Raw genomic sequence first — 144,179 nt, 5'->3', positions numbered from 1 at the left:
TTCAGTTCACTATTTCATGTTCGGCTCTATCACTTTTGGCTCCCCTTTCAACTCTCTCCCTCCATGGGACTAACAGGTCTACGAAGGTGTGTGCTAAAGAACCCTGCCACACTGCAACTATGAGATCTTTCATGGTTTCTAGGAAAGCGACTGTTCTCATTCATCAATCTTTAAAATGATTGTTTTGCTGCTATCAACAAACTTTACTTCAGAGTAGCATCTCTGACTGATGACTGATTACCATTGCTTTCTAGGGGACGAGCAAGAAATCTGTTAGAAAGACCATTTAAAATTAAGTCTAACCTCCCCAGAGTTCATTAGACCACTTTAATTTGTGGAAACAAGAAAATTGTGTTTTATTTTGGCACAGATTTAAGGGCCATAAAGTCTTCATGAAAATAAGAATAAGAAGCTTTAATTATGATTGATTGTTTACATTTCTGTAAACAAAACTGCCTTTTTTTTCCCACAGTGGGTGAAAGTGACAATAAAAAGGACTTTCTATAATGAGGAAAAGTAATATCTAATATGATATGTGTAATGAAGTTGGCTAATATTTGGTATTTGTTAAATTGCTACTATCATACTAGAATAAAAGATCAGAGGTAAATTATATGACTATCAGTTCTTTCCTTCTCCTATTCAGCTTCAGGAGGAGCTTTAGAGTGAACTCCATTTACAGTTATTTGATATTTGGCTGAGTACTAAATATTAGACATTCAGTATATTCCTACAATACAATCATGGACTTATTCCTTTTAATAACTCTAAAACTACATTACAATCCATCTCTTTTTACTTGTTGATACAGTAATAGCAAAACCTGCCTTGTATTAGAAACCTTGTGTGATGTTTTAAGAATTCTGATTATTGTAAAGCAGTCAGCACTGCACATAGAAGTAGTACTGTTGTGTTGATGAAGAAGTCAGTTACATATCCTCTCCGAAATCTACGTCTTTCCTTTCCCCAAACTGTGCACACACAAGGAGGAAAAGTCAGAACAGAGACTGAAGTACAACAAATGTTAGAAGGTGGACACAAAACCCTGTAAATCATTTGATAAAATAATATCCCTAATCCTGCAAAAAATATGTATGTCTTAAACTTTACTCACATGACTCATGTGAGTATGATATCAGTACAATAAAGTAAGTAGAGACTAGGCCTATGCGTTGCTTCTGGGTGAGAGTTTCCTAGGAGAACACTTTTTTTTAATTCAAATACATGTTATTCAAAATTATTTGCTAGATTTCTGTAAATCTTTCTTTATCTGTATTACATTAATAATTCATTGTACTCACTGACTGTCAAAAATTCCAGCTGTTATAATTAGATACCCAGGTCATATGATGCATCTGTGTTCCCTGAGTGGATGACAAACTCTTAGAATCAGGTTTGTGCTTAAGTGCTTGGAGCTCTGCAAACATGACAAATAGAGTCTCTTTTGGGTGTAAATAAACACAGTCATGAATTTAATGTTTATTTTCTGCCATATTTCCTTAAAATTCACTCTTTCTGCTTACACTTCTGCCAGTAAACTCATTTACTAGAATATTCGGAGGTTGCAGGGGGAGGGAACAAAAAGGACACACAGAGACTAAGCAAAGCCATTTTGAAATTAAAATGAATATTTGAAAGAAAAAATAATGTATTTCACTGAGACCACTAGTTTACCAGAGACCTTGTACATTATATGTTCTAGTTAGTCTTGGAGTTAGAAACATTAAGACATAGAGACTATAATACGGTTAAACCTGGAGGCCACGACTTCATTACCAGCTAATACCAAACTAGAGTAAAGCATCTCAAACTATCCAGCAGGACTGTTCCAGGTAGATATCGATTGGCACAAGTAACCTTCAGGTTGATAGTCCACGCAGGCAAACATAAAGGCCTACCCCTTGTTCCCCCTCAGGCCTACCAAAGGACATTAAGCTTAGAACAAAGAGGCATACCTCTTCACAGTGTGGTGTGAATGCCAAGAACTGGAACTGGTCAGGGAGTTATTCTGAACTTTTTTAGTAGGAAAATACCATTTTGTTGAAATGAAAAGCTTTTGCATGAATATACTGGGTTCGAGAAAACTTTTGTCAGCCTTTCAATCTGAAAGATTTCTCAGGTCAGAGCATGGACATAGACAGAGCATAGGACCTCTTTCACCTTTCAGAATGCAGGGGATGGGGGGGAAGAAGTGAGAACAGAAGTTGTAGCTCTCATCTTCACCACAGCTGAATGGGTGTGAACAGAGGATGTATGTGGAACACTCATACTCAGCTTCTTCCAGCTGACATTATCACTTCCCCAGGGTGCGATTGCACTGCTTCCAGCCCCCAACCCTTGCTAGCAAGGTGTGTGTTTGCTGCTGTTCTTTCCTGCTGTTCTGAAAGGTAGACGGGTCTAAATCTTCTTTGTTCTCTACCTAGAGTAATACTTTATACCAGTGCAAAGTCTAGATCATTTTAATTTGATAGAATTTTACATCCACTTTGCACTAGTGTAAATGACTATACAAGGTGCAGGGCAAATGAAAAAATCAGGACCAAGTGTCTGTCTATTTTTAAAGGAGTATATGGAAAATGAATAAAACAAGAATGTAGTTATGTTGTGTTATTGCTAGTAGTGTCAATAGAATTCCTTTAGTTCCACTCAAGACACAGTGGAAATTCTATGACTCGTCTACCTATATTTTGTTATGAACACAAGATCTATTATGTACTGATATGTAACAAGCCATTATCCAGTACAGAATACTCGTGGTCATTTATGAGAAGGAAGCACAACTTTTCACAATGGTTCATCAAAATCTGAGGTCTGCTAAGCTATTTGTTGAAATCTGTACTCTATCCCAGTGCTATAGCGTAATGAATAACAAATTTGGATGCATAAGCAGGGGATATCAAGGAGGAGGAGTGAAGGAGTATTACCTTTGTATCTGGAATCAATGAGCCCATAACTGGAATACTGTATCCAGTTCTGGTGTGCAAAGTTTAAACATAACGTTGAAGAATTGGAAAGGGTCCAAAAAAAAGTTACAAGACTAATCTGAGATCAGGAAAACATGTCTTCTGATGAGAGACTCAAGAAGCTCAATTTCTTTCCTTCATCTAACAGAAGGTTCAGAGGTGACTTGATCATAGTCTATAAATACCTCCATGGGGAAAATATTTCTGATAGTAGATAGCTCTTCAATCTAGTAGAAAGAGGAATGACAAGAACCAGTGGTTGGAAGCTGAAGCTAAACAAATTCAGACTGGAAATAGGAAGCAAATATTTAACAGTGAGCATAATTAAATACTGGAATAATTTACCTAGGGATGTAGAGGATTCTCCATCACTTGAAGTCCATAAATCAACAGATATCTTAGATATCTTCCGATAAGATATGCTACAGCTCAAAGAAAAGTTATAGTTTGATGCAGCAGTTACTGAGTCAGGTTGATTGGTCTGTGCTATGCTGCAGGTCAGACTATTATCTGTATAAGCATAGTGCCTATGAAACATAATCACTAGAAGCTTATTGTGCTAGATGCTTTACACACAGAGAACAAAAAGATGGTTCCTGCACCAAAGAGCCTACAATGTAATTATATAACAAGAAACTACAGATGGATACAGACAGATGAAGGAGTCCAAGGAAACAATTTCGGTCAACGTCATTGGCAGTGGTCTTAGCACACCAGCAGCCTAATCATTGTCCATTTTTTGTAGATTTACTTAGACTTAGAAACCCCTGTTCTCATAGACTCATAGACTCTAGGACTGGAAGGGACCTCGAGAGGTCATCGAGTCCAGTCCCCTGCCCTCATGGCAGGACCAAATACTTTCTAGACCATCCCTAATAGACATTTATCTAACCTACTCTTAAATATCTCCATAGATGGAGATTCCACAACTTCCCTAGGCAATCTATTCCAGTGTTTAACTACCCTGACAGTTAGGAACTTTTTCCTAATGTCCAACCTAAATCTCCCTTGCTGCAGTTTAAGCCCATTGCTTCTTGTTCTATCATTGGAGGCTAAAGTGAACAAGTTTTCTCCCTCCTCCTGATGACACCCTTTTAGATACCTGAAAACTGCTATCATGTCCCCTCTTAGTCTTCTCTTTTCCAAACTAAACAAACCCAATTCCTTCAGCCTTCCTTCATAGGTCATGTTCTCAAGACCTTTAATCATTCTTGTTCCTCTTCTCGGGACCCTCTCCAATTTCTCCACATCTTTCTTGAAATGCGGTGCCCAGAACTGGACACAATACTCCAGTTGAGGCCTAACCAGCGCAGAGTAAAGCGGAAGAATGACTTCTCGTGTCTTGTTTACAACACACCTGTTAATGCATCCCAGAATCACGTTTGCTTTTTTTGCAACAGTATCACACTGTTGACTCATATTAAGCTTGTGGTCCACTATGACCCCCAGATCTCTTTCTGCCATACTCCTTCCTAGACAATCTCTTCCCATTCTGTATGTGTGAAACTGATTGTTCCTTCCTAAGTGGAGCACTTTGCATTTATCTTTATTGAACTTCATCCTGTTTACCTCAGACCATTTCTCCAACTTGTCCAGATCATTTTGAATTTTGACCCTGTCCTCCAAAGCAGTTGCAATCCCTCCCAGTTTGGTATCGTCCGCAAACTTAATAAGCGTACTTTCTATGCCAACATCTAAATCGTTGATGAAGATATTGAACAGAACCGGCCCCAAAACAGAACCCTGCGGAACCCCACTTGTTATACCTTTCCAGCAGGATTGGGAGCCATTAACAACTACTCTCTGAGTACGGTTATCCAGCCAGTTATGCACCCACCTTATAGTAGCCCCATCTAAATTGTACTTTCCTACCTTATCTATAAGAATATCATGCGAGACTGTATCAAATGCCTTACTAAAGTCTAGGTATATCACATCCACCGCTTCTCCCTTATCCACAAGGCTCGTTATCCTATCAAAGAACGATATCAGATTGGTTTGACACGATTTGTTCTTTACAAATCCGTGCTGGCTATTCCCTATCACCTTACCACCTTCCAAGTGTTTGCAGATGATTTCTTTGATTACCTGCTCCATTATCTTCCCTGGCACAGAAGTTAAACTAACTGGTCTGTAGTTTCCTGGGTTGTTTTTATTTCCCTTTTTATAGATGGGCACTGTATTTGCCCCCTTCCAGTCTTCTGGAATCTCCCCCATCTCCCATGATTTCCCAAAGATAATAGCTAGAGGCTCAGATACCTCTTCTATTAACTCCTTAAGTATTCTAGGATGCATTTCATCAGGCCCTGGTGACTTGCAGGCATCTAACTTTTCTAAGTGATTTTTTACTTGCTCTTTCCTTATTTTCTCTTCTAAACCTACCCTCTTCCCATAAGCATTCACTATACTAAACATTCCTTCAGACTTCTCAGTGAAGACCGAAACAAAGAAGTCATTAAGCATCTCTGCCATTTCCAAGTCTCCCGTTACTGTTTCCCCCTTCTCACTGAGCAGTGGGCCTACCCTGTCCTTAGTCTTTCTCTTGCTTCTAATGTATTGATAAAAAGTCTTCTTGTTTCCCTTTATTCCCATAGCTAGTTTGAGTTCATTTTGTGCCTTTGCTTTTCTAATCTTGCCTCTGAATTCCTGTGTTATTTGCCTATATTCATCCTTCGTGATCTGACCTAGTTTCCATTTTTTATATGACGCCTTTTTATTTTGTAGGTCACGCAAGATCTCAAAGGTAAGCCAACGTGGTCTTTTGCCACATTTTCTATCTTTCCTAACCATCGGAATAACTTGCTTTTGGGCCCTTAATAGCGTCCCTTTGAAAAACTGCCAACTTTCCTCAGTTGTTTTTCCCCTCAGTCTTAATTCCCATGGGACCTTGCCTATCAGCTCTCTGAGCTTACCAAAATCCACCTTCCTGAAATCCATTGTCTCTATTCTGCTGTACTCCCTTCTACCCTTCCTTAGAATTGCAAATTCTATGATTTCATGATCACTTTCACCCAAGCTTCCTTCTACTTTCAAATTCTCAACAAGTTCCTCCCTATTTGTTAAAATCAAGTCTAGAACAGCTTCCCCCCTAGTAGCTTTTTCAACTTTCTGAAATAGAAAGTTGTCTGCAATGCAGTCCAGGAACTTATCGGATAGTCTGTGCCCCGCGGTGTTATTTTCCCAACATATATCTGGATAGTTGAAGTCCCCCATCACCACCAAATCTTGGGCTTTGGATGATTTTGTTAGTTGTTTGAAAAAAGCCTCATCCACCTCTTCCGCCTGATTAGGTGGCCTGTAGTAGACTCCCAGCACGACATCACCTGTGTTTTTTACCCCTTTTAGCCTAACCCAGAGACTCTCCACCCTTCCGTCTCCTATGTCCATCTCCACCTCAGTCCAAGTGTGTATATTTTTAATATATAAGGCAACACCTCCTCCCTTTTTCCCCTGTCTATCCTTCCTGAGCAAACTATACCCATCCACACCAACATTCCAGTCGTGTGTATTATCCCACCAAGTTTCAGTAATGCCAATAATGTCATAGTTGTATTTATTTATTAGCACTTCCAGTTCTTCCTGCTTATTACCTAAGTGGCACATGGGGCAACCCACTTTTCCTACGGTCGAGAAGATGTTTGACTCCAACATAAGTTGTCTCATTGATGGCAACATCCTTTTTTCTTGTCCTGTCATTCTTTAACCTCCATGACTTCTCTTCCTTCCAGATGGAATCCAATCTAAGATGGACCCTGTGCTTCTGACACAGGGTTTTCTGATGATATGGCCAAAGGCCAAACTACTAGAACCATCTCTTTAAATGTATAAATCTAGGGGAAAAAAGAATGTAGGCCATACTTACAGGATGGGGACTCTATTCTGAGAAGCAGTGAGTTTGAAAAAGATTTGGTGGTCATATGAGATAATCAGTTGAACACGAACTTCCAGTGCAATGCTGTGGCCAAAAGAATTCTTGGATGCATAAACAGGGGAATCTTGAGTGGAACTAGAGATGTTATTTCACCTCTGCATTTGGCACTGGTGTGACACTGTTACTGGGACAGTGTGTCCAGTTCTGGTGTCCACAATTCAAGAAGGACGTTGAAAAATTGGAGAGGTTTCAGAAAAGAGTCACAAGAATGATAAAAGGACTTAGAGAATGAGGTCCTTGAGTTTATCTATCTAGCTTAACAAAGAGAAGATTAAGAGGTAACTTGATTACAGTCTATAAGTACCTACATGGGGAACAAATATTTGATAATGGGTTCTTCAGTCTATCAGAGAAACGTATAACATGATCCAATGGATGGAAGCTGAAACTAGACAAATTCAGACTGGAAATAAGGCATAATTTTTTAACAGTTAAAGTAATAGCCACTGGAATAATTTACCAAGTATCATGGTGTATTCTCCATCAGTGGCAATTTTAAAATCACCATTGGACGATTTTCTAAAATACATACTCTAGGAATTATTGTGGGAAAGGTCTATGGCCTGTGTTATACTGACTACTTTATAAACTGCAGTTTTCATCCTATTCATCCTGTGCAGAAAAACTGTTTACGGGTACATATAGAAGTGTCACCAATCTCTAGTTATCACAGATAATCTGGTCTCCTTTTTAAGAATTGTGCAGGTAATTGCTCTTCTCCAATCTTTAGGACATATCTCAGTTTCCCAGACCATTCCATTCAATCTGCACTTGTAATTCACTATCAGTTCCTCTCCTGCCTTTAACATTTCAGCAACTATCTTATCATAGCCTGGTGCTTTACCACTCTTCAGTCAGTTTATGACCTTAGTTACTTCTTCAGAGGTGATTACTTGTAGTTATATAAGTAAGTCCACTATTTCTTCAAATCTCTCAATGTGTTAGTGTTTCTGACTGATTGAGTACAGACTATACATTCCCATATCTTTGCTGGGTGATCTTTTAACTTCCTTTTCTTTGTCCGCATATTCTTCTTGCAGAATAGTTCTTTTACGGTTGTATCATTCTTGTTGAATTCTCTTCTTTAATTGTTTCCTCTTTTCAGCTCCATATATTTGGTTGGAACCATCAAAATAAAACTGCCATTGTCAGTCTACCCTAGGATGCCATGTCTGCCAATAATGTGTTCCCATACACTATTGTGCATATATACAACTTGAGCATTTAGATCTCTCATGAGGATAATGTCATATTTATGGATCTTGCCAAGGATGCTTTGTAATCTTTCATAGAAAATCTTTGACCCATTTGTTGATATTGTTGGTTCATCGGAGTGAGCAGGTTCCAATCCCATCAGTGTTTTAGTATCTTCCTAGCTCAATAATAAGCCAACACTTTCCTGCTGTTTGTCATCATCTCTTCCAGAGTATAAAATAATCATGCCTTCCAATGACAATTTTCCTTGTCCAGCCCACTCATCTCACTCTATGCAAGTTTACTTACACCCAAGATTTCCATTTCTCTGATAACTTGTGTTAGTCTACCTGTGTTCTAAAGTAATTAAAATTACAACACCCAATTCTTGTCTTAACCTTATCTGTGAAAATACCCCATTTCATTCTCCATCATCATAGCATCATGTGGATTTGCTGGTTGGCCAATACTTCCTTGTCTTAGGCCCTGCTGATCAAAGTTCACCATAGTTTATGACTGTATTTGAAAATCTGTGACAGATTTGTGTCATTTCTGGGTTGTTTCCATAACAAATATTATTGCATGACCTTCCGGTTAGTCTGACTCACAACTTTGTACCAGGAGGCTTGGTGGACTACCCTTAGTCCAACGCCTACCCTTCAACCTGTCTGGCTTGGGTGGCCCTAGCAGGCATTCTACTCCTGCTAGCATAGCTCTCAGGCCAATAGAACATGCAAATATTCCCACTAGGGTACAGTCCCTGAAGAAATAATTTTTTTTGTAGGCTTCATGGCAAAGGAGAATTTTGATGAGGGATTTGAAGGATAAGAAAGTATAGCTGCACATGTTCCTCCCAGGTGTGAGGGGATCCAAGAGATAAAGTACAAATGTGCTTGTTTGAAAATGTAACAAGTGGACAATGAAGGCTGGCATCATGACCAGTAATGTCAGAGGCATCTGACAGATCAAGGAGGATAGGGATGGAGGAGATTTTGAGTTTTGGCTAGAAAGACATCATTAGAGACTTCGGTGAGAGTGGGTTCAGAAGAGAGCAAAGGACAGAGACCAGATTAGAGAGAGAGAGTATAGGATGGAATTGGAGGAGAGGAATTCCAGTCAGCAATTGTGAACAGTATGTTCAATGAGCTTAGAGATGAAAAGGAGAAAGATCAATAGCGGCATCAAAGGTTCGTTATTTTTCAGGTGGGAGAGATAAATGCATGCTAGTATTGTGATAGCAAAAATCTAGAGTGAGAGGTTAAGTAGAATAAGGGACAGAAGGAGATGGTTGTGGTGAGGTCTCTGAAGCAAGCAGAGGGACTATAGGAGGAGACCAGGCAAGAAAATTCTCTGTTGGTGGCAGCAATGGAGGAGGAGGAGGATAGAATTGTAAGAGGGGAAACATCACTTCATATTTTGACAATTTTTTCTTGGTGAGATTTGGTAAGATCCTTTGGAGAGACAGAAATGCATGCTGCAGGAAGGTAGAGTTTGAGGAGCAAATCAGAGACAGCAAAAAAGTATTAAGGAGATGGAATTAAATTTATTTGGAGAAGTAGAGCTGTTTAGCTAGGAAGAGGGCAGGACTGAAAGTGGAGAAAATAAATGCATAGTGGAGGAAGTCAGCCACTAATGAGATTTCTGCCAAACACACACCACAGAAGGAAAGCAGCAGAGGAAGCAGATGTTAGAAATGAGCCAGGGTGTTGGCAGGTCAGACCTTGTGATGATAGTTGAAAATCACATGATTATGATCCTAGGTGACCATAAAGATCCATTCTGACCTTAAAATCTATGAAGATATTAGACCAGGGGTAGGCACGAGAGCTGATTAGACCAGGCAGCACGCGAGCTGATTTTCAGTGGCACTCACACTGCCCAAGTCCTGGCCACCAGTGCGAGGGGCTCTGCATTTTAGTTTAATTTTAAATGAAGCTTCTTAAACATTTTAAAACCCTTATTTACTTTACATACAATAGTCTAGTTATATATTATAGACTTATAGAAAGAGACCTTCTAAAAATGTTAAAATGTATCACTGCACACGAAACCTTAAATCAGAGTGAATAAATGAAAATTCGGCACACCACTTCTGAAAGGTTGACCACTCCTATATTAGACTATAGCCTGAAGGAAGAGTAAGTTTGTTTATTTGAATATACAGTTCTCAGTTAGGGAGAGAAATAGTGAATATATTTGGTTGCTATTGAAGTCAGCGTTGAAGATTATGTCTAACATTTTTAAGCCCCAGTTCTGCAATTGGATCTTTGTAGGTAGCCCATTGGGCCTACACAAAGCCTGATTGAAGTCAAGGAGATCTATTTGCATAGTCAGGTTTACCCTGTTTTGATTTTCTACATGTTCCTTATCTTCTAGTTCTAGACTCTAAAAACAGAGGCAATATTTTGCATTTACTTGCTTGGTCAAGTTTTTCTGTTATGTTTTGGGGATTGATACTACTAGGGAATCCCTTGTATTTTTCACTTATGATTATCTCTTTATGATCCTCTCAGATTTGTTCTGGAAGATGTGAGTAGAACTAAGAATTACATAGTTTTTGTTTTTTCAAAAAGGTAGCACACTCAAAGCTTATCTTGCAAATGCATTTTCTTATTATCAAGCCTGTTTGCTTGAATTCATGTTTAAATTTTGTTGCATCTGTGAAACAATATCTAGGCATGAAAATTTAACAAACATCATGGGACAAAGTTTGGAATACCTAGCTCATTTAAAGCTATAGGATTGTTGGAGATTCTTACAAAGGTGAAATTATAATAGGAAGAGACTGCATGAGACATCACAAACAAACAAAAATGTTTGGCTATATTGCTATGGAGAATTTGAGAGGTGCTTAAATATTTTAGCAGCTTGGAAACACTTTAAAGTCTTTTGCTTCTATTCTTTGATGAAATTGAGCCCTTATTTTTGCTTTGCCATTATTATTCTGTTAAAAGAAAAAATATATAAAAAAAATTCAAGTATACTAGCGAAGACATTGGCTTAATTTTTTTCCCTGTTTTGTGGCCCTAAAAAGCATGCAGATAATATATAATTTTTCACTAACATATTTATCCTCTGATCTTGCCAATGCATGAATATATAGAGTCATGACTGTCCCATTTGATTCATGGCTGTCCATGTGATCTAGAGAGTGTTCTCACTGAAATGCCATTGCAAGATTTCTTACCTATGATTTGAGAAGTAGGCTGTATTGTTTCTTTCCAGCAAACGGCAAACGTGTTACTGTTATATACTGTGATGAGAACAGCACTAAGTAGCTAAGCCTTGTATATCTAAGATATATAGTTAATAAATATGTTTGGAGAACTGGGCAGAAAATGTTTTTCCATGCTGCAAACCTTTTAGACATTCAAAAGTGTAACCTTTCTGCATCAGGGTTAAACCCAGACCTTGCAAAGTATTTCACAAAAGATAACTACCACAGAATAGACAATGGTCTGGTAGTTAGTGCATTCACCTGGCATGTGGGAGACCCACCTCTGAGGCTCTGCTCTGTCATTTTGCCCCCTCCCAAGTGAATGTCCTAGCTATCAGACTATTAGGTATTTAGGTGTGCAGTTCCCTCAAGTTCTCCTCGTGGAGCTATTCCACTTATATAAACAAATATTCATTGGAGGAGGGACTTCCTTTCTCAGAGGAGATCCTAGGTGAGTTCCTTAAACATCAGGCTATAGAGTCAGTCTCTCTCTCTCCGGTCCAGTAAAAAATTATACAAAGTAGAACAGCTCCAACAGAAAAGATCTGGGGAGATCCACCCCATGACAGCCAACAGTCTGGAGGTTGGGGCACACTCACCTGGGCTATAGGAGACCAAGGTTCAAGTCTGTGCTCTAAATAAAGCAGAATAGAGTGACTTGAACCTGTGTCTCCCACATCCTAGAGAAGTGCTCTGACTACCAGTGTATTGACCATAGTACAGGAAGGGGGGCTGTCTGACCAGAAATTCCATCCTGAACTGAAGAAAATATTCCCAAGGAAAGTTATCAGGACTGGTACATTTCTGTTAAAAGTTCCAGTTCTGAGGAATCAGCATTTTCCAACAAAACATTTAATCCAGAAATTCTGACCCAGCTCTATGGTAATTTGAAACCCAGTTATGTCACTGTAGTTCTCTCTTACTTTTCATGCTATGTGGAGAACAAAGATATCAACACCAGACATAGGATTTAAGTGCTATATATGCCCCTGCACAGGAGTGAATTTCACCCTATGTGCCTCATTCGTGTATAGCTCCACTTGCACAAGCTGCAGCCTTTAAATAACTAGGAATCACAAATACTTTGCTGACAGAGTAGCTTTGTTATCACTGAGAGCACAACTGCAACCTCTATATGTTGCAGGAACACTACACCAGGACTATTGTGTTCATTTTTAGGCACATGGTTGGCTACCAGAAAGTTATTCCACATGAAGGGAATTCAAGAAGAAAAACATTAAGCAGTACCTACATATGTATATGTAACTGGGCTCATAAATGACTAAATAGAAGAGGTTCAGAGTCTAAAAATATTTAAAAGTTATAGTTTGAAGAGAATTGTTGTGGGTTTATCAAAAAAGCTGCACATAGAAGCAATGGGGTGGCATTCTGAAGAGGAATATGAAAGTGAATACAGGAAATATTTCCTCAGCATGACTCTGTAAGATGCACTCTATTCATCAGTTTATGAAGAAGTTGGGGAATATTTCCTAAAACTAGACTTTTTTTTTTTAATAAAGATAAACTGTCTTGTTTTCTGTATCTGGAACTGATTCCCGATGGAACAAAGAGGGCTATTTGCTGCCTCTTTTAGAAATAACATCTGGCAAGGGTGGGACTGTAAATAGAGTCATGGGAGCTGGCTAAAGAATACTCTCTCAGAGGAAATGTTCTACCTGAAAGCTTTTAATAGGAGTCTACAGTTATGCTGAGTCTACAGTTTAATTCTTTGTGTTATATGTGAGCCATTAGATGGTGGTTAATATTTCTGAGCATGGGAAAATGTCAGTCAATCCTTTAAAATTTCTGTACCTTGAAATGTTGGCAATTAAAGCACTTTGTAGCTTATAAAATATTGAGAACAGAATGCTTCCCGTCACCACCACCTTCCTTGCCTTCCCAAGAACTGCCAGGGTAGTCTGTTAGTCTGTGGATAATCCCCTAAGGGAACTAATGGAAGACCTATCATTTGGTACCTTTAAAACTGAAATGGAAGACAATAAATAGGGAATGACCTTGTAATAGCAGAGAGATGGAAAGATCTACTATGATCTCTCTTGATTCTAGAAAGCAGAAGGAAGACAAATCTTCAAACTAATCATCCTCTCTCTAGGAGGTCAGAGAGAAAATCACCCAAGAACCTTCTCCTACCAGACTTCATAGTATAACTTTTGTTACTCCCTGCTCCTCAGTAGTGGATTCAGCATTAGAACCTGTGTTTAAAAATGAAGACTCTAATGGAAATGCTTAACTTTTGATTTCAGTTGGACTTAAATGTGTGTTTCCCTGAATAAGGATTATATCCTGAGTTGGAGTGTTAGCCCTATAATTCAACGAAAAATACTAGAGGAATGCATTCTTAGCATTATTTTAATTCCCCTATGCTATTAGAGCTATTGTATTACTACTGATTTACAGTACTGGATTTACCATGGCACCAGGCCCACAATCCAAAGGGGCCCCAGCCCAGCCCAGCCCACTCTTCTCTGCTCCCTGCTTTCTCCTGTGGGGTAGAAGCTTGATGCTGCCGGCTCCTGGCACTCCTGGCTGCCAACAGAGCCTGTCCTGCAGCAATCTCCTCCCCTGCCTCTTCCCACAGCATGCTGTGTTCCCACCCCTCCCCATCTCCCTGCCACCAATCAGCTGTTTGCCAGCAGGAGGAAGGGGGAAGAGTGGAGCTGCAGTGCACTTACCACTCTGAGGAGGAAGAGGAGGAGAAGGGGAAGAAGTGGGGGTGGGGCCTTGGGGGCAGGGCATATCCCCTCCAGCCACCTGCTGTGAGCACCTCCACAACCCCAGCCCACACCCCTAGCCTTCTGCCCTGACCCTTGCACGCCCCTGAACCCTCTCACAAACCCCCAGCCCCCTGTCCTGACTACTGCAACCCCACACATATCCAGGCCCCCACATCCCATGCCCTGACTCCTGCACCCCCTACATCCCCACCCTGAGCACCAAACAGGAGCTCATGCGCGTGCGCACACACACACACACACATCCCTAGGTAGAGCGCTCCACATCCCAACCTCCTGCCCCAACACTGATCCCACGCCCTCACTCTGGCTCGTGGCCAGAACCTGCACCCCAATGTTTTTTTTACAAAATGCTCTTATCCAAAGTACTTTACAATAGTTAGCAAACGGTACAAACAATATTTGGAAAGATCATTAAGTGGTCTGTCGAGATCCTTCATGATTTTCAAGTGGTCTGAGAAAAAATAAGTTATACTATAAGAACAATCAAGGCACCTCACTTTATTTTCATTTACTTCCTATTACTTAAGAAAAAAAGAATGAAAAACTGGAGTGGGGGAAGATAAGAGAGAATGTTCTTTTTCTTGGCTGGGTCCCAAGGAGAGGCCCCCAAAATGAAGCTGAGCACAGGGCCAGAGCTGCCCCTGCGCTGGGGATACTGTGTCAGCTGATCCCCAGAGTCTCCAACCTACCTGGGCAGTGCAACAGACATGGCCCTGCCCACTAGCTCCCCTTCACTCCTTAGCCCACCCACCACCTGCTTCTCCCCACTCCCCAGGCTTAAGGCTTAGCCCTCCTCACTTTTAAAAATGATTGCTTGCCCCTCCAGCCCCTAGGCTTTTCTGGCAGCCCTGTTGCCAGGTATCCAGTTTTAGACTGGAAACTCCAGTGAAAAAACAGGACCCGAGTGTACGGTTAGCAGTGCTGACTGGAAACTAAAAGTCTGGTTATAAGAGTAACAACATTAGCCTCAGCTCCTCTCACTCCCAACACCCACCCAGAGGGCTGGAAGAGAACCTGTCCTGCTGCTGCAGCAGGAGGGACAGCTCAGTGCAGAAAGACAAAGAGAATGGGCTAGAAATAGCTAGGTACCCACTCTTTGTGAGCAAGTACGGGGGGGATCCTGTTTACTGCACCTGCAGTTTACCCCTGGTCTTTCCCTTGCTCCAGCGACCAACCCTAGCTCCTGCTCCACTGTGCTTTTGCCCCCAGCCCCTTTTACAATCATTCCCGGGAGGCCCACAGAAAGTTAATCCGGCCCTGCTGGTTTAATTGTGATTATAAGATCATCAGGGAATTGTTAGCTTTAACTTTATTCAGATATATCTTACATGCATTAACATGTCCCAGTACTGAATTTTATGCACCCTAGTAACCTCATATGAACATTGCTAGCACAATAGGAGAGCTGAATCTTATTAACATCTCTCTGTATCTTATTAGAGTCTAAACAAAATCCATTAATACAATATGAAAACAACCAATGAAGAGAAATTGGCCATGATAAGAATTTTTGCTGTATTGACAAAAACACTACACGTTCATACAAATCCTACCAGCTATGTTACAATGTTGATTCTTATCATATTACTGAGAACACAGAACAAATCTCATATTTCTTTCTGGAACAGTCACACACTGCGAATTGCTTCCACTGATTTTGTTTCTTAATAATATTTCAAGTAACATTCACTAGCTACTTGCAAATATTTTCTTCCATGTATTAGGCACAAATGGTCTTTCATTTTTCTCAGAGATACAGATTTTCTTCTCTCTTTTTACAGAAGTATTTACTGTGTTCGATGCAAGGAAAATCCCACTCTCAACATATTTGCTGAAGTTCCTGTATCTCTTTTATACATATGTAAATCCGGAGCATATCCAACCATGTTTCATTATTCAAGGATGTGGCCAGCAGAGGACAGGGAAGTAGCACATGTTCAGGCATCATTTAAGCGTCAGCATCAAGATGATCAGCCAGCCTGAGTAAACTGGATTGCACCAATGGGATTTTGTTTGTTTGTTTTTAAACTCTGAATAAAATATACCCCTATACAGAATACAACCTCAAGACCTATGCACAACTTAAGTTCCACCCACGCCCTCAACTCAGGTATAAAGGGCCATATCCTCATCTAGGGTAAACTGTCATAGCTTCATTGAAGTCAAGCTGACATACCCAACAATTAGCTGTTTTCTGAATGCTGTGTCTATTGCAGACCCATAAGCAATGTTTGGGATAGATGCTTCAAAATTTGACCATGGGAGACTAGGTTCAATTGCATACAAGTGTTTTCAAGCTTTATAGCTTGGAGACCCTTGGGAACTGGTTCTCCTGAAAAGTGTTTCCAAGTTCTATTTGAAAGGACTTTGCAAATTCTACAGAGCTCTAGACATTAGAGATGACAACTAGTATTGTAATGCAAAATTGCCAAGTCTATTTTTCCTTTCAGTCTGAGATTCACTTTCTATAGAAAGAAAAAAGAAAGCTATTAGGAGCAAGGTATTTGAATCTGACATTTTCTTCCTTAATAGTTACTATATTTCAGCAATGGCTGTGTCATAACCTTTAGCTAATGTGCAGTAATTACTGAGGTTGCTGAGGCTGGACTACAATTTAAGAACTGCACCTAGTTCGTTCATGACATAATTCATTGTTGTTTTTCATTAAATGGAAGAAAACCTGTGCATTAAAGTAGCATGAAGGGTCGCTCGATGGTGTGCTAGATGGAACAGCACTCTCAGCTAAAGATGACAAAGCCATAACTAACTATTGCAAGAGAAGAAAGATTAAATTATTTGTCAGTAACAGATGGGTGTTATGGACTTACTATTGCTACCTTAAAAGTTTTACATTTTGTTCATCTTTCCTGGAATCCTGTGGCACCTTATAGACTAACAGACGTTTTGGAGCATGAGCTTTCGTGGGTGAATACCCACTTCGTCAAACATGCATCTGACGAAGTGGGTATTCACCCATGAAAGCTCATGCTCCAAAACGTCTGTTAGTCTATAAGGTGCCACAGGATTCTTTGCTGCTTTTACAGATCCAGACTAATACGGCTACCCCTCTGATATCTTTCCTGGAGTTCTTTAAACATGCCAATAATGTAAGAGTACAGTTGTGAGAGCCAGAACCTGGTCCACATTTCAATCCCTTTGTTATTCTCCAGAAGTATCATTGTACATGCAAAAAACTTCAGCAGCCCACTGGGGATTCCCACAGAACATGTGAATCCCCAGAAAAATATAGATCCAGCTCTGTACCATCATCTCTTAGGTGACATCTTGAGGCTTGTAGGTTGGGCAGAACCATTGCTGAAATGTCTTATGCTCCAAAAATCCTCAGGTCTTATAACAGCCCTAAAAGGAGGATTAACAGTGTAAATTAGAGCAAAACCTGAGCCAGTTCCATCTGCCCCACACCCCATCTTGGCGGTTCTGCCAAATGTGTCCTGGCTAGAACAGAGGAATGGGCCGAACATAATTTCAGAGCCTCAGTTTGGTGTTGTTTTCAGGTAGATTATTGTAAATATGTCCAAAAAAGAGTGCAATAGTTGGTCCTGGAAAAGTTATGAACTAGTTGTAGTTATAAAACTAGTATTTTCATGTGAGATTACCACAGTCTGATGTGAAAAAAATAGTGTTTAGTGGGTGCTGCAATCAAACCCTCAGGAACTTTGAATCATTTAGACCATTCCTTTAGTGTTGTTAGGACTCAGTTGTATAGGTCAATGTATAGATACAGCTTCAGGCAAGAGTTGGTGGAATTTTTTATACATTATATTAGAAGTGTTTTATTGGAAAGGCTTTGGATTGTTTTGAAGAACTTCAGATTGTTGTCCGACACTGAGGGAAAACTAAGTGGTGAAAAATAGGCCAGATATTGCAAACATAAGTAGACAGGCCACTCAGTGGGGGATCAGTTCTTTCCAATTTTGAAGAGATTATGCTGAAGGGCACTATTAAGGCTACAGTAAAATAATTCTTGTTTATCTGTATAGCTGGTTGAGCTTAACGTTATTTTTCTGCAGACATTACAGTATATTCAGAGGTGCTGGAATTCTGCAGAACGGTCATGCCAATTTACTGTTACCAGGCTAGTATAGGGTGCTCATCACAATCCACCACAGCTAACTAAAGAATTCCAGGGAAACTTGGAACATTTATTATAGGTTATACCAAATCGCCGTGCTTGCAAACAATTATGTAATTAAATATGAGAATATTTCCATTATAAAGGCTTATAACTCTGGCTGAAAAAATCCACGCTGACTGGAATTTGAGGTACCCTTTTCATGTCTGTGCAATCCACAGGCAAACTCTGTATGGTGAAATTAGGCTTTGTAGGTTCTGCTTGGAGTCAATCTGTGTGTTAAAGAGCCAGTGAAAAATCACTGGATCTTGTCCAAGTTCAGTGGCCTTAGTAAAGAATGTTCTTTATATTTATTATAGCCAAGTTCCATCTCTTCTCTACCACCAAGGATGCTACAGACAGAATTCTTAGGCTGAGGCTTCTTTTTTCAAAATTAGTTGGGGCAAAAAATCAGTTCAGATTTGTTTAAACATAAATAAATATACTATAAAAGATTCATTTTTCTTATACCTCAAAAGAAAAAAGTTCTATAAAAACAAACGAACACAGAATCCTTAATGCAGTTTAATTTCTATGTCATTTAAGAATGTACCTTTTCAAATAAAAAAGATCTTAAAGTGTCAGATTGAACAGTTTAACAATTCAGAAAGGGCCTGCACAAAGCCAGGGCAGCACCAAGATCACACTTACATGAAGCCATCAAAATATTGTATGAGTGGGAGTTTAGTGGTGAACAGGCCTCGTGCAGGAATACTGCACAGGAGGGAATTGTAAACAGTTGATAAACGAAGTTTAATTGTAATCCATTATAAAGTTCTCTAAAAGCACATTATCACCGCTTGCCCAAGTCTGAGCCCCTATAAGCAATGGTACATGAAAACTGGTCAAAGGGATCATACTGCACACTGAGATCACAATAAGAAATACTGGGTCTTGCTTAATCTGTCTGAGATAGCACAACTTCAATAAAGTTACATTAAAACAGACTTAAACAGACCTAAAGACAGTTAACAGATCCAGTAATAATCAATTGCTAACAATCAGATCCCGTTGTTCTGGGATGGCACAAATTCCTGTGGGACAGTCGCACAAATACACTCCCACTATGCCAACCTTGAAGTCATGAGTCAGATCCTCCCAAAATCATGAGATTGGCCCCAAAACTATGTTGTTGTTTTTAAAGAAAAGATAAACACACTCAGTTTGCCAAAACTGTCTTTGGTTACAGTTGAAGGCTAAAGTGTTTTTATTACATTTTCTTTAGGGATTGATCTTTTCATTTGTGTATTTTAATAGATCTTCTAGTAAACTATGAAAACCTCAGTATGTTCTGATTTAGTGGAAGTATAAGGAAAATCTTAGTGTTGTACATGTATTCCAAACTGACTAAAAGTTTCCAAGATGCTTTCAGTGGAACAGAAGCCTTTAGATCTCTCTTTCTGTTCTTTACATGCTTTACTTGACTTGCTTTGAATTGCAGTAACAGGCTGGATTGCTCTTTTATTTTTAATATAAATGTAAACTTTGTCACTTAAATCTCTTAAGAGTTTATAAAAACAAGTATTCAAAACCTGTTTGCAGCGCTGTAGCCGAGACCTGAAGAAGAGCTCCGTGTATTAGATATTTATAAATAGCCGGAATTCTTCAAGGTACTCCTCTACTGTACAGTCTCTAACCACAACAGAATGTGTGTTTAAACTCCTTTAGTCATACTTGAAAATTCCATTTTACACAGAGTCTCTCTCATAATACGTATCTTGAAACTGAGATAATCTCTCCTTCCTCCCTTTAAATAAATATATAAAATGAGAGTTCATTTCCCATTCCAAAATCAGTCACTGCTGGAATTACTCTTAAAATGTCTTTATTATTCTCTTCCTAAGCCATCTGTTTACAACTGAAAATTGTATTCTCCCCCAGACAACATTAGAAGATTTCAGGGGTGATCCAGTTTCAAAGGACAGACTTGGTCCTTTAAAATAAAAGACAGTGATACACCTGAACTCCTAAGACTTCCCATATTATCAATAGCAATATTCACCAACTTGATTACATTGTAATGTTGCTGCAGGCAGGCAATCAACCATGTGATTTCTTGAGCAACTCATGAGGTCTACATAGGTCTATGTCTCTTTGTCAAAAAATTATATAAATGATACTCATTTGCAAATCCTGACAGCTGGCAGGTCTTGACTCTTTCAGAGTTTTTCAGGCTCTTTAAATACCAATGAATAACTACCATAGTTTTTGAGACTTGGAAAAAAGAATCTTTAAATGAACTCTTAGATTTGCTTCAGAAATTTCATAAAGTGTTCTCTTAATGCAGAGGTAGGCAAACGTTTTGGCCTGACGGCCGCATCTGGAAATTGTATGACGGGCCATGAATGCCTGGTGGGGGAGGGAGACTCTATGGAGTGTAGCACAGGGTGGAGGGGAGGGCTCTATAAGAGATGTTACTCAGGTGGGCGGAGGGGGGACTCATGGGGTATGGCATGGTGAGGCTGCTCTACAGAGGTGGTACCAGGGACTCCTAGAAGCCTTTTTGGCAGTGACACCAAGGCGGCCATACCAGGAACTGCAACAGGCAGAGTTGCCCTTGCTGAGATGGGTGCAGCCCCTAGGTAGTTTCGAGGCTCTTGAGGGTGGGGCCATAGGAGACCGGGAGGGGATTGGGCATTTTGTCATGTAGGGGGAGGGCTCCCATGTAGGGACAGGGTTCCAATCCCGTAAACAGCAGTGAAGGTGCACTTGTGCAGTGTGGCTCTGCGTGCTGGAAGATGGTGCTCATCAAGGAAATTTTGAGTTGGGGGCTGGGGAGCGCCACACAGGTGGAGCGAGCAAGCAAGCCCCTGACCCTGCTCCCCGGCTGGAGCTCAAGGGCCATATAAAAACATCTGACAGGCTGGAAGCAGCTTGCAGGCTTTAGTTTGCCCACCCCTGTCTTAATGGAATCTTAATCAGACAGACTGTAACAAACTATTACTCAGAATTATTATATACTTTGAGTATTGTATATGGGGTACCCCCCCCACCGCCGGAGTATTGTATATGGAGTTCCCCTTTCCCATTTCAATGACTCGTGAATGTATGTTATACTATCATTGTGATCAGTTTGATATTTAGTATAGGACTGTTGTCCTGAAGCAGACAGCTCATTTGAATAGGACTAGGGGTATTTTGGACTCATTTGTTAAGTAAATAAAAATGCAGATCATCCTCTTCTCTTGCAATCTGATAAAAAGGGTCTCTATAATATTATAAATTAAACAGCTGAAATCCATCTCTAATGTAGGGGAAAGCAGTAAACTGTGTATTGATTTTCTGTTTATCGGACCCAGTAGACTTTTAAAATGTCAAAGGTTAGATTACAAGAACAAACCATGAATGGAAAAAAAAAATCAAAAAAGTTAGTTTAATTGAAACACACTCAATATTTTAAATGAATCACACACTATTTATTTCATCTTTTCAGCTGCAACCTTGGCAAAATTACATATTTGGTCAGCCTGAAAAGTTCATTTTCCATCTTATTGGTATAAAATTATTCCTGTGACTGAAAAATTAAGGGAGCGGGCAAGACTTCATGGAGTTGGTTATGGATCGAGGGTTCATTCTTGCAAACATAGGCAGACCCTTTGATTTCAAAAGTGACTACTTGCAATAACCACTTCAGATGCTAGTACAAGTAGGTTTTTGCAGGATTAGGTCTTATGTGAATAACTGTAACTATATTAAATTATTCAAAATTAGTAACTTCTTCATTTGTTACCTGACAGCAAAATGAAGCAGCATTTTAAGTAAGGCAGTAGGGGCCGGCACCAGAGGCCACTTTTTGTCTTTGAGTAGTGTCCACTGGATTCTTTATTCAGGGGGAGAGGTAAAATAAGGATTCGCTGCTGCCATCATGCAATGAACTGAAGAGGTGGCAGCCCTAAAGAACACTGGTTTCCTTAATATAAGTGTGTATCTTTCTGTGCTCTGTGGCATCATAACTCCATTTCTTCTGAAAGCAGTAGAATTTTTTCTAACCAAGAGTTCAATGAGAATTTCAAAATATGGCCCAAACAGAATAGAATCTACATTGTATCTGTTCTTTAGAGGGAAAAAAATATTTAAATAAGGCCAAGAATGAACAAATAATGCACAGGGAATTTGCAAATCTATTATCTCTTGTTGAACATCTGTAACTCTTGCTAATGAGAGTTATGTGTATACCAAAAAATTCTTTACATATCTTAGCCTACCCTTTGAAAATCTTATGCCTAATCAACCAAGAAACTACTAATTTATAATCTCAGAGAAATAAAATCAGCATAAGATCCCCTGAAATTGGATCCACAGTTCAAAAAGTTATTGAGCATAGCAATAAAGTCGCCACTTCCTTTCTTTACTTCACTTTGAAAATCTACACTTATCTCCTAAATGATAATGAACATTTTAAAAGAATTAAACACTTAATCTAAAATGGATAAAAGGTGAACAACATATTTACAAATAATAAGCAATTCCAAACATTGAGTTGATCTTAAATGGATCAAAAAATTTCCATACTTTTATAAACTGGAGGTGCTGGTAATATTAAGTCCGAAATATGACATTCCTTGACATTGTACTGCATAAAGAAATTTACTGTCGATATCATTTCTCTTTTCTGACTCCACTGTACCTTCTCTGAAATTTACATCTATATCTTCTTCTTTCATGGAAATAATATATCTTGCCTGCTGGACTACCCTGAAAAGGTGGTATTTATCATATGGCAGAGTTTCTCTATTTTTTTTCCATTCTGCAGACTTGTTCTTAAGAGATGGCTAGAGGGGGATAGAGGTTGATGAAATCATGAAAGGTGTCGAGAAAGTAAGTGTTATTTACCCCTTCACACAACACAAGAAACAGGGGTCACCCAATGAAATTAACGGGCAACATATTTAAAATAAAATAATAGGACATACTACTTCACACAACTCACTACTTCACACAACTCACAGTCAACTAAACTTTGACCAACTCAAATGTTCAGTAAGTATAGCACCCTTTTGCTTAAAAATGTGTACACATACTAGGGCCAGCTCCAGCACCAGTGGAGGAAGCACATGCTAAAGGGCAGCATTCCGTCCATTCTTGGGGTGGCACAGTCTGAACTGCCTATTTTTTTTTTTTTTTGGTGGCACTTTGACAGTTCGAGCAGCAGTTTGAAAAGCTTTCCCCTGCCCCTGCTTGGGGCAGCAAAAATGGTAGAGCCGGCCCTGCACATACACACATCTGCATGTGGATATTCGTATCAGATACCCCTTTTATCTAGCTTTGTTTGCCTGAACCTCTGTGGGCAAAGCTGTAAAAGGCAACATAACTGAAACACAAAGCCTGAATGTTGAAACAACTGAAAATCCCAAGTTCAATTCCATACAGATCCCAACTGGTGGCCCAGGTGTCATAGTATAATTCCCAACTCTGGACCTTAGCGTCCAGGATATGGGTACTAGCCTAAAGTCCTCTAAGCTTAATTATCAGCTTAGATTTTGTAGCACTGCCACCAATCAGGAATTCCAGGGTCTGATACCCTCTGGTCCCCCCAAACCCTTCCCTGGGGACCCCCAAGACCCAGATTCCTTGAGTCTCACAACAAAGGGGAATAAACCATTTCCCTTCCCCCTCCTTTCTTCCTCCCAGCTCTTTCCCGCCCTGAGTACACTAGGAGACCACCGTGATTCAACTCCTTGAATCACCACCCCGAAAGGAATGTTACCTTCCCCCTCCCTTCTTCCCCGGAGAGAGATACAGAGATAAACCCAGAGAGCAGGTTTTTCTTCTCTCCTCCCTTTCCTTTCTCCCACCAATTCCCTGGTGCATGCAGACTCCCTTCCCTGGAGTCTTACAGAAGATAACCAAAAAAAAAATCAATTAGATTTAAAAAAAAAAAAAAAAAAAAAAAAGAGGAAAACTTTAATAAAGAAGGAAAAACATAAAAATGGTCTCTGTAATCAAGATGGTAAATATACAGGTTTTTTATAGCTTATAGACAATAGAAAGAAGCTTTCTCCAGCAGAAACATAATTTAAGCTACTTCCACCAAGTACACATCTGCAAATAAATAAAAACAAGTTAAAAGACTTTTTACTTACTCACTATTCTGAATAGATAAGAGACTGTAGCAAGGAGATTGGCAGAAACCTGGTTGCACCTCTAGTCCTGTCCAGGACCCAGAGGGAACAACACACAAACCCAAAACCCACAAACAAAGGCTTCCCTCCACCTAGATTTGAAAGTATCTTGTTTCCTGATTGGTCCTCTGGTCAGATGTTTGGGTCCCTGTTTGTTAACCCTTTACAGGTAAGAGAGACATTAACCCTTAACTATCTGTTTATGATACCAGGTGAATTGGTGGGAAAATACAAGACTTCAAGCATCCCCACCCCCATCATAATATTTATTTATGAATTCAGAATTCCCTGAAGTATTTAGTTCCCACATAGCCAGCTTTTCTCCCCTATTTCCTTGTTCCTCTGAACGTCTCAGAAAGAGTTGGAAGTGCTTGAAGCACCATGATAAAAATTTTCCTTGAAGTGTTTTCTGCCTGGAACAAAAGCAGAATTGTCAGAAATCTTGTGAGAAGCCCTCTGTTAGATTTCTCACAAAACATTTTTTGATAATTCAGAAAATCTTTGAGAAACATCTGAAACATGGATACCTATTTCAACGAGTTCCAAACACTGGAACTCTTGAGGATTTTCCTTCTCTAGAGAAAACTCATAGAAGCAGTAAGTTTACATTTGAACATCCTGTGGTCTTTTATATCTAGTTCCATGCTGGAAAAAGATACCTAACCTGTACATTACTGAGTTAGCCTAGAAGATGATATAGTAGTAGTATCGCTTCAAGCTTCATTTTCATGGCTTTCTCCTCAACCCATCATCACTTATTATGAGTTAATATTCTGCTACAGTAATGGCGTATTATCAAGTATAGCGATACAGCAGAGCTAGACATACGAAAAGGCAGCAGGAAATTGCTATGTCAAGCTGTAACATCTTTTAAAGTTGAACTTAACTGGGAATCTTACTGTGCATCAAAACTATTTATGCAGAGATGGGCTTGAATTTTAGATATTTGTATCTAGTCTTGAACTGCTGATCCTAAATAGCTGGTTATGGATGTAATATATTGTATGCATTTACTATGTTATATCTACTCATATACACATGCCCACACATATGTGGAAGTTATATCCATGTGATAAGAGTTAAAACTGTGATAAATTGTATTTATCATGCATATTTGACCTGCCTGACGTTCATTAATCCATCTATGTTTGGACTATGATGATATTCCAAATGTCAAAACAGCTTCAAAACACCTGCCATGTTTTAAAATCTACCAGTCATATTTGCTTTGCCTTATTTCCTCACCAGAGGCAAAATTCCATTTTCTCTTCCAGGAAAAATTAAATTACACTAAAGCACAGAACAGATATCAATTTTGGACTAGTGACATCTATAAGGTCCAATACCTTGTGAAACTACAAGGCCAGAAATGGGAGCTTTGTACTATTGGAAGAGAGAGATTCCATGATGTATTTGAGTACTCTAACCAGAAGGTTGCAGAGCATTGTTGTGTCTCTCAACCTCTCTTGTCATAGTTCAACTTTGTATGAAATACTAAATATACACCAGCGAGAGAGAGAATGACTCTATAGCCTAGTGGTTTGTACACTCATGTGGAAGACCTGGGTTCAAATCCAGAAGAACAGTGATTCAAACATAGATCTTCCCCATCCCAATGGAGTACTCTAACCACTGGGTTATTGTGCAAGTGAGTGTGCTCTGAGAGAGCCTACCAGATCAGGACATGCCAGCAAGATAAGCTTGGGAACACCTAGTTTGTTAACCCTGCTGGGGCTTAGGTGACAAGCAGCTTGACGGTCTCAAGATTTAGGTGGCTTTATGTGTGCCCACCAGCAGAAGCATAAATAGGTAGAGGACTTTACCAGTGAAAACAGAGGTGCCACAAGGTCAAATGGCAGCTGAGCAAAGGTTTTGAAGATCTCATTGGCACCTAAATGTTAGTCTTAGATGCCTACTTCTCTTTGTGGATCTAACTCTTAAAAGTTTAGGTAACTTTTGAAAATGAGACAGGGTCCTAAATCACTTAGGTGCTTTTACAATTTTTTACCCATGATAACTAAGGCATTGGACTCTACAGGCAGAAGGATATGAAAGCACAATACCATCAGCTTTTCAAAATTATCTAATATTTCTACAATAGCTTTTCTGTAACATATGTCGCATATACAAAGTACATAAGTCAATATCTAATGAGGTTAGAAGAAACTTTCACTTATAGGCAGGTTATAGTACCCTTCTGCAGGGTTTCTTGCACAGTCCTTTAAAATGGATGGATCACCAGTCTGATTTTGTATATCGATTAGTTCCTTTGTGTAACACAGTACTTGATACCTTTGGGATGAAAAACAGATGGAAGTATGGCTGACCAAATTTTGCCTGAATTCAGTGACAAAACATGCACACATACTGCAACATAAGAGTATTTGCATGAGCAAATCCAGAGTGCATGCACTCAACAGGTAGCTGCTGATTTACTATGGACACGAGGTAGGTTCCTCATCTGAACGTTATGATGATGATGCCACTTCAGGGATCCACATTTGAATTACAGCCACACTGTCTAAGCACTGTGCAAAACAGAAGTTATAGTAAGATAGTCACTGTATTAGAGCAGTCATAATCTAGGGTTTAGACAATACAGCACAGGTGAATTAACCGGAAAACTATGAGAGCACGAGCGTACAAGGTAACAGTTACAGTGTTCTCAGTCACAGGAGGTCAAAAGACTAAGCAATGCCAGACAACAGTGTCCATGTATATGCTAGGTACAAGAGTCTGTGACTGTGACATAACTGACTGCCAAACACCTTTCTATGTCATCATAAAGACTAATAGGATAATAGAAACTGGCCATGAAGGAGGAATAACATCTGCCTCTGTAGACTATATAGGAATTAGTATTGAGTAGATACTAAAAAAGAATAATAGAAAAATGAATGGATTTCTGTTTCTGTGCTGTTTTTCATTACCTTTCAGCTGAATGGGAAAAGCATCTTTAAATCCCCATAAATATTGATGGTCCATATGACCCTTTGATTAAGAATTTTGGTTCATGCAATAAACCTCATTTTTAATTAGAGATTCTTTTGCAATGCTTCTTCACTGCCTGCAGCTAGGTCCAAGTTTACTAAGTACAATTTTGTTCTGCTTTGACAGCTCTGTACTAGAATTATAGAAGTCTCACACTAAAATACTAGCTAATAGAAAAGTCCTATTTCTGAACTGTAAGCTTGGACAAAAAGACTTAAGATAAACAGATGCTTATAAAAACATATTGCAGTATTAGGCTTCTATACAGTTTCTTAGTCTCTAGAGCTGAGATTTCTCACATTTTCTGCTTTAATAAATAGAAAATGTGTGGCTAAATCCCATGCAGTACTTCCAAAATCTCAACCTTTAAATCTATAAAATCTAGAAGTCCATCTCCAAATGTGAGTTTACACTGAAAATAGTAGTATCCCCATTATTAACTATTCTAGGTATAAAAATATGATTCCTCTGAAAGCCCAAAATTCCCATTACCAATTTTGCAATTTTCCTTTTCAGACTAATTGCTATATTGAACCAATGTTGACTATAACACAAAAGCATGAAAAGTGAATTGGGCAAGCAACATTGCTGATATAACTCAACAGATTTCCGATCATTCCATTTTAGAATAGTCCTGAGAAGAACCAAGTGACATTGACCTAAATTCTGGTTACTGCTTTTAGAAGCATCTCACTGCATAAATAGTTCCTTTGAAATAAAATATAGTTTTATTCTGTGTAAACAGAAGTATCCGAATCTGCTCCCTTGTGATTCCATCCTATTATCTACAGTAGTCAAAGCAGAAAGCATGGTAGCACTTATTTGGTAGTTGCATGTATCACTATGTAATATATATTATCAGCTGAATAAATATTGAGGATAAAAGCAGAAGGAAAAAGCTGATAATTATATAAAGCTAGCTTTGAGACTGATATAGTTATAGCAGCTTACATTTTACATACATATTTGAATCAATGCAGTACAGCATAGTGAGTTTCAGTGGCAGATTTCCTTTGTACATTCTCAATTTATTTAGAGACAGACAAATGGTACAAATAAAATAAAATTGCACAACCTTTTTCACAGGTGACAGTATCACATGTGATTCTGCTTTCTATATTTATGACATGCTTGTAACACTATATGGAAAGTTTCTCATTACAGCCTAAGCTGAAAATGTAACCTTGCAGGAACATTTTATACTATACTGCAGTTCTTTGTCTAGACAATGTTTTCTTTAAAGCCTTTGAAATAGAGCCCATAGTTAAATCATTTTTATAGGACATGCATGCTGTATATATATTACAACTTTCTGGCAGACCAATAAAAAATTAAAGTCAATTAGTAACCCTAATAACTGTGTATTGACCTTTAGATGCCACAAATCTGGATTCTACTTGCCATAAAGATTTAAATGTCCTCCTCCTAGGGACAATACCCTAGATCAGTAATGATGTAATCACTAACATGCTTACCCAGCAAATCAAAATTCACTAAATGACTGATTTTTGTTATTTAAATTGTGATATGCCATATCTACTTAAGCACCCTAATTCAGACGCCATAAAATAATTATTTTGCTATGCTGGCTAACGGGGTGAATTAGGGGACACAAACAAGATCTGTGTGTAGATAGTTGATTTTTTTCCACTGTCATCTTTAAGGATCAATAGAGCAAAACATACAGAATATTCTTAACACCTATTGAGCAGTAGAAACAGAATAAAAATACCCAATTTTTCTTTTTTCAGGTCTACATTTTCCCATTATTTACTGTGCCTCCTGCAACCATGTGATTTTAAAAAAATGTTGCACATCATGGGGGCGGGGAGGAGGGAAGAGGAGAAATAGCACTATTTGTTCTATGGTAAGGAAAATCTCTGGAATGGGAGCTCTCTGTTGTATTTAGCAATGGACTGAATGGCCCTCCAAGTCACAGATTTGCACTCTTCCCCCTTTTAACCAGGGGAAAACTACAATAGCATGGTGGCATTTAGGAAATTCATAACATTTTCTGGATATATCTATTCTTTATTCACAGCCTAAAAGGGTGATTTCTTCAAACTTCACATTTTATAGGATTTACTTTACTTTATTTTTAAATATCAAACATTGTGTGTCATCTTTCTTTCAGTGCTAAGCAGGGGCAGAAAGTTATATTGGCCCATCATGCCCAGGCTCCAGTAATATTCAGGGCCTGGGGGCTTGGCTCCACCAATGTTTGGGTCTGTCTCTCTCCTCTGGCCCCACCTGCTGCCCCTGCGTGCCTCCCCTGAGTGTTCCCCCGCCCCCACTTGCTGCCCCTGTACACCTTCCCCGGGCCCCGGAGTGTCCCTGCTTCAAGCCAGTGGCTGCCCCCTACAGCTCCATGCTGTGCTCCACTCTGCTGTCTCCCAGCATCAACTGCCACTGCAGAGTCCTAGTGCCCCCATTCACTAGTGCCAGAGCAGGCAGACCCTGACCTTCCACCTCAGAGCCTTCCCTTTTCTGGTGGGACCCTCCATCAGCACAGGGGGCCCCTCCACCTGCAGTCACAGCTCCTGCCTCATGCTGGACAAGGGGCAACCCCACCTCCAGTTAGGCTACAATGAGGGGCAGCAGCATGGGAGGAGGTGCACACGTGACAGCAGCCCACCCCAGCACCCACCACAGGGGAGGTGAGGGGGCTTCCTGGACCTGAGAGGGGCCCTAAGAGCACGTGCAGTGACAGTGGTATGAGGCGAGTTGTCATAAATGGATAGTTAAGAGTTAATGGAACAGAAGTACTTCATATCTCTTTTACCTGTAAAGGGTTAACAAACAGGGAACCAAACACCTGACCAGGGGACCAATCAGGAGACAAAATACTTTCAAATCTCTGTGGAGGGAAGCCTTTGTTTGTGTTTTTTGGGTTTGGCTTTGTTCTCCCTGGGTCCTGGAAGGGACTAGACGTGCAACCAGGTTTCTTGTCAATCTCTGTGCTACAGTCTCCTATATATTCAGGATAGTGAGTATTAAGGAACAGGCAGTTATAGTCTTTTTAACTGGTTTTCTTTATTTACAAATGTGTATCTGGCTGGTAGAGTTTTAATGTGTATTTGGCTGGAAGTATTTTAAATTGTATTTCTGCAGGAGGTGGCTTTTTCTCCAGTTTCTGTAAGCTGACAGACCCTGTAACTTTTACCATCTAAATTGCAGAGATAACTTTTACTCTTTTTCTTTCTTTTTATTAAAAGTTGTGTGTTTAAGACCTGCTTTATTTTTTCCCCTTGTTGAGGCTCAAGGGAATTGAGTCTGTACTTAACAGGGAAGGGGAAGGGCGAATCCCTTTGTTTTAGATTCACGGAGCTTGAATCTGTATTGCCTCTGGGTGAGGGAGAAAGGGGAGGGAGGGGGAAGGGACATTCCTCCCTGTTTTAAGATTCAAGGAGTTTGAATCACGGTAATCCCTCCCTGGGTTACCTGGAAGGGAAATCGTAGGAGAGGCAACAGTGAGGAAAGGGGTTTACTTTCCTTGTGTTAAGATCCAGGGGGTCTGGGTCTTGGGGGTCCCCAGGGAAGGTTTTGGGGGGACCAGAGTGTATCAGGCACTGAAATTCCTGATTAGTGGCAGCTTATCAGATCTAAGCAGGTAATTAAGCTTAGAGGAATTCATGCTGGTACCCCAACTTTTGGACTCTAAGGTTCAGATTGGGAAAAGATACTATGACACGAGTGTGCTGCTGGGGGGGGGGAGGAAGGGAAGAGGGCTGAGGGGAGTCCTCCTCTCTAACCCCAGCCCTGGGGCAGCCTGCCTGCACTCCAAACTCCTTAACCCCAGCCCTGCCTTATCCCAGAGCCCACACACCCCAACTCTCTGCCCTAGCTCTGACCCCCTCCCACACCCCACTTCCCCAGCTCTGCCCTATCCCAGATCCTGCAGTCCCAGCCAGAGCCCACACTCCCCACACCTCAACCCTCTGCCCTAGCCCTGAGCCCCTCCCACACCCCAAACCCCTCATCCCCAGACCTCACCCCTGCAACCCAACCCTCTGCCCTATCCCTGAGCACCTCCCACACCACTAGCCCACACCTCAACCCTCTGCCCTAGCCCTGAGCCCCTCCCACACCCCAAACCTCTCATCCCCAGCCCGAGCCCTCATCCCCCCACACCTTAACCCTCTACCCCAGCCCTGAGCCCCCTCCTGCAGCATCCCCAGCCCCACCCCACAGCCCTCACCCCTGCACCCCAACCCTCTGACTGAGCCCCTCCCATACCCCTCATCACCAGCCAGGAAAGAGGGGAACTCCAACCATGCTGCAATTCATGGCAACAATATTACTCTCCAAACTCACCTGCCTTCCCAAGCCTACTTCCTCTCCTTCTACTTCTCTCTTTGTGACAGGGTTGTAATAAAACCTTAAAAAAGGGCACAAACAGACACAGTCTTTAAACCCCTTTTGTATTCACAGCCAAGAAAAAACAAAAACATTTAAAAGGCAGCAAAAAAGTCAGTCTCAAAACACCTAGGGTCAAAAGTTTCAAACATAATTAGCGACACTGGGAGTTTTCATTTGTGGGTACTCACTTAACGTACCTTAATAGAGCCTGATTTTTTCAGAAAGAGGTGAGGATGGGTGTGTGTCTTAGCTGAAGACTCAGAATCACTAGGCATTGTTGAAAATCTCTAGTCTTTAAATAACAAAGCCTTATACTGACTTTAATAGAGTTACCTTTGTGTAAAGCACAGCTTTTCTTATTCAGTTCTCCCAGACACTCCCAACTCCTCGCTCTTAGCTTATATTTACTCCACTGTGCTCAAAGCTGCCTTTTCAAGGAGGCTAATGATCTTCAGCTGTTTTGTAGTCTTGCTGGTTAACCCTTATCTCCCCACACAGAACTGCGTCAGAAGCCTCAGGAAAGAAATCCTAACTGGCCCCTGTGGAAGTCAATGGGAGTTTTGTCATTGGCTGAAATGCAGACACAATTTCACCCCTAGCTCTTTCAAGCCTAGTACTTGTTCTGTCCCTCCTAGGACCAGATGACTAATATACTTCATAACACATATTGGCAGATAATAAAACGTACACTCTTCTAATCTCTTTATTTAAAGATCTCTAAATAAAACTGACACTTTACATATTAAAGGTAATATATGTCTATGGTCCATGTTTCAGCTAGATCTGTAAAGTGAATGAACTGTGGTCTGTTTCCTAAACCCTGCATCATGAGTATGAAATGATATTAAAAAGAAAAGTGTGAGAATTTTAATACAATATTTTATAGACATATTTTTTGTAGATGGCTGTCTAAAGCAAATACAGTAACTCCTCACTTAATGTTCTCCCGCTTAACGTTGTTTCAAAGTTGCATCGCTGCTCAGTTAGGGAACATGCAATGTTTAAAATTGTGCAATGCTCCCTTATAACGTTGTTTGGCTGCCTGCTCTGTCCACTGCTTGTAAGATTCTGTGGAAGAGCAGCAACTTTACAGGGAGCATTGCACAAGTTCCTCCTCTCCGCTTCCTTCCCCTCTCTCCCAGCGCTTCCCCGCTCCTCCCTCTCCCTCCCAGAAAGTCCTAAGCACCACCAAACAGCTGCGTGGTGTCAGGGAAGCACTGGAAGGGAGGGGGAAGAGCGGGGAAGTACTGTGTCTCCGCTTCTCCCTCTCTCTCCCAGAAAGTCCTAAGCGCGAAGCACTGGGAGGGAGGGGGAAGGAGCGGGGATTCTGTGTGCTCCAGAGAGGAGGTGAAGTGGGGGTGGGAAGAGGTGGGCCTGTAGTGGAGTGGGAACAGGAAGAGGTGGGCCTGGAGCATCCCCCGACAAAGTCAGCGCCATTTCTTCTCCAGGGAAGCTGCTGCTGCTGCTACTACAAAAGTGCTTCCTAGTGTCCTTCCCTGCAGTGTGCTGTGCCTGTGTGAGGTAAGCCAGGGGCACTTCCCAGCCCCAGTACAGTACAGTACTCTATGGTATATAATGCCTTTTGTCTGCCCCCCCCCCAAAATTTCCTTGGAACCTAACCCCCCACATTTACATTAAATATTATGGGAAAATTGGATTCATTAAACATGCTTTCACTTAAAGTTGCATTTTTCAGGAATATAACTACAGCATTAAGTGAGGAGTTACTATATCAGGACTAAGTAGACTGAAGCTTTTTACTATCCCATATTTTTTAGTCATAAAAATGGAAATAAGATAAGATGAGCTGTACTTTTGTTTCAGGTTGTAACCAAATAATTGCCTTGTAATGGCAATATTATTTCTTGTTTGGAAGAGATAAGATGGGTGATCACTGGATCACTGGGGACCAAGAAAGACCAGGTAAGATCCTTTGACCAGTACCGTCTATTCCTTTAATTTTCCTTTTCTTGTCATCCGGTTTTCATTTTGTCTCCTCTTCAAGTAGATAACTGTAAAGACTTCTGGTATACAGTGATATCATTAAAGCATGGTCCACGTAGTTCATTTGTGTTCCAGGAAGACCCTTATAATCATGGTGGACAGTTCAAAAATAGTACAGCTAGCAGTGGAGATGAATGAAAAGTAGAACTGAATTTCATCTGTGTACTGCTGGCATTTGAAAACCTCGAAGAGGAATAGTAGTATACCATAGTGAATTGTATCAAATATCATTGAGACAGGACTGGATTTAGGGGAATACAATCTAGCCTGAAATGCCAGAGTTGTGGGGGGAGGAGCCAAAAGGGAAAATAGAATGCTTGAAATAAAATGTTTCAGGTATTCCATATGTGGATTAATTTTTCACTAACCTAGAATGCTCTGGACTGTTTTAGAATCTCATGAAACCTTCAGATTTCCTGAGAACCACATTTTCCTTGAACCTCATATGCCCTCATAGGTATATAAGGGGCAGAGTGTTGCCAGTCAATGAAATATAACAATTACGTGAAGTGAAGTGAGAACCCAGTTGCAAAATTGTGAACCTGGTTTTATAGTGTAATTGTGAAAGTGTACTTGTGTTTTAAGACTTGAAAAGTGTAAGTAGCTACTAATAAAAGACACATTTAATGAGACATCAGGGATATCTGTCGAACCACTGTCTATGCAACAATATAAAAGAAATACTGTTACCTCTTTTGCCATGCTTGACATGTAGTGTTTGATGACTTTCTAAGACTGCAGAATATAGACTTCTGCTCTCTCTGTTACTGTTTGTTTTCCCCCATAGAAAATAAAAGATGCCCCTGAAGAAGCCTTCAGGAGCTCAGTAGAGGAAGCAAAAAGCTCAATTGCAATCTAGTTTGCAGCAAGGGGAAAAATTGATAGGAAAATATCTGAAACAGAAAAATATAGACCGGACTTTATGCAGCATCAATTGTCCCAGTGCAGAAGAGATTGAGGAACGAAGCATAAATGATTGAAGTCCTACTACTAAGGAATTAGCAGATTTACCTGAAGATAAGAAATGTAAATAGGAGGAAAGTGTTGTAGAATAGTCCAGTTTTCCTGGTGGCATAAAGGAGAGTGATGATAAAGAAGAATCAGCCTCATATGATGACAGAAACAGCAATGAGAAAAATTGCACACCACATATCGATACATCAGCTCCTGCTTTATGGCTATAGTTCCTAAACCTTGCTATATTGATCATACAATTTTGAATGGACTAGGTAAAATTGAGGATATAAGAGAGGGTTTTTTGCCTGCTTGTTGTCACTGCTCGAGAGTCCATTTAAGAAAGGTTTGGACAAATGAAGCACCACAAAAAGACCTTGGAGTTTTTGTATGACCTTAGTAAGCTGCCGGCAGACAGGGAAACATTCTTGAACAATTGTATGGACCTTCACTGGACACTGACGCATGGGGAATGTTCGAACATCAATGATAAAGACATCTATGTTGAATTTAAAAATATCTGTCAAATTTTACAACACTGGAACCACTCTTCACTTCAAGTTCTCTGATTAATTTGTGATGTAGTGCTGAAGGACCCTTTTCCTAATGTATGGATAGCTTTGAGGATTTTGCTCATGCTGCTGGTCAAAGTTGTGAGTGGTGAGAACAGCTTTTCAAAGCTCAGGAGCTTTAAAAATTATCTTGGATCAATGATGGCTGATGCAAGGCTGACATTGCTTGCTATTTTTTTAATTGAAAATGCCATTGGCCAGTCTTTGGATCTCTCTGATGCTGTGCTTCAGTGCACAAGGGCAAAGGTGAGAAAAGCGACCTTTTGAACTAAAGGACTAGGGTTAACATTCTAAAGCTGTCGCCTACTGTAACACTATTTAATACTGGTCCATCCAATGTTGGTTCACAGTTCAATTTCTTGATATTATTACATTTCAGTTATTCTTAAAATTAAGAGTTTCTATAAGCTTTGAAGAAATGATTGTTTTTTAATTGCTTATCTATGGCATGAATAAATACAGATTTATAGATCCTAGCTTGCAAATTTATCATCTTATATGACAGTGATGAATCATGAATGCAAATTGTGCATCAAATTTGTGAAATGGGCTACAAATGCAATAAAAAATAAGGTATTACGAAGTTTAACAAATCACCTGGAATGTCATTTGGTTTAGGGCCAGCCCTGTTGATGGGAAAAGGTATGAAAGGGAGACAGACAGAATAAGTCTAAGCAAAAAGGCCTACTGATACAACTCAAGGAGTATGTTAGGACCATGCTTCGTAAACAAGAAAAGTGTGGAACCAGAAATCAGTGAACCAAAATTGGTGTGTCAATTGGTGGACAAAATAATGAGGAGATAGGCTATTCCATCCCCCAGTCCCTTTTGGGGTCCTTAGAGAAAGACTTTTGGGAGGAAAAACTGGCTACTGGAGCAATCTGCACCACGAGGGATGTCGATGCCACCCTCTCCTGGGATCCTGAATCTTCTTCATCCTAATCCTGAGACATGTCCTGACTGGACCGGGCCAGAGAAAGGAAGCCAGATGATACCTGATACCTCCTCCTTCACCAGCTGAATCCTATATACAACCAAGAATGTGAAACTCACTCTCTCATTCTCTCTCTCACCTTCTCTCCTCTGCCTCATGTGTCTTCTCTTTCCCTGCTTTATTTCACCTCTTTCCTATCTCTCTCCTTCTTCCTTCTGTTCAATAAGTCTGTTTTAGCTGGCAACACTGCTCTAAGCCTTTGACCAGAAAAAGGCAACTAAAAGCAATGCACTAAACAGACCAATGCTGGTACAAATATGCCAGGTTTCAGAGTGGCTGATCACACGGGGTGCTGTGCATGCATTTTTCCAGCAGTGCGATGCAATTAAGACTCGACACTAGAGACAGAAGCTCCAGATTCTGTCTTTGCTGTTCTTTTCTTTCCACTTTTGTGTGTGTTTGTCTTGTTTTGTCTCTTATGAAACACAATTGGACGTTTACAACAACAGTTCCAGACCATCTTAACTAACATCTATTTTCCTCAGAGTCAGTTATTACCATCATTAATACCATCTAAAAGATTGCCAGACAAAGGGTTTTTTCCTTCAAAAAACTCTGTTCAACTAAATGGAAAAGGAACAAGGGATGTTGTTAGAATGAAAGTTTTTACTTAATACCTTACATTACAAATGCTTTAATGGTTTTTCTTTCTTTTCTATATCTTTAATAAAGGGTTTAAAGGTTTTTAATGGTGTGTTTGCCATGGTATTAAGAACACTGAGGTCTCTGTATATCAAACCCTGAATCTTGTATGAAACTGTTTAATGTTAGACAATGATTGGCTTATGTTAACACATTTGGCCCACTTTTCCAGCTAAATGCAACAGTCTGGCTGATCCTACAAGAGGGGTGAGGGGTAGATCCCAGCTTGTAATCTCAGGAAAATCCAACTGGGAAATCCAAAACAAAGAGCTTGAAAGCAGTAAAAAGATAAGCCTCTGATGAGATGGAGGGAGAGACAGAGTCTGCCGAGTAGCAAACTGAACTTATTTTTTGCTTAGGCAATAAATCTCCGCTATCTTCTGAAAAGACATGTGAGCCAACTTTCTATAGACTGGGAGAGTAGGCAAGTTAAAGAAAGGGGACACTTGGGGGAATAAAGAACTTGAGTAAATTAACCTTTTGTGGGATTAAATAATCTTTCCAAATTTTACCCAACTCCAAGAACAAAGGCCAAAGTATGATATAGTCTTGGTTTCATTTTTAGAATAAATTTGTTCCTAATTCTAAATAGGAATTTGGTTCAAATAAAACAATTACAGAAATATTACAAAGGCAGATTTCTACCTAGAGAAATGTGTGATAACAAACAGCAGAACCTCAAAAAAACAAACTTGCATTTGCAGACTTTTGTGGACAAGAGAGAAAGGGAAAGATGGAAGGAAGACAAAAAGCATTTGGAAAGTTTGAGCTGTACACTGACCATATTTAATACTGCATACCTTAGATTGGATTGTACATGTGCCCAAGAGCATTTGGGTGCATGTTAATAAGTCAGAATAAATAAATCATAGCAGCATATTATTTAAGCAGGAACTGCTTAAAGTTATAAAAACTTAAAATCTAGTTTATCTCTGCAATTGTCTTCATAGGTAGGTATACGGGAGGATAATATTAAAGCAGAAACTAAAACAGAAATATAAGCCATTAACTATCTCTAAAGAGATGTATTTTTTAAAAAATAAATACATTAAATATAACTCAACTATCTAAAAAATACAATGAATTAAGATTCAAGGGGAAAATATGTGCAGATAAAGATCAGCTAACAGTGTAAAAATCAAAAGAAAATATTAAACAATGGCAAATATAAAGAAGCCATCCTTTAATATATACATATATTTAAATACCATTGTATTAAAATATTAGCTCTTAAAACTCAGATGTTAATTTCAAGGCTTCCAGTTTATATCTGTATTGTATATCATATATATCTACATATTTTAGAGCACATGTACCTATACACAATCACACAGAAACATACATATGCCATTTCATATTTATTTTCCACATGTGCCTATTTCTACTTAAATAGATATGCCTATATTACTCCTGGGGGGATTCTGCGGGACTGCATGCCGGCAGAAAACAGCACCACCTCTGCGCAGAATTCCTGTGCTTCCATGCAGAAAATGGCAGGGAAACAAAAGGAAGTCGCATGGGAGTGGGAGGGGGACAACTATGGGCACAATTCCTATGAGTGGGATTGCTCCCCCCCAAGCAGAGGCAAGGTATGAGGGGGACACATGAGGCTACTTGCCACTGTGGACCCCCCACCTCATTTCTGCAAGTGCAGAGCTACCCAGCTGAAGAAGTCTGCAGCTGGGCTCTCCTGACTCTGCACCTGAATGTCGCCTCCTAGTGCCAGTCATGATCCTGTTCTGTATGATGGAAGTCTTCCTGTTTTCTGTGCAACAGTGTGTGCCCATGGTGGGGCTAGGTAAGGAGGGTATGGGGGAAATGAGGGGGGGGTGAGGGTTGGGGGGAAGAGGCAGTGGGGAAGAAAGAGTGTGGAATAGGGCGGTGGAGGGGAATGTGGGAGTGAAGGCAGGGGGATGGAGAAGAAAAGGGGATAGGGGAATTGTGTGGGAAAGCGGGAGCCTAGCATGCAGCATTCCTTCAGCAGCACCTGGGGCTCCCTCGTTAAGCAGGCCCATTGAACCCTGCCCCCATAAACCTGGACCCCTCTGATGAGCCCCCCACACCCAGACCCCCATCCCACTGATCCCCAACCAGCTGCACCTGGACCCCCACCTCATCAAGCCCCATTCCCCCAGCACCCGGACCCCCCGCACTGAGCCCCACACCCAGATCCCACTGCTGAGCCCCATCTCCCCACACCACCACACCACCCTGCTGAGTCAACCACCTTCACCTGGATCCCCTGCAGAGTTCCATTGCACCTGCACCAAGAACCCCCAATGAGCCCATGTGCATCCAGATCTCCCACTGAGCTGCCTCACACAGAAACCTCCCAGATTGCCCCACACAGAAACCTCTCACCCCACACCTGGATCCCCCCACACTAAGCCCCTCCACACTTGGATCCTGCTGGGCTGAGCATGCTCACCTACACCTGGTGCACTGGCACAGAGGGGTGTTTCTGGGACAGGCCCAATCCTTGCACTGTGGCAAGGTCAGGTGCAGTCTCACTGCTGAGTCCCCATACTGAGAGAGATGGAGGCTTCAGGGTGATCTCCCACCTCAATGCAGCCAGGGGCCTGTGCTCCCCACTGCCATGTTGGAGCCACATTTATTTATTGACAAATAAAATATGCAGAATTTTAAAATATTGTGCACATAATTTTTATTTTTTTTGTGTGCAGAATTCCCTCAGGAGTAATAATATATATATGAATACTTATATGGAGGTAGATATCAAATATATATATATATATACACACACACACACACACAATGTGATTGTGTAGAAACATGTGCTACCATTAAGTCCATAGGCACATGTAGCATGTATATATAAAAAGCCATATCTATTATGCATGTTTCTGTGTGAGGATGTATAAACACATTCACACAGACATATAAGACAAACATTCACACCTTCTAAATGTAAATTTAGCTGGTAGTCTCAAAATGACAGAAAATATAGGCAGAAGAATTTATAAAAGTATATAAATTCACAGTTTCAAAATACCAAAACATACGTGAAAAAAATACTACAAAAGTTAACTTCACCTATAATGCATGTTCATAAAATATGCCTGTATGAGGCCACCTCAGATTTAAGACACCTTTCACAGCTAGGGATCTATTGAATGAAATTCCTTTTCTCTTGTAGAATAGCCTTTGTAAATTCAGCAGAGACCAGAGCAAGCTAATCTCCACTGCAGCTATTCTGTGGCAAGGCTTTCAAGTACTAGATAGGTAATCTAGTATGATTCATGCCCCAGTGCTTCTGAACATTCCTTTTGTGATAAATGTGCAGGGAAGAGGTTGATGCTCTGTTGTGATAATAAAGTTTCTAGACTGGTTTTACAAATCTGTTACTTTAACCAAGGAAATGTTGTAATGCTGAATTGCCAGGTAACATTGCAATCAAATTAGACTTCCTGGCACTGAAATTCAGTGTTTTCCAGTAAGATGTGCAGTGATGTAAGGAAAGTGAAAGACAAATAAAGATATTTATATTTTTTGCTTGATATTAACTATTGTGATATGGTGCTTTCTCTATAAATCTTTTTAAATGAATTTCTTTGAATGGTTTTAACAGAAAGCAGTGTTGCAGAGCTGATGAAAGCAAAGTATTTCAGGAATAGCTGACACTCGCTGAAAGTAACATGCTGACTGCTGACCCAGTAGAACCACGAATGAAATCTAAGAAACACAGAGCTATAAATATGACCAGTAGACGGTGATACATAAATATTTAAATATCTTCCAATCCTCTGAAAACATTGATAGGCAAAGGTGCATATACCAACATACACTGTATTAAATCTTTTAATATGTCCCTTGTCTCCCCGGGATAAATTAGATAACTTTCTACTCCTGTGGGCAACAGGATCTTGTAGGAAAGAGTTTCCATTCATGGAATATGAATACAAAGAGGGTTGGATGGCAGAAGACAGGGCATGAAGGAGGATTCCCCCTACATTGATGTTCCTGGTATGAGTTCAAGAGAAGGAGGTACTGGGGCTTGTAGATTCAAGGCAATGCAAGTCGCCCTACCGGGTGAGATGATCAACCCAGAAAAGATAATGTGCTTGCAGTGTATACATGGAGACTTAAAATCTTGCTCCAGTATACAACTGGAACTGACAGTAGGCACTGACACTGATTCAATTACAGTATTGCTAGCAGATAAATTAGTGCACCCAGTGATAATAGGCCAAGACTGGCCCTCCTTTCAGCAACTCATTAACAAACTGACCACCACCACAGTCAAACCCCATGACAAGCCATGCCTTTTGGATACCATGGACCTAGAGCAGACTCCCACCACTACATCACCCTTGTTGCTCACACTTCTAAACTTAATCCAGTTACTCTCAGGTTTTTCTGCAGTTTCATACCAGAGCTCTGAGCAGTCATATTACTGTCTTACATACAATGCTTTTTTACATACAATACAATCTTTTCTGCCCTGCCTGTCCTTCCTGAACAGTTTATACCCATCCACAACAGTACTCCAATCATGTGAGTTATCCCACCAAGTCTCTGTTATTCCAATCACATCATATTTCCTTGACTGTGCCAGGACTTTCAGTTCTTCCTGCTGGTTTCCCAGGCTTCTTGAATTTGTGTAAAGGCACTTAAGATAACTTGCTGATCATCCCACTTTCACAGTATGAGACAGGAGTCCTCCCCTCTTGCACTCGCCTGCTCGTGCTTCCTCATGATATCCCATTTCCCCACTTACCTCAGGGCTTTGGTCTCCTTCCCCCGGTGAACCTAGTTTAAAGCCCTCCTCACTAGGTTAGCCAGCCTGCTTGCGAAGATGCTCCTCCCTCTCTTGGTTAGGTGGAGCCCATCTCTCCCTAGCACTCCTTCTTGGAACACCATTCCATGGTCAAAGAATCCAAAGCCTTCTCTCTGACCTCACCTGCATAGCCATTTGTTGACTTCCACGATTTGACAGTCTCTTCCCGGGCCTTTTCCTTCCACAAGGAGCATGGATGAAAACACCACTTGCTCCTCAATCTCCTTTATCCTTCTTCCCAGAGCCACATAATCTGCAGCGATCCACTCAAAGTCATTCTTGGCAGTATCATTGGTGCCCATGTGGAGAAGCAGGAAGCGGTAGCAATCCGAGGGCTTGATGAGTCTTGGAAGTCTCTCCATCACATCATGAATCCTAGCTCCTGGCAAGCAGCAGACCTCTCAGTTTTCCCAGTTGGGGCAGCAGATACATAACTCAGTCCCCCCGAGGAGGGAATCCCTGACCACCACCACCACCCACCTCCTTCTCTTAGGGCAGTGGTCATGGAACCCCCATCCCTAGGACAGTGCATCTCATGCCTTCCAATTGGTGGAGTCTCCTTCTGCTCCTTTCCCTCAGATGTATCATCTAGTCCACTCTCCTCATTAGTACCTGTGGAGAGAACATGAAAATGTTTGCTCACCTGTATCTGCATTGTTGGTACATGGATGCTCCTCTTTCTTCTTCTGGAGGTCACATGCTGCCAAATTTCTTCACAGTCCTTCTGTCCTCTCTGCACAGCCTGCTCTGATTCCTGAGGAAAGAGCTGAGGGAAGGAAGGATCTTTCCCAATAACACTATCTGAAGGTCCTTCCCTCTCTCACAGAGCCAGTTTGTTTGTATTAATACCCTTTATTTTTGTTTATGAACTACCCTAGCAGGAGAGAGGCTTGGAAGTGAGTTGACTGAAGGGACAAGTCACAGGAGGAGGTGACATGCCACTACAGAAGCAGAGCAGCTGGTGGCTGTTACAAGAAAACTGGACTTTACACAACCACGGCCATTTTGTGTACTTGGCCACCATCAGTTGGAAGCAAAAACACCACATAGAAATCAGCCTTGCTTAGGCAGACAGAACAGCTGCACTGTTACTAACAAGGACAAATTTATAAAAGTGGGGGAGGAATGTAAATAGCTGACCTTCGTCTAAGTGCCTGTGCTTATAAGTTTCTTTCTAGAAGTTGCTGTGCTAATAAGTAAAAATTATCAATTCTTTGCAGTTGCTAAAAAAAAATACTAAAACCCTCAGCCTATTAAAAATTACTTTGTTATGCTCTGATTTAAGTTACCTAAAAAAAATTTAAAATATACTTTAAAAACCTTTAAATTTTCTATAAGCAAAAAAACCCCAGCAGCTAGAAGAAAGGCTAGACAGCAAAAACCTGCTGCTGCCGCCATTTGACACCACCTCATACTTCAAGTAATTATATTTTGAGGTGCTCTAGACAATTGCTAATTTAAATGCATGTTTTGCACTCAATAAAAACAAGGCTTTTTGAGTGAAAGCACTCTTGTGTGTACCAATCATTTATCAAATGGAGATAGTGTGTGCTCCACTAATTTATTTCCTGACACTGTCTAAAAAACAAAAACAAAATAGTTACCATAGCTTTGGGTTCAAATAACCGTGAGTAACAGCTGCAGCCCCCGAGAGACAGCTGCCATACTATGCTCGACAACAAGGAGTCGCCAAGCAGTGAGCAGGGAGATAATTTGCACCAGGGTATATGGCTGGCAGAGGATACATTTCTTCTCCCATTAAGCTGATATTGGGAGGCTGATGTGACTCTGATTCACAATTTGTTTCCCAGGTTGCTCATGGGGTGGTGCACCACATGCCGCCTCATATACAGGGACAGAACAGAAGCAATTCATCCCTTTGCATTTAGACTTTAATAAAATAATAGAGGGGGGGGGGAATTGATGACTTTTTGCAAAATATTTTTAACTTTTTTCCAACCAGCTTATTTAGATAGTCATATATTGTCATTTGAAATGTATTGTTTGCTTACATTTTTAAAAATACAATGCCACCCATTTACAGAGATCCAATATTTTAAATGGATATTATTTCAGAATTAATACTTACTGTACTGTTAGTCAGAGGGTATTGAAAGAAACATTTTTTTTGTCACAATGGTGGAACAATTACTACCATATGAGATGTAAAACTGTATAATGTATAACAGTCAGCAAAAATTATGGGCCAGATTTTTAAACTTATCCAATTTCATATCTGAGACTGGCATCAACTGCAGATACAAAATTCTCGTCACAATACATATCTTACATGTTATTATTTGTAGCTACAATTCATTGATTTCACTTTTTGTACCTGCATATATTTAGGTGCCAGAATCAGCCCCTTTACATACTTAGCTATAAAAGTCTGCTTTTTCCCACGGTGGGAGTTGTGGCTGTGATTTCTTTAATTTTTTTTTTTTTAAGAGAAACCCAAACATTCATGGTGCTGGGTTATTATTCAGTTGCACTTCCATTTCATTGAGATGTTAAGTGATCATCCTAAACTAGGGTGACCAGATTTCCCGATTTTATAGGGATAGTCCCAATATTTGGGGCTTTTTTATATGGGCTCCTATTACCCCTCACCTCCTGTCCCGATTTTTCACACTTGCTATCTGGTCACCCTATCCTAACACTGGACTAAGAAATCAACTAAGCAACAATAGAATTTTATTCTAAGAGGAAAAAGACCCATAAAATGACACTGACTTTATTGAAGAAATAAATGAAATTGACAGAGAAATCTCCTTCAAGGAATTGTCCTTTATGATATAAGTTTTGGTACAGTATATCTAGCTGTACTGAAAAGAGTTTTCAAAAATAATTATCCCAGGTGCAAATAGCAAGAGTTGACTACAATTGTGTATTCCTTAACTAACAATTTCCATTCAGATTAAATCTTTTTTTTTAGGTATAGTATCTACCCTCCTCTGACCCAAACCTGTAAAGAGATTAAGCCATGAAAAAGGGAAAATGTACAATAATACACCTGTATGACTCTTTATTGTACCTCAGAAAGTAATTACACTTCAATGTAATGTTCATTTGATTTAAAAGTTCCAAGTAACATATTTCAAATGCATTAAGAATATATACTTAACAAATTTAATTACAGTGGATCCCTGTTACAGTAAAATCATTTATTTCATGAAAGACTCTCACTCTAAGCAGAGGCTTGTTATATGCAGAATTCAAATTTCCTCACTGCAGTACTGAGACAATTTGGGGCTTCTATTCTGAATCATTATAGCTGAGTTTCCACGATGAGAATGTTCCACGGGATTTGAACACTAATTTATTTTTTTCTTTGCAATATGTGGATGCAAGTCAAGTTGTAAAATTATTTTAAGATTTCTTCATGAAGCCAGTGGTAGAAATTATCTGATATTTTTTATGATTGACCTATATTACCAGAAAATCCTAGAAAGGAAAAACAACCCCCCCTTCCAGTTTTGTGTATCTAACCAGAAAGTGGTGTATGTAGGAACAACTGTGTTAATATTGAATAAAACAAGGCTAACATTGGCACAGAGTATCTCCACATGTAGAAACATCTGTAGAAAGGGACTTGAGTGTGGTGAGTTCCGGTTGAAAACTCTCAGGATCTCCTCACAAAAGCTTTCTCTAATCATTCTATCAAGGCAAAACGGATATAGAGGTGCAAGACTTGTACCTCTCTCTAGAATGAACAGGAGGAGGAGGACCTATCTCCAAAACCACAGGTCCCTAAGATCTTAAATATGGGGTCATCACCATGGAAGACTGCATTAACTTTGAGATCTTGATCACTCTGGTTTCCATGGACACTGCTGGCCCCAGAATTCACCTTAAAAGGGGAGTTGGGGGTCACAGATAAGGTAATGTAACTTGCACCCACATTACCATTTCTAAATAATCACCACAATTTGTATAATCACTTGCATCTCCCAGTCCTGCTGTCAACTCACCTCCTCCCTCCTGGCCCATCCATTTGCCACCACCTCCTCTTATTTGACTCACAGATCCACAAGGAGACAGCCATGCATCTGAGAAAGAAATTAGGAGAAAGATGCCCTGGAGGTGACTGACATCACCCCCTCTCCCAGAGCTTTACAGAAAAGGGGAGGTCTCCATGCATTATCTAGGTTATATTTTTATTTGGATATTTAGTTAAGCTAAAAGGAGGGGGGGTACCTACCCATGTGGTCTAGGCAACTTAAATACATATACAAATAACTCCAGTACTTATGTATCTTACAAAAGATTTTCAGAGATGAGTGTTTCAAGGCTGAGAGCGAGATGGAAAACAGCATCTATGTTTTAGTAATAATTTTCCATGTATTGTCCTTTCAGAAACCTGTTTGACGCCTGTGAGCAAACTCCTGTTTCTTTCCTTTCAGCTATCTTGACCCAGACAGTTTTTCAAAAGTCTGTTATGAAAATGCTTTTCTTTATGTTTAACTTTGACTAGGATTCATTCCTCTTGATTATGTTTACTTGGTTTAAATATACTGGACACAGAGTCCAGAGATCTTGTATGCATTCTTCGGTAACCCAAACACCACCCCACCTTCTTAGGGTCTGGTGTAGTAAAACAATATCATAAATCTTCCCCCAAATATCATAAATATCATAAATCTTCCCCCAAATCTACAGGTTGTTCAGCCCCTTGCTAGGCTCAACAGTATTTTCAAAACCCAGATGTTCTCAAACCTCTTTAGGCTTCTGCTCTATCCCAGCATTACCAGGCCCCTTCCCCTGACTCAGGGTCATCTGCAGGATCCTATCTTTTCCCTGCAGGACTGTCTGTCCCTAACTGAGTGCCATATTAACCTTTTATCCAAGGACCAGGTGATATCACCTGATCCCTGGACTTGATCGACTCACCTGGGAGGCACTAATTAGTCACCGGTGGGGCTAAGCCAACTCACTTAAAGGGGAATCCCACACTCCAATGAATCCTGGTCTAACTTGTGTTAAGTAAAGCTATTGCTTTATGGATTTTTTTTGCACAGCAGTCACATTAATATAGGCATATTTAACATAGCAGTTTGTATCTATTTGATCAACCATCCCCATTCTGAACTACACTGGAAGCTTACCTTCTGGGACAAAGCATTCTTCATTTTATGGGTCTGACTTCTTTGCCTTTGTAAGGGAACCAGGGTCCACAATAAGACACTAGAAGGAAAAGAGACCTACTTATACCAAGGTTATGACTTTAATGTTACTGGGGAAGGGAGGGCTGGGGGTGAGATTTTGCCAGGTAAAGAATGGAAAATAAATGCCAAGAGAGAGCTTTACACACCCAATGGCCTTCTGTTGTCCATGGAGGCTCTAACTTTGCATTTTAAATCTGAATTGATAATTTTATGGTGTTACTTTTTATTTAATTTTGTAATAAAATCACAACTACTGCATTACATAAGGCATCTTATTCATGGGTTAGAAAGTCCTTAGTGTTTACCATTAGATGCCATTGATTCATTCCTTTCCTCTCATTTTCATTATTCTGCTTTCTGTAGACTGTTCAAAGTTCTTTCCTCTTTCTCAGAGGCCAAATTTCCATCTGTCTCCAAATTACCCTCTGTGCAAACATCCAGTCAGAAGCACAAACCCCATACGTGCACGTGAGCAGATCTGGAAGTTAGGAGTGAAAATGCCCAGGGCAAGCAAATCAGTGACCACAGAATTAACAGCCATTTCTGAAAATTTGACCCTTATTGTCTTTTATTTTCAAGAAAAAAGCCCTTCTGGTGGTCTAACTGCACATAACTCCCTTTTCTCATCTCTTTCATGCTGTGGCATTCAGCTGATGCAGGGACCCATACTGAAAAATAAAACAAAAATATCCTATTCCAAATGAGGCCAAGTCCCATATTCCCATGTTAGTTTTTACAGTAGTCTCAGCTGTTCTGTTTGCTCCCACCTTGGCAGGAGTATAAATTTCCCCAAAGGCTTGAAGGCACACATTTTTATACTTTTCAAGAGTAAAGTCTGAATGACTTATTTTTCTAGCTTTCAATGAACGGTGAGCATAATGGGTAGAAGAGAGCAAGCTCAAGTGCTAAAGCTAATAAGCATTGTAAGGCTCATTTGTAGAGTCTGAATCTCAAGTGAACAGCTGGCTGCATCTCTGGAGAATGTTCCAATCTCCTGTTCTCATCAGTAATAAGCTGCTTATCAGCTTCAACTTTAGTTGCTCCTCTAAAACTTGGAACTCATTGTTTTGAACAATCTCAGTCTTTGCCTCAGGTTAAAGTTATGAATCTTGTTTAATCAATAGCTTACAGTTCTCCCAGGGGGTGTCTCTGTTTTAGCTGCAGTGCCTACAATATTTGAAGCCCTAGTTTGAAGAGATTAAAATTTTCTACAAAAATATAACTGAAAAAATGAACACATAGGGAAACACGTTGGTAGTGATCATTTTAGAGACAGCTTAAAGTTATCAAGCATACCAAATTAATTAGTAAATTAGTACAAATCTCATAAACCGGGTTCATGGGAATGTTTACATACCAGTTCCATGCACTGAATATCATAATTTGTCTCTACCATCCACTGACAGGTATTGATCTGCTGTGTTCAAATTTGCCTGACCGTAATGTTTCTCAGATTGTTTACATAGTTTTCTTGTTTTTTGGCATTATTGCTGTTTCAGTGTGAGTTTAAGTTAGTTACCATAAAGAAGTCTGATAATAGATAGAAACACTTGTAAAGTTTTTACCAAGGCTGGGTATAGTACAAATGCTGAAGCACAGTATCTGAAAATCAGCAATGCTGAACACAAATTGGTTGGAAGAAAATAAAATTAGGAGCCATATGGTCTTAAAAACAAAAGCATTGATGATGGGGGCTATGTCTCTTGTCACCTATTACTTATGATTTACTGTAAATGTTAACCTCCCCCACCCCTTTTTAATGCTCCTGTCTTAGATATATTCTGACAAAAGTGAACCTCCTTAATTTGCTACTGTAAATAAGTGCTTCTTTTCTAACCATTATCTACTTGCTTAAAAAACTAAGAACTTCACCTCAACAGAAATTCCCTTTAATTATTTCTTTGCTGCTTCTGGGAAGAAGGGGCTAATGTTTGTGATTATTTTCAGATATGAAGGAAACACAAATAGGTATGCAGGTTGTCTATAGTCTGACTGGCAACAGTTGGAAATAAAAGCAGGTTTACTTCCCTCTCCTGCTTCCTCCACCACATGGGCACATAAGGAGCTATTGTGCTAGCATGTTACTGCAGTGCCTCTGTTACAACATCAGCATTTCTTCTGGTTTAAACTACACTATTGGTGTTAATAATTAGATGTCTCCCCTCCACCCCCACACACACACTAAATCATTCCACATCAGGGAAGCAATGATTCCCATGATAATTTTTAAGAGGCTAGTGGTATAAGGAAAGCATTCCCCGTTCTCCCACACAAAAAAGTTAAAGAATAAAGGCATTACTAAATTTTAAAATTACTTTTTTGACAAAAAAAGAGATACATTTAGTATTCTGGTTCAATTACATTGATTTTGAAGTTTAGTTTTCAGAAATGATGAAAACTGTGAACCTCAGACACTTACAACAGTTTCTTTGTTAATAAGGCAATCAATGTTTGCCTTTATGTAAGTAGTTCTGATGTCAAAAAGTCATCATAAAATGAATATTCAATATTATATTGATGTTTCTTTCAGAATAAAAGGCATGGTTATTACAAGTGGTCATTTCAAGCTGGAGAACCAAGAAGGACCTGATGAAAGCTATCTATATTATTAATGATAAGTTTTGTATCCACATTATCACTTTGGATGAAGCTCCAGGTGAACTACAATTATTCCAGGTATGCTTGATCTATAAATCTGTTGATCTGTTTAGGACTGGTGCCTTGCAAACATTCACATAAGTTAAACACTAGCCCAAACTTTCCTCCATTATTATCTGTTCTAATCTTTTTTTAAAATGTGGAAAGGTTAAAATCAGTTTCTATATTTACTAATTTAATCTGAGATTGAAAGTGAACATACTGAAGGGAGCTATTTTTACTTAAGTTGCTTTACGGTATGGCCAACTTGCTACTTTTTTGCGACTGGCAGGATTTTTAAGGGGCTGGAGCAAGTCTCACTATGATGTGAGAACACTTCAGATCTCTAGTGAGGCAAAATCCCTCTTATTGGCTGCCTAACCTGCTTGACTTCTCCTGTGACTGAAAAACTAATCCAACTGATACACGAAGAGCTCTGTCCCCACCCCTTCACCCTCAGCAACCCAAACTAATTCTCACAAGGGAGGAGATGGTAGCTATAGAGACTAGAAGTTCAGAGTAGCTTTGCCTTATTCCCCCCTTACCCTCCTGTGAGCAACTGGGTTAGGATTGCGCCTCTTCTCTTCCCCCATTTTCACCTGCAACACCTGGCCAGAGAAAGAGCAGCGGAGGAAGCGAAGAACCCCTGGAGCTGTCCCAGCCCCAACCTAAAAGAGGGAGAGGGGACCATCCACACTAGGCCACGGAGAGGAAAGAGAAGAACCAGGGAAAGCTGTGGTGGGGAAGGGGTCATGGGGCTGATTAATGCTGGGACTAGAAGACAAAAATGATTTGGATGTTAAGGGCAGAATTAATTGCCAATCAGGTGATGGGCAGTTGCTGGGGGGCTAGAGCTCCTACAGCAGATGGCCAAAATCACCTTTCCCAATAAATATGGGAAATTAGGCAATGCTAATTTTCCCTCACACACACTGAGGATGGGCTAGGGAGTTCAAAAATCAAAAGACAAGACAAAACCCCACAATATAATCTTAGCTTTTAAAACTCTTATGACTGTTTGGGCCATCCTCAGGCTTTTTGGGTGGATCTGTCTCTTGATTTTTCAACCTCTTGCAGTTGACAACAATCCTATCTTTATTTCCACCAGATCCAAAGCATGAAATAGTGTAATCATCAATAAAGAATATATTTTTTAATGGATGATACAGTTCAATTCCCAGACCAAAGAAGTTTAGATAAGTTCTGGATAAGCTTTGGAACTTTTTGACAAATTTCACTCTGAAATTGTTGTTTAATTCTTAGTTCAGATTAAAATAATTAAATCTCTCTGTAAAGGTAAATGAAAAATAGTGGCGACTTGGAACTGTAGTAGTTAACCCAGACTAGCGTTTTCTATTCATTTAATTGCCATAGGGCCAGTGTTTTTGTTGTTGTTGATGGATGGATAAAATATCTTCATATGCAATGGTGACCAATAAGAGTCTGTACCTGAGGTAATGCATTATTACAGCAGTTTTGCAAATCTAGTATTATAGGTCAGGAATGAGAGATAAGGAGGAAATGGTAATATCTTTTATTGCACCAGCTTCTGATGGTAAGTGAAAAAAGCTTGTCCAACAAAAGATTATCTTATCCACCTTGTCTCTTTAATATCCTGGGGGCAGCACAGCTACAACAACACTGCATAGGTCAGGAATGAGGCAGATCAAGAGGAACTATTGTGAAATAGAAGAAATTGTCTTCACTGCAACAGTTAGTGTTATCACTCCCACTTGGAACTTAGATGAGAATCAAATTCAAAGAAGCTTTATCTTTTTTTAAGGGAAGAAAGGCTGCATTCTGAAATGAGGCAAGAAAAATATTATAACATAACTTGCAGAATATTTTAATCCAAGGATTTGAACTTGTTTGGATCACCATACCTGGGAAGGTATGGCATTATCTTCATTATATAGATGGGGAAACTGAGACATGGGCCAGCTGTCTAAATTTTAAAAGTAACTGCTAATTTCTGGTGCCTAAGTCTCTGGGGGCCCAACCTGAGGCACATAGATTGGACCAAGAATTAGTTAATGCTTAAAGACTTAGATTCAAATGACTTGTCCAAAGCCATAGAGAAAGCCAGAGTTGGACTAAGGATTAGAACTCCAGTCTCCTGACTCCCAATGAGGTATTTTAACCTGTAGAAAATGGTACCTCATTTTTGCATCATATACTATTACCAAAAAAACCAAACATTCATCCCATCCTCTTCTTCTACATTGATCAGAACATGCCTATCTCTTAAGCAACACCAGGAGTGCAGGGCATTTACACTCCTTGATTCCCCAGAAGAAAGGGCTTGAAAGGAAAAGCTCTGAGGCAATTAATGGATGTGGGTCCTCCTTCTCAAAATGGAGTGAAGCTGGTGAAGGAGGAGGAAAGGGTGAAATCCTGGCCCGATTGAAGTCAATTGGAGTTTTACTATTGACTTCAGTAGAGCCAGCATCTCATCATCTGATTGTACATATATTTAACAACCCAAAACAAAATGTTTGATATATTCAAACTATTTCTGTAAGTGCGATCAGATGGCAACCAACCCCGGCAAATAGTTTTGCATGCATAGCTGGAGCAACATATTGTGGCATCTGGAAAACTGTGAAGGCATTCAGTTAATTTGTGTTAAGTCCTTTATTTGGTTTAAATAGCAATGATATATAGGGAAAGTCTTTTGGAAAGCTAGAATTTTGAATGGAAAGTTAATTACAGTGCCATTCTTTAATGGTATCTTTTTTCCCAATCTGTACAAATGAATGCCCTGAATGTAATGACAGCAACATTCTGTTCAGTTAGGAACTGTTGTTGACATCCTTCACTAAATGAGGGTGTCTATCTCCAGCAGACGAGGGCACAGTAAAATATAAAATACTTATTTTTGCAAATGATATTCAGTATATAAAGTGTTATTGCCTTTGCAGATGAGCGGGAAGTACTTATCAAATGCCAAGCTTCATGCAATCTGTAACATAAGGTTTCTTAAATGCCAAAAAATTAGCTTCCATTGCCTCATAGCTTGTCCACTTCATTTCAAACCTAGATCTTAGCTTGGAGTGGCTGATGTAAGTCAATACCTTGACAGATAGATGGCATTTGTTCAATTTAAATGACACTCATCATGCTGACTTTTGTTCTAAAGCTCTACAAGGTTAATTGAGCGGATATGAAGAATAAGCTAGGCTAAAATTGCCTTTGCTCTAACTCAGAAGTGCTAATCCTCTGGACTTAATTTAAGACTCCTCCATTTTGTGCATTAGACTGAATCATGTAGGCAGTTTAACGAAAAAATGCTAATAAAAGACAACTAAATTTTTAAATGTACATGCAGAAGGGAATTTTAATAAAGTAAAGTTTAGTGGATTTCAATACTAGCAACAGGAATAAAGCTTTTTCCATCTAAACTATTTATGCTACCATGTGAGAGAATGCGAAGGGAACATATCTGTGCTTTTATAATGTAAAGGTTTGCTTATAACCTTCAAAATTATTTCACACAAAGTATGTTAGATTTTTTGAATATATGGTGCCCTTCACTTTTATTTGGATAGTAATATATTCCAGAAGACTGTTTTTTGGTTTTTTTATGCAAACTAATTAAGAATACAGTCATTGTATGTTATATTAAGTAAGTAATTACTTGGTAGATTGGAACATTTCTGTAGAGTATTATGCTTAATTCAATCAAGCAGCAGACTGTGTTGGAATAAATGAGCAAAGTTTAAAGCTAACAAAGAATATTTTTTTCATTTTCTGTTTCCAAAAATACATTAAAAAATTACATTATTTCTTTCTCACTTTCTTTCTCACATCTGAAGACCTCTCCCCCAGACGAAGGGAGAAACTACCAAATCAAGGACTCAAATAAATTTGGAGGACAACAAATGATAAAACGAGAAAAGGTCTGAGGGTTACAGGATCAAAATCAGGGATCCAGAAGGGACACCAAACAGAGAACTCTGGACAGTGCCCACTGCTCCATAAAGGTGTTTAGGGAGCTGGTGGACGTTGCCCAGAGGAACTGTGCCCAAACATGTGATTGGAAGGAGAAATGGAAATAGGCCCCACAGTTGCAGAACATCTTCCTGTCCAGCATCCTCCTCCTGGTTTTATAGAAGGCCACTTTGGCAAATACCAGAAGAAGGTTGATGAGAAGGTTGATGAGGAGGTCTCAAAACTTTGTGGGGCATGGACAGGGTGTGCATAAATTAGGAGGTGTGCGGAAAAGTGCAGCCAGAATCTTAAGAGAAGATTCTGGAGGTGCTAGAAAAGGGGTTGCAACATGGCAAACTCGAGATAAATGTGTGCCAGGGTCTCTCTCATGTCACAGAAGGGGCAGATGTCAGGGAGAGGGGTGAACTGCGCCAGGTACACACTCGTGCTCACAGTTCCATGAAGAAGCCACCACCTGATATCCCTGGTGGGCCATGAATCAAGGTGGATTACAGGCTGGCTCACTGGGGTTCCTCACACTCCACATAGAGTGACCAGATATCTCGATTTTATAGAGACGGTCCTGATTTTTGGGTCTTTTTTTTATATAGGCTCCTATTGCCCCCTAAACCCTGTTCCGATTTTTCACATTTACTGTCTGGTCACCCTAACTCCACAGGAGGTAAGAGGTCCCCGCACTTGATGTTGAGGCAGGAAACAAAGTGTGGAGCATAAGCACATACAGTGCTAAAAGCTTACAAGTGAACCAGCATTTTGATGACTTGGACACCAATCCGTTGCCCTAAAGAAGGCTGAGTGGGAATATGCAGCTAAGTAGCTGATCAGGCTGGGAGAGTTGATGAACCAATTAGCTATCATCTGAGGGGTATAAAAAGACAGGAAGGAAGTGAGGGGGGAGGACGAGGCCTAGCTGAACCCAGTATGTCCTGAGATCCCAAGGAAGTGAGATCTCTGTTCCTCCAACACTCTTGGGGAAATGTCCCAAGTGCCAGAAACCATAAATACTTTTCTGTATGAGCTTATACTGCAGATGAATGATGTTTTTCATATTCCCATCACCAAAGTTGCCACTGACTGGACAGGCAAAAGCTTCTGGAGCATTAGAGGATGAAATGCACCCAATTACACAGTATCACCAAGGTGGCATAAAGCACATTGTTGAATACAAATAATTGTTGTGATACAAAACATGTTTAAATAATCTTAATTTTGCATGGGAATCAGGGTTATAATCCTACCACAAGGGTGCCCAGATTTACAATATGAATCTTTATTACATTTGGTTGAATACACATGCAGTCAGAGTAGGATGAAATCACTCATTTCTAGTATGACAAGGAATACCCTTTTTTGTAGCAGTTATTCTAAGTCACAGAGGTGTTTGCCCTTCCCAGATGGCTTCCGTGTTAGCATAATTTTCCAAATGGACTGTGTGCATATAGCTTACAGGGTGAATATTTGTTGCATGACAACAGAACATAAATAATCCACTTTCTGTTCAGAGATCCTTCTTGATTTCCTTTTTCACTGAACAATCTATGTAATTAAGAACAAAAATTGATAGTTTGGTCTGGACATACTTTCAGTGTGAATTAAATTTGGTATTTATTGTATCAAGCCATAATGAATCCTGATGTCTCACTGAAAATGTGATCCTGCCAGGCTCTACTGGTACAGTTCCTACCATAGTCAATGCTCAATGACATCATCCACTTTAATGAGTTCAGCTACCTCTCTGTGCAGCTGATTTGCAGTTCTACAGTGCCACCCCTGTCCTGTCTCCATCCCCACAAATCCGCACCTCAGCCTGTCCCTGGGTTATCTCCTTCTGAGTGACTCAAATGTTGCACAGCCAAAAGAAAACTGATCTTTTCTCCAAATCTCTCCATTTCCCCCTTTCTCTTGGCACAGTTACCACCACCATCCTAATAGCCACTCAGGTCATAGTGCAGAGGCCATATTTGATTCTTTCCTCCATTTTCCCCTACCCAAGACAATCTAATGTCAAATCCTACTGTTTCTTCCTCCACAGCATTTCTAATATGTGACCATCTCTTTTTTGTCCACCTTGCTAAAACTCTCACTTTGCCCTCGTCATCTCCTATCTTGCTAATGTGATCTCTTGCTTTCTGGTTTCTGTGACACTCACACTGCTCTTCCTTTAGTCTCTATGTAAAATGCAGCTACTAATGTTATCCTCTTTCTTAACCGCGGTGTTCCACTTTTAAAACCCCTGCACTGGCTCCCCCTTCTTTACCGTAACAAGTTAAAGCTTCTTGGAGTTGCTGTCAGTCCTGCCAATGGCATCAGTCTTCATGCCCCCCTTCGACTACTTCTTCCACAACCAGTTCAATTTTTTTCTGTGCCATGCTTCCTGAGATGGTTCACTGGGACACTTTTCCCTGATCCCCATAAAACTCACCAAGAGACAGCCTTTTGCTTTGACACTTACAAGAAATAAGCCAACGTCAACACTTAATTCTTCTTTTATTTTTGCTCACAATAGTAAACCAAGATAACAGAAAAACAACACACCAGTCCCCACAGGGATCTAACGAGATACCACTTGTCACCTTGACACATGTATATTGCCCTTTCCCATGTTATTTGAGAGCCAGTAGTCACTCTTTCTCCAACAATATTACAGCAGAAGCCTTTTGCTACTTTGGGGCACTGAAAGAGACAGGCTTGTTCCATCCTGCCCCCAAGACCCTGCTCAGCATCTTCATGTATTGAGCAAGTATTCAGTAATAGCACAAGAATTAAACATGGTAATTGTGTGGTACAGTCTGGGATATTTCAGGCCTAGATGCCAGTAAAGGCCAGTCCAGCAGCAGTTCAGTCCTGGGGTTGCTGGCAAAGAATAAAGAAAACAGATGTGCCACTTATTTTCCTGATTATGCTGACCTTCTCCAGCTACCATCTTCAGAAGGCCAGTGAAGGTTGGCTTGCTTCCTCTAAATGTGGCAAGTAAGTGAACTGGAGAGTAAAATATGTGATGGAGAGGGGAAGTTTAAGGCCACAGGTTGCTTCCTTTCCCATAAGATGCTTCCTTCCTCATTCAGAAACCATTTGCTGGGAAATATAAAGAGCTCCCCTAGACACAGGGGATACTTATGCAAAGTCCACTGCAGGATCAGTGCCTTAGATGGCTAAGATGTGTGAATGTATTAGTAAGTGTTATCTCTAGCCCTTGCTATATATTACACTGAAATTTCTCAGCACCATATTTTCACAAGGACATATAGGACAACTGAACAGACTTAACATCGCTAAAAATAACTGGACAGGTGAACCCATTTTGTTTTTCCTTCAGAGGAACCTGCACTATCTGTGCTTCTGATTACTTAACTCTGAGCAAATGTCAGAGTTCTTCAGCATTTAATATCTAACGGTATGTTAGCATTTCCAACCAAAATAGTTGGTTTTGATTTTATATAGCTATTTTCCAGTTTATAAAACAAAATAACTTGAACGTAAAAGGGCTATATTACCATACTATGAATTATTTAATAATTTTACCATGTATAGCAACACATGATTTTGCAATACTGTCAAAAATCTTATTTTGAAATGGTGTTGATATAATCAGTTTTGTTTTATTTTTTAAATAAAAACACTGACATAACTTGTTTAATCAAGTTTTTTTTTTAAATAAAACACTGGCATCATAACTTGTTTATGTTGCACCGGCTTTCTATTCATTAGTAACAATAACAATGATAAAGTTCAGAGAGATTGTCAAACCAAAATTAAAAAGGTTCTTTTTTTTACCTACAACTTTGGATAATTGGTATTTTGTCCAGTTTTGGGCCCCACACTACAAGAATGATGTGGAAAAATTGGAAAGAGGCCAGTGGAGGGCAACAAAAAATATTAGGGGGCTGGACCACATGACCTATGGGGAGAGGCTGGAGGAACTGGGATTGCTTAATCTGCAGAAGAGAAGAATGAGGGGGGATTTGGTAGCTGTTTTCAACTACCTGAAGGGGGGTTCCAAAGAGGATGGATCTAGACTGTTCTCAGTGGTACCAGATGACAGAACAAGGAGTAATGGTTTCAACTTGCAGTGGGGGAGGTTTAGGCTGGATATTAGGAAAAACTTTTTTACTAGGAGGGTGGCAAAGCCTTGGAATGGGTTACCTAGGGAGGTGGTGGAATCTCCGTCCTTTGAGGGTTCTAAGGTCAGGCTTGACAAAGCCCTGGCTGGGATGATTTAGCTGGGAATTGATCCTGCTTTGAGCATGGGGTTGGACTAGATGACCTCCTGAGATTCCTTCCAACCCTGATATTCTATGATTCTATGATCATTTATAGTTCAGAGCTCAGAAATACTAAATATATTAGGCTAGCATTAAAAATTCTACTTTGGACCATATTGCATTGAAGGTGGCAGGTTTTGGCATTGTAGGTTGGCATTTTCAAAAGCGCTCAGCCATTGACTACAATGGAAGCACAGTTAAGCAATTTTTAAGCACATTTCAAAATACTACCCATATTTTGGTCAGTTGACCCTTCCAAGGGTGCTTAGGGAGACCAAATAAGATTTCACTCACCAGCCTAGGCTCTGTTAAATTAGTCTGTGAGCTACAAAGCCAGAGAAAACTACAGGGTTTGTGCCCAATAGCCTCAGTAAAAGTTCTATTATAAGCACTACATCCAAGTCCCATCAGTTCCATACTTCAAAGGACAATACAGGCGTTATTCATTGATGAAATACTGTTGCTTCCAGTAGAGAGTACCTTCAGAAATTATACTGTAGCATGGGCTAAACTACCCTTTTCTGAAACTAATAAAATGGTCTTACATAGAAGATCCACATATGACAGTTCCAGTAATGACAAGAAACAAATTGGAAGATCATTGGATAAGTATCTGAACTTTTAGACACTTAATCTAAATTGAACTGCATTTTTTGAAGTTCACTCATTAAAACATAAAATATGTGGTTAAAGGGAAAAACATACATGTTCAGTTGTAGCTGTATAACACTAAACTAAATTACATACAAATTATGCTGGTAAGGACCCAATCTTTAAAACTCTGCCTCAAGTGAATAATCTTTGCTTGCTTGAGTAGCTGGAATAAAAAGTTTGCAGAATCAGACTAGACTAATAGTTACTTCTTAGTTAGACGTATTGTTGTTGTGTGATATTTACAAAACTGTGCCAACATTATAGAACAGAATAATGCTAGGATTTTATAATTTTCCAATTCAATTCTGACACAACATTTCAGTAGGAATGTTATCTATGTCCACACAGAAAACCTTGTTAGGCCTCCAAGTGAAAAATGTGCTCACTTATGCCCAGGCTTAACTTTATATATTGCAGTCGATGGTAGTTAAGCACATAATTGCTTTCCTGAATTGGACTTTTGAGTACTTTGTTGTTCAACTGATAAAAATGCACTTATATTCAAAAAGCTCTAGGCACGTGTACAAAAATCACACCAAAACAAGGCAACAGTATCAAAGTAAAGGGAAGTCTGGAGTTCCAGCAAGATATATATTCCAAATATTATTTAGGTTTGTTGCTTTTATAGATCAAATCATCGGGCTCAATTGCAATTAATTAATCAAAGATTGTTAGTGAAAGATTAACATAGCACAATACAAAAGGAAGGCTCTTATTTACCAAAATGATTTGAAGACTGGAGAAGCAACTCTATTCATTTCTAACTCACTCCCAGGAACTCTGCTTCAGTATCTCTAATCAATACACTAAAGACATCTGCAACCAAGTTCTTATTAGAGAAAAAGCACAATTACTAATTCCTAATGAGCTAAAACATCTCAGTGGGTTGTTATCTCATTGACCATCAAACACATTTGCAATAACATGAATTCATCACCAATTGCAAGTAGTCCCTTCCTGGACATCTGGCCACCTCCCCCACGGGTCAACAGGGTAAAATATTATATAAATTGCACAATTTGATCACATGCTTAATTTACCTGAAGTACAGAATCTCTAGAATTATAGATAACATTTTGGCTCATGCACAAAGTATCCTGGGATTTTATGTGCCCAGAATCATGGGGAGTTTAATTCATTTGTGCACATATCCAGTCTAACCTGAGAGCTTTCTGCACCCTTCCTGCTTGAAGGCAGTGGAGCCTAATGGATAGACTCCTGGATTCTATCCCAGGGCTGACCACCAGCCTGCTAGATGATCCTCTGCAACTCTGTGGCTCAGTTTCCTGCCTGTAAAATAGCAACAATGATCCTTTAAAAAGCACTTTGAAATCTATGGATGAAAACAACTGTAAAAGAGCTAGTTATTATGATGATGATGATACATGGAGCTTTGTTTCTTCAGCCCATCTATAATGATTATTGAAAACAGAATGCATTATCTGAACTCTTCTGTAAAGACTAATATTTTTTATTTTTTATAAAATTGCAGTAGAAGTGATCATAAAAACAAATGATAGTAATGCCTGTGAAATACCATTATGTTTATTGCTGGTATTAATTCTTAAACCAATGAGCCCAGAGAGAACAATTGCTATGTCTAATTCCTTTACTGTACAAAATGCAAAATAAGAAACTTGACATATTAATACAATATGATGCCCTTCATGAGTAGGTTAGGATCAGTCCTTTGAAGCCTTTTTATCAGCAGCACAGCATAGACAAATTAAGCTGTATTTCAAGGCCTAATATTCATTACATATGACTGATGGTTATATGACGTCACTGTGGCTCTTAATGTCAGAGTAATATATTGCAGATAACATAAGCAAGCAAAAAGGTTGAAAATGTCCATTCCATTTTTAAATGGATAATAATTTATAGAGGTTGAACACAGATGAATGACTAGCATAGTTTTAGCTAATTAGTCTTATTGTCTTTAATATACTGAACTACAGTATTGGGCATGACATTTCTACTTCTGTGTCTTAATAAAATAAACATTCCTAGACAGACTACCACAGATACACAATGATAATGCTAATAATCCGTCTGGGTGCTAACTGATCCAGATCCATCAAATTCTTATACCCCCAAATCCTTTGCCACAATCCGAGCCTGCCAAAAACAATTTTTTCCTTTGTCATTTCCTATCTCAGACCCTACTTCTATTTTCTAAGATGACAAGATAGATCCCTGTCTTATTCCTTCCTTATGATGGGATGTAGCTATCTTCTACTGTCCTCTGAAGTGGGCTTGGAGTCATGATATCCCTCATAATTATAATAATACCTAAGAAGAGACCCTTCCCAACCAAAATGTGCTGATGAGATTTTTTTGGTTTAAATACTAGCCTTCTAGCTGCACCTTGCTAGGCTCAGAGACATAAAAATGGGACAAGCTTCTTGCAGGGACACAAGTAATGGTTTGATGACTGGAAGCTAGAACAATGGGCTCTGGAGACATATATGTTCTCTGTTTATAGTGTTTTCATATCGTTTTACTTGAACTTTTAAATTGTATGAGGGGAATGTGACCAGAGTTATAGCTCATTAATGTTATTTTAGTTGCACCAAATAAACTTGAAATCCTATTTAACTTGGGAATCCTGATGAGTTTGCTTCCACCTGCATGTTCTTACTGCATTCCCACTCCTGAATCAGTGATTCTGGTACCAGTAAAGTATCCCAATCCATTAAGTAATTATTGCACTACCACTGTTATTCTTTCTCTACTGCACAGGTCCATCTGCAGCCTGTTTGCCCATAAGCCTATGTTTCAATGATCCAACAATCATGCTTTAATCCATCCTTCCGTATACAAATGTGAGCTAACTACATGAACCAAATTACCCTGAAAAAAATGAGACAGTAATTAGATTTCCCTCCCTGCCCCTCTCTATTTTATTCAGATCTCAGAATACTTTTACTAAATTTGTTTAGGAGCTAGGCAGAAAGATCCTTGGATTAATAATATTCCTGATGTTCCTTGATGCTCCATATTGCTTGAATTAATGTGATGGAAAAAAGTGCCAGAGTTAGCAACAGAAGTAAATATTGTTTATCAATCAAAGAGGAAGCTGAACAAAGTTTAGGAAAAGGAAGAAATACAGGGGATAAGAATTAACTATGTTGGGGAGGGAGGGGTTAAGATGATGGGACATATATGGACTGATTTATATTTCCTTAGGGCTTTACTGTCCCAAGTAGACACAGTGATTTTAAAGAGTCTACTTACATCGAGTAATACTTTATTCTGCAAGTGTAATTCTAAGGTTTGTTAGAAAATACGTGGCATAGAAGGCTCCTTAAAGGCTTCTGTAGAGGATCCCCAAATGGCTTGAGCAGCCATATAGTCATCCATGAGGTGGGTAGCCTCAGCGAGATTTACCAGCCAGTATCTTCAAAGCTGGTCCCAGTCAGTGGGAGGAAGAATACGTATGAACTGTTCTAGGACTATGAGTTCAACTACCTAGGGCTCTGTTTGAGATTCTGGTTTTAACCATCACCAGCAGCAGTCCTTCAGCCTCTGAGCAACTGCCTGATGTCTTACATGGCAGAAACACTGATGGTAGGACTCTTCATCTAGACCTAACCTGTCCAATATGGCTGCCTTCACCTGCTCATAGTCTTGGGCTGCTGTGTCATCCAGTCCCCAATATGCTGCATTGGCTTCTCTGATGAGGACTGGGGTGAGACAGATTGCCCACTGGGCTGGGGACCAATATGAAGCCATGGCTACTCTCTCAAAGGTTAGCAGGAATGCTTCAGGGTCATCATTTGCCATCACCTTGAAGACCACTGGGGCCAGACCAATTCCCCGTATTGTGGGGGATGCATTTCCCACAGAAGCAGGACACTGAGGCGTAGCAGCTGGTACAAGCTCCACCACCCATTGTAAAAGCTGTTGACAGTGAGATGCCATCTGTTCAAACAGCTGTTGTTGCCGGGCTTGTGAGTCTGCCAGCCATTGAAGGAACTGATTCACTAGTTCTCTGGCATATGTAGAAGGAAAAGAAAAGAGAAGGTTTTATTTTGCTCCTGGCTTCCCTTTCGCGAAGAGAGGGTCCCCTGAACACAAACCCAAATTCTGGTGCCATGTTGTCACAGATTCTGGGTATGGTCCCATGGAGGGTCATTGCTGCCTCCACTGGGACCCTCTTACTTTGCCCCAGTCAGGGTGGATCTTTGATGCTGCACTTTGACAGAGTCTGGAAGCGTGATCAGTCTCTTAGTTGTGGTTAGGGAGGCAGTCTGGAGCAGGGTTGTTGCCCTTACACTGTCCCAGGCCTTTCTGCCTTCTCCTCTGTACTCCCTCCTTGATAGTACGCCTTATTTCCTCCATTGGGCACAGCTGTGAATGCCTGCCTCCATGACTGGCAGTTGCATGTGGGTGTGGCTGAGTTGTTTACCTGCAGCCAGGAGAGGCTCCCCTTCCCATTCTGTCTAAGCTCAGTATGGGTTCTGTAGGCCCCAGTAAAGGCAGTCTGTCACAACTACCAAGTATCAGGGAGCATCCTCAACAAGGCAGCCACATTGACATTGAGCAGACTGGGTGGTCTGTTTCATTATGACCCTATATATGTGTCTTGGGGTTGCCTAGTTAGACCCTTGCTTGTGAACTGGCTAAACCTGTAGGAATCATAGGTAATTACTTCAAATGACTCATCAAGCTCAGACTATTCATCACAGTACCCCGCAGTGACAGGGCACTATTAGTAGCACCCTGGTCACTAAGGATGCTGCAAGACTGGAACAGTGCAGGCTTCACTGAAGCCAATTAATCAGTCTCTGTTGGGGATTACCGACACTTGTGTGACAACTGTTGGGCTAAGGATGCAATTGGCTCTGTAACTAGAAGGATATCAGCGAGAGAAACAGGAACAGAGGAAGCAGAGAGGGTGACCCTGAGATGAGGATAGAAGAAGAAACAAGACAGAGAGTGCAGTACGCTTCCAAACGAAAGAGCTACTCTGTGACACCTCACACCCCTAAAAAAGATGCCTACGAAGTGTTCTCAAACCTCGTTTATTGGGGTGTGACTGGTGGAATACTCAAAGTAGAGCAAGTGTATGTATATTGTCGTCTGGCTCTGCCAACTAATCAGTCAAACCATAATCCTCCCACTTGACAAGATAAATGAGCTTTCCTTCACATACTTTGGAGTCTAAGATCTGCTTCACCCTGGACCGTGATGGATGGCGGTGGTGGCTAAACTCATTAATATGTTTTTTTCTCTCAAGGAAACATGGAATACTGCATTGTGTTGGAATTTGAAGACTACAATGTTGGTCTGCTGGATGACCCAAAATGGGCCCAGGTATTTGCTAATCCAGCATTCGTAAGGTAGGGAAGATCGAAAATGCTGCTTGGAAAACTATAGTTTTCTCAGATCATGATGTGAGGAGTTCCCTGTCAACAGAGACTGGACTGGAGGAGCATTCATTATCTCTGTTGGTCAATTCCAGGTGGTCTTTCAACTCCTCCTAGACACAGTGAAGGTATTCAACCAGGCTGGAGGCTGTGGGTCCTTAGGAGACTTGTGGTATGGACAGGTGAAGCCAGGAGTTGTCATAGTATAATTCCCAACTCTGGACCTTAGCGTCCAGGATATGGGTACTAGCCTAAAGTCCTCTAAGCTTAATTACCAGCTTAGATTCTGTAACGCTGCCACCAATCAGGAATTCCAGGGCCTGATACCCTCTTGTTCCCCCAAACCCTTCCCTGGGGACCCCCAAGACCCAGATTCCTTGAGTCTCACAACAAAGGGAAATAAACCATTTCCCTTCCCCCTCCTTTCTTCCTCCCAGCTCTTTCCCGCCCTGGGTACACTAGGTGACCACCGTGATTCAACTCCTTGAATCACCACCCTGAGAGGAATGTTACCTTCCCCCTCCCTTCTTCCCCGGAGAGAGATACAGAGATAAACGCAGAGAGCAGGTTTTTCTTCTCTCCTCCCTTTCCTTTCTCCCACCAATTCCCTGGTGTGTGCAGACTCCCTTCTCTGGAGTCTTACAAAAGATAACCAAAAAAAATCAATTAGATTTAAAAAAAAAAAGAGGAAAACTTTAATAAAGAAGGAAAAACATAAAAATGGTCTCTGTAATCAAGATGGTAAATATACAGGGTTTTTATAGCTTATAGACAATAGAAAGAAGCTTTCTCCAGCCAAAACACAATTTAAGCTACTTCCAGCAAGTACATATCTGCAAATAAAGAAAAACAAGTTAAAAGACTATAACCACGTTTTTACTTACTCACTATTCTGAATAGATAAGAGACTGTAGCAGAGAGATTGGCAGAAACCTGGTTGCACTTCTAGTCCAGTCCAAGACCCAGAGAGAACAACACACAAAAACAAAACCCACAAACAAAGGCTTCCCTCCACCTAGATTTGAAAGTATCTTGTTTCCTGATTGGTCCTCTGGTCAGGTGTTTGGGTCCCTGTTTGTTAACCCTTTACAGGTAAAAGAGACATTAACCCTTAACTATCTGTTTATGACAGGAGTAGAATCTGTAGTTGACTTAAAAAGATCTGTTGATCTGTGATCAGAGGAGTTGTACATGAATTTGGCAAAAGGGAGGAGAAAATCCCAGTCATTCTGGTGGTAATTGATAAAGCAACAGTGGTATCACTCCAGAATGTGGTTCTCTCCTTCTGTCAATCTGTAAGTCTAGGGGTGATAAGCTGAGAAGACATGCAGATCCACATTCTGGAACTTTAACAAGTCTCACCATAAAATGTGAAATGAAATGCAATCCTTAAATCAGAGGTAGCATTAGATAGTAGACCGTGGAGTTTGAGTACATGGTTGAAAAGCAGTTGGGCTGTTGCCTCCGCCATGGGAATTTGAAGACATGGCACAAATGGGACATTTTTATAATTAGGTTGACAATGACTAGCACATTCATGTGGCCCTTGGAATTGAGAAGGTTACTATTAAAGTCCATGGAAATTTTTTCTACTATGAACTCCATCTCAACACTGGTCATCCAAGTGCTCAGGGGTTTCATATGGTCAGTCTTTGTTTGGGCAGATAGTCACAGGAGTTTATGTAGGACTCTATATGAACAAATTCTGTTTTGACTACTTGAAATTTTGAGATCAGCTTCAACATCTTCCAGTGACTGAAATGGCTAGTCAAGGGTGAACTATCAATTAGAGTATTACTAAGTCTGATTGACAGAGCTTCCATCTTTAAACAGGAGGATCTCATTCTTGAGTGAGAATTTCAAGATGGGGCTAAGTCTGTACCAGCTGACATAAGTTTTGCTCTAAATGCATTGAGGAGTAGGAGAGACTTCTTGAGACACAGCAAGTTGTTCACAACTAGGTTGGTGAAATGGCAGGGTTTCAAGAATGACAAGTTCTGGAATCCCATCTTCTTTGTCCTGGTACTCACTCCTTTGGGACTAAGTGTGAGGTTTACCATTCCTGGTACTGGGCGATAAATTGGAGTGAAGTAAAACATGAGGTTGGGGAAGAAGGACTCTAGGTTCTTGTGATCCTTGTACGTTTGGACTAGGAAAAGTATGCCTTCCCATTGATGGCAACATTTTTCAAAAGTGCCCTTGATGGCTAGCAGTTCTTTGTCACAGATTTCATAGTTTTGTTGCATGGGCATCAGTTTCCGAGAATAAAATGCATTAGGATGGAGCAAACCCTGGGGCCCTTGCCATGGTGACAAAACTGCTCTGATCATATAATTGGAGGCATCTGCTTTGACAAAAAAGGGTATTGCCAGGCCCAGATGTACCAAGATGGGCATTGCTGAAATGCTTCCTTATACTGAACAGAAGTGGACTGGTCTTCTGGTATTCTTCTGGAGAATCTGGGTAATTGGGGTCACCATTTTTGAAGAGTTTCCGGTAAAAGATGGGAAACCCAAGGTAACTTATCTATCCTATCAGGGAAAATGACATAACTAAGAATTTGAGACAATGGTGGTCAAACTCACACTTTTTGGATTTCCTATACAGGACATTTCCTTGGAGGTTTTTTAGTATTAGGTAGATGTGTTGGTCACGAGGTGTTGATTTTCTGAGAAGCTGAGTATGTCAGCCAGGTAGATTACCACACTCTGGTCTAAAACATCCCAAAGTGCTGGTACATGGCAGGGGCACTGGAGAGAGACAGAAATGCACAATTGTGTACTCAAAATGGCCATAACAGATGCAAAACATGATTTTCCATTAGTCTCCCTCCCTGTTGCAAGCTAGATTGTAAGACTGAATCAGTGATTATCTTGGCGGAACTGACCCTTTCTAACAGTCCACTTGTCAAAGGTTAGGGTTATTGTTTTCTGTAGTGATTTTGTTCAGTGCATGACAATCTACAAAAAAGATGCAAGGAATCACCTTTCTCTTTAATGAACAAAATCAGGGCTCCAGGAGATATGGATGGACAAATGAAATTGTTTGCAAATTCTTGTCAAAGTATTCTCTTAAAGCCTGGAGTTCTGGTTCTGATAAAGAATAAATCCATCCGAACTAAATTTTGGCCCCTGGCTGAAGGCCAGTAGTGTACTCATAAGGTCTATGTTGGGGTAAGATTACAGCATTTCTTTAGGCAAAGATATCAGCAAAATCTTGCAGAGATTAACAAGCCGTTGCCTCCCTTGAAGCTGATCATCGATGGCAGTGACCTTTATCATGCCTCGTCTCATTTTCTGGGCACCTGAGTCAGCTAGCCGCAGTCGTCAGCAGTAGCTCAACTCAAATCATCTCTATAATGTATTCCAAGAGATATTTGAATTGAGAACCAGGGAATACTGCATGACTGAGAAGCATAGCGATTTTATTATATTAAACAGCAGAGTTTCCTCATGGTCTTCTATTTTGACCTGGAGCAATGTGTTTTCAAGGAAGACTAGTCCTGAGGACAGCATGCTACCATCAATCAACTCAACTAGGTCTTGAGTGAGCTTCTTCCACATTGCAACTGGTTAGTTTTGGTGACCCTACGTTCATAGAATTACTAGAAGAATCAGACTCCACAAGCTGGGTGCAGTTGGGATGCAGAAGAGGAGCAAGACCTGCATATGGGGAGGGTGACTGTCCACGGCTTCCAAGATACACCTTGGCAGAAGTTGGGGCTCATGTGTAGGACTCAAATCCATGGTTACATTGAGCCAGAATGCCTTTAAAGGGGCTGGCCATGGTCATTTCCTGGATTTGCAGAGGCCCTGGATTTAAGGGGACACTCAGTAGCTGAGTGGCCTTGTTCACCACAATATAGGCAAAGGTCATTCTTCCACAGATGCTCCTTTTCCTGATCCATGAGGTGCCTTCATGTTGCATCTGTCGGCATAGGATCTGGCTTTAGAACAGCCCATAGGGATGGCCAAAATAGAGCAGGGCTAGGCTATGGTTGCAGGTATATCCTCCTCTTTTCTTGGTGTCTCTGAGATAGACTGTCGATCTGGATGCACAATTTGATACAAGTTCAGAATAATGGGTGGTTCTACCCAAACCAATTAATATTTTACATCATTGTTCAGACACTGCCAGAAATGGCAATCTGGGCTGCCTTGTTCCATGCCATATTGGCAATCAGATGCTGAAAATGAGCAGCATATGCCAAGATGGGCTGATGGCCTTGCCTGAGGAATTGCGCAATGGCTTTAACAGTATAAATGCAACTAGGAAAACTGAATATTACTGAAAAGATGAAGATTAATTCATCAATATTAGTAATAATTGGTCTTTCTTGTTCCAAAACAGAGTCCCAGTCTAGGAATTCACTGGTCAATAAAATTGATAGGCCTCCCCCTGGTCTGGTCATCAAGATACATCATGAGATGCATCAAGAACAAATGACAGCATTGCTTAAGAAAACCACAGAACTTCTGACAGTTCCCATCAAATCTTTCCAGCAGTGGAATCTTGAGGCATGTTCCAGAGGTACTGTATCTGGCAGTACTAGAGGCACTGGAGCTGCCAGGATTTGTGAGTGAAGAGAGGCATTCTCCAGATGAAGCTGGACAAGTTGACCATGAAGATTGTGGACCAGCTTTGTCATCTCAGTGACAAACATGCCAGGGAGTTCATCTGAGGCCCATAGGAAAAGTCTCCTCAAACTCTCAGGATAGCTGAGTGACAGGGCTTGACTTGGACTGGAACAGGTTCAGGCATGAGCAGGAACAGGCAAAAGCTCAGGCTGGAGCTGGAGCAGGGACAGTCTGTCAGACCTACTAGGTAACATCCCCAACATAAGAACAGCCGTACCAGGTCAGACCAAAGGTCCATCTAGCCCAGAATCTGTCTACTGACAGTGGCCAATGCCAGGTGCCCCAGAGGGAGTGAAGCTAACAGGCAATGATCAAGTGATCTCTCTCCTGCCATCCATTTCCATCCTCTGATGAACAGAGGCTAAGGACACCATTCTTTACCCTTCCTGGCTAATAGCCATTTATGGACTTAGCCACCATGAATTTATCCAGTTCCCTTTTAAACATTGTTATAGTCCCAGCCTTCACAACCTCCTCAGGTAAGGAATTTCACAAGTTGACTGTGTGCTGTGTGAAGAAGAACTTCCTTTTATTTGTTTTAAACCCGCTACTTATTAATTTCATTTGGTGACCCCTAGTTCTTGTATTATGGGAATAAGTAAATAACTTTTCATTATCCACTTTCTCCACATCGCTCATGATTTTATATATTTCTATCATATCCCCCCTTAGTCTCCTCTTTTCCAAGCTGAAGAGACCTAGCCTCTTTAATCTTTCCTCAAATGGGACCTTCTCCAAACCTCTAATCATTTTAGTTGCCCTTTTCTGAACCTTTTCTAGTGCTAGAATATCTTTTTTGAGGTGAGGAGACCACATCTGTACACAGTATTCAAGATGTGGGCATACTATGGATTTATATAAGGGCAATAATATATTCTCAGTCTTATTCTCTATCCCCTTTTTAACGATTCCTAACATCCTGTTTGCTTTTTTGACCACCTCTGCGCACTGCATGGACATCTTCAGAGAACTATCCACGATGACACCAAGATCTTTTTCCTGACTCGTTGTAGCTAAATTAGCCCCCATCATATTGTACGGATAGTTGGGGTTATTTTTTCCAATGTGCATTACTTTAAATTTATCCACATTAAATTTCATTTGCCATTTTTCTGTCCAATCACTTCGTTTTGTGAGATCTTTTTGAAGTTCTTCACAATCTGCTTTGGTCTTAACTATCTTGAGTAGTTTAGCATCATCTGCAAACTTTGCCACCTCACTGTTTACCCCTTTCTCCGGATCATTTATGAATAAATTGAATAGAATTGGTCCTAGGACTGACCCTTGGCGAACACCACTAGTTACCCCTCTCCATTCTGAGAATTTACCATTAATTCCTACCCTTTGTTCCCTGTCTTTTAACCAGTTCTCAATCCATGAAAGGACCTTCCCTTTTATCCCATGACAGCTTAATTTACGTAAGAGCCTTTGGTGAGGGACCTTGTCAAAGGCTTTCTGGAAATCTAAGTACACTATGTCCACTGGATCCCCCTTGTCCACATGTTTGTTGAGCCCTTCAAAGAACTCTAACAGATTAGTAAGACACGATTTCCCATCACAGAAACCATGTTGACTATAGCTCAACAGTTTATGTTTTTCTATGTGTCTGACAATTTTATTCTTAACTATTGTTTCGACTAATTTGCCCAGTACCGACAATAGACTTACCAGTCTGTAATTGCCAGGATCACCTCTAGAGCCCTTTTTAAATATTGGCATTACATTAGCTAACTTCCAGTCATTGGGTACCGAAGCTGATTTAAAGGACAGATTACAAACCTTAGTTAATAGTTCCGCAACTTCACATTTGAGCTCTTTCAGAACTCTTGGGTGAATGCCATCTGGTCCGGGTGAATTGTTAAGGTAGTGATATTGAGCAGACTGAAGTGGCTGCTTTCATTAGGAGCTGACAGACCTGCCTTGAGGTCACCTGGTAGACCCTTTCTTGTAGGTTGGCTGGACCCTTAAGACTTGCAGGTAATTACTTCAAAAGACTCATCAGGCTCAGAGACAACTTATCACATGGCAATGCTGATGCCTTTGCCAAGCCTCAGAGCACATCCAGTGTGAATTAAATATTTCCAGAAGTCTTAATGGAGTTAGACTGAGATAATACCAAGTGCTAGACCTTCTTTTCTTTTCACGTGAGCCACATTCTTCTTTAGATAGGGCTTTGATAGATATCTCTGGCATCTCATTAAATGGGTCCTTTATTAGTCTCTGCTTATTCTTTTCAAGTCTTAAAACACAATACACTTTCGCAATTACATAAGGTTTACAGTATTGCAGCTTGACTCTCATTTCACTTCACTTGGTTCTTATATTTCACCGACTGACTGCTGATGCCTCACCCCTTATATACTCATGAGGGCATAACTGACAACATTCTAGGAAGTTCGAGGAAAATGTCATTCTGACAGAAAGTCTGAAAGGTTTCAGGAGAGTCTACAAAGGTTCAGAATATTCTAGAAAGTTAGTGAAAAATGATTGCACATACAGAATACTGGAAATATTTTACCTCAAACATTCTATTTTCCCTTTTGTCGCTAACAACAAAAACAACACTCAAGCTCGGTGCCCCCAAGCCCGGCACTCCAGGTGGTCAGCTGGGTTGCCTGCCCCTAAATCTGTCCCTGCCCATCAACATTTGTTGCTATATGTTATTGTAACATTTTATTAACTGTAAATGATGAGGTCAAGTTCAACTCCCAGTTGGAATAAATGTGTAGGTCCAAACATCACAAATCCTGTCTGCACAGGTGGAGGTCAACTTAAAAGCAAATAACTCATACAATGTCTATTTAAGTATCAGCAATAGGGTTGGTCTAAAGCCATTGACTGTGGTTTCTACAGACCAAAGCTAAGTAAGACTAAATTAACTCTCATTTACTCTTGAGCCAACAATACAATAACCACCGAACAGTGTATAGACATACATTCATAATTAATACAACTTCTTCACACTCTTTTCTTTCATATTCTTCATGTATAACTCTCCTCTTTCCCTTCCCTCACCCCAATTATTTGTTTCTTCTTGTTAGAGATATTTGCAGTTTGGACTACATCTTTTATTTATCTGTTAAGCAACCTAGCATATTTATGATTCTATATAAGTATCCTGTCTAAAGACATACTTTTTAATGGGTGAGTGACTGACTGAGTGACATAATTAATTTCTATGTCTCCACTGTGCTAATGTCTTGAAATAGGTCATATGGCTTGATTGTTGTCCACTGAGAACAGGAAAAAAATAATTTGACGTTTGACCTTACAACTAAAGGTCACCAAAAGGTTATCATCATCTGATTTTAACCTCTCAAGTGTTCATTTGGCTACAGTTTTGAAGTTTGGTACACTCATTCATTATGTGTCAATAACTATAGAGGGAAAAATAAATTTCACATTTAAGAAAGCTTTCTAACTATAAGGATAGTTGAGCATTGGAACAACTTATTTAGGGAGACTGAAATCCCTGTCATTGGAAGTTTCTGAGAACAATTTACACAAACACCTGTTAGCGATGGTCTAGGTATACTTAATCATTATTCAGTCAGGGGTAATGGCCTAGATGAATCATTTTAGGTATTGAGGCCAAGGTTTTCAAAAATACTTACATCCATAATTAAACACCTTTCAAAAGTGCTGAGCCTGTTGGCCACGTAGATTTAGTAGCTTCCACTTAAGTTTGTTAGTTTAAATCTTGACCTTTGGTCAGCACAAAGTAAGGTTATCTGAGAATCACCCATTCTATGGATTGATTTTTAATCAAGAAAATTGTCAAATGTAAGAAAGTGCAGCTCAGTACAGTCACTGAGACTAACAGTCATGTCTACCAAAAGCTGTCAGTTACATAAGTTAATAATAAAATTAAATTAAAAAAATAATTACAAGGATAGGTCTGTTTGCTCTTGTTAAGACATCAGCTTGACTAGAACATGCTTATTTTATTGGTGACTAGATTGGCTAACAGTTCCATGGGACTATGCCAAGAAATGGGAAGTGATCTCAAATAGCCACACACATGCTTTAATATGTCCGAGACCTGTATCATTCACAAGTATTTTACCACATTCAGTATTTGCAGTATGCTCAGTTCAACTCAGTAGCCATTTTATTGTCATTGGATTTGCATAATATTCACACACCAAGCTTTTAAGTCCAGAGAAGAGGTTTCAGCTCAGAATTTTGACCAGCTATTAGCCCTGTTTGCAATCACATTGAAGTGAGCGCATGGCATCACTTGGCTATTTCTCCCATATAGGGTAAGAGTGAACTTTTAACTTCTTGACTCAGTCACAGGGAACTTCAGTTGGGGACAAAGACTTTAAACAAAATGTATTTTGTCAAAGAAGGGTTTTTCAATTCTTCAATTCTGGCTACAGCAAAATAATCATTGTGTCTTCCTTTCATCGTTGAAGCTGTCTGGATCTTTGTGGGCTATATTTGCATACTATAGTTTCACTATCCAGTGGGATATAGAAATAAGGCATTCTGCCTGAGGCTGTCAATAGAGAATTAACTAACTTCCTGAAAAGAAAGAACATGCTAGACACAAATGGAGTTTTCTGATTTACTGCCAGAGATGTCAGCTCCATACCAAGAACTCCTGCTGAATACATAGATATGACTTTTTCTCTTTTTTATTATTTCTGTTTCACAATAGCATTCAGAGACTCTGAGCAATTTTTTCCTGGGAGATTACTTCACTACTCAGATGAATGAAATCACTTGGACCTCAGTCTCCTGTCTTGTAAATATACTTAAGTGATATAAAAAGGCATTCAGTGCCTAGGTCTTATTGCTCAGTTAGAAAGGGAGCAAAAAAATCTCATATATGGGTATCATAAGGCATAGGATTACATCATATATAATACATAGCAAAGGATGTTTCTGCATTCCCTCATATGCCTTCTCTGCAGGAGGACGCAAAGAAAAAACTAATTTTCTAGGTAATCTACACTAAAAAATAATTAAATTATTAAATGGATGCAACTGAGCCCTTTATAAAATGGGTTTTCTTTGGAAAATTGTGCCTTTCACTATTGGAGAAATTAAAGAATAGTGTCATTGGACAAATAACATAGTGAATGGCAGTGAAAACGAGGTCGGATCAGAGGCTAAAGTAGGGAAAGAACAAGTCACCAGGACTGATGAAATAGATCCTAGAATACTCAAAGAGCTGACTAAGTAGATATCTGAGCCATTAGCGATTATCCTTGAAAAAAGTCATGGAAGATGTGAGAGATTCCAGAGGATTGAAAAATAGCCCAATATAGTGTCAATCTATAAAAAGGGAAATAAGGACAAGCTGGGGAATTACAGACCAGTCATCTTAACTTCAGTACCCGGAAGGATAATGGAGAAAATGATTAATCAGTTTGCAAACACCTACAAGCCAATAAGGTGATCAACAACAGTCAGGATGGATTTGTCAAGAACAAATCATGTCAAACCACCTAATAACTTTCTTTGACAGGGTAACAAGCCTTGTGGCCGGGGGGAAGTGGTAGATGTGGTACATCTTGATTGAAACAAGGCTTTTGATACTGTCTCATACAACCTTCTCATAAACAAACTAGGGCACTACAACCTACATCAGGGATTGGCAACCTTTGGCCTGCGGTCCGCCAGGGTAAGCCCCCTGGTGGGCTGGGCCGGTTTGTTTACCTGCCATGTCCGCAGGTTCAGCCGATCGCGGCTCCTACTGGTTGTGGTTCGCTGTTCCAGGCCAATGGGGGCTGCAGGAAATGGCGCAGGCTGAGGGATGCGGTGGCCGCAGCTTCTCGCAGGCCGCATTGGGCTAGAATGGCAAAATGCAGTCAGTGGGAGCCGCGATCAGCCGAACTTGCAGATGTGGCCAGTAAACAAACAGGCCCCGCCTGCCAGTGGGCTAACCCTGGCAGGCAATGTGCAAAAGATTGATGATTTCTGGCCTAGATAGAACTACTATAAACGTGGGTGCATACCTGGTAGTTATCAGTTGTTCACAGTCAAGATAGAAAGGCATTTCAAATGGGGTCTCACAGGGATCAGTTTTGGGTCCAGTACTGTTCAATATCTGCATCAATGATTTAGATAATGGCATGGAGAATACACTTAAAGTTTGCAGATGATATCAAGTTGAGAGGGTTGCAAGTGCATTGGAAGATACGACTAAAATTCAAAATGATCTGGGCAAACTAGAGAAATAATCTGAAGTAAATAGGATGAAATCCAATAAGGACAAATGCAAAGTACTCCACTTAGAAAGAAACAATCAGTTTTACACATACAGAATGGGAAGAGACTGTCTAGGAAGGAGTACTGCAGAAAGAGATCTGGATCACAAGCTAAATAGGAGTCAACAGTGTAACACTGTTGCAAAAAAAAATAAGCAAAATCATTCTGGTATGTATTAGCAGGAGTGTTATAAGCAAGACACAAGAAGTATTCTTCCATTTTACTCTGTGCTGATTAGGCCTCAACTGGAGTATTTTGTTCAGTTCTGGGCACCACATTTCAGGAACGAGGATGACAAATTGGAGAAAGTCCAGAGGAGAACAAAAAAAAATTATTAAAGGTCTAGAAAACATGACCTATGATGGAAGATTGAAAAAAAAAAGGGTTTGATTAGTCTGGAGAAGAGAAGATTGAGAGGCGATATGAGAACAATTTTGAAAGGTTGTTACAAGGAGGAAGGAGAAAATGTTTTCCTTAACCCTTGAGGATAGGACAAGAAGCAATGGGCTTAAACTGCAGCAATGGCAGTTTAGTTTGAACATTACAAAAAACTTCCTAAGTGTCAGGGTAGTTGAGCACTGGAATAAACTTGCCTAGGGAGGTTGTGGAATCTCCATCACTGGAGATTTTTAAGAACAGATTAGACAAAGACTGGTCGGAGTGGTCTAGGTAATACTTAGTCCTGCTATGAGTGCAGGGGATTGAACTAGATGACCTCTCAAAGTCCCTTCCCATCCTACAATTCCATAATCCTATGATTAAAGGAGGGAGAGACATGGAATAATGTGAGAAATGGATGCACTGGAGCTGCAAGTCAATATGGAAACAAGCAATTTATGACAAGGTAGTATTGAAGGGTTAAAGAGAAAAGCAATCCTCAAGATTACTCCCTTGAAAATCCACTCCAAAATTCACTACTGCAGAAGAGAAGAGGAAACCCAGGAACAGGAGTGAAAATTCCACTCTTTGGAAATCTAGAGCAGAGTTGTACTTAGAGACTAATGGAAAGATTATTGCCTAAACTCCAGACTATGCACCACCTGAATGGTATACAAGGACCTCAAAAATACTGTGAGGGATCAGGGCAAGTCTCTCTGCAAAGGCATAAGCCTGTAAGTAGCCCTATGAAGGCCCTCTTTCAAGCCCTGCAGGGAGATTTCGAGATGGATCTGGGGATTGTCCTGTTGATACCATGGCGAAGGTCAGATCTCTAGTGGCTTCCAGAAGAAAATATTTCTTACTATTTTTTATGGTCAAGTTTCTGAATTTTTGAGGTCAATGGCCATCATTTTGCCATTAATTTAAATGGAAGCGGGATTGTGTCCCACAGGAGGAAGGAAAAAAAATACAAAAAAACAAATACAAGCCAATTTTCACTGCTTTGTTTATTTGGAAAAACTGTTTGGAGGAAGTAGATAGAAACCAGTCTGAAGAGAAAGTGCACACTCTAGTCCAATCTAGTGTCAAATCTTCCCTACTATTCAAGTCGATGAGAATATCATTGAATTCAATTGAACCCAGATTCAGCCATTGAAGAAAATAAACAAACAAAAAATGTGCGGTCTCCTGTCTTGTATTTTGAGTTTGGCGCTAAGAGCACTGAACCCCATGCATGGTAATCCTTAGAACTGAACCAAAACTTTCTAAGGTCCAAGGAAGTTCAGATAACTTTTTTTTCTGTCTACCTTTGCACCTCAATGTTTAGTTCAAGACCAGAAACATAAATACTGCAAGAAATGTTAATGTCATTTTGTTAGACCTTGTGGCCTCATCAAAGAACTGAGGAAGAAAGTAATTAGCGTCACCCCAATATTTGAGATGTGAACTATAATTAGTATATAGAGTGCCAGACTGAGAATAGGAATTTCTGTATGTGATTTAGAAAACATCCAATATTGCCATTATGTTAATTACTCTGACCTTATAAAGCAACGTTTTAAAGGCAAACACTCTGTATACCACAATATCTATATGAAACGTGGTTAGTAATAACCAAATGGCATCTTCAACTCAGTCCTTGCTTCTGTCAATTTATGTAAAATACATTTTAAATTTGCATATATTTTTAAAATAAGGGTTGGGTTTTTTTGTATTATTCAGTTATACACCCTTCCACTAGTCAGGACAATTACAGAGATGACTGGAAATTAAAAGTAGCTATTCTAAATATTAATAACCTTCAAAAAATGCAGGCAGTGTACAATTATTACAAGTATGAACAATTATGAAACGTGATAGCACTTGGATTATAGTTAATTTTATTTGTGTGAACCATCTGTAATTAGAAACTAATTAATTAGAACCCTGCCATGAGTCTATTAGTGCCACTGTGGTGCAAGTCTGTTGATATTTTCACCCTTAACCCCGCTTTCCAGGGGGTTAAAATAATGTAATTTGAAATGACTGAATTGAAATTAAACTTTTTACTAGGTGCCTGGATTGCTAGTTGTTCTCTTTAGAAAGACGTTTAAAAAAACAAAAACAAAAAAAAACCCAGGCCATACTTTATTGAGAAACACAATAGAATGTAAAATGTCAGGTGTCAGATATTCTTTAGTGAAGCTCCAGAACAAAAGCAATTGACATGTGAAAAATAGTTCTTCAGGCAATAATAAATAAAAATAAAACCTTACACTTAGATAGTACACTTTATATGAGGCTCCCAAAATATTTTAGAAAGATGGTTAAGTATTATCTCTGTTTTAGACATCATAGAGTAATAGAAGATTAGAGTTGGAAGAGATCTCAGGAGGTCATCTAGTCCAAACCCCTGCTCAAAGCAGGACCAACACCAACTAAATCATCCTAGCCAGGGCTTTGTCAAGCCGGGCCTTAAAAACCTCAAAGGAAGGAGATTCCACCACCTCTCTAGGTAACCCATTCCAGTGCTTCACCACTCTCCTACTAAAATAGTTTTTCCTAATATCCAACCTAGACCTCCTGAACTGCAACTTGAGACCACTGCTTCTTGTTCCGTCATCTGCCACCACTGAGAACCCTAGATCCATCCTCTTTGGAGCCTTCAGGTTATTGAAGGTTGCTATTAACTCCTCCCAAACTCTTCTCTTCTGCAGACTAAATAACCCCAGTTTCCTCAGCCTCTCCTCTTAAGTCATGTGCCCCTGCCCCTTAATCATTTTTGTTGTGTTCTGCTGGACTCTCTCCAATTTGTCCATATCTTTTCTGAAGTGGGGGGCCCAAACCTGGACACAATATTACAGGTTTGGCCTCATCAGTACCGAATAGAAGGGAATCATCACTTCGGTCGATCTGCTGGAAATGCTCCTACAAATGCAGCCCAATATGCTGTTGGCCTTCTTGGCAACAAGAGCGCACTGTTGACTCATAGCCAGCTTCTAGTCCATTGTAATCCCCAGGTCCTTTTCTGCAGAACTACCGCTTAACCAGTAGGTCCGCAGGCTGTAGCACTGTATGAGATTCTTTCATCCTAAGTGCAGGACTCTGCACTTGTCCTTGCTGAACCTCATCAGATTTCTTTTGCTCCAATCCTTCAATTTGTCTAGATCACTCTAGACTCTATCCCTGCCCTCTGGAATATCTACCTTTCCCCCCAGCATAGTGTTATCCACAAACTTGCTGAGGGTGCATTCCATCCCATCATCCAAATCATTAATGAAGATGTTGAACAAAACGAGCCCCAGGAAAAACCCTTGGGGCACTCTGCTTGATACCCGCTGCCAACTAGACATCAAGCCATTGATCACTACCCATTGAGCCCGATGATCTAGCCAGCTTTCTATCCACCTTATAATCCATTCATCCAATCCATACCTTTTTAACTTGCGGGCAAGAATACTGTGGGAGACTATGTCAAAAGCTTTGCTAAAGTCAAAATATTTCATGTCCACTGCTTTCTCCATATTCACAGAGCTTCATCTCCATAACTCATCATAGAAGGCAATCAGGTTGATCAGGTATGACTTGCCCTTGATGAATCCATGTTGACTGTTCCTGGTCACCTTCCTCTCCTCCACGTGCTTCAAAATGGATTCCTTGAGAACCTGCTCCATGATTTTTCCAGAGACTGAGGTGAGGCTGACTGGTCTGTAATTCCCTGGATTCTCCTTCTTCCCTTTTTTAAAGGTGGGCACTATCTTTTCTTTTTTTCCAATTGTCCGGGACCTCCCCCAGTTGCCACGAGTTTTCAAAGATAATGGCCAATGGCTCTGCAATCACATCAGCCAACTCCCTCAGCACCCTTGGACGCATTGCATCAGGCCCAATGGATTTGTGCATGTCCAGCTTTTCTAAATATTCCTTAATCTGTTCTTTCACCAGTGAGGGCTGCTCACCTCCACCCCATACTGTGCTGCCTAGTGCAGCAGTCTGGGAGATGATCTTGTCTGTGAAGAAATGGGGAAATATAATGCAGTATTCCTTAAAGGTTACTTACTAGTTGCATTTTCTATTTACAAATAAATGGTTTACACTTTAAAAGTATTTATTGCATCTGAAGTGGTTTTGTACTTTCTATGGCGTTTTTTTCCCCCAATAAGAATTCTGAGTGTGCTATACATTGCAATATGCTTACTATGTAAGACTTTAAGTAGTAATATTGGCACTATTTCAGAGAATATTTAAACATGTGCATAAATTGAAACCTATCTCTATTCAGTAAAGTGCTTAAGAATTAGCTTTAACCCTATTTACTTCAATGGGACATAGCCTATACACAAGAATACATTTAAGTTCTTCACTAAATAGGGCTACATTAAAGTGAATTTAAGCACATGCTTAAGTACTTTGCTGAAATCAGGGCCAGGAGAGGAATAGATCTTAGCGGCAGATTTACATTTGATGATGCCAAAATTACCAGAGTTTGGTCAAAAAATGGTAGAAGCTGAGTTCGAGATGTATGCATTTATGAATGGTGTAAATCATAATAAAAATATTAAGAGAAGTGTGACACTGAAATCCAAAATAGACATGGAACTGGAAAAATCCTAACTCAAAACCAAAACTGTAGCTGGAATATTGTGTAGGAAATATCATGTTTTAAAAATTAAATTTAAGAAAAATGAAAAAGTACTTCTTAAAAACAATTTTATTTAAGAGGTCTGAATCTAAACAAGAAAATTCTACACTCAGGTTACTGCTCAATCCTTATCTCATTTGGTTATGTGATATGGTTTATGTAATATGGAACAGACACTACAGGATATGGCTAATAAAATCCTGAGGCTGGCCCACATCAGCCAACTTGAGTTTGTGGACCTCTACCTGAGGGGCTATAAAATCACAATGTAGACGTACGGACTTGGACAGAAGCCTGGGTTCTGGAACCCTGGGATGGGGGAGGGTCCCAGCGCTCTGGTTCTGGCCCAAGCCCAAGTGTTTACACTACAGTTCTATAGCCCCATATCCAAGAGTCTGAGTCATCTGCCTGTGTATGTTTTATTGCAATCTGACATTCCCTGTGTTCTACAAAAGCATACAGTCTTCGGAGGCATCTGCAGGCTTCATAGACAAAAGGGGATGAGTTAACTTCCTTTTCTTGTGAGTGAAAGTTATTTCAGGCTTTGCCTGGATAGGGACTATAAGGTGGGGCTCACAAGGTATCTTATTTCCTCAGTTGCTATGTGTAAGAGGCGGGAGTTGGCTTTGCATCATTCTAGCATGTAGTAGTTTAATTAACCCTTAACATATTATTATTTTCTTCTGGAATAACAAAAAAAAACATAGTATTTTGAAATTATATGGTCTGTGGGAATAACGCACAGCCTACTGAAGTCTATGGAAAGACTTCCATTGTGTCAATGGGCTTTATATTAGGCCATTTACTTCTAGTAATGTTTGACTAACATAACAACAAAAAGTACAAAATTTACCATACCTCAAAATAACTTTGTTGCCCTTTGTCCTGTCATCTGACCAGTCCAAGCCATTTGCAGTTAGCAGTCATAGCACATAAAGCAATCTCCTTATCAAACTCCCACAAGCTGTTTGTGTCTCAGGCCAATGAGGATGCAGACCTTTTGGGTCCTGGGGGTCTTTCTCCTCTCTAGAGCCTCCAAAATAATAATAGAGCTACATTTTAACATTCTATCCCACTATCAAATGAAAATGGAAAACGTGTGTTATCCCATCTCATCACCAAATTTCTTGCTTGAATAAAATGAAATGGAATTAAAAACACAGAATTTTATTTTTCTGTATTGTTTCATTAACAAAAATAACACTAATGTCAGCATTGCAGTAGTAAAAGTGGTGTGCATGAGAAAGAAAGACATGAATCATTCTCATTTTCCACATATATGTATAATAAGAAGGCTGATATTCATAGACATAAGTGGGACATCTCTTTAATGAATGGTTTTAATATGTTATTTTCTTTTATGAAATCTGTTCTTATTTCTGAGTAACTATTCAGTCCTTTGAAACAACTGGGCACAGACAGCAGCATGTGGGATAAAATAAAATATTAGATAAAGCACTTGCTGTTAAATGCTTGGTTTGGGAACTGCTCTTACTTTGCTGTCCTGCTTGTTCAGAGCATTTTGATAGTAACTTTTAACCAATTTAACAATTGATTTGTCATTAAATCTCATTTTGGTGCTCATCCGTTGGGCCAATTTCATCAGAATCTTGTTCCAAATTGAGGTACAGAACAGGTGTAACAAGACAATCAATCCCAAACATATATAAGGAAAAAATACAGTCACAAGGAAAACCAAAATGAATTATTCCACCTTTCGTTTATTTGAGACATTGAACCCTTATTGCATGGCTGTGAAGTATTTTCTCTTTTGGCAGTGGTAGATGATTTCAGATTCTGATGAGATTGAGGCTTCCTAATTTTATGGGGAGAGTAAATGATAGACTGGCTTTGTAAATGAAATCCCATGCTGCTACTTTCTACAGTTCAGAAGCATCATGTTAGATTAAACAGTATTGTGTTGTTGCCTTTTATTAATTATGATGCCGCCTGCAGCTTCTATGATTGTTTTGTTCCAAGGGTACTGTTATGTGGAAGAACAGCTTCTTTCAAAAAAAAGCCCATCATTCTGAAAGCAGCTCATTAACTTCAGTCTTTCTCTCAGTTTGCTATGACAGACTTCCCTAACTAACTTTAGATGTGAGGTAATAAAGTTTTATCACTTTTCACAGCAATTCGAGACAGTTCATCATGCACTCTACTTGCAGACAGCATTCCAAATAGGAGTGAACACATAAGCAACCCTTTGCATACTAGATGCCCACAAAACTCAAACCATAATGAGGAAACTAACTTCCATCAAGAGTCACAAATTCTGACATTATATGAAGATTACGTTTTTGAGTGTTCCTGGACTGGAAGGTCAGAAATCCCATCTCCAAGTCTAACCATTCCTCTCTGCAAATCTCTTCTTTAGAACTGTGATTCTTCACATCTCATACTGATGAAATCTCTGCAGGAGGTTTTATATGAAATAGTCCAGTAGACGTAATGAAGCATTAGTGTAGCTTCAGCAATAGATACTCTTCCCAAGGGTATAGAGTAGCAGAGGTTAATGTGTAATTAGCAATGAATGTAGCAGCATTTACTGTGTGAGACCAAAACACTCCCCCACTCTTATTCATTTAGAATAGTCCATTACTACAGAAGTCCCATGATAGAGGACTAGATTGTACCTGATGTTAATTAAGTATCCCAACATGGATGTCTTAGGTTTCCCAAGATCCTTTGTCCAGGCATGAGGACATTGAGCAGTGGTTGTGTTTCTGGCATTCCTCCATCCCTGAAGAAGGGGGTAAGGATGGGGCAGGGAAGGTCAAGGAGTGGACAGAACCCTGACTTCACCACAATAAGTCAGTCAGCAGAGACAGCCAGTGCAAGATGGGGAATACTCCACTCCTGGGAAAGGTCTGTAGCCAATCACTCCCCTTATAGCAAGTAGTGGGGAAATTGGGGAAGAACTGTGGCTTTCTACTTTCTCAAGAGCATTACTTTGACAAATTTAGCACTTGTAATTTGATTTTGCTTCAGATATTTTCCCAAGGCTCTAGATCTGGTGCAGAAAAGAATCCAGACAGTTTGGATTATTTTTATAAATAACACATGGTGCAAATATTCCTTCCCTACCAAATTGGCATCATCACAAAATGCTGCTAGGTTTCCAACTTATATGACAACTTTCTGGTGGTTGGAAATAGAGATCCTTACCCTCTAGGAATATAAAATATTCATTACTAATCAAGAAAAGGGAAAGCCGTTATACTGAGTTAACGATGCATAGTGTAACTTGCTCAGGGTGCTAGTGTGTATGCCAGGAGGACAAAATGTATGATACAGTATTTCCAAATTGTTTGTGATCCCATTTATAGACTCATAGACTCTAGGACTGGAAGGGACCTTGAGAGGTCATCGAGTCCAGTCCCCTGCCCTCACGGCAGGACCAAATACTGTCTAGACCATCCCTAACAGACATTTATCTAACCTACTCTTAAATATCTCCAGAGATGGAGATTCCACAACTTCCCTAGGCAATCTATTCCAGTGTTTAACTACCCTGACAGTTAGGAACTTTTTCCTAATGTCCAACCTAAATCTCCCTTGCTGCAGTTTAAGCCCATTGCTTCTTGTTCTATCATTGGAGGCTAAGGTGAACAAGTTTTCTCCCTCCTCCTGATGACACCCTTTTAGATACCTGAAAACTGCAATCATGTCCCCTCTCAGTCTTCTCTTTTCCAAACTAAACAAACCCAATTCTTTCAGCCTTCCTTCATAGGTCGTGTTCTCAAGACCTTTAATCATTCTTGTTGCTCTTCTCTGGACCCTCTCCAATTTCTCCACATCATTCTTGAAATGCGGTGCCCAGAACTGGACACAATACTCCAGTTGAGGCCTAACCAGCAAAAAGTAGAGCAGAAGAATGACTTCTCGTGTCTTGTTTACAACACACCTGTTAATGCATCCCAGAATCACGTTTGCTTTTTTTGCAACAGTATCACACTGTTGACTCATATTAAGCTTGTGGTCCACTATGACCCCTAGATCTCTTTCTGCCATACTCCTTCCTAGACAGTCTCTTCCCATTCTGTATGTGTGAAACTGATTGTTCCTTCCTAAGTGGAGCACTTTGCATTTATCTTTATTGAACTTCATCCTGTTTACCTCAGACCATTTCTCCAATTTGTCCAGATCATTTTGAATTTTGACCCTGTCCTCCAAAGCAGTTGCAATCCCTTCCAGTTTGATATCGTCTGCAAACTTAATAAGCGTACTTTCTATGCCAACATCTAAATCGTTGATGAAGATATTGAACAGAGCCGGTCCCGAAACAGACCCCTGCGGAACCCCACTTGTTATATTTTTCCAGCAGGATTGGGAGCCATTAATAACTACTCTCTGAGTACGGTTATCCAGCCAGTTATGCACCCGCCTTATAGTAGCCCCATCTAAATTGTACTTTCCTAGTTTATCTATAAGAATATCATGCGAGACCATATCAAATGCCTTACTAAAGTCTAGGTATATCACATCCACCGCTTCTCCCTTATCCACAAGACTCGTTATCCTATCAAAGAATGCTATCAGATTAGTTTGACATGATTTGTTCTTTACAAATCCATGCTGGCTATTCCCTATCACCTTACCACCTTCCAAGTGTTTGCAGATGATTTCTTTAATTACTTGCTCCATTATCTTCCCTGGCACAGAAGTTAAACTAACTGGTCTGTAGTTTCCTGGGTTGTTTTTATTTCCCTTTTTATAGATGGGCACTATATTTGCCCTTTTCCAGTCTTCTAGAATCTCCCCGTCTCCCATGATTTCCCAAAGATAATAGCTAGAGGCTCAGATACCTCCTCTATTAACTCCTTGAGTATTCTAGGATGCATTTCATCAGGTCCTGGTGACTTGCAGGCATCTAACTTTTCTAAGTGATTTTTTACTTCCTCTTTTTTTATCTTCTAAACCTACCCTCTTCCCGTAAGCATTCACTATATTAGACATTCCTTCAGACTTCTCAGTGAAGACCGAAACAAAGAAGTCATTAAGCATCTCTGCCATTTCCAAGTCTCTCGTTACTGTTTCCCCCTCCTCACTGAGCAGTGGGCCTACCCTGTCCTTGGTCTTCCTCTTGCTTCTAATGTATTGATAAAAAGTCTTCTTGTTTCCCTTTATTCCCATAGCTAGTTTGAGCTCATTTTGTACCTTTGTCTTTCTAATCTTGCCTCTGCATTCCTGTGTAATTTGCCTATATTCGTCCTTTGTAATCTGACCTAGTTTCCATTTTTTATATGACGCCTTTTTATTTTGTAGGTCACGCAAGATCTCGTGGTTAAGCCAAGGTGGTCTTTTGCCACATTTTCTATCTTTCCTAACCATCGGAATAGCTTGCTTTTGGGCCCTTAATAGTGTCCCTTTGAAAAACTGCCAACTCTCCTCAGTTGTTTTTCCCCTCAGTCTTGATTCCCATGGGACCTTACCTATCAGCTCTCTGAACTTACCAAAATCCGCCTTCCTGAAATCCATTGTCTCTATTTTGCTGTACTCCCTTCTACCCTTCCTTAGAATTGCAAACTCTATGATTTCATGATCACTTTCACCCAAGCTTCCTTCTACTTTCAAATTCTCAACAAGTTCCTCCCTATTTGTTAAAATCAAGTCTAGACCAGCTTCCCCCCTAGTAGCTTTTTCAACTTTCTGAAATAAAAAGTTGTCTGCAATGCAGTCCAGGAATTTATTGGATAGTCTGTGCCCCGAGGTGTTATTTTCCCAACATTTAGTCTGGAATAGATCTGCATGCCCTATGCCTGTATGAAATGCCTTTTTATTTTCAATCTGTTCCTTTTAACAAAATGTGTACTCAGTAGGAAAACTAGCTTGGTCATTCCTTACATGATCCTAATTTAAATAGAAAGGAAACGTCCCTTTGTAAGTCTTTTGAAGTGTGTTGGGTTTTTTCCCTCTTCATTAGTAGAATATTGTCTAATACTATAATTTTGCACCACATTATCTCCCTGGCCTTTTATCCCCTCTTCTCTCTGTTTAAAGATGTTTCTCCACGCTCTGAAACCGAAAATAATAAATAAAGATATATCCGTAGGAAAACATTTTCTTTTGGACAAGTATGTACAGCTGTCATATAATATATCAAAACTAAAATGTCTTGCAAGCATTATAGCACAACCACCACTCTCTTTATTACCAGGGTATACTTTGATTCTATATCTTTTCTAAATGAAGTTACTGCGTTCAGGTTCATTTGCATGCTCTGTTGCTATGCATTATCTATCCCTCACTGTTACAGGGGAAAAAAAAACAACCTTGAAAATGTGAACTGTAAAAACATTCAAAAGCCAGAAGCTAAATAAAAAGAATCCTATATTTATTTTTAAAATCTCATGATTTTTAACCCAATCTCATGACTTTTGATAATCTGATTCTTGATTTTTGAACACTTGTAATTGGCAAAACTGCAATAATTGCTGGGTATAACCCCTGCAATTTGGGGAAAATCTTTTGTAATCACAACACTTGACATCCATTTATTGTGTGTACTTTATAGCTCCCTTTAGCACGGTGTCTGAGTACCACAGATGACTGTCCAAGGTTACACAGATAGTCCTTGTCTCCACCTTGGCTCCCTGACACCTTTCCTTCCACCCCTCATCACTCACAGAGCCCTTTCAGCACAATCCAGAGTCTGCATGGGGATGGCAGGAGTTGAGCAGAGTGGAGCTGAGCTGAGACAGGGCAAAGTCAGATAGGGAAACAAACACATCATTCCCTTCCAGCCCCATTAAAGTAACTTGGAAAAGTCTAAACAGCTCTAACTTATATTAAGTGACCACCAACCACACCAGGATTCCTGAGAGCTGCTGCAGTTAAGGAAGATTCCACGATAAGGTGGCTCCAACAGAACTTATATACAAAGGAGCAAAGATGGGGGCAATTAGGGGGCTAGAATCAATATAGGGGTATATGGCTTCCTTATGAATGGAGCTGGCTTCCCACATGGCTCGTGGGATCCATCAGGTTTGGAAGCAGATTTTTCTCCAAGTAGGTTGATGACGGGACAAATTCTGGGGAGGTCATCTGTATAAAGGGATTTCTTGGTGAGGTTTTCATGTAAAAAGTCATCTTCCACCGCTTTTCATGCACGACTTGACAATCTGGTCACCTGAATTTATTCACTTTGCCCACTCTCTGCTTCATTGTGTCACTCTGCTAATTCCCTGAATTTTCTCTCTCTCTCTCACTCTTCATTTGGCAGATCCTCCTCCAAGCAGACCACAAACCTAACATGAGCTTGAGTGTTCTTTTGAACCCACCATATTTGAGGGATTTCGAGATTAAGCCAAATGTGTTTACCCATTCTTCACTCATTCTGTTTGCCCATTGCTCATTTATTCCACTTGATGCCAGCTGTAATCATCTGAAGTAGTGTTCCTAAAGGTCTAATATAAACAGATCTATCCATTTCTTACAATTACATTAATTTTGCTGACAACTCCAGAAACATTATGTTGTGACTTTAAGATGCTTTGCCCTTTTCAGAACATTCCCATAAATGTATTTTCTTTTTCCTACACAATTATCCATGCACCACATGGCTGCTTCCAGGCTGCTACAAGAATATGTAAATTAGTTCTTTCTTGACTCATGCATACATAAGGCAGGCAAAATAAAAAAAATAAATCCTGGAACAACAAGATCAGATCAGATGCGCTAAAAGGGATGGGCCCAAACTGTAAAAATCAGATCTAGGTGTGGGTTTGAGAGCTGACACCTGCTTTCTTCCTCCCAAAGTTCAGGGATGATTGGATTTGGGGGTTCTAGTTTGGCCCTTTAGACAGCTTTGCCCTAATTACAAGGTTTGAGCACAGTTTGGGGCCTGGATTTTTATCAATCTGAAAAGTTTGATGATATTTGGATTCAGGATTCTCTTTCTGACTCATCCTATAACTAATAAGGATCCAATCATGTCCTCAGTTACTTGATGCAACTTTTACTGACCTCAGCTGGAGTTGCACCTGTGTAAATGTGCTCTGAAGTGGACCCTTTATAGCATTTATATTGGATATTTGATTCGTTTGTTATCTATCACCACCTGAATACTTATGAGTTTCTCTCTCAATTCCATTTTCTTGCCTTATCAATGTCTCACAGACAAAAAACAAAACAAGACAAGACGAAAGAATAGCAATATACACCCAAGCAGAAAAAAAAATATTGTGAGATTTTCAGAAACAGATTCCTTAAATATGAAATCAGATTATATAATCTAAGTAATTTGCAACTGTAAATGTCAGCTAATGATCACACACATCAATCCTTCACTACTTCCTTCATCACTTGCATGGGCTATATCATATAGGCATATAGGCTGACTTCGTCACTTATCTCCAACTTGCTGCAATAATGAATAGCACTATCCTTCAAACCAACTCACTTCTTGTGGGGTAAGAAAGGAAGCTCTCAGTAAGTTTCTTCAGTCCCTGCTATACACTTAGCTAACACAGAACTAAAGGAGGTTTTTGATATCTTTGAAATTCTTAGATTTTTCATTATGAGGGTAAGTTTTTAAACTTCACATTTCTACAGAAAAATTAAATGATATACCAGCGCGTGAATATAATCTAACTGGGACAGGTATTGTGTCTGTGTGTGTTTTTGTACAGCACCTATTGGCTCAGACCCTTACTGGGGCCCAAGGGAAGTGCTGATTTAATAAAGAAAAGGAAATTTGCTGCAGAAGAAGTGTACATGTGTGTTTTCTTGTACATAAAGATCAGACTGATAAAGGTCATTCTGATTTGAAGTATTATATGTAAAAAAACAACATAATAAGAATGAACAAAAGTAAAGTCTCCACAAGGAAGCACACAGTGTGAGAGTCCGGTCTGATGGCTTGTGATGTATTGAACTCAGAATGGCCACTCATATTTGCAGCCTCAAATTCAAAGGTGCAGTAACTAATTCAATGTCTTAACATTTCCATAATAAAATATGGCACATAATTCTGCTTCCAGTAGCATTTAGAAAGAAGCGGCTGTTTAAACTGTACCTTTGCTTTTGAACACTATAGCTATGTGTACACTACAGAGCTTACAGCAGTGCAGCTGCACCATTGCAGCTGCACTGCTGTAAGATCTCTCATATAGCTGCTTTATGCAGACAGGAAAGAGCTCTCCCATTGACACAATTAATCCACCCCCAACAAGCGGTGGTAGCTATGTCAGCAGGAAAAGCTCTCCCACCAACATAGAGTGGTGCACACTACTGCTTATGCCAGAGTAATTTATGTTGCTTGGGGTGGTGGAATATTCACACCCCTTAGCAATATAAGTGGTAGTGTAGACATAGCCTAAGTCTCTTAAATTGGGCAAGGTGAATATAGCAAACAGTATTTGTGAGCATTCATTCTGTTAAAATCCGAGCATACACTTTGATGAGATTTGTGATTGTACATATATAATTTTTTGGTTTACAAGAATGTTTTTGGACATCATAATCCGTGGAACTCTGTCAGTGTAAAACTGGCATAAATGAGATCAGATTCAGACCCTGTATATACCTACCCATGCTCAACCATCCATACTTAGTCACACTCAGCTGTTTGCTCACAGTCACTGAATCATCCAGCTACTCATGCACCGTCAGCATTCTCTTGGTCTGCTAGTGCTATTGCATCTGGGGCTGGAGGAAAGTATTGAACTGGAATGTAGGGTATGCAGGGGCTTTAAGATGGGATCAGTGGGATTGTTTAAAAGCTGTTTCTATGATGGTGGTGTCAGCAGCTGAGAGGAAGACTGGGCATAACGCCTGAAGAGAAGCTGTTGAAGGCAAGCTCTGCAGTTAGCATAGTGAGTGAGTCTGGGGGAACATTTACTATCAAAACTATTTTTCAGTAGAAATATGTGTTTAAATTTGTTTTCTATTGAAAAAATGTCCTTTTTCATCAATATATTTTGGCCAAAACCCAAAAGCTCTTTTTCTGAAAGCCCACAGAAAATTTCAACAGAAACTAAAGTGATTTTTGTAAATTTTTGACAAAAACAACAACATGGAAAATTTGTTTTTGGATCCGTTCTAATCATCACTCGGGTTCCCCACAGCTGCCAAGCAGTAAGAGGAATAACTGCACACACAAACACAAAAAAACACCACCATAGAGGCTATGTGGCAGGATCTGCTCACTCCTGCCTCTGCTCACACACAGGTGTCAGGCCTTTTCGCTGGCAAAACACCCGCTGCAGTTTATTTACAACTTTAGTTTTCACCACCTTTGTACATTATATAGCCTTACATCTACCATCCTAGGGAGCCTTCAGTTCCTGAGCAAGTGGGGAAGAGCAATAAAGAAATCACAATCAATTAATGAGGTCTGCTGTCGAGTAATTAATTAGAACTGCAGTGACCAGAGTGCTGGCTGTTGCCCAGAACTCTATCACAGGACACTTCTGTACAAAAGCTCAGCACAACACCACTACAAGCACTGGAAGCCAGAATGTCTGGAGCCTTTCCTTGTGCAGCCCTCACTCACATACTCCAATGAATCCTGCAGTAATTGGTTAAGATGAAAGTGAGATTAGGACTGGAATTACAACTGTGGAAATTAGTATCTTCTTACTACAGATCTGCTATCAGTTTCATCTATTGATATATTATATATAATCTGTTCACTTTTGATATTCTGTTACCTTTTACTTGCATTAGCACTACAGAACCAGAGAAACATTCAGCAAGAGTGTACCCTGTACCCTTTAATTTTTGTGCATTAGCAAAATTATGTAAATTCCAGAGTTGCAACTCTTGCAGTTTTATTATGAGTGTCACAATATTTACTTGGAGGGATTAAACCCCAGCTTCTGGGATCATGTTACTACTTGAGAATCTCAGCTTTCTCTGTGTGTGTGTGAGTGTGTATGTGTGTTGTGAATGCAGAGAAGAGTTTAAAAATGTGAACTCTAAAGGCTCCAAACACCAGAAAACAAATATACAATAAATTGGGGGGAGGGGTATGTGGGAGGAAAATCTTCTACATTTCATAATTTTTAAGCCACTCTCATGACTTTTTGGAGCCTGACTTATCACTTTTAAACACTTGGCTAGAGTGAAATTCCAGTTATGGAAGCTCCATTTCCGGTGAGAATGCATGAGTCACAAAGCCCACAGCTTGTCTTTCAGATGCCAAATTGAGCTTGGAGTGTCAGAGTTTAAAAGAAATCCACATCTTAATACTTGTAAATTTAACAAGTTTGATATGAAAGTCACTGAAAAACAATGGAAACCTATAGCACTGTTGTCAAGGTTTTTTCCCCACTTTGAACTTTAGGGTTCAAGAAGTGGGGACCTGCATGATCACTTTTAAGCTTAATTACTAGCTTTAATTTGGTACCCTGCCACCAGCCAGAAGTCTGTGTCTGGCACACTTCTGTTCCCTCAAAACCTTCCATGAGGAACCAAATACCCAAACCCCTTGGGTCTTAAAACAAGGAGAATTTAACCATTACCCTCCTTTTCCCCCCACCAATCCCTGGTGAGTTTAGACTCAATCCCTTGGATTCTAAAACAAGGAAAAATCAATCAGGTTCTTAAAAAGAAAGCTTTTAATTAAAGAAAGAAAAGGTAAAAATTATCTCTGTAAAATCAGGATGGAAAATGCTTTTCAGGGTACTGAGATTCACATAGACTAGAGGGACCGCCCCGCCCAGCCTGAGATTCAAAGTTATAGCAAACAGAGATAAAAATCCTTCCAGCAAAAAGACACATTTACAAGTTAAGAAAACAAACATAAGACTAATCCACCTTGCTTGGCTATACTTGAAACATGAAAGACTGATTCAGAAAGATTGGGAAAACCTGGGTGTAGGTCTGGTCCCTCTCAGTCCCGACAGCGAACAACGAACAAAACAAAAAGCACAAACAAAGACTTCCTTCCACCAAGATTTGAAAGTATCTTGTCCCCCTATTGGTCCTCTGGTCAGGTGTCAGCCAGGTTTACTGAGCTTCTTAACCCTTTACAGGTAAAAGAGACATTAACCCTTAACCATCTGTTTATGACAACTGTATTTACAAAATCATTTTTTTAGAGTATAGCTGCACACTGGAATACAATAAATAACAGTCCATAAGCCCTATTTCCATAACCCCATAAATCTTATTCTCAAGAGTTGCATTTAATAACAGATTTTGTTTGTATTATGTATGTACTATTGAAGCTAACAAATTATAAACTGAAGTTTTGCATGCAGAAGCCAATTTTACTTAAACCTCCTCAGATAATAACTGATAGATGAACTCACTCCTTCCACAAAAAAATAATGATGATCCTTTTTTTTTTCCTTCCATTTTTCTTCTGTTTGTGTATCTGACTAGGGGAAAAAAGAACATTCTATCATTTCACCCAGGGTTTTTTTTGTCCTTAAACGTTAAGGAATAAATGCTTTTTTTCTGTTTGTGCAGGGTGTATTTATTATATTACATGGTGCAGCTTCATTTTCAAGCTTATGAGTGTACTTCCCACACTTGGATCAATGTCCTAGAGGCTTATCACTTTTCTGTTGGGTATTGTAATGGTGTTGGATGTTCCCCTCACCAACAAGGTACTTTGAAGGAAAGAAAAAAATTATCTGGCTTGCTCTAAAGAGAGTGTAAGAGGTCATGGCTGACTGCTGGGGCCTTGTTAGGGAAAAGGTATTTAAAGGAAATGTTTCATCTATGAGGAGACCTTTGGGCTCTGGGAGGAGTAAGCTTTGCCTTGGTAGAGAAGACCTCTCTGGCCATAGGGTCTCGGGGCTAACTGTACAAGGTATTAGAGAGCCTGGATCTGATGCTGATCTTTGCTTACATCAGGGTAATTCAGCTCCACTGAAGTAACACTGCATTGGAACAAAAACTGGACCCTCTATGTTTAATGTGCTTGGAACTCAGAAGATTATTAATACAACATCCCAAGGGGAGCAAAGAGCGTTCTTTGGAAGGTAAATATTCTGGGAGTAAGGAATAAGTCTGTTTATTATCAACAATTGTGTTTGTCACTGTGGGAGGCAGTACCACTAGGGCTGCCCCAGCGTGTAATCATTGCATAGTTCTTAAAATATTGTAGGACTACGAAATGAAATGCCCTAAACATTTATTTTGCATTTTGTTGGTAGTTAAAGAAGCACATCACCAAGTATCTGTAAAATTTTCAGTTGTTTGACAAAGGTACCGTGTAATTAATAACTGCCATGGGTGAGTTGGTTTTCTTGGATATCTCCAATTGTTCATCCTTCATTCTAAAAAGGGAAGGAAAACACTTCTAGTGTCTCCTGCAATAGAATCACATGGAGCAAAATAAAGCCAATCAGCAATTGTTTCAACAGTATTGATTATTAAAATGCAGTTTGAAAATAATAACTAGATTTTTCAAATTAAATGCCTAACTAAGGAAATGGTTTGACTTAGAATACAAGTTGATAAAAAACTGGTCTCGACAACATCAGGTTTGAAAATATGTATTCAGTTTTTTTGGGGGGTGTTTTTGTACCCTTTCTCAAATCTTGCAATTTATGTCCTTTTCCATGGGTAAATACTGAGGTTGAGAGGTTGTCTGTGTGTGTAGACTGACATAGCTGCCTTTTAAAAAGAGCATCAACTTATTTAGCTTCTCTTTATGCCAAAACAGCTTGATCAATGCCCCAGAATAAGGATGTCATCAGAGATCTAGGAGATATAGAGAGTAATTGCTACTATACAGCCTGCCAGTAGACTTAGCACCAATCACTGCTCCTGTAGAGTCCACAAAACTTTGGCTATTGTATTTTTTCCTTTTAAATTTTACAGTAATGAAAATGTAAATTTCACCAAAAATATCCTGAGATAGTTGGAATACAGAGCATTTCCCCCAGTCAGATTAAATCATTTTTAGAGCAAAGTAGGCTTTTGGCCAATATCTTTGAGTGTCACCTTTAGCATTTTCTAGTTTAGACCCCAGGCAGGCACTGTTGGCTTTGGATAACATCAAATACTATTAAAATGCTAAAAGGGAGCAAACAGAACATTTAACATTTTAGCAAAGCATTTCAATCCCCCTCTGATTCAAAGAGATAAATAGTCTGTAGACTCTCATCCTGAGAAGTGCTATTGAGTATGGTCATACAAGAATTCCAGTGCCTTAAGTTTTAAAGGCAATACAGAAAAGGTTCTAATGTTAGCATGACAGAAAAAGCCCTCTGTTATGGGTTTGCTTCAGTAGCACCAAAGCTTGCATAGGGATCAAGGGGAATTAAAGATGGAATTCAGCTTGTGTAGGAACTCACCTATAGACATGCACTCTCTCCATGTTACAAAAAGATGACACCTTTTTAAAACAAGAACCCATACTCAACCAGGCTGGTGCCATTAAATTTTCCCAAGGGAATTTTGTAAATAATTTTCACAGAGATAGAGTGTATGTCTGCCTTTAGATTATGAATTTTTATAATTCAGCTCTTCAAAGAATTCCCAAGGTCCTCCTGCCCTTTTCCAGTCAGAAAACCAATGAGTTAGAAATTATATAAGCAAACCTAGTTTTCAAACATTTCAACCGTGTACTTTTTAGTGCTCCATGATAATTCTGGGAAATATATCCTTTTTAGAAAGAGATTTTAGGGCCCTCTTCACATAAATCAAACTTATAATCTATCAAACTAATCTTTAAAATTATGGATACAAATTGATTGATTTTTGTGTTGTGTTGGGCAGATGAGTTTAACCTTTATTCCTTCAACTGAACCGAATGAAAAATTTCTGAGGTTCAGAAGTGAAGATATTAAGTTCTTCATTTCTTTTCATACTTTTAGTGGCAGGATTTATCTGCAGTATTCCTGTTGCTGTCACTCTGTGCTCTTGAGATTTAACAGAGATCCCCGAGAGTATGTAGTACACCTGGAAAGTATCAAATTTCTCTATGTGAGAACAGCTTTTTACTATTATTATTATTAATATTTCAAGGAAAGTTTCATAATGTCAAATGTCTTCTGTTCCAGAACAGAACAAAAAAAATGAAATTTCCCATGATCCAAAAGTATGGGAATATTGCAATTTGCTTTGTTTAGGCAAAATTGACTCATTTTCAAATAGAAAAAAATAAATGGAAAGTCATTTTTAAAGAGAAAATCAAAACATTCTATTCCAAAATGGTTGAAATGGAATGTTGTTACACTATTGCAATGTTTTCCCCCCCATTTTTTAAACAAATGTTTATTAAAGGTCATGCATTTCCATAAACTATTTAGCTTTTGATGAATCTGCACTTTCTGATAGAAAAAACATTCCATAGGAAAAATTTTCTGCCAGCTGCAATTCTGTAGCTTCTCAAACATACTCGAATTGTAGAATGTTCACTACAACAGATGCCCCCAAAATATAACAAAATATGATGGGCAGTACCACTGCCTACTACCAGGATGGGAAGGAACAATGGAGCCTTCTGTGAAGACTTATGATAAAATTGCCATGGGAAGAATGAGGGGTTGAAGAAGCATGCAGGGGAAGTGGCATGGAAGGCCCTAGAGTATGACAGCATGCAAAGATATTGAAGCTGCTGTGCCTTTCAAACCAGTATGAGCAAATTAAGTTTTACAATACTGAAGAAGAGTCTGTGATGCAATTAATAAGCATTTGTGTGAAGATTTAATCAAAGTTTAGCTACTGCATAATCTGAAGTCCAATTCATGTTTAATTACAACCATTCTTCAGCAGCAGCAGTCATCAGCTGCACTTAATCTATATTTTTCATATCCAGTTGTTAGTGAAATTAGAATGTGGGACACTGATCTCAGATAATCTTGTCAGATGCAATGGATAAATATGACCTACTGGGATAGCTAATAACCAATGAGCAAGGCCCATCACAAATAGCTTGTTGGAAAGAGGGGAACACTTCAACATGAACAGTAGAACTACTGCCGTGTATTTAAAGGGAAATTTTAAGTGGCTTCTTATTTTAATGTAGCAAAAAGAGTTAGGACGGTGGGACATTTTCATATGCGCCTGTGTGAAAAATACAAGTGATTTTAGCAAAGTTCATTGAGGTTATAGTTGTTGCCCAAAGTTTTAATTCTACTCTTACCTAGGAAGATTAAAGGCTAAAAGAATGCCTCAAGAAACTAATCCATAGAGGACAAAGATGAGCAAACATATATCCCAATAGAAGCGTTTTATTTTTCTTTTCATTGACTTAGGATCCAAGTCTACAAGGACTGTCCTATGTCTGATTTTCAGGCAAATGGATATATTTTAATGACAGACGTGCAATATAGAAACAGAACATTTCTCAAACTCTCTTTGCTGCTTCTTCCATCCTCATTTTTATCTTTCCCTGACTTCCCTCATTGCTAAATCCAGCAAACAACAAGAGGATCCTGGAATGTAGGGATTTTTTTTAGCTAGTTCTCCCTTCAGTTTCGCTTTCATTGTATTATGTCTCATTGTTGATAGTCATAGCAGTCAATATTAGTGTTTTTGTTCTGCCAAAGCTTCCTCTTTTGATTTTCTCTTTTCTGGAGAAAACTAAAAAGTGTCTCTCTCACATGTGGTTTTAATCCACCTAAATCTGTATAGTTAATACTAAAGTTAAATTTGTGATGCAGAGTTCAGTGATAAATTCTAAACATTGCAGAGGCTTGTGTACTGTCAGCCTTAGTCCTTTTCTGCACAACAGCTATCAAAAGGGTGAAATGATCAAAACAAAAGATATTCAGCAGAACATCACAAATGAAACACATGCTCTGGAGAAACTGGTAGAATAGGTGAAACATCAGCTAATAATCATGTGAGAGTCTTGCTCTCATGCTTACCATTTGTCTTAGTATAATTCCCCACTCTGAACCTTAGCATCCAAAAGATGGGGTACCAGCATAAATTCCTTTAAGCTCAGTTACCAGCTTAGTACTTGTAGCGCTGCCACCAACCTGGAATTCCAGTGCCTGGTACACTCTGGTCCCCCAAAAACCTTGCCCAGGGACCCCCAAGACCCAGTCCCTCTGGATCTTAACACAAGGAAAGTAAACCCTTTCCCTCACCGTTGCCTCTCCCAGGCTTCCCCTCTCTGGGTTACCCTGGAAGATCACTGTGATTCAAACTCCTTCAATCTTAAAACAGAGAGGAAAATTCACCTCCCCCACTCCTTCTCTCTCCTCCTCCCAGACTCTCCCTGAGAGAGAAAGTAATCCTAACACAGAGAGAAAATTAACCTCTCTCTCCCCCTTCCCTCCTTTCTCCCCACCAGTTCCCTGGTGGATTCAGACCCAGTCCCCTGGGGTCTCACCAGAATAAAAAAAACCAATCAGGTTCTTAAACAAGAAAAAGCTTTTAATAAAAGAAAGAAAAAACAGTAAAAATTATCCTTGTAAATTTAAGATGGAATATGTTACAGGGTCTTTCAGCTATAGACACTGGGAATACCCTCCCAGCCTAAGTATACAAGTACAAATTAAAATCCTTTCAGCAAAATACAAATTTGAACTCCTTCCAGCCAAATACACATTTGCAAATAAAGAAAACAAACATAAGTCTAACTCGCCTTATCACCTAGTACTTACTATTTTGAATCTATAAGAACCTGTATCAGAGAGATTGGAGAGAAACCTGGTTGCACGTCTGGTCACTCCCAGAGCCCAGAGACAACAACCACCAAAAACTAACAGCACAGACAAAAACTTCCCTCCCTCAAGATTTGAAAGTATCCTGTCCTCTGATTGGTCCTCTGGTCAGGTGACAGCCAGGCTCACTGATCTTGTTAACCCTTTACAGGCAAAAGAGATATGAAGTACTTCTGTTCTATTAACTCTTACTTATCTGTTTATGACACCATGTCTCTAATATTCCTGCTCACACACTGTTTGGAAGTCCAAACCTCCATACATCTAGGTTCATTATAATCACTAGCATGTAGTTTAAATAAGATGTAGGCAGTGCAGTCAGAGGCATCCTTTTCATAGATAACAATTACACACTACTTGTTGATATCTGAGCCACTAATTACCTACAGAAATCGCAGATCAAATATATGCTTTCTGAATCATTTTAATATATGCTTTTAGCATGTTTCTGTCAATGAGCAAACAGCAACAAAACTTGAAGGTAACAACTTCCCAGGTGTCTGAGCTAGTTATCTATTGCATCAGGATAAGGAACCAACAAAACATAGCATGGAAAAGAGCCCAAAGGGACCAAAACAGAGAGACAGAGGTCTATGTATATTATTAATGTCTTAAAAAGACAGTCTTCGCACATGGCTTTATGTCACTCTGTAAAGAAGTATATTGCAGTGGACTATTCTTATACATTCATTAACACTTATCCTCTTCTTTGGTCATACCCCTCCAAACAGCTGGCTTCTTTCAAACCTGGTGCTGCTCCTGGCAGCAGCCAGCATCAATTGTTGACTTTATTAGTCACAAATTAACACTGATGCAGAGATCAAAGGTCTCTTCTAAAATCACTCTAAATCTAGGATGCCAGCTTGAACTAATAATAAACTTCTAGTTTGATGAAGTATCTTATTTGGGCAGCACAGTTTTGGTAAGATAACATGCCCATGGTTTCACAAAACACTGTATACCTGTTAGACCAAGGGATAGAAAATGAGGGAAATTTACATATAGAGAAAAAAGGTTTCAAACATGCATAATTCAAGTACATATCATTTCACCTGGATTCCATGTTTCTCTGAGATACACCAGTTATGTTGACCTGTGCACAAATGATCACTAATGTGGACCACTTTCTAAGTATGAAGAAGTTGATCCTGAAAGATGATGAGCACTCTGCCCTGACTCCATAAAGAATTCAGGTAAATGCTATTACTCACTTGCTTAAACTTAAGCAAGTGCCCGGGTGTTTTGGAAGATCAGGGCAGAGTGGCCAGCACGTTGTAGGATTAAGTGAAATTATTATTGGAATATAATTTAAAACTCAAGGGTCACAGCACAGTGAAGGGGCCACATAAAACCCACACACAAAACACAGGCTGTCTGCAGACATCAAAAACAATTGCAATGCAGCTCAGCTGTGAGAAATTTAATTGATGGAGAGACACACCCCCAGCTGTTGCAGCTATTAAAGGCAAGCCCAAGTATAAAGAGGGAGAAACAGAAAGAAAGAGGGTAGAAGAGTTTGGGACTTCAAAAAAGCAACAATTCTTTGCCAGAGGAACTAACAGCAGGGTTCCTTTAAGGGTACATCTACACTGTAGCTGGGAGCATGCTTCTTAATGGGGAAGACAGACACAGGCTAACTCTACTCCTCCTAGCATGTTAAAACTAGCAATGTAGCTCAGAGGTAGCACAGGCAGTGGTTCAGACTCCCTGAATACATAGCCAAGGGGTCTGGGCAGGTTTGAACTCAGATAGCTAGCCTGAGTTGCTGCCTTGGTTACTCTGCTAGTTTTAGCATGATAGCTCAAGCACAGCTCCTGCCTATCTGTTTACGTGAGCTAGGAAACATGCTCCCAGCTGCAGTTGTAGATATACCTCAGGGCATTTCTACACTGCCATGTAGGCCTGGGCTCAGACTCAAGCCCTAACATTTTGGAATGTGGACACAACCATGCCAGACTCAGGCCCTGGGAGCAGGACTGGATTTAGGGCAGGCAGCGCAGGTGACAAAGATGTCATTTACAGTAAGATTTGTTGACAATGAGGATGGCTGTATCCAAGTAAAGGAACATTATCTGTTTCTGGTCTGTGGATGACTACTGGAAAAGATGTATCAGAACTGTTTATGAATATTTTTAATGATAATAAAATAAAGCTTTGGGACTGCTGTGGCCAACGCAATGACAGTTGTATGAAAATGAAGGGACAAAACTGTGGCATTCAGGGAAGGATTCTTGCGCTGAATCCAAGAGCTTTCTTCATGTCTTGTGACTGCCATTCTCTCAACCTGGGTGTCAGATGCAGCATCATCTTCTTTACATTTAGTATCTCTCTTCGGAGTACTGCAAAGGATATAGGCCCTCTTTTCAACATCAACTCTCAGGTGGAAGATCCTCATGGACAATGTTACCAATCTGACCATGAAGCCGCTAAGTGACATTAGCTGGGAAAGCTGCATTGAAAACGTAAGACCAATGAGGTACCAAGTGGCTGAGTTTTATGACACCCTGATAGAACTGGTGCAGTAGAGTAAAGCTGAAGCTGGAATCAGTCATGAGGCAGAAAGCCTGGCAAACCAGATCACTGACTTCAAATGTCTGGTCTCAACTGTGGTTTGGCACAATATTCTCCTCCAAGTAAATGTTGTAAGGAAGACACTACAAACTCAGGTCAATGGACATTACAACCACTACTACTTTGTAGGCCACAATGAAATCAAGGCAGCTTCTCATCAGAGACAACAGATTTGAAGATGCCATCACTGCTGCCAAAGAAATGGTGGAAGACTTAGGAATTGAGCCTGTCTTCAAGGAAACTCGTATTCACCAGAAGAAGAGACAGTTTGGATACCAGGGCAGAGTTGAGGTGTCGGGAAGCTTGGAAGAAATATTCAAGAAGGAGCTTTTCGGCTCACTCATTCACACTGCTCGAGTGTCCTCAAAGAAAAGTTTGGACAAATGAAGCACCACAAAAGACCTGGTTTTATTGTATGACCTTAGTAAGCAGTAGGCAGATAGGGAAACATTCTTTAACAATTGTAAGGACCTTCACCAGAAGCTGACACATGGAGAATATTCAGTAGTCAAAGATAAAGACCTCTATGCCAAATTGACCAACATCCATCCATTTTGCAACAAGAGAAGCACCCTCCCCTCTGTCATTGTCTCATTAGACTGACTCCCCACTTTTCATGTCCTATGTAAATATATACACCTGCTACTCTATTTTCCACTCCATGCATCTGACAAAGTGGTTTCTAGCCCATGAAAGCTTATGCCCAAATAAATGTGTTAGTCTCTAAGGTGCCACAAGGACTCCTTGTTGTCTTCACTCCAAGTTTTCCAATTCATTCATGATGCAGAGCTGAAAAACACTTTTCCTAATGTGTGGGTAGCTTTAAGCATTCTGCTCACGCTGCCGGTCACAGTCACACGTGGTAAGCACAGCTTTTCAAAACTCAAGCTCATTAAAACATATCTTCAGTTGATGATGGCTGATGAGAGACTAACATTGCTTGGTATTTTCTCCCTTGAAAATGCCATTGGCTAGTCTTTGGATCTCTCTGACGCTGTGCTTCAGTTCACGAGGGCAAAGGCAAGAAAAGAGATATTTTGAACTAAAGGACTAGGGTTAACATTCTCAAGCTGTTGGTGCACAGTTCAATTTCTTGATATTAGTACGTTTCAGTTATTCTTAAAATTAAAAAGTTTCTATAAGGGTAAAGGAAATTATTTTTTCTCATTTGCTTATATATGGCACAACTAAATACAGAGTTACAGATCCTAACGTGCAAATGTATCATCTTATATAACAGGGAAAAATCTGATGCACAATTTGCATGCATAAGTTGTGAAATGGGCTACAAATGCAATAAAAATAAGGTATTCAGAAGTTTAACAAATGGAGAGGGATGCCATTTGGTCTAGGGATGACCCTGAATGGGAGTCTGCCAATGTTATCCCACTATCCCATTGGACAGTGTTCTTTGTCTTCTCTTTCCCACAAGTCACCAATCAACTTCCAGAAAATAGAGGCAACTTGCTTTATTCAAGTACAGCTTGGTGTTTGACCCTTCCATTTAATTCAGAGTATGAGCTTCAACGAAGTGAACCTTCTCTTGCGTGCAATGGCCACTGACTAGAAGAAATGTGTGGTTTCAAGACCAGAGCCAGATTTAGGTGAATCTACTGTGTAAGGCAAGTGATTTTAGTAAGAATACCAGGAATGACTATGCCTACCAGCAAATAGCAAAGAAGCAGGCAGTATTGTAAATTTACTGGACCAGTGACCAGTGCAGGGAGTGGATTAAGTGGCTCAAGACATACTACAGCAAAGCTAAGGACCAGAACCGCACCCCTAAGAACTCATCATCATCATGTCCATTTTATGAGGACTTTGACAGTATACGGGGTAACGCACCTAGCAAAGAATCAACAATGGTGTGTGATGACCCTGCTGACCCCAGTTCTAGCATAAGAATGATGGAAGTCAGCAGCAGGTGCTAGATGAGGCCACCAAAGTGACTGGTGATGAAACTGGATTCCTCCTGCCCCCGGGGAACTACTTGCCAGCCAACTGGCAGCAGAAGTTTCCCAGAGCTGGGCAAATTTCTGGTTCCATGTTTGTGCTTATTAATATAGTTATGAGAGGGATTTCAAATTATGGAAGGGAGCAATTCAAGAAGTTATTAAAAGGCCTATCTATAAATGATTGTTTGAACACCAGCACCTTGGCATCCTCCTGTCTGCTTTCTCCCCTCCACCTCCCAACACTGCCATGTGGAAATCAAAATGGAGAAGGGGGAAATACTAACAGTGAAACAAGCCTCTGAAAGTGAAGCTTTACTAAGAAAGTAATTAATTTTTTTTGCTAGGACATGCCAGTTTGTTTAAAAAACAACAACTTTTATTGCCTTTCCTGTAAGCATGGTGTGTTGTACCAATCCAACAGTGTAATGAGTCACCTACAAACAGTCAACTATGGAGGGGGGAGGTTCAAATTCAGTCCATTTCAGTTAAATGTAGTCCACAATGACGAAATCATGCATCTGAAATATGCCTGGGGGATTGAATGCAGTGGAGAAGTGTGCCAGGGAGAAGGAAAGGGGATGGTGATGGAGTTCTGTGTGTTCATATGCACTCACAACAGGCTGTATTAGAAGCTGTGGGAAGGCACCAATCCTTGTGGATACTAACACAGCGTCCAGTTGATTCTCTCATGAACTTTGACCCAAACCCAGGTGCTGATAGCTGCAAACTCTTCCTGTAGCAGGAACTCCAGATAGATAGTCATATTTCAAGTAAGGACATATTTTAAGACCCACCTCTGAAGCTGAACAGATACTCCACTCGTAAATCTGTTGTTCACTCACCATACAGATGAATACTTTGGTGGCGTACACAGCAGGTTGGAATAAAACCTCTCTTTGCCATTCGGCAACCACGAAAACTGTTATGTCCTCCAAAATGAAGAGTGCCTGAAACGACAGAGGAGTCTTCCAATTTCAATCATCAAAGTTGTTGGCAATTGACATGTAGCAGTCTGGAGTAGCCAGCTTCCAGATAGTTATAACAACTGGTTCTGGACTGGCATGGCTGCTCTCATGCATGTTTCTTCATGCTAAAGGGCCAGGGCAAGCTGCTCACAAAGCTCCAGAAATATAGTTTTCTTCCTGTAAAGTTCTAGAGCCACTGCTTGCCTGCATAATAATGGCCTCATTCCATTCCATAGAGGTCTGCATAATGATGTGGTCCCACCAGTTTGTGCTCGGTATTTCTGGAGGAGGGCCACAGTTTATATGGGGGGCTACAGCAACTATACTGAGTGTCATGAGCAGCATCGACCCATTTGACTCTGCCACATCTGTGTTCTCATTCGTCATCCTCCTCCATCATTGGCTTTCTCAGGTGGCTCAGAAAACTCCACCAATACCTCACAGAAACAAGCCTATTTCCTTAAACAAGAGTAAAAAAAAACTAGAGAGAGAAGTTCTTCATATGGTCACATCTCCAAGTTGATGGGAGCATTTGAACCAAAATGACTGATCAGCAGGAAGTGTTTGCAGGCTGCTCAAACTTCTTGTCAGGCAAGAGGATGGACAATCATGTTTTCCCATGCTGCACCACTAGAGAAGGGCTAGAATGGCCACATTTCTGGAGGGCAGCAAGTCTGGGATATGTTTGGTTGGATTTTGGCCTGCATACTGCAGTGTCAATGTTGGAATGCCAGACTCATACGCATCTTCAAAAATTCACAGCCTTGGATCAGCAATCAGTGTAGATGTTCAAGCCCTCAGTTCTCAAACCCAAGGTTCTCTGACTTGAGTTTCAGTAACTCTGGGCTTCCATTGCTGTGTAGACACACTCTATAAGACTTAGAACCTCCCAGAACACAGGGAAGTGAGATGTTGACGAAAGACCTAAGAGCCAAGGAGTTTTGTGATGTATCTGAACTTTGCCTTTTATTGATTTGATTTAAGTGATGATTGCCCGGGTCAAATCTGACCTAAGTTACATGAACTAGGACTTTGCACAATGTGGTGTCCATCACCTCTGACAAGCACCCATCACATGAGAGGTTTCCTCCTTATCCTAATTTTGAATATCAATTTTGCAACTCTAAATACGGTTAGATATTTTAATTTAAGGTTAAATCTTAAACCATTCTCTGCAGTCATGAAGGATCTGTACCAGTAGAAGGGTGGGAGAAAGGATTGGAGGATCCCAGTCAGAGAGCTCCTTCTACCCCAGATCTATTATATCTGCAATTAGAGCTTGACCCTGCACTGGTAAAACTCCCATTGATGTCAGTGGGGTCAGACTATTCACTTTTGCAGGTCCAGCAGTTATTCTCTTGTGTGCAGTAGCAAGGGGGCTATTGCAGTTTTAGGGCTTTGTCTAAGGTAAGGATTCACCTGGTCTGCAGTGGAACTTTGTGCTGATTCAGAGAGGTGGCACTTGAGAAATTCATGTGGAAGGAAAACAGAAAAAAAATACTTTGTTACTATATAGTCTTTTACTTTGCAATTAATGATTGTGTTTAGCACTATTTTACGTTGCATTCAGTTGTGAATTGGATTATCTATACAAAGAAAATGATGTTAGATATTTTGGAGCCAAAGAAATTTAGATCATTTGTAAAAGCTTATTTATTCTCATAAATGTTTGTAAAGGGAAATGTAATCTCATTGCTATCTTATATTGGAGCTCACATAGGAATAAGAACTAAGATAAATTTTAGAGCCATGTATTACAACTGTCATGGATTTTGATAAGCAGATTAAAATAGGGGTGAACATTTATGATATTATGAATTTTACATATTTTCTTCATGGGTTTTTCTTCCATTCCAATTCTACTTATCCATGTGATTTTTGACAAAACTAGAATATATTATTCAACAGCAGAACTAAAATTTCTAGGTTCCCTTTCCTTAATCCTTTATTCAGGGGTGTAAGGACAAGAACAGAGAAAGTGGTTCTTTAACAATTTTACTAGAAATTAAAAACAAAAACAAGAATAGCTGGAGTAGCATGAAAGGGTGGAAACTAAGATGGCATATGTGAATTTGTCATTTTCAAGGATGTAAATCCAAATGGGGATGAACTGGACAGAACGGACTTAAAAGGGACCTGATCCTGAGAGATGCTGATGTTCTATTGATTTAACAGAAAAAATATGCTGAAAATACCTGAGGGCCTGATCTTCAAAGATGTTCAGAACCTACCACTCCAATTAAAGACAGTTCTGTAGATGCTCAATGTCTCTGGGGAAAAAAAATCAGGCCTTCATCCTTTTATTTATAACCAGAACCCAACATTTTATAAATGAGTGCCTAAAGATAAAAAACAGTTTAAGAGTCTGACTTCAGTAGGAGCTGCTGAGTGCTCAGCACTTTTGAAAATCAGGCCACTTATTCAAGTGTTTAATAAAGATTTAGAGTCCTAAATTTAGGTACCCTTTTTATAAAATTGTGACTGTAGTTTGAATAATAGATCTCAAATATTCCATCATAAGCCTGATTTAAAATTTGTATATAATGATATAGGTATAATATTAATGCTTTGTTTACTGAAGAATCATCTACAAAATAATAATATTACATCAGGCATTTGCATGAAGACCACAGTATCAATGAATGTTATAAAACATACAGAATTATGAGTATGATTCCTACATTTACAATATATGCCACATATTTAAGTTTATCTGTTTCATAATATTCCAAACCTGTTTCTGACAACAGACTTTCCCATAATACTGTGGGTTTTGTGTGGGAATTTGCCTGTGCTGCCAAGAATATTAAGGAAGTCTGTGGTGAAGTGGACATAAATTCAAGTGAATGTGTGGGAAGAGGTGGGGGGCTTAATTCAATCTTTTTCTCCTAGTCACTTGACTGCTTTGCTTGCATCACTGTTGAATTACCTCCATGGGATTTCTCCCTTGATTCAAGCCTAGAATGCCATTATTTAGACTGATTACACACTCTTTTTCAGCTGCTGTTCTTAATCTATACAAACCCAAGGAGCAGATCCTCAGCTAGTGTAATTTGTCATTTGACTTCAATGGTGCTACAATAATTTACACTATCTGAGGATCTATCCCACTGTGACTAAGTGAAATTAGGGTGATTTTAGTGCAAGTAATTATCTAAAGATTGGCACAATTAGATTACTTTGGTGTTATACCTATTTCCTGATAAACTTAACCCCATCATGCAACTCCTATCATCCTTTACATCAACTATGACTTTAGCCCCATGTTGGGATTATAAACTTTTTTTCTCCTTTTCCAGAATGTGACACCACTTTCTTTCTGGGATTCTGTACAATATCATAACTGGAGGGTTTTCCTCCTGAAATCTATGTGATTGTTATAGACATCCACATATGTCTTTTCCATGGGCTTTAATCCCACTGATTTCATGGACTTCAGATCAAGTCCAGTTAGAAAAAGGAGAAGAATCAAGCAGAATGCACAAGTAGAAGCACATTTTTGTCTTGTTGCCTGAAACAACTACCTGAGAAAACTCTCTCTATATACACATATATTTTGAACAAGTAGATATGAAACTCAAAGAACAGAGAAGTTGCATGTTCAGAAAAGCTTTTCAGTCTAAGAAAATTAGACAAAATTTGGGAGAAAAGGAAAAAAAATACATATGGACCAATTTTTACCCATTGGCATCAAAGGGAGTTTAGCCATAAACATGGAAGAAGGATAAGAGCCATAGATTCTTAAGAGTATAAAGGTTTTATATTTTTAAGTGTCATAAAAAAACCTCAAATTTTGTTTTCACCTTAATGATGAACATAAACATTAAAAAAGAATTCTGACCTTCAAGGCAGGCATCTGAAGTATTTCTGCAGTAGAGCTAAAAGAACAAAAGAAGTATATTATGTACACATTTCTTTCTATTACAGTCATTCAAGATACTTTATTGCACTGCTTTGGACACAATTCACAATACCATGCTAAAAGAGCAGGTTAAAGAGGTTATTAATTTCATTAACATAATGCCTGACATTCAAAACTCTCTTATAATTAGTTGATGCTTTAGACTTCTTCACTGTGAGATGGCTTCCTATAAAATTAGGAATTTCAGTTTTCAAGTGTTAGCTGAAGTATTAATTCAATTAAAACCCTAATGAAACCAAATTGCCAAAATAAATTGAAATGTGGCATGAATTTATGTCTGTGTATGATCACTGGGTTGTCTGTGTAATGTACATGTGTGAGACTTTCAAGGGATTCAAAACTTTCATTTTTTGTAAATCTTGTAACGAAAAATGCAGGGCCAGAGTCTGAGCCCCACTACATCAGCACAAAGCAGCTAGAAATCTGACTTAGCTGGCAGCCTTGGGATTCCACTTACATAAGGGGAATGTGATGCAGAACCAATACAACAGCTCTCTACTAGTTCCTGACTCAGGTCCAAGCAAAGAGAGAGTTCCCAGGGCAAGAGAGTATGTCCTGCTCTCCTCCTATACGGACCTGTTATAATAGCCCTTAGTGGCCTATGATAACCAGGTGCTAGAAGAAACAGTATGAGGGCTGCTCTGACTTATGCTTGGAACTGGGATAGTTCTTGTCTGGCTTCAAAATCAACCTTTGCCTGATCCTTCAATGAGCACAGCTCAGCAGGGCCAGATAATGTCTGTGGTATCTAAATATTTACCAGCTGCAAATCCATTGACTTCTTGACACTTGTGATGGCAGAGGAGTGTGATATTTTGGGGAATCATCTATGTACAACTTAGAGATAAGGTGGGTGAGGTAATAGCTTTTATTGGATCAAATTCTGTTTGTAGAAGATACATGCTTTAAAGCTTTAAATTCTCAAAAGAATGATAAAATAACACTCTGGACATTTTATTATTAGAAATTCAAATCACCTGCCTGCTGTATAGGATTCTTTTCTGCCATAAAATACTATTGTTGGTAATAATTTACATTTTAAATATGAAATACTTAGTGTCCATTTGAAATAAGCAAATAATGGTCAATAACAGAACATCCTGAATCTCATAGGCACTGATTTCCTAGGTTTTGGCTCAGATTGTAGTATGAGGACCAAATTTAGCAGATTTAAATAATTTCTTTTTCTGCTCCTTGCACACAACCTTTTAAGGGACATGGAGTACAGATATAGGTTTCTATATGAATTGCAAATGACCTTCAAAGACTTTAAGCTATTACTTATCTGTAGTATACCTGCTGCAAAGTCTTTGCAAGATTTATTACTTTTGAGTCTGTTTCATCAACTTGAGTAGTTTACTCTCTTTTAACTGTTTGCTGTTCCTTTTAAAATAGCAAATCTACCAAGCCTGTATATTTTAGAATGTTCAGATTTACTTTCAGAAAAAAATGCAAGTTCACAAGAAATACCAAGTCTAACCTGCAGTATCATTTCATATTTTGAGGTCACTCCAAAGCATCTCATGCTGAAATGAATATCCCTAAAAATATGACCAAAGATGCTGGCACTCTGTATTAAAGAAGGATGCCATATTTTAGCATACACCCCCCCACACACACACACAATAATTTCATCACTGGATAGCAGTAGGCCAGAAAACAATATTACAGCAGTGTCAATAAATGTGCATGTTCAACACTGAACCCATTAATGACTCTACTACTGTCAGAGGTGATATTTTACATCAGAGAATGACCTAAGCAACGTGACTTCTACCTTTAGTATCTATTAGGGAGAGACTTGAATTCATATCATAGAATCATAGAATATCAGGGTTGGAAGGGACCTCAGGAGGTCATCTAGTCGAACCCCCTGCTCAAAGCAGGACCAATCCCCAACTAAATCACTTTTTTTTTTGAAGAAGAAGAAGAAGAAGAAGATGATTACATCCCTTCTTCTAGACTCCCTGGAGACAAAGAAATCTAAATAACTTTGAGGCAAGTTCAACTGCAAAAACAGTAAACAAATAAAAAACAAACAAACATTGCTTGTACAAAGTAAGGGATAAAAATGTATTTCCCCAGTTGCTCTTTGTTGTTACTTCACTATTATAGTTCAGAGTTTAAACACAAAATCCAATGTTTCAAAATTCACCAGCAATGATTTGACTATAAAATCTGAATGTGCACCCAGCTGAACAGAAACACAGGGGAGAGAGACTCTCCCTAGGCCAGAGAGTGTCTAAGGAGCCAGTGTGTGTGGGCTTCTTCGGTCAATTGGCTGGCGTGGTCTTTATTGACCTTTACATGGTCTTGCAAGGAGAAGAGGACCATAGGACCCATGATAACTGTATTTTCTGGCCCCATCTCTCCTCCTGCCAGTGACTGAATGATCCCCATATGTCTGCGAGTATGTAGGTACCCACCACTGATCGTTGCTCCATGGCATAAAAGTTATGCCTTTCCTTTTGCAGCAGAACCACACTAGTTCTGCTGCTTAGGGTTCTTCATAGAGCAGGATTTTCCCCTAAGTGCATGACAAATTAATTCATGATAAGTCTGAAGTTGCTTTTGAGCTGACTAATAAAAACAGTGGGAGAATACTTGAAAAATAGAAACGTATAAATTTTTAATAGTGACATGCCTCAAAATAGAGTTACTCCATTTTCATGAAAGTTTCCCGAAAATAGCACTCTTAGGATGGATTTATACATGAGAACTACCAGCCTCAAAGGATTTCCTGAAACAAAATATGAGTTAGAACTGAATGCTTCTGGCAAAGTTAATTGTGAAGCTATTACTTACACTTCACCATATTCTGAAAGGACTTTACTCACAATTTAACAGTAAGATCCTGTGATGGGTATACAGCCATGCACTAGGCAGGGAAGAGTTAAAGAGCAATTGGGCCCCAGGCAGCTCTGCCGTGTGGCTCCTGTGACTGGGATGGCAATCTTGGAGAAGGAAATGCCTTGAAAAGGGAGCTCAGTCCACAAGGGGGACAGACCTCTCATTCGCAGCACCCAGAGAGGAGCACGGAAAAAAAGCTAAACTGCCTTAGATTTACTGTGAATGCAGAGTAGTAAGACAGATGGCAGGAGGATCTGGTTAAGACAAGGAAACTGGAGACTAATCTCTCTCTCTTTTTAAATTTAATTTCTCTTCCTTTGTTACCTCGAGGATTGAGTCTAGGGTCTAGGCCCCAGGACAGACTCCTGCTGAGAATATAAGCACCCTGAAGTGATGATAGACACATTGTGGGTAGTCATCCAGGGAAGAAACAAGAGGTCTCACCAGACAAACCTTAACCGCTTGCGGCAAGGATGTCTGGATTGGTACACAGGGTAGAAAGAGGGACTGGGTTCCCCTACAGCCTCACCAGGAGAAGTAGCCAAAAGACTATAGGCACAAGGGGCCAGAAGGACTATTAGGCCTGGCCCAGGACTGTCAAAAGAGTATGAGATTGGCAGTCCAAACCTAATCAGCTATGTGACCTTTGTGCCAGGTCACAATGCTACTCATTGAAATTAGGTCCAGCTGCCCCTTCATCAAGGGGGAGAGAGAAGAAAGATACTGGACTATCATTTTGGTACCCCCACCCCCAAACAAATCTGGACCCGGGAGGGGAGGGAGTCACAAAAAAAGACAAAATACTGTTGGTGGGTTGGCTTACTAAAATGTTTGGGACCTCCACTGCATTAGCAGACCTGGGTGACAGGACTACAGAGGTTGAAACCCTATAATTCCATTCCTAGCCACAAGGCAACATACTGGCTGGGGAGTCACTGCCAAAGAAGCTGTTAATCCTATTCATAGGTTTTGTGGGTATACATTATCTCCAGTTAACTACTCACATAACTGGAGAGTTTCAATACATAACAGGAAATGTGAAAAGAAAAGATAAAAACAGCCATTCTCAGCTCAGGTTCTGGAAATTATTACATATAGCAAGAAGCAATCAGGATCTTGGACAGCACTGAGCACAATACGGACAATAACAAGATACTTTCAGCAGAAAGAGATCCTACGAAATAGGAAGAAAACTGAACTTCAACATACCTTCAACCATCTAGCACTAACAACTCTTGATCAAATCAATTTATCTCCCATCTCTCGTTGATAAATAATATGACAGACACATCACAGCTCTTCATTTTATATCATATGAAATACAGTACATTTTATCAAGAAGATAAAAAATAATATGTGTGTGGAATAAAAAAGTACAACAGTTCAATAAATGTCTATAGTGTTTGCTAGGGAGGGGAGGAGAGAAGTTGAGCTAAAAATTTTGTATGTTTGTAGTGCAGTCCATGAAGACCTTTCTCCATCAATTATAGACGCATTTGGGACAGTGAAAGCTGTGACTCACCCACTCTCCCCTAGGAACCATAGAATTCAAGCCAGCTCTTATAGAAATAAAACTATGATGAGTAACCGCATTATAAAAAGGGATAATGCTGATGTTTTCAGATCTTTTATACCATCCTACTAGCATATTGTAGTTCAACTGACCACATGAATAATTTGTCTATCAAATAGTCCACTAAAACCTACCCTTTAGTTCAGCCTTTTATGTTTCCAGAAGATTAAAATTAGCACCCTTAAATCACAGCCTCCTGTTTAGTTTATTTAAGCATGGAAATGAGGAAATGCTTGATGTCTATATTCATTATCCATTTTAGTAGTTGTAGGAAATTACATAATCCTGTTTATAAAGACTGAAAACCAAACTGTTATTTCTAATGTTCAGCTTCCAAAAATAGCATCTATGCATAAGACACTATTCACAGATTGTTAGCACAGGAGCTAATGATTGCAGAAAATCTGATCTCCTGATGAATTTACCATGGTCAAGTTTGAGGTTTTTATCCCCTTTTTCTTCCTGTTATTTAGTCAAAATCATCATCTGGTTTTCCTAAAACTGCACAGCAAAGTATATTTAGACAAAATAAAGGAAAGATCATTTTATTACCACCATATTTTGGTTACAATTAAAAAAAGAAGGAATTGCTCATCAGTGGTTTTCTCTTCCTTTTGGATCTTTATTTCTTTTTCTCCATCCACAGCTTTTTAAAGAATGGTTGTTGGGGTTTTTTGGGGGGAGAGACAGGTGGTGAGGAGTGGCATGTGATATAAATACTATGATTTCTGCTATAGACTTTACAGGGGGGTTGTTTTCATTTGTCTTTACTTGACATTCTCCACTTTCAGCATTTTTCTCTTTCCTAAATTATTTAAGTCAGAATTATAGGTCTGGTTTCTTTTTTGCAAAGATCTTGTTCTACTCATCAATAAAAGTCATACTGGTTTCGTTAATAAAGCCCTAAGTGGATTGCATTATGTTCAGTTTCAACTCCAATGGAAAATATACAGTACTTAACAGTACAAATTTCCATTATTAAAAACAAAACAAAAATAACCCCCCCCCAACCCTGAAGGAAGAGCCAAATTGTTTCCTAGATTCATCAAAATTAGAGATTGCAAAATCTGAGTAGATCATCTGGCCAATTTCCCTGCCACTGCAGGATTGTGTAGTGTATTTTCTAGTGTATTTGCTAGTATCTTGTAAAGTATAGTGCCTTATTGCACAATCCCTCAGACGCCTTACAGGGACTCACTGTTCATCCAAAAGGCTTATAGACCAGGTGGGTGGCACAACCTCTGAGGCTGAAATGTATGGGGAAGGAAGAAATAACTTGCAGTGTGGTAATTTCTCTACAGTGTTGTCTGCTCCTTCCCTCCACTACAGTGGTTCCTATGTTTGTAGTTTCCCATGCTACATAATCTCCTTTGTGCAACTAGCCATTCTGATAGGAAAGAAGAATTGTCTGTGGCATTCAGGTCTCTTTGTATCCCTACATGCTCCTTCTGGAAAAAACTTTCCTTCCCCTCCATGGAAGAAAGCATGCTGTGCCACTGCTATTCCCTACCGCTTTCCATGCTCTGTCCCCAGTTTTCACTGAGCTTTGCTCCAGTCCTCTTGCATTTCTGGAGGAGAAGTTCATAAACTACTGTATGATTCAATAGATTCTACAAAAGGATTGCAGTTTTTCATGCCATTTTAATATCCATCAAGACAAGAATTTTTCAAACTATGTAATATTACCCATGCTCAAGTGATACATTTTCCCTTGCAGGCAGAATGGCATATTGAAAGAATTAGCATGAACAAACAACATGGGGATTGGACTGTTTTAGCATGACTGGAATTGCTTTTGTAATTCATTTATCACCTCACTGGATATTGATAGCTCATGGGGGAGCACAGTTGTTTCATTTCTTGGATTTTAACCTTTTAAAAACAAAATCTAGGGGCTAAAGGACCATGACATTGTCCAGAGGCCTGACTGGAAAGTTCCATCTTTCACATCAACCATAACTACCAGGTGTCTAACAAATATGAAGCTTCCACCAATATCCCAACAGTTTTTGGGAGGAAAAAAGAAACAGCCCTCTCTCTTTATTCCCCTCCCTGCTTCTGGATGATATAAGAAAGGACTTCTCCTCCCGCCCACAACCCTCTTCCCATGATTGGAAGTGTCCGCCACCCTCTTTCTGACTATTTTCTGACAGCTGGGAGAGATGGGCTCCACAATTTCTCTTTCTCACTCCAATTAGCCTGATCTTTTTAAAGCCATAAAATAAGATCTCAACCTGGAGGTCATTGACATTAGTCAATGGGTTGCAATTAACTCTGCCTTTCCTATAATGCTAAATTAGAAGGGAGGAGGAATCCTAGCAAAATCTCACCTGGATGGGAAGTGGGTCCTGGTGTAGAAAAAAGGATCCTGATTTGGAAAAGGATGAGAAGCACTGAGATAAGGGAAATAATAAAAGTAATTGCAAAGAAGGAACTATGATACATTAAACTACATCTTTAAAAGGTAAGCTCTGGAATTCTGTGAAGCTAAGAGTCCAGCAGTTATCCTTTATATGTGGCTAAAGGAAATCATTTAATTCTATTTATGCTAGCCTGGCTTACCTAAGGAGAGGTTGAATTTATGCAAGACCCTTTATACAGAGTACTTTAAAATATATTTTAATTAAGGTCTGATAACATTAATGATATGAAAATAAGTCTCACCCATGTGTGCACGCACTCACACACACACAAAATAAATCTCACTGTTTAAAACGCATTAAAAACAAATTATGCCCTCAAAATAGGTAATATGCACTCCTCTCTTTTTAAGGACATAATTTGTTTTTAATGTTTGGTGCTGGTTTTTAACACAGCCATTTTTTTTTATATTTGTAATAACTTGTAGACTGAAAATGTCTCTCCAAAATGGAAAGCAGAGACAAAAAGAGGTCAAGTCTAGCTCTGATTAGAGCAAAATTCCCATTAACGCTAATGGGAGTTGAATGAGCACACTGAGGGGGAGATATGATCCCGATAATATCCCCCATCCCACATACCCAGATTAAAGACTTCTGAAACTGAGTGTTTCTGACAGGAGTATTTGAAAGGACATGATAAATCTGTTCAAAAAAGTTCAAACCCTACAATGTCCACATCCTATAAATAGGAAGGAACCATGTACCTTTCAGTATCTGCCCACCTTAGTAATAGAATGTTTCAATCTCTTATGACACTCTCCATCCAGAATCTCAAAATGTGTGATGAACGGATTAAGCCTCACAAAACTCCCGTTAGATAAATCTTATTGTCCTCATTTTACAGAGGAGAAAATTGCAGCACAGGAAGCTTCGGATCAGCATTTAAAAAATAAATGGCCATTAGTCTGGGGTACCTCAAGCTGAGCACCCACAAATTGAGGCATTCAAAATTAGAGCTACTTTTGAAAATTTAGCCCTAGGCAACTTTCCCAGAAACACAAAGTAGTTGTGAATAAAGATCCATGGCAGAGCCATGAATAAAGATCACTTGTTTCATAGTCCTCTGATATGCACACAGTACCATCCTTCCACTCCACTGAAAGAGGGTATTGATCAGACTGAACTGAACTTTCTTTAGGCACTGTATTCAGGTACCAATGGATAATCCACAAATGTATAACAAAATTATTTGTACCTAATACATACACTATCTTCATTTTTAACTACTGTGGATGCTTTGTATATCAGTTATATATATATATCTTTTCTTTTTTTTCCCGAGATAGAAAATTAGAAAACAAGATTACAACTGATACATTTCTAATGGATCCTCTACACTGTAGTTCATGCAGTAATTAGCAGAGTGTAGTTTTATCATATGTTATCTAATTTAGCTCCTCTTTCAAGTCAACAATCCATATCTTTTCAATCTCTCTTCATATGAGAGTTTTTCCATACACCTAATCCTTCTTGTCATCCATACCTGAACCTCTTCGAATTCTGCAATATCCTTTTTTGAGTTAGAGTGTGCAGAACTATACACAGTAGTTCAGGTGAGGGTGAATTCGATTGATATAATGGCATAATACTATTTTCCAAATTATTCTCCACTCCATTCCATATTCATTTTGTTTGCTTTTTCACTGCTGCTGCACATTGAACAGAGGATTTCAGTGACCTGACCTAACATTGATCCCTGTGTTACCTGACTAAATACCTTCTCCCAAATCAACATGTTGCAGTTTATGATTACTCTTTGTTGATGTTCCTTCAGCCAGTATTCAGTCCACATGTCAGTGTTCCTCTCCAAGGCAATCTGAATTATTTTTGAGAGTAAGATTTCATGAAGTGTTTTGCTAAATTCCACTACCACTTGCTATTCTAATTTTGTAATCCTCTTTCAAAAAAAGCAATCAAGCTTGTCTGGCAAGATTTCTCTCTAATGTACCCACGCAGTTTTTTTCTCAGAGTTCCACTTTACTTTGGATGTTTAGTGATTGATAGGAAAAGTGCTTTGTCTAGTAGGTTGTATTTGTAAAAGGATGAGTCCCAGAAGTTCCTTTTTGTTTTGTATTCATTTGAATAGGACTGATGTGGATCAGGGAAAAATACAGGCTCTTGCAGTATAAAGCTATTCTACGCAGGCTAACTTTCAGTGGGATGTAAATTGGTTACGTTCACTGGTCTAGCGTTTTGGTTTTTATTTTGTGTACTTTTGAAGACCTTTTGCTCCAGTCCTGCAACTGATGGTGTCAAGGTGCACCAATCCACCCAACCATGCCTTAAAAGGAACGTGCAAGTTTCAACCTAGTCCCTGCACATGAAAAAATGACAGTCACCAAACAGTTGGGCATGACTCTCAACTTCATTTTCACATAGGTACTGGCATAAGTGTTACCTATCAGTGTAGAGCTGCATTGTCCAACCTGCACAAAGGATCTTGCCTGCATTTTATTTACCCATTTCTCAGGGTTAAATTCTGCCCTTGGAAGTCAATGGCAAATCTCCCATTGTCTTCAATATTGCCAGGAGTTCACCCTTAATCTCATTTTATTAAAATTACACTCACACTCTAAATTAAAAAAGAAACTTCTATACAGTGGTGTCTTACTTTAAAATTCCTGCACGGAAACAAACCCCACATTTTGTTCCCTTTGTACCTATATCCAAATTACACTTCTTCTCAGACCCTTCTTGGATCTCTTCCTCATGGCCCTGTGGAGATAACTGAAGATGAAGCAGCCAATCATCAGTTGACTGCAAAATAAATTAATTTAATAAACAAACCATATCTGAAGCCAGTGAAGCATATTGATGCTACAGTCTTGCCTCTGCCATCCCCCTGGCAATGCTTCAGTAAAATACATGCACTGAAATGAAAGACTCAGCATCTTCCTACACACTGAAAAGAGACATGACACCGCTACTGCTGCTGCCATCCACAGAGCATCCAGTATTATAACTATAAGTTGCCAAAATCACTGAAGGCTTTGGCAACTCAAAGCAACATTTTGCATATTTGCACTATGCACATAGCAGTGACAGCTGCTCAGACAGATTTCTGAGTCTTTTGCACCACCGGTTTCCCACGTAGCTCTATCCTTGGCATTCCTTTCAAGGATAGAAAATACCAGCTGTTACTCCTGGCCAGCAAGGCAGCAAATAACATTTTTGCCCACCCCCTCAAAATAAATAACTGAGACAATCAACAAAATCTGGGCTGAGGAATGGCTTCCATTTCCAAATCAAACCAATAAAACAGTATCGGCTCAATTCTGTCTCTCCAGTGAAGACTGTGAATCTTCTGTGAAAACAAAAACAAAAATAAAAAGGCTGAAAATGGTGGCCTTTGGTTTTCTTGGCTTTTCAAAGTACCATTAAAAGGCAAGCTAAGAGCTTTTTTGCTGTCAGACCATTTACTCATACAAGTTTATGGCACAATGGTACCCAGTTCCAGTAAAATAGATATAGAATGGGTGAGTCAGTCCAGATCAGATAGGAATCATCTAAAATCTTTACCTCAAATGCCAAACAAAATAGTTTCAGAGATCTGAAAAAGATCTGTATTCTATCTTCATCTTATTTATAGGCAGAACTGTCATAAACAGATAGCTAAGGGTTAATGTCTCTTTCACCTGGAAAGGGGTAACAAAACACACCTGACCAGAGGACCAATCAGGAAATAAGACTTTTTCAAATCTGGGTGGAGGGAAGTTTTGGGTGTGAGTTCTTTGTTCTTTGTCTTGTGTCTGACCCTCTCGGCTATGAGAGTGATTTTTCTATCTCCAGCTTTCTAATCTTCTGTTTCCAAGTTGTAAGTACAAAGATAGGAAGACCATAGGTTTATATTGTTTTCTTTTGTATTTACATGTGTGTAGTTGCTGGAATGTGTTAAATTGTATTCTTTTTGGATAAGGCTGTTTATTCATTTTTCTTTTAAGCAATTGACCCTGTATTTGTCACCTTAATACAGAGAGACCATTTTTATGTCCTTTTCTTTCTTTTTTATATAAAGCCTTCTTTTTAAGATTGTTGGAGTTTTTTCTTTAGTGGGGACTCCAGGGAATTGAGTCTGCAGCTCACCAGGGAATTGGTGGGAGGAAGAAGTCAGGGGGGAAAATCTCTTTGTGTTAGATTTACTAACCTGACTTTGCATACCCTCTGGGTGAGGGAGGAAGAGGAGAGATTAGCTCTCTCTCGGTACTTGTGTTTTCCAGGACTGGAAATAGGGAGGGTGGAGTCCCTCTGTTTAGATTCACGGAGCTTGCTTCTGTATATCTCTCCAGGAACCCAGGGAGGGAACACCCGGAGGGGGGAAGGGAAATGGTTTATTCCCCTTTGTTGTGAGACTCAAGGAATCTGAGTCTAGGGATCCCCCAGGGAAGGTTTTGGGGAGACCACAGTGCGCCAGGCACTGTATAGATTCCTGGCTGGTGGCAGCTTTACCAGGTCCAAGCTGGTAACTAAGCTTGGAAGTTTTCATGCTAACACCCATATTTTGGACGCTAAGGTCCAGATCTGGGAAAAATGTTATGACAAGAACAGAGATGCAAGAGTTTCTCAACACCTTGTTTTTATTTTTCATCAAACTCCATATATCTTATCTATATCTGTGCCCATTGACATATCCTTTGTGAGCATTCAGTATATTATAAAACAAACATATCAGTGAATGTATTAGACCATAATAATAGCCAGTCATATTGTTCGTCAGCGATGATATATTCAGCTCTGTAACAGCATGGGTATATAAAAGCAAAATCTTGCCAAACTTGATTGTTTTTTGTGACAGGAAGCAAAAACTTAGATTCCAAATTTTCATTTAGAAACAGTATATATCTGAGAGAGAGAAGGAAAGGAGAGCAAATTAAAATCCACAAAACCTTGACGTCTCCTGTAATAACTACAGGTCATTGAATAATGGCTAGGGATGTGGTGAACTGTGATTACTTACTGAATAGCTGATTGCACCTATGAATTGTGCACACAGCTAGTCTACAGTAGGTCACCTTATTATTCTATCCTCTCTCCCACCCCTTCTGCCTGGCTTGTTCCACATTGGTTCTGCCTTCTCTTTTGGACTGTAAGGTCTCTGAGGCGGGGCCTGTCATTTCCTGCATAATTGTGCAGTGTCTAGCTCAATAGGACCTGACTTGGCTGAGGCCTCTAGGTGCTACCACAATATAATAATCATTTATAATCTGAGTGTTCTTTTTCCCCAATGCAATTTAGGCTTTTCTAATGCTGTCGTCTTCCATGTAAGTGTGTGTGGATCACAATAAGATCTCTAGTGAGCAGTAGAGGAACAAATGAAAGTAACATCACTGGGATTTTATAAACAGGTTCTGATGGATAATGGAAAGGATGAAATTTGAGAGCATGGACCAGTCCCCAGCCTGTGGAGTCAGTGGGAATCTGTGAACCAGTCCCAGTATTTACAATTAGTAGTAATGTAAAAAAAATAGTTCCCATGGGACATAAACAACAAGGATTAACTGGTCTCCTACATATGTAACAACTGGCAATGAGCAGGTCCTCTCTGAAAGATTCTAAAGGCCAGTTTCTAATCTTAGATGTGCAGACATCCTGTGCCTCAAAAAAAAAGAAAAAAGAAAAATCTGCTTATGCACGCAAGTGGAATAGCAGGTTCTCTAGCTTGCTGTACTTCTGGGATTAGAAACTGGCTTTTAAACAGAGCATGTCAAAAGTTTGAGTTTCACTTCAACCACTTCACACATGAATAAACAATTCTTGTCTTCTTCCTTCATATTCTTTTCTCACAGTGCTTTAGAGTTCAAATGTTAAAGCTAGCTCCTTACCCTGGATGCTTTCAAGATTTCAATTTTAAACCGTTTACTGCTAAAAAATCCAGTACTTGCTACATCTAAAATGTTATTTGAATCCCATATTCTGCTCCATGAATAGTTTGCTTAGCAAAATATCCACCTGCTTTTCTTATGTTATCAGTGATAAAAACAGGTGGCACCCTACAATGTAACAAACACTTTTTATTCATCGGAGCTCAGCATTTATATTATGTTTCCATTCAATTCTGACTTTTATATAAACATAGTATTGACAAATCTTGCACGATATCTATCACATTACACACTTTGCAAAACTAAATAGTTATGGCCCATTGTTGAAGATAAAGCTATTCTTAATATCATTTTCAAGACTGACACTGAAGGATATCAAACCACAAACTATGTGAGTTCAAGTTAATGCTGAGATAAGAGGAAAGATACTCTGATAGATCACTAACTGGTTAAAAAACAAGACGCAGAGGTTAGGAATAAATGATAAATTTTCAGAATGGAGAGAGGTAAATAGCAGGTTGCCCAAGTGATCTGTATTTTGACCAGTACTTTTCATATATTCATAAATGATCTGGAAAAAGGACTAAACGGTGAGGTGGCAAAATTTCTCAAGATAGTTAAGTCCAAAGCAGACCATGAAAAGTTACAAAGGGATCTCACAAAACTCAGTGATTGGGCAAAAAGACAGCAGATGAAATTCAATGTTGATAAATAAAAAGTAATGCACATTGGAAAACATAACCCCAATTATACATACAAAATGATGGGGTCCAAGTTAGCTGTTACCACTCAAGTCACTGTGGACAGTCCTCTGAAACCATCTGCTCAATGTGTGGCAGCAGTTAAAAAAAACAAACAATATTAGGATCCATTAGGAAAGGGATAGATAAAAAGACAGAAAATATCATAATGCCACTATGTAAATCCATTATATGCCCCACACCTTGAATACTGTGTGCAGTTTTAGTCACCCCATCTGAAAAAAGAAGATATGTTAGAGCTGGAAAAACTACCGAGAAGGACATAAAAAATGACTGCAGATATGGAATAGCTTCTATATGAGAGTAGATTAGAAAGAATGAGACTGTTCAGCTTGGAAAAGGGATGACTAAAGGACAATATGATAGAGATCTATAAAATCATGAATACTATGGAGAAAGTGTTATTTAACCCTTCACATAACACAAGACTCAGGGGTCACCCAATGAAATTAATAGACAGCAGGTTTAACATTTAAAAAAAAAAAAGTACTTTTCAGAAAACATAATCAATCCATGGAATTCATTGTCAGGGGATGTTGTGAAAGCCAAAACTGTAACTGAGTTAAAAAAAAAAAGATAAGTTCATAGAGGATAGGTCCGTCAATGGCTATTAACCAAAACGGTCAGGGATGCAACCCCGTGTTCTGGGTGACTACTAGATGCTGGGACTGGATGATAAAGGATGGATCATTCAATAATTGCCCTCTTCTGTTCATTCCATCTGAAGCCTCTGGCATTGGCCACTGTAAGAAGACAGGATATTGGGCTACATGGACCATTGGTCTGACCCAGTATGGACATTCTTATATTGACCAACAGTGGCTTCAGAATTTCCAAATAAAGAAAGAGCTTTGTGGAGCTGTTCAAAGAGCTTGCACCAAACCTCCAGCAACAGAATACTTGATTCAGGGAAGCTATACTGCTTCAGAAGCTGGTTGCTGTTGCCCTGTGGATGCTGGAAACATCAGACAACTATAGATCCATTGCAAACCTCTTTGGAGTTGGAAAGTCTACTGTTGGGGTCATAGTTGTGCACATTACTGAGGCTACTAACACTGTGATCTACCCACAGGAGATTACCATAAGAAGAGTTCTAGAAGTAATAACTGGATTTCAGAGGATGTAGTTCCTGAACTGTGCAGGGGCCATCAGTAGCCCCATCACAAGAGGCAAGTGAGTATGTGAACTATTCAATCATTCTGAAAGGCTTAGTGGACCACAGAGGCAGATTCATGAATACAAACATGGGAAACACTGGAAACATTCATGATGCCAGGGTCAGAGCCATATTTGAAGGGAGAAGAAGGTACTTTACAGAATATTTTTTTCTGGGGAATACAGTATATGTGCCAACTGTTATTTTGAGAGATCCCACATATCCACATCTAAATTGTCTCATGAAACTGTACCCTTACATCAGTGACCCTGGAAAAAGGAAAATCAATTACAAGCTCAGTAACCGAAGAATGGTTGTTGAGTGCACATTCAGTAGGCTGAAAGCTGATTAGCACTGTGTATTCAGCCATCTAAATGCTAATGTGGCTAAAGCCATTTGTATAACCTGCTGCATAGCCCATAATGTTTGTGAGGAAAAAGGGGAGTGATTCATCCTAAGCAGGCTCAGGACAAGTCTGGTTTACAAATTCTGTACTTGCAGCCTGATATCATACAAGTGCATACTGGCCCTGGTGACCAGCAAGCAAGGTACATGGGACTACATAGCTTTGTGAGGGTTTTCTTCCCCTCTAGCTAAAGGTCATTGTCTGGTTGCTCATGTGACATTACACACATTAAAGATAATTATAACATGGCATGTCCACTGGATAATCACCTTACGGTTGGGTTTGTGCTGTGGAGTGGAGTAGCCAACTCATAATACACTCACTGTGCAATGCTTTTATCTTCACTATTCACTCTTCCTTATGAACCTCTCTAATCGGGAGCACTCAATCTCTCAACAACTGTAGGAAGACATGCTTGAGGGAAAGGCTATTCAGTTATTTGTTTTTTTGACTGTCGGCCATGCTACTTGTACTTAGATGCTGTTATAAAGCACTAATCCTGATGGAAGTGGTTAAGGTTTAAAAGGGAAAGGAGGGATTGTTTATATACACAGTAGTGGCAGATGTTGTCTTTGTCTCTATTGTTATTGTGTTTTGATTTTTCTGCATGTGAACTAAACCATAAAGATGTTTGTGCTTTACCATAGTTACCACAGGAAAAGAGGAAGAGATGCAGATCAGGATAAGTAAAGAACACAGATCTTCTGACCAATTTTAATGACTCTATATACTTGATCATAAGCTGAATATTTTTGGTAAAAAAGTGATGCATCAAAGAGTGGGGGTCGGCTTACAAACAGGTCTACACTGAAATCTGATGATTTTAAACTTTTTGGAATCATTGAATATCTAATACATTGCCGTTTTGTTTACTTGGAGCCCCTCAGCTTCTTGTGGTCGTGGTTTGCTGTTCCCAGCCAATGGGACCTGCGGGAAGTGGCACCACTTTCTGCAGCTCCCATTGGCTGGGAATGGCAAACCGCAGCCACAGGTAGCTGAGGGGCTCCATGCCTCCAGATGGTCCAGGTAAATAAAATGCCCCGACTCGCCAGCAGCTTACTGTGATGCTGGGAGCCAAACTTTGCCAACCCCTTAGATATAGGGTCGGCTTATAAAAGAGTCATACAGTTTTTGCTATTTTTACCTAACCATCTTGGGGAGGTCGACTTATAAACAAACAGGCTAATAAATGAGTATATAAGGTGATTCAAATCCAGGGGCCCAGATGCTATTCATCTGAGGGTACCGAAGGAAGTAGCTGAAGAAAATCTCAGAGCAACTAGCAATACTATTTACAAACTCCTGGATGACAGGAGAGGTCCCAGCAGACTGGCCAAGGGCTATCATAGTATCCATCTTTAAAAAAAAGGAGGTGCTGGGAACTATAGGCCAGTCAGCCTGATTCAATACCTGGGAAACTACTAGAGCAATGTACAAAATATTCAATTTGTGAATACCTGGAGGATGAAGGGGTAATCACTAGTAGCTCGACCTCTTTTTAAGGCTGACCTGATTATATTCCTGAACTTTAACCTTGGACCGGCAGGGTCAGCCTCCTCCTTACCCTAGTTTAGGGAGATTCGGATAGAAGAGCAAACCAGTCCTGATATGGTTAAATCAGGTAATAGTTTTATTAAACACTGACAATTACACATAAACACAAGCATGCTATAATTTTAAGGCACGGTAATTCTATCGCTAGAAAAATCCCCCTTTATTTCTTGAGCTTAGTTTCAAGCAGCACAGCAGCCCACTCCCTGAATACGCCCCTGACTTTTACCTGGTGAGTTTGGGGAGTTCCAGCCGGTCACTCCTTCACCTGTTCAAGCCCGACTTCTCCAAGGCCCCACTTGAAAGCTCTAAAACCTGATCAGGCCCTTTTTTTGGCAAGTCCTCTTAATCCCTCTGATTCCCGCTGCCCTACGGCTAGTCGTTCAGAGGGTTCAGATTTCCCACCCCCTTTTCTCCCGTCGGCCCGAGATGAGGCCAGAGATCACAGCCCTGTTGATCCACCTATTCCTGATCTCCCATGGTGGGGATGTGTCAGGTAAGGATTTTCAAGCAGAGTACTGCAACTCAGAATCTCATCCCCCCTCAGGGACAGTCCAATTGCTCAGACTGGGCAAACAGTGGCTCCAGCTAGTCTTAGGATTCCAGTGCCAGCAGATCTCCCATGGTGGGGATGTGTCCACTAGTACCTTCGCCCCTTGACAGCCAGTTCACCGACTGAGTACCCCGATGGATCTGTCTGGCCATCCTTTATACCCTTTTTGACTGACTTCCAACACGCATGAATCAGGCAGTTTAGACCATTTCCAAATTTGGGCTTGCCACAGGGTCAGTTTCTCAGAACGTCCCCACCCCCTTCCAGCAAGACGTGACCCCAGGAGTGTCAGCAACCTGTTTCTTGGTAAAACCCCCTCCCCTATTAGCCAAGCTATTTCTTAACCTATTACAAAGTTCACCTCCCCCCTTAAGCCATTAGATGCTTTAAAACTTGTGCATAACAAACTTCCCCTTTTACTATGCCTTCTATTAACCCTTGAATATAATCCCTTTAGGCCTTCTATACAATAGGCCTTGTCCAGTAGCCAGCATAGATATACCAAGAACAAATCATGTAAAACCTTCAAAAATGCAGATAGATTAAACACAATAAGATAAACAAGGAGCCCTAAATGGAAAAACAACCTTTATTGTCTCATAAGGATGAAGAGGAAACCTAAAAGGAATAACAAAATGACTTATTCAGAGATTTGGCAATGTATATGAAAACTAGCAGCTCTGTCTTACTTACCTAGCATTGTGTTCTATTCTGTGAAAATGTTTTCACAGTTTTTAAATTGCTTAACATTTCTGTGACATTACTAGATGCTTTGGCGTTTTGTTTGAAGCAGTATGCTGTGCACTCTTGACCTATTTGTGCAGTTCAGTTTCCTTATTTCTCAAATATGAATATAAGAAAACATTGTAAGACTAGTAAAGGCTAAGATTAGTTCCTGAAATCATGTATCTACAGAAATTTAAATGGAAAGATCTGATTTACAAGAAAGACAATTGCAATTTAAGAAACTTCACAGGAATGCCAAATTTTATCAAATCATAATCTCGATGGATTTAAGAAAGGAAGGATTTCAGTAAAAAAAATAGTATTTCTAGAAGATATAAACAATTGGAATCTGCCTCTAGAATGTTAAAAAATAGAACATATATTCCACATGTGAAAGATTTTGTATCACTTCGGCTTTCTCTTTGCTAAATTTATCAGTTAAATGATTTGTTGCTTTCATTTTAAAGTATACTTCTCACATTTGAAAAAAAAATCATGGTTTTGTTTCATCTGTCATCACCACCACTTAGATCACTAAAAACCACTTCAGTTTCCATGATTAATGTCGTTCATGAAGTAGGAAGAAGGCAGCTTGATTTTCTAAGCTGTAGTGTTGAGTAGCAAAAACAGGCTTTGAGTGGCAATCTGAGCAGAGTCAGTACAAATGGAAAAGTCAGACAGGAATTATTTGTACAGACTTCTCTCCACAACCGGCACTTTGAGTATCCCTAGAGTGGCAATTTCTGTGATGTTCATGTCATCATGAAACCTTGACAGGAGCAATTATATGGCCTCATTAGTTAGAGTGATACCCTTGGCTGTTGCAAAGACAATAATCACCTCAGCTTCAACAAGTTCCTGAAATGTAGACATAAAAGGTTCATGTTCAGAAAGTAGGGTGACTCTAGAAACATAAAAATATGTAAATAAAAACTGGAGCTTGCCTCAGAAAAGGAAAAAAAAACAAGTAATTTTGTTACTTATAATTGTGTCAGAAATGATCACTGCTAGGTTCTTATGCTAATAGAAGATCAGTACATTGTAATAAACTGGCTTTCCAAGGTGTGATGAAGAATTTACTAATGACCATCTGGCCACTTATTTATATTTCATAACAAAAAACATGTGGCCCCAAATTTCAACTTCAAAACAGGATGTTAATGGGAGTCTTTCCATTGACTTCCATGAGTTTTGGATCAGGCATTAGATATCATGATCAAAGCTAGTTCAAACTGAATTTGTTTCATGACACACTGACATTTTGAAGTTTGTCTTCATTCTACTTCACAAATGTTTTCAAAATTTACTATGAAATGGAAACTCTGAAAATTTCTGAAATTAAAATGACTGATATGAACTAAAGTAAAAATAATAAAATTATTAATAAAATTTCAAAATGAAAAGTTCTAAAATGAAAGATTTTCCAGTTAAAATATTCTGCATGGAGTGTGGGAATTTTTGGTCAAAAAACCCCACAAACAATAAAATGTGAGAAATTGCATTTTCATCAGAACAGTATTTTCCAACAGAAATTTTTTGATGAAAATTCTCCAATGATTCACCTTAGATTAGATCAGGGGTCGGCAAGCTTTCAGAAATGCTGTGCTGAGTCTTCATTTATTCACTCTAATTTAAGGTTTTGCATGCCAGTAATAATTTTAATGTTTTAGAAGGTCTCTTTCTATAAGTCTATAATATATAACTAAACTATTGTTGTATGTAATGTAAATAAGGTTTTTAAAATATTTAAGAAGCTTCATTTAAAATTAAATTAAAATGCAGAGCCCCTGGACAGGTGGCCAGGACCCAGGCAGTGTGAGTGCTGCTGAAAATCAACTCACATGCCACCTTCAGCACTCATACCATAGGTTGCCTACCCCTGGATAAGATAGACAGCAATTTAAAATACATGCAGAAAAGCAGCTAGCATGGTTTCATTTAAAGGCTCTGTTGACCATATATGAAAAACTCATGTTTGTTTTTTAGTTTGCTTTAGAGAAACTGACTTTGCTAAGAACAGCCAAACTAGAGCTGTGAGGGTTTAAAGAAATCCCACTTCATGAGCAATCATTTCTTTAGAAAGGGGAAAAACAGTTTGTCAAATGTGACTGTCTAGGGAAAGCTTAATTAGTCATCAATGCATTCTCTACGATGCTCAAAACCAAAAGTAAAAAAGAAAAACCAAAACTGAAGAAATGAAAGTAGTCTTAACACTTAATTCAGTATTTCACTTTCTTCCCTCTGACTTTCTCCTGGTTTTTGTGTTAAGCAAGTAGTTAGCAAAGGAATCATCTATGATTTAGAAATTTAGATTCCTCCCTCCCATCCCATACAGGGAACCTGCTGCTACTTGGAGAGGTGTACTACCTGACCAGCTGAGGCAGTTTCATAGTCACAAACACACACAAAACTGTTTATCTTTCACCAAGGTGTGTATTTAGCCCCCTCTTACATAGAACATCAGGCTTACAGCAAAGCCACACTTCCCTATAGCCCTCACTCACTGAGCTTTCTGCCAAGCATCCATCTGAGCCTCTCCTGAACTACCCCTTATTTCCTGTTTCCTACATTTATGTTCTCCCCAATTACTTTGCTAGCCCAATGATTGTCATAGAGTATGCATCAGCAGATTGTGAAAAAACAACATTTTTGTTTGGTAGAGAGCACTTCCACTCAGAAGTAATTCCAGCCTCTGGCAGGTATTGCAACTCCCCAGTACCACTTCCTGTTCCTCCTCTTATTAGGATTATCCAGTTGAACTGCAGGTTTTTTCCCAGGTGCAGTTGGCAGAGCTAATCAGCCAGCCAGACAGCTGCTGGCCTCTGATCTAAGTCAAATGTTATCCTTCTACCTTCACAGGCCTTATTTCAGTTCCCTGTAGAGGTCAGAGTTCAAGCACATCTAGCAGGAATACTTGTATGTACTGATTTCAAATTTGGTTTCTGCAAGAAAGAATACATGGGATTTTGAAATATGTTTTGCATGGAATATTAGTGCCGGTAAAACCTGATTACTCTAGCCATGCTCACCACTACTTTTGTGCTTGCTTGCCACAAACAATTAAACAAATTAATTTAAACATTCAAATGGATAGTCCTGAAAGTATTTTACATCATTCACTTATTTCTACATAATGGAACCTTCAAATCCACCCAAGGACCAGACTGTTATGAGAAGAAGGAGGAGTATTTTTTTTTTCATATTCTTATTTCTAACATAACTGCACCTAAGTCACAGTCACACAATGAACTAATGAAAAATATACACACTAGATTGTAAGTGCTTTGAGATAAGGATCATGTCTTACTAAGTGTTTGTATAGCACCCAATCCTGGCTGGGGACTTCAAGGTAATATAGAGTAAATATAAATGATAAATAATAATAAAAGCGGTCACTATGATTTATGGGGTCATATTATTCATTATTTGCACACATATTCCTGACAAAATTTATAATTTAAAAATGTCACATTGGCTGCTTCAGTTTTGGACAGAAAATAAACTTATTTGGAAGGGGAAAGAAAGAAAGAAAAGCATTTTACTCATTGAGCCCTTGTTGAGTAAACACAATGGATATGATGTACTGGTTGACAGGCAAAGGATGATTTCACTCTATAAATGAGTTTTTACTTGGGTTTTGCCAGATTATCTACAGCTAACTCATGTTGAAAATTGTGTAGTGACCTTGTGCATGAAAGGGGTGTAAGAGTATCTTTGCAGCCACTCTGGGAGTAGATGTCAGGAATCTAATGACAATTCATAAAATAATAATTAATTAAAATATTGTTACTAGTGAGGAGAAATATTTTTATCAAGCTATTATATGAACAGAACAACAAAGAAGAATAGATGGCACTACAGATCCTATCTGCGTTGTGGACAAGCCAATATTACTGTAGGAACTTTTAGCTTTTTCATTTCCTGATTTATTTTCTTTTCAGCAGGCGAAACCGTAACATTAAATGAACACTGAGCTTTTCATGTACTAGATTGCCTGAGTTTTTGAAGCACAGGACTATTTCTTTTAGCATGACACTTGCACCTGTATGGAAAGCACACTCCTTCAGCTGTATGCTCACTTTAAGGAGTAAAGTGAAGTACTGGTGTGCATTCTTTGCAAGAGCTGCACCAGTGACTCCATTAAAATCAGCAGAGTGCACTGGGCATCCCAAGACTGGGCACATGCTTCCCAGCAGCAATCCCAGAGAAGCCAGGAAGGACACTGTTTAACATAAAGAAGAAAACAAACAAAGAAAAAACTGTGCTGGTTTCAAGTTTTATATCCCAACTAGGGAGAAGAACACTAAAATGTTGCCAGGCCAAAAGAAGTCCCAAGTAGTCTGGGGATCCACTTCTCAGCCATCTATTTAAAATTTCCTAGGTCGTGGAATATATTTTGCATCTCAGGACCAGAATGTTCAGGATCATAAAACATTCAAATAAACATTATTTGGGGGAGAATAAAGGAGTCAGAAAGGGCCCATATGAAGAGGCAACAATCAAAGCCTGACAGCTTTTTCTAAATCTCTATATAAAAAATGAACACCTCCATAACAATCCTAGCATGTGCAATGCATGTATCTTTCTGAAATCACTTGCTTCGTCGACTCAAATGTGCCTGTGTCAAATGGTCAGAAAATCAAAATCAATACTATTTTCAAATGTAGCCAAGTAAGTGAATAAATTTCAATAGGATTTGGGTTCTGACTTCCTTAATTGCCTTTGAAAAGCCCAACCAGAATTTTTGGAAATGGGAAAAGTATATTTTTTTCATTGCCATCCTACTAACCTATGCATGAAGGAATTGTGCTCAAACACAAAACAAATTCTTTTTGGACAGTGACTGTGCCTGGAAAATTTCCTCTGATAAGAAATTTGTTAAAAGCTAGTATAAAAACTTGTTCACACAAGATTCTCCTTTATAATCCTAGCCATAGTATGAATCCACAATCAGAAGAAATAATTCTGAGTATCTCCTGAAAAATCCACCTGTCTCTGTTTATACATTAGTGTCATCAAGGATTCATAGATTGTATAAGTTTAGGAGGCCCTGATACGGTGGGCCTGGCAACTTACGTATCACCTTATTCAAAGTTCACTGGAATTCAGTAGAAAGATTCAAAGGACTTTGGATCAAGTCCTTATGCCCTATTTACACCAGTATAACTCAATTCACTTTGGTGAGCCTGCTTCCTATTTACACTATTTTAAGTGATCCTAGAATCAGGTCCAGTGTTTTCCAAACTATTGGTTTTAGATCTACTGGTTAGTTACAGATGATCATCTAGTAAGACATTGTCCCCACAAAACTAATGTATTAGATTGCACATAATCAGTGGGATTCTCAAAAGCCTTTAGGAATGGCCTATCTGTGCTTTCTTTGAAGTCATTTAATAAAACTCACTTTAAACTCAGTGGGAGCATAGTTAGGCCTATGCTTTATAAAATGCTACCTAAAGTATAGTATAATTGACTACTTACAAAATCCCCACTATTGTGTCCATGTCCTCTGGCTATGTAGCCAGCTGATGGCATTACTCATTAATCAGGAAAAAGTTACAAAAGAAACCTTCATAACTGTTCTCCTCTATTCCAGCCAGGCCTTCAAATGTTGTGCCTAAGAATTCCTGTGACCTGCTAGCTACAGGGAGGAAGGAACAGGAAAGGGAAATAACCCTGCACCATCCACCTAGTAGATAAAAGCACAGATGGGAAAGTCCAGTATGTTTGTACTCAGCATTTTTCTGCAGCAGATCTGCTGACTCCTGTGCTTGGGAAATTCCCTGGTGTTTTGTACCTGGTAGGCTCATAACTTACCTCTGTTTTTATTGTGAACTTAGATGACAAACTGCACTGTGTTTACAATCATCTGAAGCTTGTGGGCTTGGAGCTGCTAGTTTAGCAGAGATCAGAGGGCTGGTAAAAACCTTGGTGTAGCTCTAGGGAAAAACAGAAAAGCAAATATCTGTTTGACAATGCAATAATACCAACTAAACCTTGAATACTCAGGATAATGAATGATGATGGTGCTGAAGCTTTAGCTGGAAGTTCAAGATTCTGTTGTGAAGTATACTATTTGTCCTCATAACTTGTTTATATCACCTGAAGTGCTGTCTGGTAAAACTGAATATAATAGTCTTGTACACTCATTGTATTGATATACAGCCCCTGACTTTAAGTTACTACAGCTTCCTCTCAGTCAACAAAGAGCTCAGTAACAATGGCTGTCTAAGTTCCTTATTGCAAAGAAATCAAAGAAAGTTATTTATTTAAAACAACAGCAAATTCTGGTAGGAATTGCTTGTGTTACATTATCATATTCTCTAGCACCTGGGGGAGCATTCTTATTCTAAATGTTTATTCACTGGTCTATTTTAAAAAATGTTTTTCTTATTTATTTTGTTTTTTACCAAACATAGAAGTGCTCAGAGATTTTTTTCACTCTATTCCTCAAGGTGTCTTCTGTAAGAGAAAGTATTGATTCCAACTGTTTGTAACATTTGCTTAACTGAATTTTCAGAAAGAACTTTCTAATTTCTGTAAAGAACCTATGGAGACAAATTGTAAAACCTGTGTTAGATGAAAAAAAACAAACCCTAAATTAGTAAGTAGAGAAGATTGTAATATTTCAGGCTCATGTTCACATAATTACACAGACTGCCATAATATTTTTCACCAGATAAAAAAATCTTTAGTCATGATCTTTATTTCTTTCTCACCTTTTTCACAAAGAGATTTTTACAGGCTACAAATAATAGTTTATGTCCACAATATCAAGCCCAGATTCTACAAACACCTGAGTACGTTTGCACATTTTAGTAGTCCCATTAAACTCATTGGGTGAAATCCTAGCCCCACAGAAGTCATTGAGAGTTTTGCCTTGGATTTCAATAGCACTATCAGTGTGAATATGTGTAAAGCTAAGCAGATGCATAAGTGTTTGCAGGATGGAAGCCATGGTTTGGTCTGAGTTTGAACCAGGTCTTGTTATGCAGATGGGCCCTTACACCTGCACCGAGTCCAAATTAAGCTAGATGGATTCTATTCAGGCATAACAGGATCACTTTTCAGGTCTGGAGGACTATTAGTATAAGTGTTGTTGACAAAGTCATACAATATTAATAATAGTAAATTTCAAGTCAGCAAATAGTGAAAAAGAAATGGCCTATGCAGTTGAAAAATCCTGTGATTTCCATATCATTTCTCCCTTGAGCTCTCACCTCTGCTTTGGTGACAAATGTTTATCCTTTGCTTGCTTGCAAATCAAAGAAGAAAAAGGGACATACTGAATAAACAAAACTAATAATGTTTAAAATAAAAAAGTTTAAAACAATCTCCAGTCAGGAAGAGTGAGGGAGGGCAGCATGATGACTCATCTGATTAGAATCAGAGTTAAGCTTTTGACTTTCCTCAGCAGGTTCACTTCTCAGAGTTGATCATGAAGTTTGGAAGGAATGAAATGATCAGATGTGACTTTATGATGTCAGGAAGGGGTGGTGGTTTTCCTTGGTAATCAGGAACAAGGACACTAGTCAGCCCCAAGGGGATGCCAAAAACAGATCACCTGCCTGGATTTCATACCAGGAACTTGTAATGTCAGGCTTCTGACTCAGGGATGACAGCACTTGGTATTGCTTAGCTCTCACAGGATATTTAATTGCATGGAAGGTTAGAGGCAAGAGAGATATTGAGAGAGACGTATACCCAAGTGTTTGTTTAAAATATAAACAACAGTGACACTGTTCACAAGAAAATTACTTATTTTTCTAGACATGCAGTGGGTGAGATAATATCTTTTATTGGGCCAAATTCTGTTGGTGACATAGGCAAACTTTTGAGCTCTACAGACCTGAAGGAAGTCTCTGTGTAGCTTGAAGGCTTGTCTCTTTCACCAATTAAAGTTATTTCAGTAAAAGATATTACTTCACCCACCCTGTCCCCTAATATCTGGGAACCAACATGGCTACAACAATGCTGAAAACAACTTATTTTCTGACAAATTTCTACAGTGGAATTAATCAAGATAGCTTCCTCGTATGTTAAAGTTTCAAGGCAAGCCTGGTCTGAACTAAAAAGACTAAAAATGAATCATACACACTGACCACATTTTTTTTATTTTATATTGTTTAATTCTGTTCCCCTCAACATAAGTTGGAGTGAATTTTAGTGTCCAAGAGAGTGAATAGCTGATAGCACTGGATACAGCTGAATGCAGTTCAGGCAAATGAGATGAGTGATAAATGATGTGTACATTTATGCCAATGAAAGTGAAACTCAGGTGTGAAAACATGCAATACCCCATGTGTTCCAGTCTGAATCCTTTTGTGAGAAGAAATTACCAGTCCAGCTGTATTGTGCTATATTGTGTTGCAGTTTTATGAGGAGTGTGGTAGACAGATATTTTATTTAGAAACATTTGAAATTACATATGATAAGCCTGTGCTTCAAAATTCTGATTGGGATTCAGATTCCCCCTTATCTGGGCTTGTTCGGATCTGGGGTTCTGGTTCAGTGCAGTATGGGCTACATTTCCAGAATAGCTCTCACCCAGCAACTCCCATTGTTTTCAGTGAGGAAGGTAGGGTGCTGACTGAGCACTTTGGAAAACCTTGCTATAGGGAGGTAGTGCAGAGTGGAACAGTGCAGAGTGGGACAGTGATTAGTCTATATTGCACTGAGCTATGCAATGCCTGCTCACTCCTTACTTCTCTGCTACTGCTAGCCAAAAAGTATGTGCAGCACTCCATTCATTCCATATCCTGAACACACAGAATGGCTTTATAGCAGCCCCCCGGCCCAGGAACTGACATCATTCTCACAGGAAGGAGCAGAAAGAACCCAGCTGTTCAGGGTGGCTCTTTTCTCTCCTCTGTTTTCTGCTGTGCTATGTGCTTCCCTCCTTCCCCCAAGCAACAACGAGCCTGGAAAAGGAGAGAGGGGACCCCACTGCAGTCGGACCCCACTGCAGTCCCACCCCAGCCTAGGAAAGAGGGGTGAAGAACCTCAGAAGCTGCTGGAGGAACAGAGGTGTGGTTAGAGGAAAATAATAGATTTGGTTTCAGAATTACTTGGAGGGAGAAATGAGGGGAGAGAATTGATTTGGGGGTTGGAGAGGAAAATTAAGCAGGGCAGGGAGGCAGGCCAATGAAGGGATGATGAGAGATCCCCCCCCCACACTTTTTTCAGATGACTTTAAGCACTATTGAGAGAATAGGGATTGTACTCCTGGTTCTAGACAGATTGTACTCAGCTAAGTAAAGTAATGGTGCAGAGTTCATTTACACCTGAGCAAAAGAAAAGCCCAAGCCAGGCCTAAATTACCATAAGTAATTTTCAGATGAAACATCATCGTGTTTTCAATATGAGGGTTTGCTCCTCTCAGGTCACTGAAAGATATTGAGAAGTTTTTAATAATAGCATTTGTGGGAAAGGTATCATTTCTAAAGTACACTCGCTGCTAATTAATATTTTTATGCCTAAGCCATATACCAAATTAGAGTAGGAAAGAAATTGATTCTGAAAACCGTGAAGATAAGTTTAAATTTGCTCCTGTTAAGCACATCAGCACAATTTCTGCTTACATCTCCCCTCTCAGTCACTATATAAGTCTTATTGTATCCTCTGTTAAGGTTGATATAAGAATTGTATAATCAGTTTGTGATTTTCTCTGTTTTTAATACTGGGCGGATTAGTATGGTATGTCTTGTTTTGAATTAAACTTGTTTCAGCAAAAGGTGCTAATACCACATGTATGTGTGAGTTATCAACATATATAAACCCTCAGGATGAGACAGAGGGCTTACCCACTATCTATGGTGAGAATCATAGGGTAATTTAGAGGACAGCCAAGAAGCTTCTAATTAAACAAGCTGAAATTTACTAAAATTCTCAAGATTCCAGCTTGTATTGCTTATTGAAAGAACTATAACTCAGTATTGGAGCTGGGTGAAATTTTTCAGACAAATAGTTTATTCACCAGAAAGTGATGTTTCCATCAACCTGAAACTATTTGCAAATTTGACATGAATTCAGTGAATAGTTCTAGCCAAGAACAATACCTCCCCCTATAATCCTTGGCATTATGGGGGAGGGCAGTGTAAAGCTGGTCAGGCCAGCACTGTGCACGCTGGGATTATCCCACTCTGAGACATTTTCCAGCAGGTGAGAGAGGGCCAGATTGTGTCCCCTTAGCACTGCTGGATTTCTCTATAAACTAGCTAAATTTATAATCCAGGGATAGGCAACCTATGGCACGCGTGTCAAAGGCGGCATGCGAGCTGATTTTCACTGGCACTCACACTGCCTGGGTCCTGGCCACTGATCCAGGGAGCTCTGTATTTTAATTTAATTTTAAATGAAGCTTCTTAAACATTTTAAAAATCTTATTTACTTTACATACCACAATAGTTGAGTTATATATTATTGACTTATAGAAAGAGACCTTCTAAAAATGTTAATGTATTACTGGCATGCAAAACCTTAAATTAGAGTGAATAAATGAAGACTCGGTATACCACTTCTGAAAGGTTGCCGACCCCTGTTATAATCCATTGGATCCTCAATACCACTCCCAGAGAGTCATCAAAGAAGGACACATTTGCGTGAAGGTCTGTTACCTGGGCATTTTCAGAATTTGCTTAACATGTTACCTATTCATAAATGTGTCCCACATATTCTGTATTTCCATTTAAGGTGATGATGGGTACAACTGTTCAAGGCATATTGTACTTATAGAGGTAAGGAGCAGAAGTTGCAACGAATACATGACTGGCCCTTGATTTGTGTCTTACGTATTCCTTTTATTAACAATAGGTAATTACTAAGTTTCCATCTTACTAATAAAGTGGTCACTTATAACATTGCCTCCTGATATTGTGAATCCAACCCCCAAAAAGTAAACATCTCCCAAATTACCAGTTCCTTCTGGTATACATAAATGGAGCAACTATAATGTTATAGTGAATGGACATCCCTGTGATAGGGAACAATTACTTGGCAGCATAATTTTAATAGATACATCACTTTAAACGAAGACTTCACCATCTGTTCTGTCTTCTAATTACAAATGAAAAAATAATGCAATTCAAAATTACATCATAAAAATAAAATATAAGAGATTTATATCCATGTGTGTTGTTTATACAGTACAAGATGCATCTGTTATATTTTTTGCTCATGTTTCAAAATCGAGGGAGAGTTGCTTTCCCCTAATATGGTACTATATTTTATGGGTACAAGAATTCATATTGAGGGTTTCCTTTCCTGTTGGATTTGCAGACACCTATGCTGGCAGTAGAAATCTCTATTTAAGTGGAGTTTTTTTCTAATGCAAAAAGCCTGTCCAGTGCCCCCAGCCCTTAATCTTCATAAGAGCGCAGTGAGAAACAATTTGTTGTAATTGAACATCTTCAGAAGTGTTAAAAGAGAAATGATAGCAGAAGCTACAGTAAATCCTGACTTTGACAGACAGAGCTTTGAGTGGGGTGGCCGCAAAGTAATTGTAATCAGAGGCATTCAGCTTGCAGAAGGCAGGGTCAGTAAGAATGGCACCACAGACATGAAGTGAGTATGGTCAATTGTGGTAACCACCAAGGCTTTAAATAAGGACAGTATGCACTCCCCTTCAGAACCAGCCTATGTTTAATAGTGAATATCTAGTTAATAGAGAATCCTGACCATACCCTAACCTTTACTCCAGCTATTCCCAGCAGTGCAATAGTTCCTAATGGGTCATTACAAGTTGGTACAACTTAAAATGGTGCTTTAGATAAATTCTGTTCCTACTGGAAGACTCAAAAATATATCACTGTGGCCACAATTATCACTTAGCAAGCCATAACTTCATCAGCTCTCCTAAGACTTACATACCAGTTTGTATCTGCTGCTATCCTATATCTTTCTATTTTTTTCTCTCTATTTTTTCTCTCTTCTTTCTACCTACTTCTATTGTTCTTATTTAAACCTCAAAAATCTTTTTTAGTAACTCACCAAACATGAGTAAGGAACAGAGGGTAGACATTTCAAAAGCACTAAATTGACCTTCAGTGGGGCTTCTGCTCCTAAGTGACATGGCTTCTTTTTGAAAATCCCACTCAGATGTAACAATATGGATACATAATCACCTTATCTTTTGTGTTAATGTCAGTTATCCTTTGCTTATGTACATGACAGTGTTTATCCTGCTAGTATGTTAGTTTGTTTGCAATTGACTTTTGTAAGTTCCTGGGAACATGATTTATTAAATTAACATTTCTTTATTTAAAAATAAGCTTTTCACTGCATTACTAGTCAGTTCACATCAATTACAGAGCTGGCATTTGCTGTAACATGAAAATAAAAAGAGCATGGAATACAGGAAAGATTTGTTCATATATGTTCTTCACCAAAGTAGCTAGTCATAAGATATATTTATAGATATGTATTAAAATAATTTCATAGTGCACCTTATTTTTTAGATCAGAGGTCAGCAACCTGTGGCATGCATGCCAAAGATGGAACACAAGCTGATTTTTAGTGGCACACTGCTGCCAGCCAGGGTCCCGGCCGCTGGCCCTGCTCAGCCCACAGTCGGCCGGGATTACGGAACCCCAGACCGGCAGCAGGCTGAGCGGCTCAGCCCACTGCTGGTCTGGGGTTCCGTCTGCTGCTTGCGCTGCAATGTCTGGCACAGTAAACCTTTTACTAGCACGCAAAACCTCAAATTAATGACAGCGTGGCACACTGCTTCTCAAAGGTTGCTGACCACTGTTTTAGGCAGTCATTAGATCAGGTCATTAGAAGTGTTGCCCTATTAAAATTAGATACATGATGATCAAACATTTTCAAAGTTAACAAGGAGTCCGGTGGCACCTGAAAGACTAACAGATTTATTTGAATGCCTGCATCTGTAACTTTCGTTCCATGCATCTGAAGAAGTGAAGTTTTTTTTACCCATGAAACCTTATGCCCAAATAAATCTGTTAGTCTTCAAGGTGCCACTGGACTCCTTGTTTTTGTGGATACAGACTAACATGGCTACTCCCTGATACTTGATTTTCAAAGTTGGGTGTCTCTACGCTTAGTCTCTTAAATCCTTATTCAGGTACCTGAATAAAAGTGGTCTGATTTTCAAAAGTGCCTAGCATCTGCATTTCCCATTGACTTCTTTAAAAGTGATGGATGCTGAGGCCACTTTTATTTAGATGCCTAAATATCTTACTTTGGGTACTCAGATTTGAAATTTATGGTCTGTGTGTGGGGAGGGTGTTGTGGATTATGCTTTCCCCAAAGCACTATGAATTGACCAGAGACCATAGGCTACCAGACAGTAATTGATCATTAAAACAATAATAATTGGAGATAGATATATCTCCCAGAATTGGAAGGGACCTCAAAAAGTTATTGTTTCCAGCCCCTTGCCTTCACTAGCAGAACCAAGTACTGATTTTGCCCAAGATTCCTAAGTGGCCCTCTCAAGGATTGAATTTACAACCCTGGGTTTAGGAGGCTAATGCTCAAACCACTGAGCTATTCCTGCCCCCTCATTGGTAGACCTGGTAGGGCAGTTCTTATGTTCCTGTTTTATTAATCTGTTGTACACATCCAGTGTTTAAACTGTGTGTGTGTTTCTGTTGGAGGATTTTCAAGAAGTCATAGATGCAGAACAAATAAAATAAAAATCAAGCTCTGTGGCTGAGGGGCACACACTAAGGACTCTTTTAGCTCCAAGATTATGAGAGAACTCACCCACCCACACCTTTTTTTTCAGATCACTGTAAACAGTGTACAGCTCCTATAGATCAGAAGGCTTCCACTATCAGTAGATTTTTCTGCTAAAACAGGATTTTTGAAATTGCCATATAATAGAGGATTCATTCACTATGTTTTTATTGCAATGTATTTTATATGCATATGTATTTTATTGCAATATATTTAGCAAGAATGAACAATTTTTATCTAGCTAATCTATCTATCTAACCATCCTGATTTTAACACCTTAACAGTAGGAGACAATAGAGATTCTGACTGGTGATTGAGTAAGTGACTGAGATGTTGATATAACCAGAATGTCAACATTTAAAGGACAGAAATCATTTAAATCAATGTACTTTCATGAGATCCAGATCCAGATTTGGTTACAATTATTTCCTTTCCATAAAAATTCATTTTAACTTGAGAAGCAACTTCTGTTAATCTTTCTTGGTTAAACTCCAAGCACACATTGCCCCTGGAAATAACAATGAAAATTTGTCCCTGTCTGGAAGGTCTATTGATCGATGTCACAAAGTTAAAACAGAAACACTTGATAATAAATGGCAAATCATTATTGGCTCCTAGTATTCATTAGAACAACGTTAATCATTATGAATACTGCTTGGAATATTTTGTGCATGGATTCTATTGTAATCAAGGACATTGCTGTGGTAATGTAAGAGGCCATTGCTGATACTTCTCTATGGTAACATCCAAACAGAATATCAGAGATCTCAGTGCCTTGACCAGCCCACTTCACTGTTGTCTGAAATGTGTTGTACTGGCATAAAGTAGAATCTTCAGTTCTTCATGGGGAACATGATACTACCTCCTTCTAGTTTTGGAAGGCCTTCTTGCTATGGAACCAGTGTGTTTGTGCTGCACAAAGGATGGGCCAGGATTTCAGGAGCCAGCACCAAGATTCTTGGTCAGATGTAAATCAGTTTAGATTCATTGCAGTCACCAGCTGAGGATCTAGCCCTTCATGGGTGAGGGAGACTAGTTATACAAGGACTCCCTCAACACTGCTACTCAATGCGGTATTTGGGACTCTCATTACCAAGATGCAGGTTTTGGCTAATGGCATCAGAGGCAGACATGAATGATAAATTCCATGCTGAAACTGAATATCCTTTGCTATAGTTGCACCACAAAGGTCTCAGGCTGCTGGAAAGGCCATCATCATACCCCCCAGGCATTTAGTAATTCTAGAATTATAAGGGTGAAAATGATTTATCAGAGTACAGCTGGTCCCAGAGAAGCAAGAGAATATATTCTTTGTGCAGACAGAGGTATGTGGCATCATTCTCACAATTGGAGCTTCTTATCCCTCTGCTACTTCCTTTATTTCTAAAGCAGCACACTACCTGGACACTTAAACATGGGCTCTTCTAGTCCACAATATGATAGTGAGATGATCAAATTCTCTCCACCTTTCCCAGGAAGAGTACCACCCTATCAAAGTAGATGCAGAGGGAATGAGCTAACTGATGCTTTGGCTAAGGTTGCCGGTTCAAGCAATGACCCAGATCCTCAAAGGTATTTAGGTGCCTAACTCCCATTGTTGGGAGTTGTTTATGGTTAACTTTTCCAGGGCTTCCTGACTGGGTTTGTGATCCAATAAGATTTGGCTGTGTTTACTGGGTTAGGCTATAAGAAAAACCACAGGAACTGTTTGCTAAACTGTTTTGTTTCCATTTTTTTTTTTTTTTGGTGGTGGGGGAGGGAAGGTTGTATTGTTTTATTTTCTCTTCTCCTTTATAAGAAAGTTGCAATTTTCTACCATTTAAAATGCTCAACCCATAGCATCCTTAACTCAGATGTCTCATTCATTAGCAAAGAGGCTGAAAGGGACAATCAGAAATGGGGCAAGGGAGAAAGGACATTAAAGAACATAAAGGAACACAGTGGGGATTATGATGAAATTCAGGCGGAGAACAGAGTGGACAAGAATGTGAGACAGAGCAGATCAGTGGAGTAAGAAAAATACAGAGAGAAATGCAAAGAGAAGGAAGAAAGAAAATGCAATATACTTCCAGAGCTACAAATCATGGTAAAAGACTTGTAAGATTTTGCAGACTTCATACACTGACTGCAAATATGAAAGATGAAATAATGGGTTTCTTATATATGTGATGAGATTTCATTGTATTCAAACATTGCAATAACAAAATTGTTGTAGGTAATAAAAAAATCGCTTCAAAAAAGCAAAAGCAACAAGCTGGGTAGAAACTAATCCCTGCAGACTTCATCCTACAACTGTGTATAGTATAATATGAAAGAGGGATGCTGACATCTCTATTGAGGAGATCAAAACAGTCATTTTTTCATAAAGGATAGAGGAAAGATGGAAAATTTACTGCAAGTTTCTCAACTGCTGTAAGCTGATTTCAGTGAAGCTATGCCAATGTACACACCTAAGGACCTGAACGACAGTATTAATGGCAGCAGTCGGCACTCACCGTCTCTTAAAATTAGATCATTTATTTATCAGCCTAAATTGTAGGCTCACACTTTTGAATATCTGACCTAAGTGACTTGTCCTAAGGCTACAGAAATCCCCAGTTCTTTAATGATCTAAGAACCTAGGTCTTTCAATACAGTGACCTATACTTTAGCAACTAGATAAACTACCTCTGACTATACAGGTTTGGGTAAATGTACAGCAGCCTGTAGAGTACAGACTCTGCGTTCCCAGCTAGCACAGGTATAAATAGTGCAAAGGGTGAGGCAAAACCTGAACCCCCAAGATACATGCCCTATACAGCTATCTCTATACACTTAAGCAGTGCTATTTTTAGCTGTGTAGTGTCCCACTGCCTTCTAGCTGCCGGAGCCTTTCGTGCTGTAGGGAAAGGCACAGACAGCAGGGAAAAAGTCTGGCAGGGGGAAGTGGTGGGGAAAACTTCTGGCAGGTGGGAGGCAGCAGAGAAAGGCTCCAGCAGCTCCCCAGTACCAGAGCCTTTCCATGCTGCTAGAGTGTTTCACTGCCATGTGTACTGTAGCTAACACCACAGTGACAAGTGTGGACGTAGCCCGTTTCTCGCTGTGGTAGCTAGGGCAGGTAGCTACACCTTTACTCTAGACACCACTGAAAGTGTACACACAGGATGAACTACTTCATGTTTATTTGATATAAAAAGAATAAGTACTATAGAATCATAGAATATCAGCATTGGAAGGGACCTCAGGAGGTCATCTAGTCCAACCCCCTGTTCAAAGCAGGACCAATACCAACTAAATCAGCCCAGCCAAGGCTTCGTCAAGCTGGGCCTTAAAAACCGCTGAGGAAGGAGATTCCACCTCCTCCTAGTGAAAAAGCTTTTTCCTAATATCCAACCTAAACCTCCCCCAGTGCAACTTGTGACCATTACTCCTTGTCCTGTCATCTGATACCACTGAGAACAGTCTAGATCCATCCTCTTTGGAACCCCCTTTCAGGTAGTTGAAAGCAGCTATCATTCTTCTCTTCTGCAGATTAAACAAGCCCAGTTCCCTCAGCCTTTCCTCATAAGTCATGTGCTCCAGACTCCTAATCATTTTTGTTGCCCTCCACTGGACTCTTTCCAGTTTTTCCACATCCTTTTGTAGCATGGGGCCCAAAACTGGACACAGTACTCCAGATGAGGCCTCACCATTGCTGAATAGAGGGGAATGATCACATCCCTCAATCTACTGGTAACACTGCTACTTATACAGCCCAAAATGCCATTAGCCTTCTTGGCAACAAGGGCACAGTGTTGACTCGTATACAGCTTCTTGTTCACTGTAACCCCTAGGTCCTTTTCCGCAGAACTGCTGCCTAGCCACTCGGTCCCTAGTCTGTAGCAGTGTATGGGATTCTTCTGTCCTAAATGCAGGACTCTGCACTTCTCCTTGTTGAACCTCATCAGCTTTATTTTGGCCCAATCTTCTAATTTGTCTAGGTCGGTCTGTATCCTATCCTTACCCGCCAGCATATCTACAATTTCTCCCAGTTTAATGTCATCTGCAAACTTGCTGAGGGTGCAGTCCATGTCATCTTCCAGATCATTAATGAAGATATGGAAAAAAAACTGGCCCCAGGACAGACCCTTGGGGCACTCTGCTTGATATATACATGGTTTCCTTAATGTACAGGCTGGCATTAGTATAGCAAGATTGTTGTTATTATTTTGAAGAAATCTCTTTAATTCATCAATATCCTTTTCTGCTTTGCTCAAAAATATATCTTGCATATTTTCATACTGACAAAAGCAATTTTATGTGATCTATTCTAACCTAAGCATTTTCACTAAAAACATCCTGGATGGAAAAAAAATGACAAGAAGCATTTGAGAGTTCAGACTACTGCAGATAACCTTAAATGACACCCCCACCATTTTTGTGTGTTTCTTCAGACAATTTACTTGTCAACTCAGTGACAACATTATAGTTACTATGTCATCATGCATATATGCTGTCTCTGAGATAAGGAGCCCATTCTAGACACTAATATAAAATTAAGTGCATGTCCAGTTTAACTTTGTCTCAAGGAAGAAAATATCAGGAAACCTCTCTCTTTCCTCCTCTTTCCCTTTCCCTCTCCCCTCCTACCTCTATTTTCCAGTATTCTATTCCATTTCAGAATTTTGTTTGATGTAATAGGAAATGTTTATTTTCTCTCTTTTTCTTAAATTGGCCATTCTCGTAAGGAAAAATCATATGGTGGAAATATAAAAGGCAGTTCAGAGGAGAAGTGAATGGAAGTTGAAAGAGACAGACAGAATGTGCCTGTTTTTTTATTACCATTATTTTAGACTACAGTGTTAACATAGGAAAATGTACCTGCTATTTTTTTTTTAATTGAACATCATGACACTGATCTTTGTTCCCCAGAACTGAAGAAGAGGTCTGTGTAGCTCAAAAGCTTGTAGCTTCTACCAACAAAAGTTGGTCCAATAAAAGATATTACCACTCCTATACTGTCTCTCTCACGTCTAGGTAGACACACCTATGACCATGTGACCAGTCCGACTGTGAGTTTGCTTCTCCAAATCTAATTTTTATACATGAAACTCAGTACATTAGTCTGAGCACCTGCTTGTTTGCTGACTTTTTTGGGGATACCTGTGTGAAGGTGGACCTCAATGCAGTGATGGAAAGAGCCATTGCTTGTACACAATTCTGGAAAAAAAATCTAGTTTGTGTCAAGGACAAGGAGAAGAAGTCATCTGAGGTTTCCTGCAACACAATGATAGTTGACTAAATGAACAGCAGACTCCAAGTAACACCTCGAGGCATCCATGAATATAGAGATTACAGTACAAGAAGAAGAATGGAACAACATCATGCTAGGTATATATCCTTCAGAGTGATGAAAGACCAATACCAAATAGATGAGTGAGAGGGTGTAAGAAACCCCATTATAATACGTATCAGGTTACCCAGACCTTGGATCCATGTGCATTTGGGGTGCTTGCGTATTTGCTCCCCAAAGCAGGTAGGTGGCAAGTGGACAGATGCTGGGGTAAATGGTAGAGTACTAGCTCAATTCCTGCTTACTCACTGCCTAGAGTAGCACAAGGGGTTGGAGACAGGAGTATTCTGTTGTTCTAAGAGGTTATACGCAACATTTCAACTTCCATTCACTTCTAAAAACTTCACTGAACTTCATTGAACTTGATACACCTATAGTCCTGTACCATAGTCTATCGCTTATGGGAAAGATGAAGAAAGAAGGAAAATTCAGAGTTTAAGGCCTGAATGGGTCATTAGATCATTTACTTTAACCTGTATAACACAGTCCATAACTTTTCACCCATTCACCTGTATATTAAGCTCCATAATTTGTCTGACTAAAGCATAATTTGTGTTTGGCTAAAGCATACCTTCCCGGAGACTTAATGCAATACATCATAAACCTGATTATTTACCAACGACTTTCCTGTAAGCCTTTTGTGCAGGACAGAATAGATGGTCTATACATAAGTTTCTAAAAAATATATATATATATATATGTATGAATGTGGATTTTCAGTTGAATGAGGTTTATACTCAGGAAACACTGAAAAAAAGTAGGAGTTCAATGGTTTGTTGATATTCAATGTCTTTTTCTTAAGGTTGGTATAGTACCATGGGATTTCCTAGGGTAAATA

The sequence above is a fragment of the Gopherus flavomarginatus genome, chromosome 3 (genome assembly GCF_025201925.1).
Source record: "Gopherus flavomarginatus isolate rGopFla2 chromosome 3, rGopFla2.mat.asm, whole genome shotgun sequence".
In the NCBI taxonomy this organism is placed as follows: domain Eukaryota; kingdom Metazoa; phylum Chordata; order Testudines; family Testudinidae; genus Gopherus; species Gopherus flavomarginatus.
Note: the sequence above shows the minus strand (reverse complement) of the source record.